Below are 144179 nucleotides of genomic sequence, written 5' to 3'. Positions count from 1 at the left end.
CAACTGTAAATGTCAGTCTTCTGCAAAGTAAAGACAATTACATCCAGCAAGATATGTACCCTTGCCCATTTGTTTTAATGGGACGTCTGAAAGAGCAGTACAAAGCATATGGTTTTCATCTGGGTTCTTTCATTCCCTGTATGCTTTCTTTCCTTCATTTTCCTTCTCTTGGTGGACCTTCTCAGCACAAGGCAGCTCACCCTCCGCCTCACTGGCTGCAGTGCTGGTGCTGCATGAGGGGAACTCCCCACTCCAGCATCTTCCCAGCCCGACTCCAGCTTTGCTTCAACTTTCTCCTCCTCTTTGTGTCTCCAAGCATTTGTAATACCTCTTACTCCTGGGGCTATCTACATGTTCTGGTTGCTTGGAAACCATTTTTGAATGGCTACCTAGGATTTAGAAAAACTTGTCTTCAATAATTCTGCCACCTCCTTTCTCATAGTGGAGTACTGGTTTAAGTACCTCAAATAATTCTTTTTAACTTTCATTCTCGTTATCTTTAATGTAGTTCTTAGGTTGTTCTCTGCTCTTACAAACACCACGCTTTCTTTTTTTTGCTTTCCTTTTCTTTCATCTTTATCTTCCAACGTATCTTATAGTGCCACAATTCTGTAATGTCCTTCTAATACAATGCAACTGAAAAAGTCATCACACCCAGCACCCTGGAAGCAGGCTTTGTCCGGAGGCACAATGCAAAATCACAAAGAGGTTTTACTCCTGAAAATGTCACAAGAGCACAAATAAGACCTGCTCCCTTCATCCATACTAACTTGATGCTGCTGTTGAATGAGGAGGAACCGCAGGGCCCTCCCCAGCTCTCCTGCAGCTGGGAAACAAGAAGCATGATGAGGTATTACCTGATTAACACCTGTCCATACAAAGAGTAAAGGCTAAAATAGGTAGCAGACCCATTGTGAGAGCCAAAATGAGGGCAGAAAAAAGGCCCATTGTCCTCCAAATGACTTAACTGGCCAAAGTATAATTCACCAATAACTTCCTAGCTACACTTTGCTTTCTAGGAACAGCAGATATTTTCTGTGTATTGATCATCAATATTCTGATATGGAATACCCATATATCCAGCATGGGATCTTGTAATACACCTTATTAAATCCATGGACGAAGTTAATATTTTCCAAAGGACAACATGCTTGTTTCAGTCATTGGGACTCTTTGGGACTCTTGAATCTGTACCCACATTTCCTGTAATTCTCTGGGTCAAATATAAAATTCTTAATATACTTTTACTCTACTAGTAGGTTTCTGAGTCTTACGGATATTCTAGTTGACTGTCTAAAAAAATTTTGAAAAAGATTCAAACAATTCACTGTGGGTGACCGGCTATTTCCATTGAACTAAAATGTCTTAGGTAGCTTGGATCACAAATGAACTGATTTATAGCTGAGCAAATAACTGCCCATTTAAAAAGGCTGTAGAAATGCTTCTGTTTAAGATTAGTAATGATCACTGCCTCTGTTGAAGGAGTCTCATATTCGTTTGTTATTTGTCACTTGAGCTCCTTCCTTATCATCCTAGCCTGGAGTCTGACCTCTGCCTGCATCCTGGCACAGTGTCCTTGACACTTCATAGTTACAAGTACTGAAGGGTCTGCAGACCACTGGACCTGCATGAAGGTGCATGAAAACATCTGGTTGTACAGTGTGTTAGTGCAAGTCAGGGTTAGAACTCTCTCTCTTTAATGAACACCAAATTAGAGCAATACAGGAAATTATTTTTCTTACTGGTATTTTATAATACTCCAGAAACAAAACTGCTGTGTCAGCTGAATCTTCAAGATGTTCAGAAGTCAGCTTTAGATCACTTGAAAAATTTAGTTTGAAAAACAAAGCTGTTTGTAACTGCTAGAACCATAAGTGTGTCTGAAGATGCTCCGTATGACTACAGAGACCATATCCCTGCCTGGAGGCATCTATAGCTTCAAGTGAAGACACAGCACAATGAATAGCCACAAAAGGTCTCCCAGACATCACTTATGCCACCACATTTTCCATCCTGCGAGCTCTAATTCCACAACCTGCAAGAAAATCAGGGAGAATGTGACTCTTCTGTCCTTCCCCTGGGAAGTCACATAGTCTTGCACTGCAGCAGAAGAGCAAAGAACAGACTAGCCCTTGATACAGAAGGAAAGTCCTTCACCCTGCCATCTGAACATTTAAATCTCATAAATTTTGAAGAGTCCTTTTCGTACCACTCTTCGAGTGATTTTACTGTTGCATCATACCCCTATCTTGAAAGTGATGCTTTTAACATTAGATATGCAATACAGTCAAAGTTCAGCCTTTTAAATTTGTACATAGGTACCAGTTTAGAATCTGAAATAGATCTGAGAAGATCCAATGCTCAATGTTATTTTGGTCTAGTCCTGTGATCCTCTTACTTCTACTTTGTCCGCTAACACTTTAAAATCAGTCGAATGTTTACATCTCTGTGTCCTATATGCTGGAAAAGGAGAGAGAACCATTTACTTTGCTGCCTTTATTCCCATGAGAACGACTAATCACGTGGGAGTAGAACAACAAGTTCTGCTAGACACACAGAATCTGCTTATGAGACGTCTCTGCATACTCTCGAGGTTTCATTAGCTGTAAGTGGCTTTTTTCCACTCCTCCAGATCATTGTTATTTCAAAACCAAATTTATTCAAACTAGGGAAAGACACATCTCCTCAAGTATGCCAACTTCAAACTCAAGCACAAAATGTACTGTATGTATTTTTTTAAACAGTTCAATGATTAAAATATGCATCAGTTATAAGAACGGGTTTATGGTAAACTCTTTTCATGCTGTAGGCAATGCTAATAATTAGTGTGATTTCTGTCATCCTTCTAAGACACTGCTGAACCTGAAATTATTACAGAGAAATTTCTTTTCTATACTGCTGTCTTGCAAAAATAACCAGTTCTGTTTGTTGTACGATCATCTAGGGAGAGAGTAACACAATAGCTACACCCAATGGCAAATTCATTAACTGCTATTTTTGTAAAGAAAACTGCTAGGATTTTCTTACCAGGGACTTCAAAATCAAGGTCAAACATAAGTACTCAGGCCAGTTTTAACAGTTGTTTTTTCATTAATTTAAATTTATTTTTAAATGGTTTCACATTAAGTAATCTTTCAGTTTCATAATTCAAGATTTCCTTGCAATTTATCTTTTAATACACAGGAGTGTGGTTCTTTTGACTGGTTTATTGTCTTCTTCAAGTAGTGCACTTGGACTAGAGTAAAGGATTGAGCCACGTATTCTTCTCCTTACTAACTTCTCAGGTTTGATATTTCTACTTCACTGTGGTGACAAAAGTAGCTTTCAGATTATGAACCACAGAGAGTGCTGCCGTGATACTTTCTGGCTTTGCAAGGAAAACTGAAAGTGATGCTTTAATATGGATAAGAGCCGCCTCCAGTTCTGTAGAACATCATGTTAGCCTCTGAGGCTATAGCTGCTGACGATAAACAAACCAAGTAGGAGGGCAAAATCTTTTTTACCCAGTTTTTGGCTTCTGAATTTTAGTAGGACAGCAATTTTTCTCATTAAGAAGTCAGAAAACTGATGAAATTTAAAATATGCATTTTGCTCTAAGAAGAATGAAAAACTGTCTCACTTGCTCTATATATACAGGATTATACCTTGAATAGAAGAACATTTGGGAACTTTCTTACTAAATGAACAAGGCTAAGAAAAAACAAATACAGGGAAGAAAAAGAAAATCATATTCTCAAGTTTTAGAGTGCATGGGAGATAATTTTGACATCATGAACTCAATGTCAAAGCAAGAAATGAGAAACAGGAAGAAATAAAGCAACGGACTTGCAACCAATGCTTCTGATGAAGTGGAGGCTTTTGTTTACGGATATTTTTTGTTTTAAGTTAGCATCATGGCTGATCGAAGCTTGCTGGAATAATTTTTGCCTCATGAACAATGGCAAAATCTCAACTTTCAACTAAGTTTCATTACTTGGAATTTAGCGGACGTTTCTATAAATATTAATAAATGAAGATTAAAAAGTTACAGGTTTTCTTTTCTTTATGGTACCTGAACTTGGATTTTTATAGTGTATAGATATATTTTCCAGTCACATTCCCCACTGGTGTAAACAAAAAGTAATTCATGAGCTGCAACATACTTTCAGAGTTACAACATACCATGAACCTCAATGGGTGACTGCTTCCAGTCCCCTGTTGCCCTGAGCAGTTCTGTTGCATGACATCTTGCTTATACATTCACAAAACCCAATCGTGATGTTCCTTCTAGACACATAAGAAGAGCTGATCCTCCTCTGCAGGAGAAAAGACCTCAAGGATTTACAAAATACGAAGGCTGGGAAGGTGCAAGGGGGTCTTTGGTATGGGATCAGTGATGAGAGAGAAAGGAAGAGCTCTGTCCATATGAGCCATCTGCATCCATTGGAGCCAACTTCTTCCCCCAGCACAAGGTCCAAATTTGGGTACTCTCTTCGCTGTATAGCCATCACCGCAAACTCACAAATAGCTGTCCTACCACTTTTCGACATTAGCAGGAGGGGAAAAAACCTGCCAAAGCCAATTCGCTGTTCCCATTCCACTGCTCTAGGAAGAACCCAGTCAAATGCCAAGAAAACCAAAATGACACAGACTGAATGGGCACAAGTCGTCGCTCAGATACACCAACACATTCCATCAGCCTCACCTGCATAGGCTCAGAGGGACAGCAAAGTCTCTGCTAAAATCTGGTGGGCTTTTCTCCTCTGAGTGTCTAGCCTTCACCATTACCTATGGAAACAGGACACCCTCACTGACAGGAGGCATTCACGCAAGTCCGTCTCGCAGAGGATCCTTCCACACCCAGCCTAAAATTTTTGTTCAAAGGCTGGCACTGCTCTTCAGTGTCACAACTGGAAGTTCAACACACTTGAAAACTCACCAGGTGGAAAACTAAAGTCCTAAGTTAATTGCTTATTAGCAAAAATGCTTTTAGTGAGAACCTTGTAGATTGTGTTAACCAACCACATATAAGAGCCTCTTAGATCATTTTTCTCAATCAATGTTCTGATAAAACTAATTATGCTGACTGCATTTTCTTTAAAGGACAGTTACAGGTTGGTGGGAGGATGCCAGTGTATCTATTGCTAGAATATATGCACTAAAACATCCAGTGGCAGGCAAAAATACAGCTGAAAGACCCCAAATATAAAAAAGCATCATCAGAAATCCCTGTTGCAGCATGGAAACCATAGAGCAAACAGAATTTTGATTTGCCTGTGTACGGCAAAGCACTTGTTACACAGAAAGATCCCTGCAAAGGCAGGTTTTTCCTTGAGATTTGTCACCAGGGTTAGCAGAAACCTTGTCTAGGGTGGCTGCTCCTCACACAGAAATGTCCTCATAAGAAAAAGAAGCAACTTGGTTCTGCTAAGCACATATGTGTTCCTCATGAGGGGAACAGATCTTCTTCACAGTGTTTGTCATTTACCATGAAAAATAGGAAGAGACTCTGATGAGACAGGTGACACCTCTATGCCCCTGTCTTTAATTCAGAGCGGTCAGGGATTACCGTGTCACTGACCTGGCAGACATCACTTGGTTTCAGGCCCTTTCAGATCCTCATTACTGGAACTCCTGGGGAAAAAAATAAGAAAAAAAAAAAATAAAAGCATCTTTTTGAAGGGGAGGTGGCAGTGCATTCATTTAAGCTCTTCCATGCAAGCTGATACTTAGCTTCCCTATAGAGATGCTGATGCCTGAACAGCAAAATGACATCAACACCCAAAAAAACAAAAAGGACTCTGAGCTCACCCTGCAAAGGTTTTCCAGTAAAGACACAGTACTCCATGTCATTGGACTTCTCTTACTGTTAGGAATTAATTCACAGAAGTACTGCATTTAGGGAATTAGATCTGACAAATCAAAAAGTCCCATTCTTGCACTTATTAAAGACAAGGTCAGAGTTACCACTGACTCTGAGACAGGAATTCTCTGACTTATGAAGCTTAAATATTAGTTTATATACACAGCTGTAGCATATTGACTGTGACAATCCTATCTACTGACTCAGGGTACAGAGCAGCAACACGAGCAAATGGTAGCCCATAGGCATGCCCCGGTTTTATCTCTTTTTCTGCCTTTGCTTCCTTGCCCACCTCCAGGTTCATCCTAGAAACCAAAGGCACCTTGTTTCATTTTTTTGCCAGTTTTCCAATTTAGAGTGTAAAGGTCTTCAGAACTGAGACTGTGCCCTTCTCAGTGACACCTGCCCTACATATTTGAGGAGTTACTGCTGCAATACTGAGCCAGGCCACGGTGCCTAGGTAGAGAATCACAGGATTTGGGGCGCAGCACATGTGCCCTACCCATACCGGCGAGCCACATCCTGACACCAAACACATTCCCTTGAGTTGCAGCCATCCATGGGCATGCAGGATGCTTTACAAGCACACGAAGTGACAGCTCCACACCCTGAATATCTGACAATTTACAGTGGGCTTCACACAGCAAGGTTCACTGCAGTGGCACGACTGGAAAGGGTGTAAGAGGACAAAAGTTACAAGTGTGGATGATACAGAGATGGGCTTGACGTTGTGTGTCAGCTGCGGGAAGGAAGTGTTTGGGAGAGCTTGCAGGCACACACATACAAGATTTCTTTTTTTTCTAGCATATAGCATAGGCTGACGTTGCACTGCTCCTCATTCTAGGGTAAATTAAAATTTCCCTGGTAAAAACTGTAGAGGGTTCACATTTAACCACTTAGTTCATTCACTTAAAAGGGTAATTAATTCAGAGATACCACCACTTTTTCAGGCTATTGTTTAGCATGAAATTAATATTGCTGGTGCAGTCAAATAAGCAAAATAATTTCTGTGAACTGTTTTATTTTTAAGGTGGTGGTGGGGAAATCACCAAAGACCTGAGTCAGCCCCACAGATCCCTGCTGGCTGTCTGGTCAGCCTCATTTCGTTGTTTGCATTCGTGCCCGGCTGCTGCAGGACGTAACACCTCGCTCTGTCTGGAAGGCGAGCAGGCATTCAGAACACATTACTCACAGCCTGCAGCTCCCAGCAAAGGCACCTTCACACCACGTAACTCGCAGGTAGGGAACACTGCACAGCGGCTGCAGCTTGCGAGGGAACTCTCCACAACCGCTTGCCTTGACTGCTCCTGTCAATACCTACAGGCTGGGATACCATTCGGCCTACTCGGGCATAAGCGGCTCATGAGCTGTGCCCTGTTGCTTGTAAGGATGAGAAGAACCGTTACAGCCTTGTGATCTGATTTTGCGCCTACCACAAAATGTGACGAAAGACCGACTTCTCCCTACTGAGGCTGCTTTCTCCCTATGCTCCTGCTACAGTCACAGGAGAGGGAGCTCCTGCAGGTGCCTGTAAGTGCAGACTCCTTCTGTACCTGATTCATTCAGTCTCCTCTGATTATAATGAAAGCCCAGTGAGATTAGCCCCACAAAGCTAACAGCCTTTGCAAACACTTCTTATGCATGCTTTGATGCCTGTTACTGAGCTCAACAACTCACCAAACTGGACATTCATTTCAGAAAGGCATCTGTTCTCGAATTAAAGGCACTACAGATAAGATCATCTGATGTCTCTGTCTCAGCCAGTCACCCTCGCTTTGCTTTGTAGTCCCTGTAGGAAAATAGGACATGCAAAATATTTTGGAAAAATGGTAGCCTGAAGTGCCTGGAACCTCAGGGACCACTTTCAGAGGTTCAGATGAGATAAATTCACTTCAGACGATGCTGAACATACCACTGCTTCTCTGCTTTCGTTATTCTTTAAATTTTCGTTTCATTTTTACCTGTTAGGAGGTTTCTGTTGATAGCCAGAGAATCACAAGCAAGTAAAAACTTCTCTTTCATTGAGAGAGACAGAGAGGCTCTTGCCTGTGTACCTGTGCAGAGATGCTCATAAACATGTAAAACATGTCTTAAAGTCTCATAAAAGTGAAAACAAGTTAAAAATGTCAATACATGTTAAAAATAAATATCATGATTTACAGGCCTTCCTAATCTTTGCGCACTTACAGTTGATGACACTGTAAATAAAAGCTTCTGGTCCAAAATGAAAGGCAAATTTTATAATTTTAATGCAGAATGACATAAAAGATAAATTAAAATGATCTGTAATCTCTGTCAAAAAGTTCATAAACAAGATAATGCATTCAGGAGAAAAGTCCACATTTGAAATGTCTGCTCACACCATAAAACAATCTTCCAGATCAAGACTGCAAGGCAGATTAGGAAAGACTAGTAGGACACTTCCATCATCTGCCCTGGTAGAAGGAAAGAAGAACTACAAGACTTCATCAACACATCCAGCAGCAACTCCAGCCTTGCAGTCTGCACATCATCTGGAAGACAAGAATTTAAGTTTGGGCTGAGCCTTCAGCAAAGTCACAAAGTCATTATCTAGACTTCTTGCAGGCAAGTTGTCTTTGCAGCTGACCATTCCCATTGACAGCCCATTTCCAGCTCCACTCCACCTGGAGCTCTAGGCTTTCTTTCTCTCAACCCAAACACTAAGCCTATCCCAAACCCTAAACAAACCATGTAGAGTGGCCTCTTTCAAACCCACACTCCCTGTTTCAGTTTCACTCACTATCTCTGTGCAGGCAGGATGTATTCCATGAAGGAACTGGGAAAGCAAACTGCAGCATGTCCAGGCTCAGCTCCATATTTCAATTGTCCCACAATATTCACTTGTCCTACTTCTGACACTGGACTCCTTCCCAGTACTTCTACTGCCATCTTCAGCAGATCTTACATGTCTCCTTCAGTAGTCTTCTTGTGTGAGCTCATCCTCCAAGGTTCAAGCTCCTGGTGTGTAGGACCAGTTCCAGAAGGTCCCTGTCATGCATCCAGGTGCTCAGAGAATCAGGTGCCTCAATCAAGGCATTAAGACAATGGGACTAGCTTAAAAGTGCATTTACATAAATATAAATATCATCCTCAGAAGGTAGGAACAGAGGAACTGTTTCAAAACTCATACTTTGAAAGTCATTAATTAGATTCACCAAATGTCTTGCTTTAGAAGAATAAAAGAATTTTTTCTGTTTTATTTAGCATTGGTTTATTAATCATTAGCATGCACCCAGACCATGTTTGCAGGACTTTTCCCTTGAATATGGGAATTAAAAGGTATTTTGAAATTAAAAAAGGTATTCTTAGACGTTTGCATCACTCCAGGAGCCTGAAGTTGAAAACGGACATCATATACTCAGAATAAAACCGTGACTTCCCATAAGGGTGGTCATCTACCACCCACAAAGATGGATCAGCAATGAAAGAAAGCAGAGAAGGTATTTCCTTCTTAGACGCAAAGCACTGCTCTTTCAGAAGTTTACTTTAGTTGGCAATACCAAATCATGACCTTAAATTCCAGCAGATTTATTTCTTAAATTGGTGTTCTGGTCTCTCTGGATGGGGTTAATTCTCTTCATAGCAGCCCGTTAGGTGCTGTATTTTGGTTTTGTGATTAAAACAGTGTTGATAACATATCAGTGTTTTAGCTGTTTCTGAGCAGTGTTTCCACAGCCTCAAGGCCTTCTCTATTTCCCACTTTTCTCCACCAGCAAGTAGACTGGACAGCTGATGACCCAGATTGACCAAAGGGATGTTGCATGACACACGATGTCATGCTCCACCTTAAAAACTGGGGGGTGGGTGGTTTGGGGAAGTTACTCATTGTCTGGAGACTGGCTGGGAATCAATCTACTTGTGGGAGGCAGTGAGTGACTGCCTTTGCATCACTTTTTAAGAATCATAGAATGGTAGAATCATAGAATCGTAAGGGTTGGAAGGGACCTTAAAGATCACCTGGTTCCAACCCCCCTGCCATGAGCAGGGACATCTTCCACTAGACAAGGTTGCTCAGAGCTCAATCTAACCTGGCCTTGAACATTTCCAGGGAGGGAGCAGCCACAGCTTCTCTGGGCAACCTGTTCCAGTGTTTCACCACTCTCATCGTGAAGAATTTCTTCCTAATATCTAATCTAAATCTGCCCTCTTTTATTTTAAAGCCATTTGGTTTTTTCTTCCTGTTTTCTTAGCTTACTAAACTGTTTTTATCTCAGCTCCTGAGTTTTCTCACTTTTGCTCTTCATATTCCTTTCCCTGTCCTGCTGTGGGCACAAGTGAGCAAGCAGCTGGGTGGTGTTTTGCTGCTGACCAAGGTCAAACCACCACAACTGAGATCAATTTGAGTCAGGGAAAAACATAGTTCCTTCACAGTCTACAACTCCACTGATGTTTTTTGCTTTTAATAGACCTCAGAAATTGTCTACAAGTCAAAGTTTGCATCCGTTCACATGCTGCCACTGAATGCAAGCACGTGACCTTAACTATTGTAGAAGACAAAGTCTAACACACAAAGTGTGGATGTGTGCAGAACAAAGATCCAAAGACATGAGCAAATGGTGTGCACTGTCTGCTCATCATAGGTAAATGTGGGTACAGAAAGTTGAAGAAATACTTATAAAACATTCACGCTGTATCACATGGGCCACTGTCTACCCTAAATGGGTTGATGTCACAGTAGGAGAACTATGGTATGACCAGATCCACAGAAAAAGCGTTTGACAATCACGGCTAGACAATGACAACGACATGTACTAGTGGAATGCGTATACTGACTAGTGCATTGGCATGGTCTTGGTGGGGGACGGTCCTACTCTTGGCTTCACACTGGGCTTTGTGATGAATCCAAGCAGATCGCATTACCTGCTTTTGCTGCTTACAGCCACAAACCGTGGGCAGGAGTCATAGCCTCCATTGCACACTGTTTCGACGCCTTTGCCGAAGTGCCCTGAGCATCAGTAACCCGTGTAGGAACAGCTGCCATGCATGCATGGCAGATGACAGGGCCCTGGCTGGAGGGGTTTCTGGCCAAACAGACCCTAAGAAACTGCCAGAGTAGAGGCTGCGGTCACAGGGCGGCTGGTGAGGGATGCTAGATCCTGTGGAGGGGACGGGGAGGCAGGGTCTGGTGAGGTACCCAGGGCCTGGCAGTGACCCACACCAGGACAGGTGGTGAGCCACGCTGGGGCCAGCACCCATGGCCAGGGAGAGCCATTAGTTGCCAGGGTCTCTCCATGGCTGGTGTGGGGCACTGGGGAAGCCAGCTGAGCACCCTAGTGTCCCCATACCAGGGCCTTTTCTCCGCCTGGAAGCACCAGCAGAGAGGCACCAACCCCATGGTGTAACCTGGCTCCGCATTTGCCAGGATGTCTTTATTCTCTGAGCAACAAGAAGAAATGGAAAGTAAGGCCCACTTACCGCAATGTCAGTTTTCCTGTAGTGCCCTAAAAGGGCTTTTGCAGTGGACCTCAGCTGGACTGACACAGCCTTTTGTGAAGAAGGGCCCTGCGCTCTGCTTCGTGTTGGAGATGGTGAGGAAGGACGGGTTCCTGTCACAGCCCTCACTACACAGGAAGGTGAAGGGTTTGTTCCTTCTTCCGCACGTGGCTCTGAGCTGAGAGTTGCGTGACAAAAACAGGTTTGCTTTTACTGAAAGCTGAACGCAGAGACTCTTTAACCACTTTTGTTTCCACCCCCAACATCTGAACTGTGTCATTTACATGGCACTTCAGCTGTGACCACAAATGGCCGAGCAGGGCTTTCTGTTTTTCTCTTGACCAGGACAGATCCCGCTCAGCAGACAAGCGCAGTAACAGCAACATCTAGTGGCAAGTGGGATGGTGGCCACACCAGAGCAGACACCGACTCCGGTTAACAAGGACATAAACCAGACACACATGTACAAGAATAAAAAACAGCAAGAGAAAACTTTTTCTGTAATGGTTTGTATTAAAAAAATTCCAATGTTTGCACGTATATATAATATACAGAATACATATATACATCTCAAACATAAACTAGTCTTAACTCTTCCTTAGTTTCAGATGACTAACACTGTGTCGTTACTTCAAACACCAATTAATTTGATGACAATACGTTTGTATCCTGTTTAGCACTTTTAGATTTTAAACACGCAGAAGCATAACACCAGAATTTCAAAGGAAATTATATATGTAGTTATGGGTTTGTTAGGTACTCAGGCGATGAACAGTATGATATTCTAAGCATGACAGAAACAGTAGATGTGTAATAAGACATTCGGGATTCCTGCAAGGACAGTAGTGTACCTTGTCTTCTCTACATAAGGGTCAAAACTATTCAATTTTTTTTCTCTCTTTTTCCTTTCCAGCACTAGTCATGTGTTTAGTATGTCAGACACCCATTATCCAAGACAGAAAATACTGTGGTTAAAACATGCATCTAACTTACATCTCCTCTTAACCATTCTGCTGGGTCTGGCTGTGATGGAGTTGACGTTCTTCACAGCAGCCCATTAAGTGCTCTGTTGTAGATTTTTGACCAAAACAGCGTTGATAACACAGGGATGTTTTAGCTATTGCTGAGCAGTGCTTGCACAGCATCATGGCCTCTTCTGTTTCTCACTCTTCCCGCACACCGAATAGGCTAGGGGTGAGCAAGAGGCCGGCAGAGGACACAGCAGGTACAGATGACCCAAACTGACCCTACAGATAACCCATACCATGAAACTTAATGCTCAGTAGTGAAAACTGGGGGTAGTCTTTCCAAGGCAGCTGCTGCTCACGGAATTGCTGGGCATCAGTCCGCTGGTGGGAGGTGGTGATTGATTGCCTTCGCACCACTTGCTTTGGGTTGTTTTTCTTGCCTCTTTCTTTCACTTGTTAAACTGTCTTTATCATGTTCCACAAGGTCTTTCTTGCCTTTGTGCATTCTGTTCTCTCTCCCAGACTGCTGGGAGCATGGAGCGAGTGTGCAGCGGGTGATTGCCTGATTGCTGGTCAGGGTCAGCCCACCGCAACCAAACATACTTTACTTTGTATCCTGTTTTAAACACGCATATTGCATCGTATCCAGAACTACCAAGTGTGATATTTCATAGATAGATCCTGGAAAAAAATAAAGGAAGGACTTTCCTTCACAAACAGGAAAATGTATCAATATAAAACTCATGAGGCAATATCTGGTATAGATAGATATAGATGAATATACGCAGTTAGACAGAGATAGCCGTTCTAATATTTGTCTCTGTATAGTCACACCAAAATAACAGACTGCTGTTATCATATCACCTTCCGGAGGACTCGGATCTCTGCTGGACTATCCTGAAATGTGCACTGTAGAATTGTTGCAAGACCCAGCTTATTGTCTCTATACCTTATTTGCAGTTGCATTTAGGCATAACATTCTAAACACAGTATCAGATAATGTCCTATTCAACCAGACTTAAGTGATGGCTGAAATAAGAGCATCTGCACGCTGTGCATTGAATCTTCTTCCATCCAAAGACCTTGAACAGAAAGGCAGCCAACACTTCTGAGAGACGGCTTGGGAAATAGTCTATATAGCCTGTATCTGGATAGTTCCATTCAACTATCTTTGCACTTTGCAGCTGTTTAGAGGAGATGGGTCTATTTGTGTCCCAGAGCCCTAATCCTTCCAGCTTTCCCCACACAGTCACAAGGGTTCACAGCCATACTAAAAGTTCGAGCTAGGCACTGACCTTATTTGAATGAAACTCCAGCTTGAACTGAGACAATGTGTCAAAACACCCAACCCTCTAGATAAAGAAAAGACTGATGAATGTTAACTTTGCAGTGCCACGCACTCAGAAGTGTGGCTTGTCAAAATTAAGGTAGTTTCTTCTTCTGGGACTTGGGAGACCAGGCCTTGACAAGGAAAAAATCCCTACTTCTTATGATGGTTGTACACTTTCTATACTCTGCTAAGAAACTACACCAGTTGATGCAACCTCAACTAGCATTCAAGCCACATGCACAGATACTCACCTCCCACCACCTCCTCCAAATGCTTCCTGCACCAGGCATCTGGGCGACTGCGAGCTGCACTTCACCAGCTGATTTAAAGAAATAACAGATGGCAAGTGGCAGAGCGATCCCTGATGGATAATTAGATCCTCTGCTACTTCCCTCTGCCTCACAGCTGCTATTCCCTGGGCTCTCAAAAGTGTTACCAGTGCAGAAGCATCACTCCCTCCCAACAGTCATCAGGCTAGTCTGTGAAGTTCTCTTTTTCACAAGTTATTCTGTATTCTAAAGGAAATACAGCATCGTTTTTCATACCAGCTACCCTGGACTTTCCCGCTGTCTTGGCTTTTCCATGGACCTATCCCTGCACACTGCCTTGCCCTTGAATTGAGCACTTACCACCGAAGATGCCATACCTCAAAATTGCCACAACAAAAGCCAATCTGGATTTGTGTTCCTCCAAGTCCATCTCCTCATCCATGAGACTCTTTTAATGCAGCACATTTTCCACTGATGAGATGATCCACAGCAAAAAGCAGCCTTGCCCCTCTGTCCAGTTCCTGGTTAGAGAAAAACTGCCTTCAGGAGTAAGTTTCCCCCTGAACTCTGGTATTTGTAGGCTATTCACATCCAGAAATCCAGTGCTTAAACCCTAAGGAGGATATGAAAGAAATATATTGATTCCTCTAACAATAAATCATACTGCTGACCTTGCAAGTGTCCAGGCCTTTTGTGAATGCTGCTCTATACCCTGCACCAATGTGTGTCACAGACTGTAGCAAAGGAAGGAGAAATATTTCATTTGCTAGGTTGTTGTTTTTTTCTTTTTAATTTTCCACATCAACTGTCTTTGGCTGCCCCTTCATTCCTACCCTTTAGGACAGAATTACAGGTTCAAAACTGATCAACCATGAGGAGTTTAAATTTGCTTTACATCTGTCCCCATAGAATCTAAGAAAAATGGACCTCACTACAGGGAAGTTATATTTTGCAGCAAGAAAACAGAGTACAAATTAAAATTTGTCTTTGCCACATACCATATTAAACTTGGAAAGAATGGGAAAAAAAAACTGAAGCAGAAACTGTGAACAGATCAGTAAGTGTAAGCTCTCCTTGGCACATTTCTTTCATGCGTAATTTCTCATGGAGCCGGTGTTAATATCTTTATCCCATACTCAGACCAGCTTACAAAAGAGTTGACTGCCTTAACTAAAAGCCAAGTTGATGGCTTATCTCATTTCCTTACTTATGTCTGCAAAAGGGCAAAAGAAAGGAGAATTATTTCCTTCCTAAAACAGCATCATAGAGTTTTCCAGTCCTCTTGACCTGAATCTCTCCAAAGCCAGCTGCCTCAAGGAGCTTGCTGTATTCTGCTGCCGTTCACTCTTTTCCTTCTGTCTGGACCAACATATTCATAGAGTACAGTTGGGTTTCTAAAGGCCCACTTTTGTCCTCATTCAGAAGGGATTCAACCAGCAGCACTCCACCACCTGGTTGAATAAACAGAAATAAAACACATGCTGAGCTCTGAGAAGATGAGATATTTTTCAGCTGAATTATTAGTTCCTATCCTTTAGTTTCAGGAAGAACCAGCCGCTATGTTAAGTCATATTTCAGCATCACAGAAGACAATGAAAGAGCAAAAGCATTGGAGCTTGAGGCATGCTTGGCTACTGAGGTACTGACGTACCAGGGCTGAAGAGGATGCTATGATTGGATGAAAACTCCCATCTTCCTCAGCTGAAATCCACAGAAGCTTAGTAATTTTGTTGAGAACTCAGTTCTGTAGGCAGTGTTTTCAAAGCTCGAGGGTTCAATGTGATGCTTAATGGGATTTCTACTATGACATATACACTTGTCTATGGCACATATCTGATATTTCGTTCTGAGAGTCATTATTTTAAAACGAAATACCACAAAACATTTAAGTGTTAACCCTTCCAAGAAAAATACCTTTTAAAGAGCTCATGCAATTGTGTCATACAGAAGGTACAAACGATGGTAGAGACATTAGATAATCAGTCTGTTAGATTTTATTATCCTGAAAAACATAAGCTCAAAAAGATGGCAGCTGAACTTGGTAGCACAGAGCCACTGCACAGTCTCTTCCCTTGGAGCAAGCTGAATCTCAGTAGATGTGCACAGGGAGCCCTCGCAGCCAGACACGCAGACACAGAGCTCACAAAAGCAAAGAGACAAAGACTAATGAGAGGTAAGCAAACCATGTCCCCTCCAGCCTAATGGTGAGACTATTAGTTGTCCATGGGAACAAAACATGGGGAATCATGCCTTTGGCATTTATATATAGTGTGCAAGGGGCCACTGCAGACTAGCCTTCATTGGCTTCCTCCTTCCACAGTTCTAAAGATGGGAAATGAAAAACAGAGTACTAAACCAGGCGCTGGGGAAGCAGTCATGGAGCCCATGAGGGAGCCTGACACGTTCCATGAATCCTGGCAGTGCTCAGCAGTGCAGGGACAGATGTGTAAGAGGCTGGAGACAATCTCTCAAACTAATGGCAGTGATTGAAGGGGAGGAGGGAAAGAGACTGGCACCAGGAGAATGCATCAGGGAAGGCACAAAAAAAATGCCAAACCTGCCACGTACACAAGAGGATAAGTCACTACTCACAAAAATCAGCCTCTGTAAAGAAAAACGCTGAGATTCCTAATGTTCTCACCACTCTCACATTTCTCTTTTTAACCCAACCAAGACAGTAAACACTCCCTTTATTGCTGACAGGATTCGGAGATATGTCCTGCTTTTCATTGCTGTACCAGTCTTCTAACATAGGAGTTATTTTTCTTTTCAGAGCTTGTAAAAGAAGACAGTTCAGAGGCTTGTTAAAGAAGACCTGCTGACGCTCTCCTCCCAGGTCACAGACCTGCCTGAAAGGGGAAAGGTCAAATGCAGCAAGAACATCTCTATCACACTTACCCCACATTAAGTTCTGGTCAGCCAGGAATTTTAGCACTTCCTTTCAGCATTTCAGCATTAATTTAGTTTGGACACATTAACTATTACATCCTTCTTACATTGTGGAGCCAAAAACTGAACACAGAACTTGAGATGAGGCCACACCAATGCCGAGTACAGCAGCACAATCAAATCTTTCAAGAGGTTAGCTATACTGTTCTTAACTCACCCCATGACGCAGTTGGCCATTTTTGGCCACCAGAGCAAACTGTCCACTCATATTGAGCTTACCACCAACCAAAACTCCCAGATCCCTTTCTGCAGGGCTTCACTCAAGCCTCTCGTACAGTCTATAAGTACCTCCAGGATTACTCTGTCCCAGGTGCAGAATCTGGTGTATGTCCTTGTTAAAATTCATACTGCTGGTGATTGACAAGTGCTCTAATCTATTAGGATCTCGCTGTAAGGCCTCTCCACCCTCGAGGGAATCAATGATTCCTCCTAATTTAGTATTGTCAGCAACCTAATTTAGTATTGTCGGCAAACAATTTGGCAACGTCAATGAGAGGGAGGACTCTTTTAACTTTAGAAAGAACACAGTTGAGATCACTTCTTATAAACATGTCATGAATGTGAATTTTGAAAGCACTGTAGATTGTAAATGAGGAAAATTAAAAATGAAATTGAATAGAGGAATTTTATGCAAATGCACAGACGCACAGGAAAACAGCATCAGCAGACATTAAGGCAATTGAAACTACTGCCTGTCTGCTGTAATGATGTGCTGTCTGGAGAAGAGTCATTATAACACACTTTGTATTCACAGTCCCTTCTGTCTGAAGTGATGTAATATACCAATGTTATCAAACTCAGCCTGCCGCATGGCTAATTTGGGGAGCGAAGAAGATGTCTGAAAAATCTTGTTCTTTGCATGGCTTACAGAGAGGGAAAAAGGCAATTCAAGGCAGCCCTCTGTTTCTAAAACTCCAAAAATTAAAAGTAGGAAGAAATACCAGCACCGAAGCAACCTTCTACATTTAAGGCAGTCTGTCAGCAAGCCCTCAGCTATAAACTCCTGTATTTTTAAACCTTTATGCAGAGACAAGGTCTACTCATCCAAGCCTCCAAAGGTCAGAGGGGTCTCAATAAATGTTAGGTCCATCCCAAGGGCCAGGTCTGCCTTAGTTATTTTTTCCTTTTAGATTTCTATTGTACCTATTCCAAGTTAGAGTCAGAGTAGTGTTAGGATGCTTTATTTTAACTGTTGCTTTTATAACTGTTTTATTCTCAGAGACATTAAGAGAGGCCCTTGAGCATTCCAGTCTTAGACATCTGTCCAAGTCTGAATTGTATTTCTTACCTTTGAGACTAAAAATCCACTGTTGTATTGCAAGATGAGTTGAGGGTAGTCAAGGTCTTCTGTAGAACCCATCTTCTTTCTGCACTGAGGCACAGATTCTCTGCCTCTCTTCATTTAAATAAGCTTCTTTCCACCAGGCACACAGCACACCACCTGACCCACTTAATCTTATTGCTTCTGAGAAACATGCTGGTTACAAAACCGTGTTAGCTAAGTTATTTGGCTTCAGTGGGTCTTTCCACCAGGTTTAGCTGTTTCTTTGGCTCTTCCATCATCAAGTACAAGGCTGAAGAAGCACCGCAGATTAAAGCTTGTATTGTCAGTTCAGCGGTCGATTAACACACAGGTGCTTCAGAAGCACTTGAAAGCTTGTAACAAGCAAATCAGAAATCATTACGGAGCAGCATCAGGAACCTGAACTCAGTGCAATGCACCAGGAGTTCATAAACCAAAGCAGAGTGTTACTCGGGGCTTGTTCAAAAGCAGCCCTACTCCATCAGCCTGGCATTTTGACGCTGGAAGACTTCCCAGAAAGAAACGGAGATAGCAGGGAAAGAGTTTAATAAGAGGAAAAGACAGTCTGTATTGATCAGACACACGGATTGGCCAGACAGGCATGCTGACTAGCAGATTGCAAAACACGACCAACACATTATATCTCACCTCCTCTCTATTACCCCAGGCTTGTTCTTCCCCACCTGCCTTGATTCCTCCCTTTTCCTGCCTTTGGCCGTTTCTCTAAACACTAAGTTTCCCACAAGCCCCACAGTAAGATTCCTACAGTAATTCCCACAAGCCCACTTTATTTTCCTGTGATGTTTGTTCTCTCTCGTAAGCCGCATGATAATATTGTTTCTGCCTGCTCAGTTACAAAGATCTGGTTAAACTTCTTCATGGCTTCGAGGGTGTCCTCCAGTGGTCTCTCACTGAGTGGCCAGGGAATTCTGATGTTCGGCACTGCTTGCTAGCATTTGTGTACCTAGGTGGGGTTTCTCACTGTTTCTGTCTCTTGCCTTTATTCGTTAGGCTGAATATCCCTTAACCAGTTATCTCAACACTCGGGTATACTTACATTACAGGTATCTACATATCCTTAACATTAAAAATGTCCTAAATATATACAACCCAGAAACAGTACCAGAGTCTCCTGTGTTATCAGAGGTCTAACCACACAAAAGTTGGAGCAAACCCGAAACTGTAGAAACATTTAGAGGTACTCATCCCTCCTTCTCTGGAGATATTCAAAACCCGCCTGGACGAGGTCCTGTGCAGCCTGCTGTAGGTGACCCTGCTTCGGCAGGGGGTTGGACTAGATGACCCACAGAGGTCCCTTCCAACCCCTAACATTCTGTGATTCTGTGATTCTGTGATTCATCCTGGACAACACAGACCAGAATCTGTGCAGCTTGCATCTAACAAAACATGATTTCTCTGAAGGAAAACCCTGGACAACAGGTTCCAAGAACTCAGCTACATTCATAATGGACATCTTCCCTTGCTATCCCCGCCTCAAGGAGAGCGCGCAATCTCAGTTTCTGTTTAGGAACCTCCGTCTGCAGACGTGTTAAGTGTGAGCCTGCAGAGCTCATTCATTTGCACAAATCTAGACCCACTCTCACTGATCATGCTACAGCTTTTCAGTTCCTCACATCCATTCCAAAGACAGTTCTATGGGAAAAGGAAGCTCAAAAGCTTCTCACTAAGTCTCTGTCTTTCAGCAGTTAAAGTAGAAAACAATAGACATCACCAGCACTTTCTTTTACCAGGCAATTCCTTGGGCCACTATTTTTATATGACAACGGTCATCCACAGAATTGCGGGGAAGACCTGGTCTGAGGGTGAAAAATCCTTGCTTAGGCACTTGGCTGGCAGTTGGAGATTGCTGGTGAGGGTAACTGTGGTGCTACCACACCATTATCCCTTCATGTTGTGCTTCAAATTGCCTAGTTTCAAGGACAGAACTCCTGAACATCCGATCTAGAGCAGGTAGAGATCACTTTGCAGCTGCCACAAGGCATATGTGACTAGCTTAGCTAACAATAAACATGGAGTTCCAACCAAGCAACCCTAATCCTGCAAAAGTTTTAACCTACACCTATGGCAAAGAATTTGGTTAAGCTAATCTACAAATTCACCGTGAGGCAGCAGGAGAAGTATAGAGATGATAAGGCATGTGAGGTGATACCAGGTCAAACGGATTTTCTGTGCTGTGATTAAAGACAGAATGATGCATACAATTTCAAAGAAGCCCCAAGAGCACAGTACCAAACGAAGTACAAAAAAATAGAGCTACACTTCCTTTTGATAACAATAAAAAATACTTACACTTGTAAGAATACAAGCACCAGAGGGATCTATTCTGCACACTCAGCTCTGCGCAAGGCAAGTAGTAACTAGTTTGGGTTCATTGCTGCTTTGTATCCTCCCTACAGACATCTCTGCAATGTGATCAACCATGGCCAGGGGCACTAGTCTGTCACACAAGCCTACACATTTTCAAATTCTGCTGTAAAATTGTTTCTACCCACCTGCTGCAGTTGCATTTGTCTCTAACTGATCATCTGTGATTTCAGTTTATACCCCTGGGCCTTCTGGCATTCTCCTGTGCTTGTACTTCAGGGGCCTTTGACAAAATTGGAGGGCCGGGGTTCAGCACCACTCAGGATGGGACTTCTTGATAACTAATGTTTCATTAGCAAAACTAGTTAAGCATTCACCTCTGTAATACAGCTGCTGAATAGTTTACACTCCAAAAATAATGGTCCTTTAGCACGTAGATGGATGGGCAGATGCAGAGTTAAAGTTTTGGTAACCACTTTCTACCAATATTGAATAATTGGAGCATTATGACTTACACATCATCAAAATTGCTTTACCGCAACGGTATGCAGATGGAAGACATCCACAGACCTCACATTTGAGGGGCTGGCATTGCCATCTCTTACAATTCCTTAGAGTAATTCCTTAGAGCTATGGATAGGTGCACACATTTTTCTAGAACAGAAACACTCTGATCACATTTCTGAAAATAACTATTTTGCTCCATAATAACAAGTGAACTTCTCTATCACACTGGTTTATGTTTACAAGTGACACAGTCATACAGTGTTTTGATTATTAATACATGCCCGTAGATGAGGAACCTCTGGTTTCCACCAGCTGACAATTCCTCCTTTTATTGGGACCACTACTTTATAAAAAGTTATTTTAAAATAGTCACTACGGAACACTGTGCAAAAGGTACAGTCTTCCCAATCACAATGCTGTAAAGCTAAACTTACTGGTATGCAATCATCCAATGTACAGGGTATCATAAAGGATGTTTCCATACTTCATTGATCTGCATTTGTTTCTTGGAAATAATAAAGTCTGCATATTAGCACACTATGTGACAAAGGTAATTTTCCAGACAAAATCTGCTCCTGGTTGTGTAATGTTTGACTTTCATGAGGACAATGTCTTTGACAAGCAGCAATAATCCACCTCAGCCTGTCCTAAAACTTGTACCATTTCATATTGCAGTGTGGAAACTTTAACCAGGCCATTGATCTTCAGTGAGAATTTATTCCAAACAGATTGTAGGTCTGTGCTGTTCATGATACACCTCACTATCCTTACATTTCCATAAAGAACTTTGGCCACTGTCTCTCCCTTTCTTTCCTCCAGAAGTGGATGACTTGCCAACTCTCTGTGGTGATTTCAAATAGCTGGGTTTCTCCTACAGAATTAGACTTCCATCCAAAATTTTAATTGATCATTTTATTCCCTGAACTTCACTGAATCTCCACTGAATCAATAAAAGGTTGTGAATACCACGTGGTTCACATAAAAATTGCTATCCTTCCTGTAATACAGCAAGAAAGGAAAAGTTTCTCAGGGAATGGCTAGCTCTCAGGACTCTACTTTCATGAAGTTTAGATAGGCAACATCAAAGTAGTTGCAAAATTTTTATTTTACAGTACCCAGAGTAAAGATTGACCAGCCTGTAGGTCATTTTACATTCCAGTGGAGTTGCTTTATTTTACGGTATGTTTGCTAATTTTTACACTCTATTTAGCACACAAGTCATTAATGTGAAACAATACAGGATATTTCCACCCATACAAAGATTGGGACTCACTTCTACAAAAAGATGCTGGTGTATTTACAATTCCAACATCTTAGATAAAACACCTGATCCTCTGTTTTGTCAGTCTTCAAATACAACTGCTCGAGCTGCAAATACCCACCTTAGATGAAAAGGCTTTTTGAGGGTTCTGAGAATCAGCAGGGGTCTGTGCTAAAACAAATTATTTCATTTAGCTTCTGTAGTGCTCTTCTGTAGTGCTCTTCTGTGCATGAGCAACACAAATGGGGGCTTTATAGGGCAAGACTACTTGGCCTGTTGTCCCTGCCAGCTTTTACATGCCTGCTTTCCTGTCTTGGATCATAAAATCATTACAAAATCTGACTGTATCCCAATTACTTGCCATCCTCCATAGAAGTCATTCCAGCAGAGCCCACTGCAACCCCATTTGATGCATTGTTGGCAGTGCATTTTAGACAGCTTGTAAGTCTGCTGTTTGTGCCTCTGCAAAAGGCTGAACCCTACAAGCAATATAGGTACAGCAATCTTTAAATGCACTGCTGTTCATCCCTCAGGTACCCTTCCCATTAGAGTGGGAACTTGATCAGCCCATAGACTTGCATAATCTACTATCATAAACTACTTCATCCTCTCTACAATTGCAGCCAGTATCTCAAGCATCTTGGCTGCTATCAGAGCCATCTGTGGGGTCACAGCACTTAGGGTTGTCACTGTCGCACACCATCTGTGGGCTGTGTTTTGTCGCCTGATCTGAGTATAGGCCACAGTGGAGACTGCCATATACACCAGGTCACTGCACTTACCTGTAGCTGAATACAGCTTTCAAGGGGAGGCCACAATCCTTCCCCAGCCTCCTTTAGCCAACTGCTCCAGTGTGGTGGGGCCGAAACAGGACCAGTAACCAATAATGATTTATCCCTTTGACTTATCTTCAGTCCATACTTGGAGAAATGTCTTCCTCTAGGAATCATCTCCGTCTGCTTCTGGGTTGGGAGCTTGGTTTGCTGAACACCAATAGACAGCTGAAATCTGATTTTTCCTACCACCATTCAAGACACTGCATGGAACTGATTAGATAAAGGTGAACACTGAATTATTGTTCCTCAAAAATGAGCTGCCAAACACACCATGCCTTAAATCCATCCGTATTTGGACACACAGAATCACAGGATATTTGAGGTTGGAAGGGACCTCTGGAGGTCATCTGGTTCAGTCGGCATGGTCAAGCAGGTCTACCTAGAGCTTTTTGCCCAGGACCATGTCTAGACAGCCTTTGAATATCTCCAAGGTGCGAAACTCTACCACCTCTCTGAGTAGCCAGTGCTCAGTCACCCTCACAGTGAAAAACTGTTTCCTGATACTCAGAGGGAAGCCCCTGTGTTTCAGTTCGTGCCTGTTGCCTCTGGTCCTGTCACTGGGCACCACTGTGAAGAGCCCGGCTCCATCCTCTTTAGCACCCTCCTTGCACACAAAATACTCCTTCTTGCCAGTTAGGTATCCTTGCCCTCAGCAGCTGTAACACCGGGGCCTTAACATTTACTCCTACACATACGAATGCTGTCGCTTTTATTGCCTTTTTAGCCTCCTTTGGTGTCCAAGGCTGTTGAATGCCACTTCTGACAGCTAAAGGCCTGAAACAAATGTTTGTATAGTAGTATTAGATTATCCAGTCTCCAGCTAAAAATTAAATCCTACCAACATTTCAGAGTTTCAATATTAGACTTTTATTTTTTTTAAACGTGTTTAATAAACATTGAGGTGAACAGTTTTGTCCCACTTTGGCGTCTTTGGCATTCATATCACAGCCTGGAATTGTGTCTTCCTTTTCCACTCTAAATGCTGAAAGAAGAAATCAGCAATGTGCCCTACTGCCACTGCTTCATTTATCACAGCAAATGTTTATTGATCGAAGATTGTGTTCCACTTCAGAAAGCATTAGCAGTTGTAAAGCTACAAGGTATGGCATAGGATAAAGATTAAATGTGTACCTTTCTAAAGATATGAACCTTAAGTCATTCTCAAAACCCACCCTGAGATGCTGGGAAGAAATACTGAGTTTTATGTGCTTTTAGTCAGCTCCCAGCAGTCTGATTGCACTAGTGTGTAACACACAGACATATTTCCTATTTTAAGAAATCTGCTTCACCATGTTACAATCAAATTTGTTTCAGCAAGACCGGACACAGATATTGCACCCTTTCAGAGGCTGAAAGGTGTGAGAACATCCAGTTCTTCAGAAACACGCTGACCTTCTGAAAGCCACACTAGTGGCAGCCTTGCAGAAGACATTGTGCTCAAGGAGTCAGTGGTCTTGGACAGGCCACGTCTGTTCTGCTGGGTCTCGCGCTTAGGGCTTGAGAAGCCCGTATGCTATTAATGTAATCTGTTACTTCTCGTAATATCTGTGGGAAAGGTAAGCTGCATGTGGATCAAGGGGTGGAATGTACTGATCCTGACCGGGAGCCCACTGCACATTTAGGAGGTGGTGACCGACATCATGGCTAAGTTGAGCAGACAAAAGCCTGTGCTGCACCGTGCTGCAGGCCCAGGGCGGTCATCAGGCCCACACTGTGCCGGTCCAACCATGGCTGCGGGACGGGCGCAGCCAGCTCGTTGTGGCAGGGGAGCTGCAGGCAGCACCCGCTCGGGGCCAGCGATGGTGTCAATGCGCGGCCTCGCCTTTGTCTAACGGTTCATCAGAGCATCCTTTCTCTTGTAAGAAAATTACACAGTAACTCAAATGACCCAAAATGAGGCGCTTCCCTCCACGGGCAGGATCTGTACAATGCACTGTGGGAACACCCAGCTGGGCTCCGTCCATTGCTGCACGAACATAGGTGCCTGGCATCGGAAGCTACCTGAGATTTACTTGCTGTCTATGTTCCTCTTCTGATTCTGTCTTATTAAACCAGTTATGTTATTAAGTCATTTGTTTCAGGCCTTCCTTACTCAGATGCAGAAAGCCCCCACCACCATCTCTCTCTCACCTCACTCCCCTGCCCCCAGCGTAGAACATTCTCCATAGCCCTGCTGGAGCTTCATTCAAAATGTTGCTCTTGACCAAAACTAAGCTGGTTTGCAATAAGGCTTTTTTGAGGGGCTAGAGCATTAGAGGGGAGAAATGTGCAGAATGTATGCTGAAAAACACACACACATTGACGGCAGCACACGCAGTCCAGGAGAACCAGTGGGCAGGTCCCAGCTCGTTGGAGGGGGCTCTAGGGGCAAGCAGGTGGAGGGAGCCCTGGAGCACTGCTTCTTTTGTTTGTTATATTTGAAGCTGTTTTTTCTCAGTGCTCAACGTTGTGCTTCTTCAGTGACCAAAGCCTGTCAGCAAGTTGACGATGCTGGGGCACCTGTCTTCAGCCTGCACTAATGCTTTCAAAGCCTTTGTTATGATGGGCAAATCTAAATGTGGGGTGACAAACAGTAAGAGACACTTGCCATAAAGCTCTGCTTCACACAGTTGTTTCTCAAACCAGCCAGATAACAAGCCCCACAGGCCAGAGCTGGGGCCTTGTGAAGTCGGCATGAGGCAAAGTTAGTATAAGGCCAGTGGCCCCTCACCAGCAAAGGAGTCTTCTTCTCACCGAGACACCAGGAAACACTCTTATGGGTGAGAGTAACACATCTCCGATGCAGAGCCAGGAACCCACCTCACCCAGTCTAATGAAGACTTGAGAATTGAATTAGTATTAGCCCAGACCTAATTACCACTGATAAAGAAAAGACTGCTGTCACAGACAAAAAGAAATTAAACCAACAAAACCAATGATACATTCAACATTGCTATACACAGACTCCCCAGGGCTATGGCTGTCCCAAGTACCTGGATGCTTTAGCAGATGATGGGGCCTTGGCCAGAGGTGTCGTTCACTGAGTGGGAGAAGACCCACCTGGTCTGGAAAGGCCAGAGGTGAAAGTCAGTGACCTGGCAAGGCACAGTGATCAGATGGAACTAGAGGCCATGGTCATGTTCAAGGGACCCATGAATGCACACATGTTTGTGGGTACCAAGAGCAAGGCTGCACGCACCTCTCACTGATGCACCTTGGGAGACATTACAGAGCATCCTGGACTTGGGTCCTCTGCACGTACATGGAAGGAAACTTCCCAAGGGACCTGGAGGGTGGAGAGGCCTCCCTTTTAAAGGCCATAGCCCTCAGCTTCCAGTCTGCATGTTAGCATGGCAAATTCCCCGGCTCCTCCTGCCCTCTGCTCTTCCATATAGCTCCCAGGCCACCAGGCCAAGGCCCCATGGGGAGCTTCTATCCTATGGGGTGGTGCAGCCATGGGGGCAGCTGCGCTCACCCAGCCCATCTGGGCACGGCCGCTCGCAGCTCACAGAATGCCTGTCCTGCCTCCCGCACTCAAACCTCTCCTCTTCTGCTCTTGGCTCACTCACACTGGCTGTGGCCAGGTTTCATTTGTTACTTCAAAGCCATATTGGGAGCTAGAAAATTTAGCTCAGCCTTATGGGTAAAAACTCCACGAGAGGGGGAAAGAACTCTGTTGACAAGAGCCATCTGCGTCAACTGGAAAACCTCCCACCCCAGCACCACAACAGGGCCTGAACTTGGGAACTTTCTTTACCCAAAATGCAAGTAACTTGGAAATCTCCACCTCATTGCTTTGTTCCTATACAATCTTTTCTAACATTAAAATACCAAATGACAAGCAAAAAACACAGCTGAAAGACCCCAGATATAACGAGGTGTCATCAGAAATGCCTGCTGGAGCACAGAAACCACAGAGCAAGCAGGGTTTTAATTTGCCTTCGTACAGCAAAGTACTTGTTTCAAGTCTTCTTCACAGTGTTTGTCATTTATAAAAAGTAAAAAGAGAAAACAAAACACAAAAAAAAATAAAAAAGGGGGAAAAAAAGAAAGAAAAAAAAGGAAGGGGCTCTGATGAGACCTGTCTCTGCTTTGTCAAGGCAGGTGTTAAGCGCAGAGCCCTCTGGGCTTACTCTCTGGCACTGACTTGCTCTGTACTCGTAGAGCAACCTTCTCTCTCTGCGTCAGGAAGGAAGGGCTGAAGGATGGAAAAAAGTCAAAGGCACACGGGAGAAAAGAGGGGCTCTGAAAGAACAGGAAGTTAAACACACTGCTGAGGAACAGGCAGTGGTTGAAGAAGAAAAATAGGAAAATCAGAACTGAGCAGATAAATAAATATAGTCTAATGGAAACAGCGCAAGTCCTCTTCTTACTTATTTTGTGGTTTCAAAGGTCTGGTCTCTGAAGGTGAATATAGAATTTTAGTATCTTCCTTATGCATACTCCAGTATTTCCTTGGCCTTCAAGTGTGAGAGTAGTCAAGACTGCTTTAGCATCCCCCCCACGAAGATGGATGCTCAAATGCCAACTAGCAGATACGGAATGAGCAGCCCAGGCTACAGCCAGCTGAAGGCTCTGCTTTGCACAGTGAAAGCACGCTGTGAGGGATTGTGTGTTGGTGTTTAGCTGCTCTGATACAGCATCACATCTGATCCTGAAAAGTCATTTAAATACTAAGGACCTTCAAATTCTACATTCACCAGTCAGCACTTTAATTCCATCTGTATTCCAGGTAATGATGGGCCAATCCTGCTCTTTAAAGACGTAGCCTCTTTGATACAGCTCAAAGGCATGTCAGAATCAGGTGTGCATCTTGCCTCTTCAGGTTGTGCCCAAGCCACTCACTGGTAAGCTAATGACAGGCAGAGCATGTCGTGAATACTTATTGCAGAATTACCATGTTTAGGGAATTTGCTTTGACTAACCAAAACCGCCTGCTTTTTTTCAAGCCAAGGGCAGAACTACCACTGACACCAGCTGAGACAGGAGTCCTCTAACTCATCAAAGATATATGTCAGTTTATATACGCAGCTGCAGCATGCTGACCATGACTGGCCGGTCTGCTGGTTCAGGACACAGTGCAGCCATGTGAGCAACCACTAGTCCACAGGCACACAACATTTTTTGGGGAAAAATTGTACCACAAAATCCAGACAGGAATTTTGTTTTTTCCCCCATCATACTTCCTTGGCTGCTTGGTACAGACAAAGCAGCAAAATAATTTCTTTGATTGCTTTTTGTGTGTGGGGGGGGAATCAACAGAGACCTGGTCAGCCTCCATTTCGTGGTTTGCGTTCGTGCCCGGCTGCTGCAGGACGTAACACCTCGCTCTGTCTGGAAGGCGAGCAGGCATTCAGAACACATTACTCACAGCCTGCAGCTCCCAGCAAAGGCACCTTCACACCACGTAACTCGCAGGTAGGGAACACTGCACAGCGGCTGCAGCTTGCAAGGGAACTCTCCACAACCGCTTGCCCTGACTCTTGCCATCTCCTGTTGATACTTACAGGGTGGGAATTCCACTTGGCCATGAACCCATTACCTGCACAGTGGCCTATGAACCATGCCCTGCTGCTTTTAAGGATGAGGAGGACAGTTACAGCCTTGTAACTTGATTTTGGTATCTCAAAACATGACAGAAGGCCAACTTTTCCCTATTGAGGCTACGTTCTCCCTACACTGCACCTACAATCAAAGGAGAGGGAGGGTCCTGTAGATGGCTACCGATAAGACTATCTCAGGCTCCTCTAGTATCCAGCTTAATGTGCAAATACTCTTAGTAGTCAAGCCATGACTCCAGAGAGTGACTTTCTGATGCCTTCTCCAAATGCTCCTCACTTCAGTAATTTGTAATTCTGCTTCCAAAAGCTGGGTGGGTCATGGCAGGTTTTTCTTGGGCAAATGATTTAAAGAAGTAGCAGGAGACATGCAGTAAGGACTTCCCCAGTGTGCAGCTGAATGACTTGGCTGCATCATTCTCCCTCTCAGCTATCATCTCGGGGCCTGCCCTGTAAAGATCATCACTGGGCTTCAGCCAGTCATCAAGATACTAACTTATTTTTTGTAACTTAAATCAAAATCTAGAGAAAGTAAAAAAATATCATTTTTCATGCCATACTCCATGTTCAGACAGTATTTCTCCTGGGACTCTGAAAAAGGAGACATAATTTGGTCTGCCTATACTATATCAATTCCCCAGCAATAGAAATGCAGTTAACAGAGCCCAGTACAGCAATCAGTTTTATTTTGCAGGAATCCAAGTACAAATTCAGCTATGTTTTTTGTCAGATACAGTATTAAAATAGCAAAGAATCTGAATCAGACACACTGCACATTTCTTTCATGGGTTATTTCTTGCGGAACAGGTGTTGATTTCTTTCTCTCCATTCCAGAGCCAAAGGCTGCCAGCTTCACAGTCCATGCACGCTCAAGGTCTACCGTCAGTGATTCTCCTGACAATGAATCAGCTTACAAAAAACTGGCTCTCTTAACTAAAAGCTAAGTTAATTGTCTTCTAAGAAGAGAATATTACATTTCTCCACTTACTCTGTCTTATAAGGTATATACAGGAGATACTATCCTTTCCTTCCTAAAACAGCATCATAGAGTTTTCCAGTCCTCTTGACCTGAATCTCTCCAAAGCCAGCTGCCTCAAGGAGCTTGCTGTACTCTGCTGCCGTTCGCTCTTTTCCTTCTGTCTGGACCAACATATTCATCGAGTACAGTTGGGTTTCTAAAGGCCCACTTTTGTCCTCATTCAGAAGGGATTCAACCAGCAGCACTCCACCACCTGGTCAAATAAAGAGAAATAAAACACATGCTGAGCTCTGAAAAGATGAGATATTTTTCAGCTGAGTTAGTAGACTGGATCCTAGCCTTTAGTTTCAGGAAGAAGCAGCCGCTATGTTAAGTCATATTTCAGCATCACAGAAGACAATGAAAGAGCAAAAGCATTGGAGCATGAGGCATGCTTGGCTACTGAGGTGCTGACGTACCAGGCCTGAAGGGGATGGAAATCCTCTCTTCTCTCAGCTGAAATCCGCAGCAGCTGGGCTTACTGATTTTGCTGAGAACTCAGTTCTGTAGGCGGTGTTTTCAAAGCTTGAGGGTTCAATGTGATGCTTAATGGGATTTCTACTATGACATACACACCTGTCTCTCTAAGCAATTCCCCAAATCCTCAGTCTTTATATCTAAATATATTGAAAGAGGAGTCCCCGTGGAGGAGACTAAAACTGGAAGTCAGATAATGAAAACTTAGACCAGGCTGCAGATGGCTGGCATAAAAAAGGAAAATACTAAACCAAGAAACCCCTGCACTGAAACACTGGCACCAAAATTGCACATCGAGACTGGTGTGCTTCATATAACTGCTAGGCGAGAGCCTCCCTGTCCTTCAAGAGCTCATACCTACCAGGTCTGCAAGCCTTGTGGACTTTCACCAGCAGTTGCCTGCATTTGTCATCATCCCAGTCGTGCAGTATCTTGGATAAAATATAGAGTTCAGCTTCTGGAATTGAATCGTTAAAGAAGTCTCCTGTAAAGCAAGAATACATGTATCACACAAAACCCCTAAAACACAGAGGGCCAAGTTAAGCAAATATTTTCAGTTCTGTTCAGTTCTAAAGACTCTGGGCTGACCATGCCCATTACCCCCATCAAACAACAACATAGTTACCAGCTAAAAGTCCTCTGTGGCACTGCACAGGGGATTTTGTTCTTGTTCAGTCTCCAGAAGGTCTGAAATGTTTAAAAGCAGTAGCTCATCTAGAACAGCCATTGATGCAATGGAAAACATTTGAGTCTCAGTTTTCTTCAATGATGGGAATTCAGATTCAAAAAGCATTAAAAAGAAAAGACAGTTTCTCATGTTTTCTGTGATAGACTGCCATGGAATAAAAGGGAAAAAAAATCTCTTATCTAAGCAAATTTTCAAAAACCTTCAGTAACCACAGAGCTACATCATAAATCCATAAGGAAAAAATACAGCTCTCTCACCTCCTACCACTAGCTTCATCATCATGCCTTTTGTTCAGCACCTGGTGTACTGAATTCATAGTTTTCCCTCCGCATCTTACTTTGTTGTTTCTGCTCCCATTTATTTGCATCACTGGCACACATAACATTTCCTGTGTTTCTCCAGCTTTGTTTTTATACACTCCCTTCCTCCCTCAAAGGCTTCTCTCCTCTCTCAGAGCTTCAAGAAATATTAAGTCATTCCAACACTTTGAAGATTTCTGAAAACATTGAAAAGTAGATGCCCTTACATTAATTTTCATCATACATGGTGCAAAGACCATGACGACTGGGCAACAGGAATACGGGCTATCTCGCCCACATTCCAAGCCTGAAATATCTTAGGATTTGAAAGTCAATCAATCATGACCAGAGAAGGAAAACCCCCTGGCTGAGAGCAGGCCTGGCATCCCGCACATCTGCCAGGAGGTCTGCACAGGAGAAAAGGGAGTGCTAGGAAGATTCATAACACAGCATGGAAGTTTTTCAAAATTTCAGGACTTTTTTTTTTTTTTTTGTTAAAGTACCCTTGTTCTGAAGAAATCAAATAGTTTTGTTCAGGAGTAAAGAGCTTCTGGGTTGCTGAATAACTGAGTCCTGTCTCTGAGAGAAGGCAGCTGCAGGTGCACAACTGGAACAGCCCTGCGGTAGCAATGGATTGCAGACCTCGGCTGGGGAAGATGCAGTCTGCAGCTCTGCCCACGTAAGGGGCATCTGGAGACCTAAGCCTCCAGTATGGGACCTCTAAGTGTAGACAAGGAGCTCAGGAGCAACAGCTGGGATGACATTACACTCTGTCTGCACCTACCTTCGTGGAAAGCGATCTGACGCTCCTCAGGGGGGATAAAATGTTCTTTGGCCATTTGCACAACTTTCGGCAGGTCATAAATTGTGACGGTGGAATTTGGGTACAAAGCAGCACACTCCCTGGCCAAAGCTCCTCCACCTCCTTTGGGGAGAGCAAAAGAAGGTCAGCTCTGACACAAAGCAAACCTGTTCAGCAACATCCCCATGAAGCGATGCAGGCAACAGGGCGTTCAGCCTCATGGCAGCTGGCAAGGTACATTTGCTTCCCAGGTGTTACTAAAAGGTAAGAGGAGGGTCAGGAGAGGCCACCGTCTCCATTTGCTCTTCAGGAAGGAAGCTTCAGGGCCCCCAGCACACAGGTTTATGGGGTCAGCCCCAGCTCTCACAGCTCCTACGCACCCCCTCAGCCAGACCGAGCTGTGGATGCTGGAAGGTGGGAAACGAAAAACAGAGCCACTTAAACAGGTGCTGGGGAAGCAGTGATGGATCATGACACATTCCATGAATCCTGGCAGCACTGGGACAGTGGAGTGCTGCAAGGTAAAAGGCTGCAGACAATATCTCAATGACACCAACTGAAGTAGAGGAGGGAAAGAGACTGGCACTGGAAGAATGTATCAAGCAAGGGACAAGACTATGCCAAACCTGACACATACACAAGGGGATAAGCCACTACTCACGCAAGTGAGACTCTAGTGAAAAGCATTCAGCTTCCTAATGCTCTCACCACTCTCACATTTCTCTTTTTAATCCAACCAAGACAGTAAAAAGCTCTTTTTATTGCTGAGATATGTCCTGCTTTCCATTACTCTGTCCATCATACAACATCGGAATTACTTTTCTTTTCAGAGCTTGTAAAAGACAACAGTTCAGAGGCTTATCAATCTACTGACTCTCACCTCCCAGGTCAAAAATGTGCGTGAAAGGGGAAAGGTCAAATGCAGCAAGAACATCTCTGCCACATATACTCCATACTGAGTTCTGTCCAGCCATGAATTTCAACATTTCTTCTTCTGATCTAATAATGCAAACAGACACAGCACATAGAAAGGGTAACTTACAATATCCTTGGTGATTCTGATCATATAACTGTTATTACAAGTTTTAACTCAAACACTAATCTCTGGTTTTATTGACACTGAATACATTCTCTTTGCATATAAACCTACCTCAAGTCTTAACCATAGCAGAAGGGTACAGATACGCATTCATGCATTTAAATAGGGAATTAAGACTAGCGAACTCCAAGAGTGTATTATGCTGCTAATTCTCAGGCTTCCAAGGGATTTTTTTTTCCTTCAACTACCATTGCCTCTGTGCCAGAGACCTGTGATATGTTATTCAGAATGGGAAATGATGCATTTCTATTCAAAATATCAGACACTGTCCCAGTAATGGATATGTTGAGAAAGAAAAATGCTGCATGATGGTTCTGATGATGGTGATTCTCACATCATCATGTTTAAATATCCTGAGCCATAATTAAAAACATTAATTTGCTCTACAATAAGAATAAAATTTCTATAAATACACTAATGATTACCTGTACATTGCTCCAAAAGGGTCTTTAGATGAAACACCAAAAACTCTTTCATACTGGTTTCTTCCTTCTCTAAAATAGCAACCAACAAAAGCATATGAGTGTGGATTTCTTTCACCCAAACACACCTCAGCGCTGTAGTTTCAGCTAGGTCATCACTGTGGAAGGTGCTCAACTTTTTACAGAATATTATGCCACCCTGTTTATAATGGCTGTAAAGTCACCCTCTTTTGCCACCCCAAAATATGCCGATATATTTTGCAACCTTTCAGAAGAATGACTGGTTCTTTTCAAGGCCAGGTTGGATGGGGCTTTGAGCAACGTGGTCTAGTGGAAGGTTGCTTGTGTCAAGTGGGATGAGACCATGTCTGGCAGATGCAAGGGTGGGAAGGGGCTCGGCAAGGGGGGCACCAAGCGCCACCACAAGCTGCTGTGTGACAACATCCAGGGCATCACCAAGCCAGCCACCCGCCGCGTGGCTCGGCAGCGTGAAGCACACCTTGGAGCTCATCTACGAGGAGATGCATGGGATGTTGCAGGTCTTCCTGGAGAATGTGTTCCATGACACCATCACATACTCTGAGCATGCCAAGGGGAAGACAGTCACGGCCATGGACGTGGTCTATGCCCTCAAGCACCAGAGACACACCCTGTACAGTTCTGGTGGCTAAACTTCAATTTCTGGGATAGGTTAATGTATTTAGAACCCAAAGGCTCTTTTCAGAGCCACTAGAAGTGGTTAAGTCACCGTCCCTGGAGGTGTTAAAAAAACATGTAGATGTGGCACTTCAGGACATGGTTTAGTAGGCATGGTGGTGTTGGGCTGACAGTTGGACTTGATGATCTTAAAAGTCTTATCCACTCTATGATTCTCTCATTCTATGAGGTGTCCCTGCCCATGGCATGGGGGGCTGGAACTATATGATCTATAAGGTCTCTTCCAACCCAAACTATTCTATGATTCTATGATTTATGGGAACACATCTCAGGTAAAGGTGCAAGACTGGTGCAATCATCACAACCATATGTGATCATCAATTGATCTGACTGGGACAACTGAGACTCCAGCCCCATATTAAACTACTGCTATACACCTTTGGAACAGAAGTATCCTTAGCCATCATTACTCATCATTCACTTTGTTGATGCCTCCTCAGGTAACAGCCACTGTAATGATCAAGTGCTTTCCTGAAGGTCAAACACACAGATTACGATTCCTAGATCATCTCCACCATCAGAAGGAATGGAAAACAAGAATACACACAAACGGTAAAAAAAGAAAAAACCAAGAACAAATACTGGCTATGTGTTAATAGCCAAAATGATCTCTTGGATTTTCTTTCTGAGAACCAGCCACCATCTTCATTATGCCCTTCCCCAGCAACACACCACTCTAAGAGCAGCCACACAGATGCCACAAAGCCATCTGCAACAGACAGCGCACAACACTCCTCCTTACCTCACAGCATCAGCCAGATAGTGCCAGCACAAGTAGACTGTATTGGAGTAATACATCATAATATGATACTGAGACTTTGGACTTGATTTTGTAAGGTAGATGTTGGAGATTTCTGTGTTTCTGTAAAGGGCTAAAGGGTGAAATATATTTACTTACTAATATCTACAATATACCACCTCACCTAGCCTATCACACAGTATGGTACTTATCACCAGAAGATGTCTATATGACCAAAGAGAGAAACACATTGCTTCTACAATCAATCCTTCCACTGCAATGAGCAGTGGGTGAGGGTTGCTGAAATGTGCATTGCCCCATTCAATGTGAGTAAACACTATCTGCCTGCCCTTACTCCAGCACCAAGAATTTCCTTCAAGAACAGCAAGAGGAATGCATTACAAGTGTCATAATTTACCTATAGGTTTCTACCACCAGAGGAAGCTTTTTGTATGCTCTATTTAAATGAGAAGCCCTTGCAGACGTTTCCGGTCAACAAGGTCAGCAACTGGGAGACAAGTTCCCAAAACAGCATGCCAACCACACCTACCCTCTCTCTGTTCACTAGGGCAGGACCTTCTGCAGACAGATGAACACCCAAAGGACTCACAGAAATCTCCCCCACTGCCTCCAATGCATCTGCAGGGGTATCACTCGCCCATGGGACTGGCATACAAAAGGAAAATTAAAGATAGAGCCTGTTCTCCCTGAACTCACTGGGCAAATACTGTAAGCCCTAAAACACGGCAAGGCAACACAAGCCAGAGCAGGTGACACAACTTTTAAGACTCTGGCTAGTCCTGACCACAGAACCCTTCTGACCACATGGACTCAACATCTGTGAAGCAAGGGCAAACTTACATTACCTCTCAGCTCAGATCAGCATCCTAACAAAATACTTCACGCAGTGGTAAAACCCCAAAGAAAACCAAAACGTGTTTTTAAATCATGCTATTGCCCATCCACCCTGGCATTTTGTTTTAAGGTTTAAAATCATGACCAACCTCAGAGTTTTCTTGAGACCAGCTCTGCAGAGACTCTGAATATCTTCTCCAAGGTCACCTGAGGCTCTTTCACAAAGAAGTTTAGGGATATAGAGCCCTTCACCTTCACTTTACATCTTGTTGACATTTGCTGCTTCTCATCCAGTTGAAGAGCGGATGGTGTTCTCAAGCAATTCCCTCCTCCTTCCAGCTACAGTAACTGGCCTGACACTAGGTATCACCTCCCCCCACACACCTCACCTCACTTTCAAAAACCTCACAGGTTTAAGTCTTTTATTTTCTTCCCCTTCTTCTGCCCTTTATTACCTCCTACTTGTGTCAGCTTTACTGCCAAGAGCTTCAACCCCACACAAGCATCCAGCAGTCTTTCCATGCCCGTGGTGCTGGTACCCAAGCGCGCAGCAATGGCATCTGAAGACAGAGGCTCTCCCGATTCCAGCAGAAGATCAAACACCCCCAACTCACAGGCAGTGAACACAACCTGGGGGTAAGGAAAGGTGGGAGCAAGAGATCAGGTGATAGCACCAATGCCTATTGCATTTCTAAAGCTGCTTTGTTGGAGAAAATACACACATAATAATATTTTTTTCAGGTAAATCCATATTTCATATAAATGAGACCAATGATTAAACTCAAGCTTCTGTGGACATCGATAATACCATACAGTGCTTCTAGCATAGATTTTTTTCACTTTTTTTTTCTGGTGAAGCCAACCAATGTTTTTGGCTCACAAAGATTCACATTTAGAGACCAGGTTTCGGGTGTGAATGTTCCTGCCTCTTCCTTAGCTTCAGAGAACGTTCTCACAGTCTCTCTTGATTTCTGCCTGGAGAGCACAAAGTCAAGACTGGGTGGTGGTGGGTTTTTCTGCTGTTGTTTTTGTTCTTTGACAAAGCATCTAATGTACGCTCCAATGAACCCTGGAGACTCTCCTGTGGCTTGCAGCAGAGGGGAATATCTCACGCTATGGACCCTGTTTTCAGACACTGACATGCATGACTACAGTGGTCTCCCTGAGGCAGGGAGGTTCACCACAGCCAAAAGGAGTGCTTCATTCAAGCCAGAAGAATTGCCTTGTCTTTTCACAGAGAAGGAAGGTGTGAAATATCTCCAGGAACAACCCTCAACCTTCAGACAGACATATGTACCATACATGAGAAAAACATCCTTCTTTAGCTGGACACCGTCAAATTTACAAGTATTAGTTATTTCTCTGGCCACACAAACATGTCTAAAACAGTAACAAAGGCATCAACTCTACAATGATTTGATAAAGTCCATGGGAAGCTCCTTTTACCCTCATTAAGAACATGGTTTAACCAAAGTTGAGATTGTTTCTCACAAAAACAGTACCAGTGTTAACTGGAAAGCACTGGGCACCCTTTACTGTCAGCTCAGCCTTTCAGAAGCCTTAGGATGCAGCAGTATTTGCACAACCCAAAGAGCATTCCTTTGTTGTTGGCCAAAGGTGCAGCAAGGGACAACAGGAAAGGTAACTAAATAGTAAATGAGGAAAAATTCTCCACTGCATTGGATATTATAATTTTATGCCTATGTGCTTACAAACACACAAAACCAAACAACATCAGTAAATATTAAGGAAAGTGGAACTACTAGTTCTACCTTTGTGCCTTAATCAAATGCTGTTTGCAATAACTGTCATTTTACCAGACTCTTTCTTTCACCTGAAAAGGCAATGACAGAAGTTTTTAAGGTAAGGCTTCTGCATAATACTTACAGACAAACCATGGGAGAGGGAAGGAAATTCTTTGAGAAGATATTTGAAAAATCTTGTTCTTTGTATGGCTTAACAGGGAGGGCAAAAGGCAATTCCAGGCAGCCTTCTATTTCTAAAACTCCAGAAATGAAAAGTGAGAAGAAATCCCACCATCAAAGGAACCTTCCACATTTAAGGCACTCGGACAGCAAGCTCTCAGCTATAAATCCCTGTGTTTTTTATAAAGTCTCATGCAGAGACAAGGTCTACTCATCCAAGCCTCCAAAGGTCAGAGAAGTCTCAACAAATGCTAAATCTATCCTGAGGGGTCAGGCCATTTTCAAATCCTTTTACTTTTCAAATTTCCTTCCTGTCTAGATGAGCAGACAGGATGCTTTTGTATGAGATGTTTTTCATTCCAAAGACTTACATTCAGGACTCAAAGTGAGATCCTTGAATATTTCTGTCTACATACTCTTAGACATCTGTCCAAGACTGAGTTGTATTTCTTACCTTTGAGACTAAAAATCCACTGTTGTATTGCAAGATGAGTTGAGGGTAGTCAAGGTCTTCTGTGGAACCCATCTTCTTTCTGCACTGAGGCACAGATTCTCTGCCTCTCTTCATTTAAATAAGCTTCTTTCCACCAGGCACACAGCACACCACCTGACCCACTTAATCTTATTGCTTCTGAGAAACATGCTGGTTACAAAACCGTGTTAGCTAAGTTATTTGGCTTCAGTGGGTCTTTCCACCAGGTTTAGCTGTTTCTTTGGCTCTTCCATCATCAAGTACAAGGCTGAAGAAGCACCGCAGATTAAAGCTTGTATTGTCAGTTCAGCGGTCGATTAACACACAGGTGCTGCAGAAGCGCTCGAAAGCTTGTAACAGGCAAAACAGAAATCATTACAGAGCAGCATCAAGAACCTGAACTCAGTGCAATGCACCAGGAGTTCATAAACCAAAGCAGAGTGTTACTCGGCGCTTGTTCAAAAGCAGCCCTACTCCATCAGCCTGGCACTTTGACGCTGGAAGACTTCCCAAGAATAGAAATTCTTACATATGTCAGTCAGCCCAATGACGTGACCCCAGAGAAAGACAACACTTCGGCAATTCACTTCAAGTGAGATGTGGACATTCACAGGGATTTAAGAGTGAACGAGTATCAGCTCAGCTCAAAGCAGCCACGGCATACTCCTGGCCAAGCCTGGCATCTCCCACGGCCCTAATTCCACTCACCCCTCACTCAAGCGTATCCACTGCACTTATCTTCACTACGCTGAAACAAAGATTTGCTCAACCTTGGGTCCAGGTCATGGGCCCAGGGCCTCAGATCTCACTCGTGCAAGGAAAATGACTGGCACAACTACTATACAGCAGGCAAGAGCTGCAGAGGAAATAATCTGAGAGCAGAGTCCACCCAACGAGCTGAAGAAAGCATTCCACCACAGTCTGTGCCTGGAATGCTTTCCACCCGGGTGTGGAAAACTTGGGTGTGCTTCCCTGGCCTGGTTTTCAAGCTGTACCCACAGAAAGGATAAAAGAAACACAGGGGCATTGCCAGAGGGGAGCTGAAACTACTGTGATGGACACAGCTCCAGATGACCCTGGGGCTGGCAGTAGGATACACCCCATCCCTAAGGGCAGAAGCAGCCAGTCTGAAGAGAAGCTGTAAGAGTCTATTTGCTGTGCTGCTTTGTCGCAGTGACTAGTTTGCTCTGACAATGATTACTCAGGTGAAGTCTACAAGGAATTAAATCTACTTTTGTCCCTTCTCCATATTTTGCAGGTCTCTGCACATTCTGGCTTAGACAGCAATGCCTGTTTGATAGCTGCCAGTGATGATGGGCAGGGATGTCCTACTTGTGCTTTGCCATGTTTTGGCAGAGCAGGGTCCTGAGGGATGAAAAAATGTTCTACATTTTCCAGCTGGCTGCCACAGTCTTCCTCCCCTTCTCTGCAAAACTAACCAGGATCATGCAGAAAGTCCTTGGGAAGAAACAATGAAATGACCGCCAAGTGCCAGTTTTCATCGGAAGATCAAAACCCTGGATTAGTTTCCTGAAAACTCTCTGCCCCGCTGTCCGTTGCTCCAGCTTGTAGATGCCTGCCATCTTGCCTTTCTGGGCAGATGCTGCAACTCTCAGGTGAGAAAAGACCCTTTCCACCAAGGGAAGACTCACAGTTTTTACACTACACATTCAGTGACCCTTCAGGCAACTTTAAATGTGACCTGATTTAGGAAATACAGTGATGGCAAAATGTTACAAAATACCATTTTTTTCAGTTGCAGCTTTCTCCATGCTTCATCAATGAAGTTAATGGGCAAAACTTGAGCAATACAGTTATCAACACACAGCTCAACATTTTGTGTACATTAGCTTGGTGTATGTTTAGAGACTGCATTTTACAAATCTGTCTCAACACAACATTTTAATGTTCTCTTCCTTCCTAGGAAGTAGGGTTATACTTGTACGCTGCTGCTGAAGGTTAGTTCTGTGCTTCTCTTTTAAACTTGCCTCATTTTAGAAGAAACAGGCCAGTATAAAGTTTTCCACATGTTCCTTCTGACCATTTTGTGGATGCAGTGTAACCATCTCAATTGAAAAGCTCCACTGTACAATCCTTCTGTGAATCTGTGTTTTCCATTCAGATCCTTACACTTCAGCCAAAAGATGTCATATTTCTTTTAGCCACTAGTGAAACAGCAACTTACTTTAAGAGTTAGTTGTTCAAGTTAGTAGGCAGATGTTGCAGTTATCAGCCTTTTTCCCCTCAGTACACAACTCAGAAACAGGATCTATTCCCCAGGTTCTCACACCACGGGGTGTCCTGTGTTACCAAAACACTATGCCTGAACATACAAAAGTTACAGCAAACACCAAACCGTAGAAACACTTAGACCTCCTCATCCTGGCCAACGCTGCCCGTAGATACAGTGTTATCGACTTGCTACCTCACCAGACTTCACTGTTCAGTACAGGTTAGACACTAATATTCTGTTTGGCAGAACATGGAGGCTGAAATCACAACACACCTCTCTGCCAAAGTGACTGTGGATCTGCACAGCTTGCATCTAACAAGACATGGTTTCTCTGAAGGAAAAGCCTGGACAACAGGTTCCAAGGACTCAGCTACATTCATAATGGACATCTTCCCCTGCTATCCCCACCTCCAGGAGAGCGCACAATCTCGTTTTCTATTTAGGAACTTCCATCTGCCTATGTACTAAGTGCAAGTCTACAGAGTTCATTCACTTGCCCAAATCTAGACCCACTCTTAGTGAACATGCTACAGAGCTTTTCAGTTCTTCACATCCATTCCAAAGACAGTTTAACTGGAAAGAAAGCTCAAAAACTTCTCATTCAGTCTCCATCCATATGTTAATGTTAGTTAAAGTTAGAAGTTAGACCAGGCTAACTTCTTTCCCTCAACAGCTTTCCCTCTCCTCTGGTTAAAATATAAAAACAAATTATACATAGATAAATATCACTAGTCAAAGACAAATATTGTTAGCTGAAAGATTAGAAAGCTGTAGGAAAATAAGAATATTTCTCTGCTAAAGGCCAATTCTGCCTGCCTGCTACTGACAAGAAAATTGGTGCAATTTTGCCCAAGCATAAAGATTTCCCGCTCCCAGGATCATGACAGCTATTCAGATCCAGTCCATCAGCCACAGTGGAAGCAAATGCTCGCCACCCTGATGTATACATTTCTCTTCTGTTGAGCTAAACAAAACAACTCTAGGAAGAGCTAGCTGCTGCTCACCAGCTCATGAACCACTTCCCTCAAATGACTCAGCCACAGATTGGTATCAGATATTACAGTGACATTTAGCACAGCTGCATTAAAGACTCATTAGTATGAAAATGCTTAACCCTTGGTTCTTGTAGTTTTGACTAAATAACAGATGGTTATCTGCAAAACTGTAGAATAGCATGTCCTAATGGGACATAAATTGACTTCACTTAAGGCAAAGTTATAGGGTATGAGATGCTCTGGTAATAAAATGACCACACAGTTAATTAAACCCACTCGAAGTACTTTTTAAATTATGACTAAATCTGTCTGTTGAGGACACTAGATGTAATCATCTAATGGGATTACTACCAGTAGCAAGATGTAGGGGAGGAGAGTTGCAGATAACCCACAGCAGATTCATGCAAAGCCACACAGTGTGTTGCTGTTTCCAAGTAAATTGTTAGTGAGGCTTAAAGTCTAAGCTCCTTTTAAGCTACAAATGCATTCATGAAGATGAAATTGCAATGGCTTGCTTTCTCTAAAAACCTCATCAAGGTTTTTGTTATAGAGCTTAGACCACGCATAGACTAAGGCTGTTACTTTACCTCCACAGTTCTATTTTGGTGATGAATTTTTCTTTGCCTAAATGACTCATTACAGACAAATACTACACAAAAAAATATCTACATCATTTTTGCATAACATCTGAAAGTAAGAAATGATCTATAAGAAAAGCAGATTTAGTAAAATTAATGTCTGCCAGTAAGAAATGGCAGATGACACTATTTTCACACATGCAACCTTCCTTATAAGCAACAAGTACAGATCTCAGGGATGTGACTACAATAATGAGTTTCAGTAATGCCAATATGGAAACAACTGTCCCTTGCTACCATTATTAAGCCTCTAAGTATGCCCAGTTTACATCAGTGGCCTGGAAGTGCATGAAGATAATACGGTTTGTGCCCCCCCTCGCCTTTTTTTGTAAAGAATCCTACAAAGCCAAGACATCCAGTATCACACTTATTCTTTGAAACAGAACATCCAGTTTCATTGAAAAGATCATTTTCTTTTTTATGACTTCTAAGCCTCATGTTTCAGAATAGACGCGTTTCCTTAGTAACACAACTATCGCTTCTGTCAGTTTTTGACTGCACCTGATTTTATTTGTAGAGCCTGATTTTATTTTTTATAGAGAGATGCAGAAAGAAAACCAAGATGAACAGCAGCTGAGGCACGCCCTCATGCCAGAAATGACTACTGCTCTATTAAGCATCACAACAGCAATCAGTGGTCACGTAACTGCCTTGCACAGGCCATTTTACACTTGCTAATCTGACAATCCTCTCCTCCACTTCTTCAAAAAGAGAGCTTTAGAAAGAAGTGTCCCTATGGCTTGGCGTGGGCAAGCAGTCCTCAAGTCCTTTTACCTGGTGACTCTCCTCAAATGTTTTTTACAGTCGTATGCTGTTTGCAAGCCACGTCAGGTGGAGTGCGCAGAAGAGAAAGACTTTGCCAGTCCTTCCCTTTTCCAGTTAAAGTAGAAACTAACAGACACCACTAGGCAATTCCGCAGTGCCCTTACAGGCAGATATTTGGGATCATACGCAGAATTCTGGGGAAGACCTGGCGTGAGGGTCATCAATCCAAACAAACTGGATAACCAGTCCAGTTTCAAGGACACTTCACAGGTGCCACAGTGCAAGTGTAAAAGCATTTGTTTGAGCTAACCTATGAATTTTTTTTGTGAGGCAGCAGGAGATGTATTCAGGAGATGTAGCATGTGAGGGGGAACTAGATCAAATTAATCTTCTGTGCTGTGGTTAAAGAAGAAAGGATGGTGGTGCATGCCATTTCAGATAAGCCTCAAGAGGCCGGTGTCAGATTAAATACAAAAAAAGTAAGAGGTACACTTCCTTTTAACAATAATAATATCTACATGTGTAGGAATGTCAGACACTAGATAGATCTGTTCAGCACAGTCAGTTCTGAAGGATCAACTGCAACTAACTTGCTGCTTTATACAAACACTAGAGAGAACTGTGCAAATTTGTTGTGAGGCAGCAAAAGATACATTCTGCAAATAACACGTTCCCTGGCCTGAGGAAGGACCAGATGAACAGAATGCAACATAAGGGTAATGAACTGGGTGTTGTATCCAGATTATAACCAAACCTCAAAGGCAGGATACCAGATCAAAACACAGGCAATAAATATATTTCCTCTTAATTACAATAAAACTATCTCCTTAACTTCTATAGCAATACAAGACATCAGTGGTCAATTCTGCTCACTCTTTTATGAATTAAGGCATCTGCCAAACCCGTTGGTTAAATTGCTGTCTTATACAGAATCTAACACCTCCACCTCTACTATCAAACATGAGCAGTTGCAATAGTCTGTTACATGATCCTATTCATGTTCAAGAACTGCCCTAAAGCTGACACTGGTGTGATGTCCAGGTAGCACTGATCAGTGATTAGCTCTCATTGGTTTGCCTTTAAAGCCTTGTGGTCCCTGGTACCGTCCTGTGCTCATAATTTTGGAAGTCACTGAAAAAATTCCCATTTTCTCTAACACCTTTCAAGATGATGCTTCCAAATAACATTTCAAATGTTTTTTATATGCATACCTAATCATGTATATGCTCTTATTCTAGGTCATTGAACAAATTCCTCCATAAAGGTAGAGTCAATTAGAAGAAAACATGGATATGGTCACAGCTTTGGTAACCACTTCTTGCTAATATCAATTACTTCTGGCAATATGACTCTTACATTATCAAAATTACTTTACCACAGCAGGCAGTAAGCAGATGGAAAGCACCACAGCAATCATATTGAAGGGCTTGGCTTTGCCCTTGTAGAGAAGATGTTGTTTCGGATGAATAAGCTGCTTCCTGAGTCACCTAGTGCAGGCTGAGTCCAAGAGATAAAAAGAAAATTGCAGGTTAAAATACTGTAAGCGCAGAGGCTCCTCAGTCCCCAGACAGCAACAGGAGGAGGCATTCTTCTTTAAGGATCAGAACCAGGATTATGCAGTAACACTGTCAACAGCAACAGGAACTTGGATTTCTTACCCTTTCGAGGCTCATGTTCTTCTTGGCTTAAGTGGAGCTGCAGGAAAACCACTCCTGGCTGCCAGTGCCACAGCCGTGGTGAGGCAGCAGCACACACAGGGACAGCATGCCTCAGCTCCCGCACAGCACAGGGAGCGTCAGGAACGTCAGCCCACAACCTTCCCACCCCCTTCAGCTCGGACCTTGCTGCAAGCCGTCTGTGGCGAGCAGGGTCCTCATCCTCAAACAGGAAGAGGCCACACGCTGCCTTGTATCATTGGAACACTAATACCCTTCTCAACCCTACACAACCAGAAGAGCAAGGTGGGTTCCCACTGGCTCCATCCTATCCTCCTGGCACCTCTATGAGGACAAAAGGCAGACATTATGTTTTGTGGTGACAGATGTGACATCTCTCCTGGAGCTGAGTGCAAGAAGAGATGTGCATCCTCACAACGGAGGAAAGTCTCTTCCCATCTCATCGTGTGACTTAATACTCAAGAACAGAGACAGAACATCAGAAGAAACCCTGGGCACTTCTTTGGACTCAGTAAATGGAATAGAACTCAGGGGTCTCTCTCATTGCTGCCAAGGCTTTCCAGCAGGCATGAACACAGTGATGTACTGTGGAGTTGCCCGATCCATGGCTTAATGGGATTTACACCCCATATTTACACAACACCAGTCCTGCTCACTAAGAACATTTTTCCACTGCTGAAGCAAGAAACCACACCAATAAAAAGTGAACCTAAGCTTTCCCCAGCAACAAAGGCTGAGTAGGTTTAAAATTAACTGATGGGTATGGCTGCCTGACACAGAGCAAGAAGCTGGGAACTATTTGAGTTCTTGGCTTTGCAATGGCATGGGAAGAGCTCCAGAGTTTGAAAGCAGAATGAAAAATGAAGTCAAATGCATGGGATAAGCTCAACACTTCTAATTCTTCCATCATCTTCATGGATTTCTTTCCACCACAGCCCCTATATGCCTGGGGCTGCCATGTGTTCAGTCAACATCAAAGCTGACATCCAGGCTCCAACATTTCATATAGTCTAATGCAGAAGAAACACAGACTCACAGTCTTGTTCACTCAGATCCTCTATGTTCTGATAAAAAGAGTAAATAAATCTCTCTTCCTGCTTACAATCCAGGGCAACAAAGCCCTCAAAACCAAACCAAACCCTGAATGTTGACAGACAAATGTAATAAGGTATGCAACTTCAACGCAATGGGACATAAGTCTAGGCAAACAGAGTCAGGTTACTACTGGTACATAATCCTCACTGACCAGTTTCAGAAATAAAAAGGAATATACCTTTGCAGACATTCTCAGTGCACTGGATTTCTAGCAGCTAAGGGTCTGAAAGTAGAGGCAGCCTAGTAGCCAAGTCAGACTCTACCCAATACTCAACCATACCAACATAAATTCAATGTTTCAGAAGCATTTATTAGTTTGGTATGTCTTTGATAAGTATTAGTTGCTAAATCCTATACTCTTCAGTTTCCTTAACATTTATACCAGAACTTGTGACAGCAGTGTGATTTAAGCACTGTAAGTTTAGTAATTAAACATGAACAGTAGGGTGGATTATCGGAACTCCTTCATAGAATCATAGGGTTGGAAGCTTTGGGTTGGAAGCGACCTTTAGAGGTCATCTAGCCCAACCCCCATGCAGTGAGAAGGGATATTTTCAACTAGACCAGCTTGCTCAGAGCGCCATCCAACCCAGCCTTGGATGTTTCCAGGGATGGGGCCCCCCTCTTTGGGCAACGTGTTTCAGTGTTTCATTACCCTTACGGTAAAAAATTTCTTCCCTATATCTAGGCTAAATCTACCCTCCATTAGTTTAAAGCCATTATTCCTTCTCCTATTGCAACAAGCCCTGCTGAAAATATCTTCCCCATCTTTCCTACAGGCCTCCTTCAGGTACTGAAAGGCTGCTATAACGTGTCCTCAGAGCCTTCTCTTCTCCAGGCTGAACAGCCCCAACTCTCTCAGCCTTTCCTCATAGAAGTGTTCCAGGCCTCCGATCATCTTTGTGGCCTCCTCTGGACCCGCTCCAACAGCTCCATGTCTGTCCTGCACTGAGGGCTCTAGAGCTGGACGCAGGGCTCCAGGTGAGGTCTCATCAGAGTGGAGTAGAGGGGCAGAATCCCCTCCCTCGCCCTGCTGGCCACGCTTCTTTTGATGCAGCCCAGGATACAATTGGCTGCCTGGGCTGTGAGCACACGTTGCCAGCTCATGTCCAGCTTTTCATTCACCAGCAGCCCCAAGTCCTTCTCGGCCCAGCTGCTCTTAATCTCTTCATCCCCCAGCCTGTATTGACACCAAGGATTGCCTCAACACAGGTGCAGGACCCTGCACTTTGCCTTGTTGAACCTCATGAGGTTCACATGGGCCCACTTCTCAAGCTTGTCCAGGTCCCTCTGGATGGCACCCTGTCCCTCGGGTGTGTCAACTTCATCACTCAGCTTGGTGTTGACTGCAGACTTGCTGAGGCTGCACTCAATCCCACTGTCTATGTCATTGATGAAAATATTAAACCGCACTGGCCCCCGTACAGGCCCCTGACGGACACCACTCATCACTGATCTCCATCTGGACACTGAGCCATTGACTACTACTCTCTGGATGGAACCATTCAACCAATTCCTCATCCACACATCAAATTAATATCTCTCCAATTTACAGAGAAGGATGTTGTGGGGGACTGTGTCAAAGGCCTTACAGAAGTACAGACAGATGACATCCGTAGCTCTTCCCTTGCCCACTCATACAAGACCAACAGGTTGGTCAGGCAGGAGTCACCCTTGGTGAAGCCATGTTGGCTGTCTTGAATTACCTCCCTGTCCTCCATGTGCCTTAGCATAGCTCTGCGAGGATCTGTTCCATGATCTTACCAGGCACAGAGGTGAGGCTGACAAGTTAGTAGTTCCCAGTGTCCTCCTTTCTACCCTTTTTAAAAAGATGTGAAATGTTTCCCTTTTTCCAGTCATGAGGAACTTCACCTGACTGTGATGACTTTTCAAGTATCATGGAGAGTCGCTTGGCAACTACACCAGCCAATTCCCTCAGGACTCTGGGATGCATCTCATCAGGTCCCATAGACTTTTATATGTTCAGGGTCCTCAGGTAGTCACAAAATTGATCTTCTCTTACAATGGGAGGCACTTTGCTTCCCTAGACCTTATCTTGAGGTCTATCCACTTGAGAGGTGTGGAAAGAGAGGTTGCCAGTGAAGACCGAGGCAAAAAAGTCATTGAGTACCTCAGCCTTCTCCTCATACCAGTTTGCCTGTCTTGATCATCATGAGGGGTATGCTCTCTGACCTTCCTTTTCTGGTTGACATACCTGTAGGAGCCTTTCTTACTATTCTTTGAATCCCTTGCCAAGTTCAGATCCGTATGTGCCTTGGCCTTCCTGACCCCCTCCCTACACAACCGGGCAGCGGCCCTACATCCTTCCCAGGATACCTGCCCTTGCTTCCACTGTCTGTGCATTTCCTTCTTGCCCTTTAGTTTGACCAGCAGGTCTTGACTCAGCCATGCCAGTCTCTTGCCTTCCCTGCCTGATTTCTTACACCTGGGGATCAAGAGCTCTTGTGCTCCATGGAAAGCATCCTTAAAGATCTGCCAGCTCTGATCTGGTCCCTTGTCCCTGAAGGCAGCTTCCCACAGGTCCTGTTGACTAACTACTTGAACAGCTGGAATTCTGCTTTCCTAAAATTCAGGGTCCTGACTTTACGCTTTGCCTGGCCCTTATCCCTCAGGACTGAGAACTCCACCAACGCGTGACCACTGCAGCCCAGGCCTGCCTCCAATCTTGATGCCACCGATGAGCTCACTTGTGTTAGTGACCAGCAGTCCAGTATCACATGCCCTCTGGTAGGGCTGTCTATTACCTGGCTTAAGAAGTTGTCCTCATTACACTCCAGGAGTTTACTGTATTGCCTACAGCTCGCCATGCTACTTTTCCAGCAGGTGTTGGGGTGGCTGAAGTCCCCCAGCAGGACAAGAGCCTGTGAGCACAGTCTCCTGTCCATGGAGTAAAAAGGCTTCAGTAAGCTACCTTTGATCGTGCAGCCTGTAGTAGACACCGTCCACAAAATTCCCTTTGTTGCCTCACTCTGCTTCTCACCCATAAGCTTTCTATCTGCTCATGGCTATTCTTCAAAAACAGCTCTTCACACTGTATTGACTTCATGATGTAGAGGGCAACGCCTCTGCCTCTCCTTCCTTGCATGTCCCTTTTGAACAGCCTGTAGCCATCGATAGCCATCCTCCAGTCATGGGATTCGTGCCACCAGTTTTCAGTAATGGCAACTAAGTCATAACTTTCTAGCAGCACAGTGGCTTCCAGCTCCTCTTGTTTGTCGCCCATACTGCACGCACTGGTGCAGAGGTACTTCAGTACCTGTAAGCTGTGCCACCTTCTTAGAGGAACACCCCTTAATTCTTTTGCGGTATTTCACCAGTGTTTCCCTGTCGGCCCCTATTACCTGAGGAGCCCCTGGCTCATCCCCGTAAGAGACTAGTGGTGTTGAGATTACTACATAAATCAGCCTAGGTCTCAGTCCCCAAGACAATGGTGAAACTCGCAACAGAACTCACAAAAACTTCAGAAGTAACATAATTAATTTGAGATCTTTAAAAAAGTGAATTGACAGGAAGAGAAAAGAACATCTACCTTTTCTTTCCATAGATGGTAATCACAAAGATTTCAGCAGCATGGTCTAGTAAGAAACAAACCCCGCATGGATTCACTGAAAGCAACGCAGACAAACTCAGCCAGCCAGGAAGCCAGCTGAGCTGCAGCACCAATGAGCTCCTCAGGCACTTCACAACAGGGATGCATCAGTGTGAGGAAAATGGCATCTGAAGGCTGTAAAGAGCACACGCCCTGCTAAATTAACAGTTGACACAGATGTACATAACAGGACAATCAAGAAGGGTGGCTGAGCTTCATTCTTCACATGTGTTGAGTGATCTTTTCAACAAACGGGTTCTCATATAACAACTGTGCAGTTTTTAATACACTGACATATGAAAACAGCAACGTCAGTTCACTGGAAACAGTTTTCTTTTAATTTTACCATAAAAAGGCAAAATAAACTCTTCACTGTAATGCCATAGCTTTTAATATTCCTGAGCTGCATTTTAGAAGCAAGAGTATTCTTAAATGGATTTAACAAGAGACACTGCAGCCTTACTTTTCAACACAAGTAAAAATAATTTAGCGAGAAGGCCTCTTTTGAAAAAATCAATGGCTAGCTCTGTATGTACCTGAAAAAATACTTCAGGTTGCTCTATGCCACCTGAAGTAATTACAAAGCTAAAAATGTCAACAAAATAACAGAATGACTTTTCAACCATTTCCCCACTGCTTCTTACTTCCGACATCAGTGTGCCTCTCTTACACGGGAAGTATTATTTTACAAATGGCATTACATGCCAGAATAATTTGGGCCACAAAGCTTGGCAACATACAGACATATGAAAGAATCACAGCAGTTTAAAAGATATCCTGCATACCTTTATAGTCAGTTTTAAGAACTATATGAAAGTTCTGCTACCCATCTCAATCAGCAAAAACTCTACTTCGTTAAATGCGATTTCATTGAATGCATCAGAAAGCATTTTAAATAAAATCTGTATGCAACAGCTTGTCACGTCTGCAGTGTCTATAACTGGCACCCACGTGCTTCTCAAGCCAAATTAGGTGATAAAGAGATAAAAACTAAATCAACTAAAATTACGGTTTAGAAAACTGAAAATCAAGAAAACAGGTTGGCTTTTAGCACTGCAGGAACTCGAGCACAAGCACAGGTGGTTATACCAACATTGTGGCAGAAACCTAGAAAGAGACAACAAAGCACGAAGCAACGTCAGAAAAATCAGGCATCTATTTCCTTGATTTCAGAGTTAAGCATTGATTGAAACAAACGTGTTTTCTATTGCAGTCACACCAATGAGGTCTCGTTTACAAATTTCTGGCCCTTTTGTCCAACCATAGCCTTTCCAAGGAGCCAAGGCCTCCACTACCCACTCCAAGTACTCCTTTGCTTACTCAGGGATCTCCGGTGCCTTCGTCTCCTGCTCACGCTTCTGCGACTATGACTTCTTTCTCTTCTGTCTCGTTTACGTTCGCTACTGCGAGTTCTTCTGTAACGTGAACGTCTGGGGCTTACACTTCTCCGTCGAGGACTGTAACTTCTGCTAGAGTGTCTATAATACCTCCTTTCTTTCCTGCGCTTTTCATCCTGGTAACTCACATCTCTTCTGTGTCTGCTCCTCTCTCGTCTACCCTTACTCTCATCAGTGTTTACACTGCTACATGAACGGCTCTTTCTTCTTCTTGACTCTGTGCTACGTTTGCCCTGCTCGCAGCGTGACTCCTTCCTGGAGGTATTCTGGTCATAGCTAGAGAGGCTCTTCTGCTGCTGGTTATTGGCAGGAACACACGGAAGTACCCCGGAACTTCCTTTCTCAGAACACCTCTCAGAGTTTGTGGCATGAAGTTTCTGACCTTCTTTGACATGAACTTTGTCATGAATGTTGCCATTCAAGTACTTGCATTGAGTGTTTACACTCTCCGAGGATTCTACTTCTCTTTGAGAACCGGGAGCCGGTTTGCTTGTAACAGCCTGTGCTGAGGTAGAAGTGATGCAGCTGGATGACACGGTGTGTGGAACACCACTTGGGGTTTTCAGTGTGTCAGACTGAGATGCTCCAGTTTCTTCTTTGTTTTGATTAACTGTATCCATTTTCTTGCTCAGAAGATTGTTCAGTAGTTTCTCTCTCAGTTCCTTTTCTTTTCTCTGCAACCCCAGTGCTCTCTCTTTCTCCTCTTCCACACGTTTGAGCTCAGCCTCCTGGAGCCTTCGTCTCTCCTCTAGCTGCTGAAGACGAATCTTTTCTTCATTATGCTCTTGCTCCAAAAGCTTTACTGTCTGAAAGGCAGTCAAAGGGAAGGTAAGGGTAAACAAGAAAATATTTATAGACCCACTCATGCTTCCAAGTTATATCATAACACAGAAGCAGTAATTGGCAAGGAAATAAAATCTAACAAACAGAACTTAACTATCCCAAAATAAAACAGTTGTTTCCCTCTTAAAGGTAAAAAAACCAAAACAACCAAACAAAAAACCCCGCTAATACACAACTGTTGTAAGGTGAAACATTAGTATTAGTCCACAAATTCTTTTGATTGCTAATTTCTCCTAGCTGTTTCACAAGGCAAAAACAAAGCTTGGTCTTTGCGGCTCCTTAATATGATGAGAGTAACACACAAGCTAGAACAACATGTGAAATCTGAAGTATTTAAAGACATTATGAGGGTGCATACTTGAATGTTTCAGTCAAATTTAAAACATAAACTTCTCAGATTATTGCAATCTGTGGTTCATAGATGACTTTGCAATGAGACCACAAAAACCAGCAAAGAATTAAATACACACATATCATGTATGAACTGATTCTCTTTGTCAATCACTTTAGAAACTCATGATACTGAAAAAGATGGTTAAAACTTTTTTTTTCTGACCCAGAAAAACGACTTAGTGTAGACCTCAGAATTCTGGGATTCAAAGAAACACACTACTCTGTTCTACCAGACAACCATTCTATTTCATAGCTGCAAAGTTAAAAAGCCTGCAAGAAGTACTGCTCCCTTCTCCTAGCATATAACTGACCGCATAGCACTATATGAGTTCAAAAATGCTCCTGAGGTACACTGGCATCAAGGAAAAAAAAAAACTGTGCTTTGCCACACAGTTTTTCATCTCTACAGAAAATACTTCGCATACATTACATTACACCCTAACATGACTTTATCCAAGTCTTAAGCAAGTGATATCCTGTTTCAGTGAAAAATAACAATACTACTAAAGAGACAGGATCTAACATCCAAAACCCTAGCTGACAGCACTTTTCCTACAGAGAAATCATTCTGCAAATTTTCAAACATCAAATAATGAAAGCTCATTCTCTAAAACTGCAAAGAATAGTTGACAGAATTGCTGAAAGCCAGAAGGGAAACAGCATCAAAACTGGAATTAGATTTAAGGACTCTTGCATCTTATCCTCTGTGTTTAGTTCACTTTATCACACTTACACATTCTTTTCCAGGACTTAAGAGCAAGCCTGCCAACTAGTTTACAGGTAAAAAATGCTATTCAGGACCACAGGTTCAAGTTCACTCTTCCATTTACCTATATGTGTGTATTTTGCCAAGGGAGAAATACTATTTTATTGCACTTTTTTGAATTTTTGGTCTAAGAAATAGCATCTGGAGAGGCACCACACCTCTTGTTTAATGAGCAGTGCTCCCCACCCCCTCTCAAGTCAGTAAAAGGCTTTGTTCTGCTGGGTTCTTGTTTAGCTTCTGAAATTAATATTGACGTTACCTTTGCCCTGCTTAGCAGTTCTGCAATTAGTCTAATGGACTGAAGATTTCTCTGAGCTAACAGGAGCTTCCTTTCTTCTAACTTTATCTTCTCTTGTAGTTTTTTCTGCTCTTCGGCTTGAAGCTTTTCAAGTTGCTTTTTGTTTCGCCGAAGTTCACGATCTTTCTGCTTCTGTTCTCTCTTGCGCAACTTTTCTTCTCTTTTTCTCTCTCTCTCATATTCTTCAAGCTCTCTCTGTTTCCTAAAAAAAGATTAACATTTTTTACCTTATCTAGGGCAGGTACAATATCAAACTCCTACTCTATGCAAAAATATACTTTGTTCTTTGAGTAAATTTGTTTCTAAGTAAGTCTTGTTGATTACTGAAACACAGAGGCAGAAAACAGTGAACATTTTAACCATTAATTGTGATAGCAAACAATCACCGGCCTGTCAATATTTAAAAACAAGTTGGAATCTAAACACAAAATATGTCTACAACAATTTTTTTTTTAAATCAATTCAATCAGAGAGAATAGCAATGCATCAGGCAGCTGGGCAGCCAGTCATCACGGTGAGAAAATTACCAAGCCAGTTATTGTGTGCATGGGCTGGTGATTATTGTTTCAGTTATTAGGACAAAACGGTAGCTTATGTAAAAGACCAATGGTTTCTGAGATCAGGTGTCTAAAGGCATGATTTTTCAGAAATTGAGTATCTTGCAGATTTAATATGTTGAACCCAATGTAAGCATTGGTGATAATCTAAATAACGTTACAGTTTCAGGAACTGTAAGCAATGAGAATTTACACACATCAAGCCAACTAGACACCATACAACCTCTGAAACAATTTGCTCCATTTGTGTTTATATTAGAATCACAGAACCATAGAACAGTTTGAGTTGGAAGGGACCTTCAAAAGTCATCTAGGCCAAACCCCCTGCAATGAGCAGGACATCTTCAAATGGATTAGGTTGCTCAGAGCCCCATTCAACCTAACCTTGAAAGTGTCCAGGGATGGGCCATCTAGCACACTTCTCTGGACAACCTGTTCCAGTGCTTCATCGTCTTCATTGTAAAAAATTTCTTCTTTATGTCTACTCTAAATCTACCTGCTTTCAGTTTAAAACCATTAACCGAGGCCTGACTAAAAAGTTTGTCCCCATCTTTCTTGTAAGCCCCCTTTAAGTACTGAAAGGCTCCAATAAGGTCTCCCCGCAGCCTTGTCTTCTCCAAGCTGAACAGCCCCAACTGTCTCAGCCTTTCCTCATAGGAGAGGTGCTCCAGCCCTTTGATCATCCTTGTTGCCCTCCTCTGGACCCGCTCCAACAGCTCCATGTCCTTCTCATGTTGAGGGCTCTAGAGCTGGACGCACGACTCCAGGTGGGGTCTCATCAGAGCCGAGCAGAGGGGCAGAATCCCCTCCCTTGAACTGCTGGCCACATTGCTAGGGATGCAGCCCAGGATATGGTTGGCCTCCTGGGCTGTGAGCGTACATTGCTGGCTCATGTCCAGCTTTTCACCCACCAGAACCCCCAAGTCCTTCTCGACAGGGCTGCTCTCAATCCCTTCATCCCCCAGCCTGTACTGATACCAGGGGTTTCCCTGACCCAGGTGCAGGACCTCGCAGTTCACCTGAAAATATTCTGAGTAGCTGTCTTATGACATTTGCACCTATATACATTTTCTTAAAATGTCAGTGTTCAGATATGCTTGCATCCCATCCCTTTCCAGAAAAATACTGATGTTAAGAGGAAATGAGCTTTATAATACCAAAATTACTTACTCGTAGAACTAGTGCATAATTTTCTATTCCCCATTTACAATGTACATTTTTCCATCAGAATGACTACACATCATGCAAGTTCCTAGTTCTTGGAATTACAGTTCAAGGAAAAAAAAAAAAAAAAAGCTGTAAAACAGTCGTCTTATCAAAATCTCATAATCCCTAAAGGCTATTTCCTCAAAAGAACCCCCATATTCTCACTTAGTTTTAAGCGCTCCACTTTAGCTATAGAAGTCAAACTTTGAAATAGAACCTGTGTTCAGTTATTTTTTATCTATTGATGCTGATATGAAGGGGCAACTACAGTTTTGTTATGCCTGATTGCTAAAAATATAACTGAGCAAGGAGCGATAAATACCTTTCTTCCTCTTTTTGTTTTTCCTCAGCTTCTTTCTCTTTACGTTTTTGTTCTTCTCTCTGTTTTTCCAGCTCTTGAAGCTTTTGCCTTTCAAGCTGACGCTTCTTAATTGATGCATCGCTGAGGTGTTTTGTTGAGTCAAAAGAAACCTTTACAGGATACAATTGAAAACAGTTTTAAGTAGCCAAAAAAAACAAAAATCCCCAATAACCTACACAATCCGTAACAATTTAAACCTAACACAAAGGTATCCAAATCACAATGTAAGTACAAGCGGAAATATAAAATTTTTTTTTAAAACAAAGGGAAATTCTCTATGTGCCCAGAGTACTACAACCAGGTAACTGGGAACTAAATGCCTGCACACTAGCACAAGCAGGTACCAGTTTACACTTTTGTGTGTGTCTGACATCCAAAAGTAAACCCTAGTGTGGTTTCAGCCCTGGGTGTCCAATGTTTTCAACCTGTCAGAACAAGAACATACAGAACTCTTTCAACTCATGATTACTATTACTAGTGTACAGCACTAGGCAGAAATGGGTCTGAGCAAAGGCCTCCCTTTCTGTCTAACACTGTGATCCTGAAGTTCATCAAAAGAAACAGTTCTAACACATTCAGCACCTGGTTTAAGCAAGTGCCTCCCCACCAATGCTAACACCAAGATTCCCAAATTGAGGTACACTGGGCTGAAGCTCCAAGTTTGAGACTGGGAACACAAGAGAAAGGGAAGTTACACGCATCTGAGCAATGAGACCTGGGAAAACGCTCTGATTCCAGGACACATGGGCACACCTTGGGCACATCCAGCTGCGCACTGGAGCAGGACACCAGCAGACATCACAGCCCTGGTGTCCTAATCTCCCATTCTAGATACCAATGCCTGTGCAGGCATGATGTGTCCTCTCTTGTCACAGTCGTATTTTCTAAGACTATGAGGTGACAGAAAAAAAGATCTGGAAAACTCAGGATGTAAATATTATGAATTAAGCACACTGCATTCACAGGAAAGTGTGCTACAGTTTATCATTTAAATTTTTGTGGGGCCTTTCTGTATGTGAAGTACACTAATGATTAACTGCGTATTCTGCAGGCCTTACAGGCCACATGCTATTAAACTCCACAGTACCGACACTTGTCTGGTAGACCTCATTATCACCGCAGGGACCGAAAACACAGGCTGTGAAACTCCCCCAAAATTTCTATTTGTAGTGAACACAAAAGAGAACAATGCACTTTAAAGTCAGCCTTCTGGTAAAATATGTCAGAACTTGTTCAGAATTAGAATTTTTAAGTGAAATGAAAAGATTTGTAAGTAAGATTACTTTCTAGAAACCATTTAGCAGGTCATATTCACATGCTTGGTCTTTCCATTAAGCTATTACCATGTCTAGAACCATCTTGATAAGAAAATCAAACCACTACCCACTCTGTTCACATAGCCCAACAACACATTTTTCTTCTATCATCTTCCTTTTACAATTCCATTATGGCTGTTCCACAAAACTACGTTAGTGCTGTTAATGTCACTTGTCATCGCCACAGTATGCAGACGTCGGTTTTAAGCGCGAGGGAAATAACATTTAGTCACACTTGGTCTTTCACACAGGTTCCCACAAAAAAGCCTGCAGTTTCTCACCTTTATATTGCAAGCCACGGCTTTGCCATCATCGCCTTTATACATCAGCTTCATCCCTCGCAGGGCGTTCATGGCCTTAATAAAACCTGCGTACTCCCGATACTGAACATAAGCTTCAAAATTCAAATGGCCCCCAAAACTGAACGTGTGAAAATTTCTGCCAGTCATCTCTTCTCTGTAAGGGTCCAGCATGGGTATGTCCACATTACGTATTTCTCCAAATTTCTTGAAAACTTTTATAAGGATTTCTTCACTTGGCTTTTCCGAGCCAGAGTCCTTTGCTGCGAACCACTTACAAGGTAAGCCTTCTAAGTGAATTGTGTCTGGCCTTTCCCCTGGCAAAGTTTCATTCATATCTTTCGCATCACGGAAAAAGGAGTCCCAGTCATGTCTGGTAGGAAAGTCAATCTTATATTCTGCAGCACGGACTTTTAAAATATCAGAGAAGCCACTCAGCTTTATTGTTTTGCCATCAAGGCATGCCAGAAAAGATTTAACCAAACTTTTGTTCTCAACCTCTCCTTCAAACCGGATGAAATCCATTGTGCTTTTAGAAATCCGCAGAGTGGAAAACTGATGAGCTTGCACCATCCCTTTCAATCTTTCCATCACTTCCCAGTTCGAAATGGATTTTCCCGGTTGTTTCAGCTGAGGAAGTGCCACACTGATGGTCATTTTTGTAATGGGCTTAAGGTATAAACCACAGGGAGCACAGAGCTCTACAGCTTCTGATGTATCATGAACTATTGTTGCAGCAGCCATAACACAGAAAAAGCATAGGATAAAAAAAAAAATAGAAGATGCAAGTTTAAATTGCAGGCCAACAGTAGTCAAATAAAATAGCCCTTATCCGTAAACAAGTGAATTCTTTGGCCATTTAACCATTCCCAAGTTAAAACAACATCTCTTAATACAAGAGTCAATTAGAGAGTTAAAACCGAGTAGTACAAACATATTAAATTACTTTATAACCACTAGAGCCTATAAGCAATCAAACCTCGGTAAGGCCTCAGAAAAAAAAAAACCCCAGGAAGCCGATGACAATCTTAGGAACACACGAAGCTGGCACGCTATGGCTCAGAAAGCAGCTACCCTTTCTCAGGAAGGAAGGGACTGGCGGAGCAACGTCACACCGCTTCGCAGCCCACTCTAACAACCAGTAAACCCCAGCACGCTAGCGCCGAGGCGGATCCCACGTTCTCCAGCGGAAAGGCTTGCGAGGCGTCTGCAACGAGAGAAAAACCGCCCCGTGTTGTTGAACAGCGCGCAGCCCGCCCCGCCGCCCTCCCTCCGAGCAGCGCCCAGCGGCCTCAGCTGCACCAAGGCCGGTGAGCGCCGTCAGCCACACCGGAGCCAGCCGCCGCCACCGACCCGCCCGAGGCAAGGCCGGCAGCTGCCCCCGACGGGAGGAGCCCGGCCGGCGGGGCGAGACCCCGGACAGACGCCGGCGGGGAAGGCCGCCGGGCCGGGCCGAGCCGAGCGGGGTTGCCCGCGCCCTCCGCCGCCGGCTCCCCTACGGGTTCCCCGGCCGCCGGAGCCCAGCGGCGCCCCGCCAGCCTCCCCTCCTCCTCCTCCTCCTCCTCCGCCGCCGGGAACCTCCCGGCGCCCGCCTCACCCGCAGCCGGCGGGCTGAGCTCGGCCCCACAAGCAACTGCCGCCGACCTCTCCGCGCGCCGCCTGGGCCGCTTCCGCTTCTGCGTGGCGGAACCGCTCGCCGGCCGGCGCGGGGGCGGGCGCGCTCTCTACGGCAGCCCTCTCTATGGTAGCGCCGCGAGGGCGGCGCCTGGCGGTGGGGCGGGAGAGAGAGGAGAGCGGGGCTACGGCAGGGCGTGAGCGGCGGCGCGCGGGGCGGTCGGTGTGCACGCGGCCGGTATCGTTTCTTTCCGGCGGCCGCGGGCCGGGAGCGGACGGGAGCGCTGGAGGAGGCCGCGCTGCCACCGGGCTGGAGCGGGGCTGTGGGAGGGCGCCGGCTGCGAGGGAGCAGCCCCGGAGCCCTGTCCGCCCGGGCGGTGCCGGGCGCGCTGCCGCCCCCGAAGGGCTGCAGGCACGCGAGCCGGGCGGCGGCACCGAGCCTGCGCCGTCAGCCCGGGGGCTGTGGGGTCCGCGCCCCGCCTGGCTTTGGGCTGCTGCTCCGGGAGGGCGTGGGTCTTCTCGGGTCCCGGGCTGAACCTCCTGCACCTTAGCTGACCTCTCCAGTGCCCCAGGGCATCACAATTTACTCTTCCAGTTTAAAAGTACAGAATATTTCAAGTTCGGGAAAGATGAGGAGCTACTGGAGAGAGTCCAGCGGAGGGCTATGAGGATGATGAGGGGACTGGAACATCTCTCCTACGAGGAAAGGCTGAGGGAGCTGTGCTTGTTTAGGCTGAAGAAGAGAAGGCTGAGAGGGGACCTAATAAATGCTTATAAATATCTGAAGGGTGGGTGTCAGGAGGATGGGGCCAAGCTCTTTTCAGTGGTGCCCAGCGACAGGACAAGGGGCAATGGGCACAAACTGCAGCATAGGAATTTCCACCTGAACATGAGGAAGAACTTCTTCCCTCTGAGGGTGACGGAGCACTGGAACAGGCTGCCCAGGGAGGTTGTGGAGTCTCCTTCTCTGGAGATATTCAAGACCCACCTGGACGCGGACCTGTGCAGCCTGCTGTAGGTGACCCTGCTTTGGCAGGGGGGTTGGACTAGATGACCCACAGAGGTCCCTTCCAACCCCTAACGTTCTGTGATTCTGTGATCCTGATAGATTCTGAGCCCCTATGCCAGGAAGCTGAATCCTGTTTCTAGTTTACAAGTAGCTATCGGCATGCAGACACATGAATTCAGAGGTCCGAGTCTTTAGCGGGATGATATTCTTGGTGTTCTCAATATGCAGGAATTGGTTAACCAGCTGGCATTGGGAAATGGTTTCCCTTTATTCTTTCCATCTGCTTAGGGACAAGAATGAGAAATATGGAAAGTACTGGTGTGTGTTTACATAATTGTTCACGAATAAATATTTAAGGCACAACAAAGCACGTCTTTTGAATGTGATCTCATCCTGCACTGGTCCTCCGTTTCTATCAGTGAAAAAAGGGGGGTTAAGCTGAAGTAGTGGGGACAGGAGGCAGTTGTCCATTTTGTGCTTGTTTCCTCTTTATGTCTCTTTTGCCCGCTGTACAAATGTGACAAAGTAGTTGATAGGCCAGCAGATCCTCCAGTACAGTTCTCAAATGATCTTGTACTATTTTGCGGATAACACATTGGAGCTCCTCACTGCAGCTTTATCGTTGGCGGATTCCTTATGCTTGGGTTTCCCGCAAGTGCAGGAAGCAGAAGTTGCCACGTACACGCAGGAGAAGACCTGCCTACGTTCCCTGCACCACCACCCTCCAGATACGTGCTCCCACATTCTCAGAGAACCCCAGTGTCTACACTGTGACAGTAGTTGCGTGCCTCCACCTACCTCTTTCAATTTTCTGCTGCTCATTCCTTGCCCACGAGCTGTTCCTGCTGCTGCTGCCAACCTCCTGCCCTCACACAGTGACTTACCCGCTGCAGCACCTTCCTGCCCCTGTTCCAGCGTTTTAAAAGAGGCACCAGGTCCCACCTTGGATAAACTCCCACCGCTTGAGAAACCATGACTGCGGTAACCTTCAGCGGCAGGCTAACCACTGTGTGGAAACAATGACTTTGAAGCATCGATCCAGTGCAGGAGATCACCGTCAGTCCAGCAGCTGCAGCGAGACCACACTGTTGTGCAGAGGTGCTATTTCACGTCACAGATGCTGGTAACTGCTGGACCTACTCTGTTTCCCTTATGTTTTAGTTAAGTAGTAGTGTAAAGGCAGAATTGGGAACTACTGCTGCCATACAACAGTTTGAAATTGCTCGTGCTTTGTAGTCTGAGAGCCCCTGCATAGTGTGCCGCACCTTCTCCTGCAGACTTGCACTTGGGAGCGCACAAAGCAGATTTAGTTACGTTCCAGAGAGTTTCAGTAGCAGCGCAGTGAGACACTGCATATGGTGAAGATTTTTGAATGCTGCACAGAAATGGTAGCCCCGCTCCCCGAGACTGTGCCAGCAACAAATATTCTGCACTTTCAAACTAAAAGAGTAAATTAATACTCTGAAAAGCTACAAAATGCCACAACTGAGGGTACCCATGCCATGACATCAGCCACAATGTGGCATCTTTCATAGGCTATTGTTCTGATATACTCGAAGTTGAAAGAAATGTTACAAGCATTACGTTAAATAATATTGTAAAACGTATGGGCAAGAAGACGTAATGATAATGTACAGAACTTTTAAAAGATGCAATCAAGCATCAGTACCGCAGTGTGGCAAGGGTAAACGGTGTCTCTGCTCAAATGCAGTCCTCTGCACTGGGCAGATGTGTCATTTCTATTATTATTGTTTCACTACGGTGAGATACCTAAATGACTAAATGAAATGTCTCAGGTTTTGCAGTCTGAAGCGAAGGTCAGCAAAGCGAGGGTATCAACCTACCAGGAAGAGGAAGGATGAACAGGCAAAGTAAACATCAGTAAGGGACAGGTATTGGAAGTGCAAAAGTGTATGTAAATCTTTTTTTTTACTGTAAGATATTGTCTCTCCCCAACTCTGACCAATACATTGTGCTACCGACATTAAAAAACATGTAGCACCTCTAAAAGCTTATACTTTTTTTCTGATTTCAACAGTCTAACAGAAGATACCAGTTCTGCCTTTACACTTTCTCATCTGTACCTTCAGTAGTTACAACACTGAATCCCACAGAAGTTCACTAGAGGGAGCACTTGTTATTTACATAGGTACAATAGATCTATTTATAAACACAGTTAAGATAGGCTATAAACAGCAGATACTAGGTTTTGTATTCGTGCCATAATACAGACCACTCTTCCTTTCTTGGAAGAGGATATAATTCTCCCAAGTGTGCATGGTCTTATCTGTGTACTTCTTCTGCTCTTCCTGAAATGCACTGCTCTCTTGACCTTAAAGGTCACTTGTGGTAATGCATGCAAGATGTTTTGTGGTTGTTTACGTAAAATAAAACAACAACCCCATATAATTCCATTTCCTTTCCGTCCATCTTCCTTCCTCTCCAGAACGCACCAAAGAAGAAGAAAAACTCTTTTTAGTTTAAAAATTTACTGTATCTAATGGAGAATGATTTATTTCCCATGCTCATCTAAATCTTTCATACTGTATAATATCCAGAAATACTCCTAGTACATATCTTTTCAGAAACAGTTAGAGCACATGGCACCCTGTGGTTACTTTCAATGTGATTTCTATTTTCTGTTGCCACTGAACAGGGGACATCTTTTTATTCTCTCTCACACTGAGGGAACACAAAATGATTCACTGTGCAATTGAATAGTTTATGAATGGTATTCGAAGGTGGAGGCAGCAGCACAGAAGAGTCTTTCGAATGAAGAGACTGTGTAACTGTTGAAGAGCCATTACAATGTTGTTTTCAGACTCTAAATAGCCTCTCCCCACAAAACAAAATTAATCCCTGAAGTGGGCAGGAACAGAGGAATGAACTTGGAATATATTGTTTTATTTCCCATGGTTAGAAACGGCTCCACAAATCATTCCATTTCGTTTCATTAGCTCTACTTTTTTTTTTTTTTTTCCTGTCTGAATGCCATGTGTCAATGAAGTGTGTGGCTGTGATGGATTGTCTGCCTTAGAAGGAACAGTTAACATTAGAAGCAATGCACATGCTGATGCAGGGCAATTTCAATTAACTGGAATTAAGCACCACTTCCTGTGGCTGGTTCTCCACAGGCTTAATTGTTGTCTGCTGTTTAAAGGGGTGGAATATGATGGTATACAGATACATTTTCACTCTCCCTAACTCATTCTTATAGCAAAGAATAAGTCTTATTAGCAAAGATTAGGAGCACGCAACGCAGAGCAGGCCCTTTCTACTAATACATCTCACTGTACTGTCCCCACTGCCATCTGTCTTACACTAAACATAAATGGCAAAATTTCTCCTTTTTGCTTTCACTGAGGAGGAATTAGCATCTGCAGTCACAGAATCACAGAATAGTAGGTGTTGGAAGGGACCTCTGTGGGTCATCTAGTCCAACCCTCCCACCAAAGCAGGGTCACCTACAGCAGGCTGTAGAGGACCTTGTCCAGGCGGGTCTTGAATATCTCCAGAGAAGGAGACTCCACAAACTCCCTGGGCAGCCTGTTCCAGTGCTCCGTCACCCTCAGAGGGAAGAAGTTCTTCCTCATGTTCAGACAGAACTTCCTGTGCTGCAGTTTGTGCCCATTGCCCCTTGTCCTGTCACTGGGCACCACTGAAAAGAGTTTGGCCCCATCCTCCTGACACCCACCCTTCAGATATTTGTAAGTATTTATAAGGTCCCCTCGCAGCCTTCTCTTCTTCAGGCTGAACAAGCCCAGCTCCCTCAGCCTCTCCTCATAGGAGAGATGTTCCAGTCCCCTCACCATCCTCGTAGCCCTCAGTCGTACTGATTTGTGAACTGTCTGGTCAAACCATAGTGTACTGTAGCCTATAAAAATTAAAAATTAGATTTAAGTTGCAAAGACACATTGTACTACCTAGCAAGTTGTATGTTTTAAATAGTTGTAGTACCATGCTGTCAGATGCATTACTGATGATTTCAGGTTTTGTACAGACACCCGTGAGATGCTTTCACATACTGCCAGATTTCAGTAGCTATCACTTAAAATAAGTCCAAATCCAAAAAATCAGGAGCTTTTTCTACTTTTATTTCAAGGGAAAATATTTTTTCCAGGGGGAAATATTTGAAAGTTATTCAAATTAACATCTTAAAATGAAGTATTTCCTCCACAATGTTACATGTTACAGATTGATACCAATCATAAAAGCATCTTATGTTTTTATGTACACATTTTAAATCCAAAATTTTTCTTAGCAATTTATGAAGTGAAATGCAAGAGCTGTTGGCCTATTTGTCTTTGTCTGTTTCTGAAGCAGAGAAGAGCAACGCGTTAATACCGATAACCTTCCTCAGTAGTATATTTCTTTTCTAACAAAGGGAAGAATTCCACAAGATCCAGTACTAGTGCAACTGTTGACACCCCAAAGACTTTTTTTAAAAGACGTGAAACTGCATTATTACAATTGTAGAACTATGAACTTCTGAAGAGCTGCTAAGCAGACCAGATCCGCTCTGTAGGTTCATCCTGATCTCCCCGCTTACAAAGAAAGACCAGAGGTATTTTGGTAGATCTGGCATAAGTATAAGTGACTGTGGCGTCAATTCCGTGTTTCAGCAGCAATGCCTGTAGCCCAGCCTTGCTTCCCAGCACACACATCGGGGAGGTGGGGGGAGTCAGTGGCACAATGCTGTGCTGAGTTCTCATTATTATTGCTATTTGCTCCTGGCAATCCATCTTGTTCATTTTCCAGGGTCTGATAGTGAAATCTGAAAAGCTAAACAAAGGGCGGATGACCAAGCCAGATCACATTTGATTTGCTCATAACACTGCTCTTTTCATACTGACAGATACTGTCAGTGTGTCTCAGAATGTGCTGCCAGGGCTCATTCATTTTAAGCTTTACATCTTAAAAAATGTCTTACAGTCATTTCAGTTGACTGACCTGTGGGTTTATACTAAGAGGCAGATGAAGAGAGCTGAAATAATCATCAGGTGGCCCAGACCGCTGACAAATTTTCATCAAAGTTTGTTTCTGGCCCATAATATGTATATACTTCTATATCTATCTCTATACATCTATCTGTATATACGCACACATACGTGTATGTATACAAACTATACTATGGGAGCTGATTGCCCCCTAAGCTCCTGCTGCAGCCAGCAGAGACACACAAGTCTGTGTAGGAAAGCACTCAGGTGTGCTGGTGATTCCATGCTAGGGGATGACAAGCCACCCTAGAATGAATTTGTAAATACATATCTCTCCCCAGATATGTCAGCAGGTAGAGAGACCACTTCTGAAGTGTTTAGATATGAAAAAAGCCTTGACAGAACAAAACTCTTAAGCTATGTAGGTACCACATATGGCTAATATTGGACAGCAATCAGCTTCCAACCAGCAACCGAACTTGCCGCAAACGAGCAGATACTCAGGTACTGTTGCTTGAACACATCTTTCTCAGTGGATATCAGGCAGCCTAAATTTCCTACACCTGAAAAGCCTCCATCATGCTCCTGGATGGAGTTCAGACCACATGTTTTCAGCAGCAGTCTTCTAATTTTGGGTTATTTCAGGACATTCATCCCGTAATAACTACTTGATGCAGTTTCCTATCTCCACTTGCTTTGATTTTAGTAAATGCCAGATCAGGCTGGTAAATGTGGTGCTGGTAGTGTGGATCTACACTGAACCACACTCAAAGTGTCATGGAAGTTTAATCTGCCACCAGGATGTGAGAACTTACAAAGATCCTCACGTGCCTTCCTGTTCTAGGTCTTCCCATTAAATCATAGGAAGAAATAAGTGATAACTGAGGCTGCATACACCGAGAGCAGACAGAGTTTTGGGGAAGGCAGCTACAAAGTTCTCACCAGTTTTGCAGGAGGAGAATCGTGATTCAGGAGTGAAAATACATACAAGTGACAATCTCTGTGTGAGTTGCCTCTTCATAAGCGGTTAGGATAAACTCAGTCAAGGACTGTAGGAGAACTGGAAGATTCAATTTAGGGCAAAGCTTCTTGCACATTTTTTGGTCTGTGTAATAGTTGTATTTTCTCATGAGAAGCCATCAGCAATGCTGTCTATATAAAAGACTGCTGTGAAGACTCTAAAGAAATGTGATGCAGCTTTGGCCATCAAGCAAAAAAACCTTACAGAGGAATTTATGAAATTCAGATAGTCTTTTTCAAGGTGCTGGATTGTGCCAGCAAGCCTTAGCTGGCCTGACCAGCATCACCTGGGTCCCCCACCAGCACATCTTCTGCCCAAGGACCCCATCTGAGCCGTTGTGTAGGTAGTCCTGACTTGCTGACTGGATTGACCTTGGACTGGGCTTGGCACCTCACTTGGTGCGATGATCACCAAGCAGCAGAGGAGCCCGTCCCTGTCACCAACCTGGTCCTGCTTGGGCACGGTGGGACAGTGCCCGGACCAGTGAGGGTGATGCCCCGCCAGCACTGCAGGCACCCGCGGCTCCTCTTGCCTCAGGGAGAAACCCCCAGTCTTGCTGTTCCTGACAGCTGTAGCAAGCCTTGTGTTTGAGGTAAATAAAGATTCTGGTAAGTGCTCTCAAAATAAGCTGTGACAGAAAAAGTGTGTATTTAGTGAATTTCACAACTGCTGATAGTCTTCTGAATAAGCTCTACAGAGTACTGGATGAAAATGGTGAGCTGAAGATGTCTTCTGAGCCTTCAGTTTATTGAGAACAGCATGAAGCGATGACTCTGCTAAATGCTTATTTGTGATAACAATTTCATAGACTACTTTCTTTTCAGCTCTCGTTATGATCTTTGATATATTTCCCACATATAGGTGATTCCAAATAGGAGGTGAGATAAAACAGGATTCAGCAGTTTTCTGAACTGGCAGTGTAACTATCTGGTGATCAAAGCTGCTGATGAGGAGTGGTGGCATCTTCTCAAAGAATGAGAAGGATCCACAGTGGTGCTGACCATCTACCAGAACCTGGAATGCTAGGAGTCATAGAATCATAGAACCATAGGTTGGAAAAGAGCTCTAAGATCATCAAGTCCAGCCATCCACCCAACAACACCCTGCCTACTAAACCATATCCCAAAGTGCCACATCTACACGTTTTGTAAACACCTCCAGGGATGGTGACTCCACCATCCCCTTGGGCTGCCTATTCTAATGTCTGACCACTCTTTCAGTAAAGAAATTTTTCCTAATACGTAATCTAAACCTCCCCTGATGCAACTTGAGGCCATTGCCTCTCGTCATATCGAGGAAGGGGTGAAGTGCCTCCTCCTGCCTCCACCTTGCTTGGTGGGCCTCCTCTATTTCACACTTCACATTCACATGTAGAGAGTCAAGGTAAATGCCTTGTCATGGAGGAGGACTTGGATTCAGTGGCACACTACCTGTGTGCAACCCTTCTCTCTTTTCTGGGGTGCTTGACTGCATTAACAGCAGAGGATGAGCTCACTGTAGAAGTTCACCAGGCTGTTGAGTAACCTCCACCTGGCACAACATCATGCTGGCACAGCCTCCACCAGTCTGGAAGAACATCCCCATGGGACCATTGCAAACATCGATGCTGTGATCAACCTGCAGCTAGCCATGGGCGCTGCTGGAAGACACAACGCCTAATTAGCCAGACCTGCTGGTGGCCTGTAGTATGGACAGATGTGGCAAAGTTCATTTGGGCCTGTGACTCCAGTGCTGGCACCATAGCCTCCTCAAGCACCACGAAGTTTCTTGAAGCACCTCCCCAGTCCCAGCTGTCCTTAGTAGCTCATGTGTTGGTGGATTCCATAGTAGGTCTGTATCTCTTGCAGGGAGTCATCCTATTTCACGAAGGTGGGTCACTTCACCCTCGCACCTCCCCCAAGAAGTTGCAATGAACTGTCTGATTCTTTCTACAACGCTTTGATGTTGTGGCCTCTCGGACAGCATCCTGCAGAGGAGTTCACAGCCACATTTCAGAAGGAGGTCATGGGCCTCTTCCCAGTGCAAAACCACTTTGCAACACCCACTTTGTCTTGTCTGATGGTCACTCAACAGTTGAAGGAACCTTTCCCCAACCTGACCATGCTCAAGTGCTACAGGACAATGAGGACTCTACCTGCCTTTGAGGTCTGAGTTAACATTGGCTACCTCAACTTCAAAAGGAAATAACTGCAGGCTCTTCATTCTGTGTCAGTTTGTGGCGTTTTTTAAAGATTTCAAAGACACTGGCACCATGCATCACAGAAAGACATTTACTGAGAATGGCAGAAGATTCTGCAAAGTGGGAGTACTATTCTACCAAACCCCTGTACATAAAATAGTTCTTATACATGCTACTAAACCCCAATGACTAAAGTACAGTTAGTTATAATCTGGTGTTTGGTTTTGGTTTTTTGTATTTGATTTGATTTTTAACAGTAGTAGTGCTCCTTCTACGTCAGGCAATGTCATTTTCTGTGAGAAGAAAAGCTTATCTTCCATTTCCTTTCTATGTTTTCGAATTTCTTTCCTTCTTTCTGTGGCCATCGTTCAATGAAGACTATGGAAGAAAATAGCTTGTATTTGATATCTAGTGTAAATGCCATCACTTATGTGTTTAAAAAGCATATTGTAGGATATATTGCATATAAGTGCAGTGGTCCTTGGTACCCATAGTATGAGCTGTTTCTTTGCTGAGATGTTTTAAAGGCTCTTCCTTTCAATTTCTTTTTGCACTACTGTTGCTGATTCAAGTCTCTTCAGTTTCGCTTACGGCTTTCTGTTACAAGTCCAAAGAACAAAGAAACTGTAGTCTGGATTTTCCAAAATTGCTCATTTCTATGGTTAAAGCAGCAGCTTTGATTCTGTTCCTTGTTTTGCAACTGATTCTCATGTGGCTTTGGGTAAAATAGTTGCCTGTGTGAGGACTGTTTCTTACTGACTTTATCAATGAGAGTAGACCTGAAAGATGCTAGGCAGAGGCATGTATTTTCATTTTGCAGCTTACTTTGAAATGCATAATCAGAATGAAAAGTAAAATGGGTATCTAACAAATAAATGAAGGCATTTCTGCAAGATTTGTATAATAGAACATGAGAAATCAGCCGTTGCATGTCCAAGCAACAATTCCTGCAGCAGTCAGTAATATACTGAAGCCTATAAATCATTAATTGCTAGCCATCTTTACCATGGGACAGAACTATAAAGAAAGATAGGAGTTCTGTAAAAACTAATCTGACTTAGAAATTATGTGTTATCAGGAAGTGGCAGAAAATGTAAAAGCAAGGAGAAATAACGCGAATAACTCTGTTCTAGTGACATCAACTTCAGGTGTAGTGTAGTTTGTCTTGACCTGCACCACAGGAAAATCTGTGGTGTGGGATTTCTCTGTGTAGGATTTACTTATTCTGCCAATGTCTAGATACATAAATCCTGTGAGTTTCCCGTATTCTGGCTGCAAGACTCACAACATCACTGCAGGTGAGCTATTTTTCCTGATTGGTGATTCTGCAATGACTGAATGGAATAAAACTTTTTTCAGTGGTTTTCTATTTAACTTGTACTTTCTTATTCTTTTTGCAATAAAATTATAGGCATGATGGAAAGAGGAGCCAGAAGGAGAAGGAAGTTATAGGTTGCCTTATGTTTCATATCTTTGGGCAGTAATAACCTCTGATATGACGACAGTCCTATTTGAAGGATAAAGTGACAGTTTTCTGCAAGTGGGGAGAGAATAAAAGGATTCTTATAAAGTAATTTTATTAATAAAAGAAAAAATTTAATGTAACTTAACAGTGTATTTTCATCTACATACGCTACAGTCTAGTTGTTTTCTCTCTTCTAATTTGGTATAAAATAACCACATCAAGCAAGCTTGCCACCAAAGGACGAGAAAAGTTATTTAAGTTAGTGCAACGGGACCTAATTATGAGTCATAGGACATGATTTAGAAAGGGAAAATGTCATGATTGCAAGATCCTTTGACCTATAAAAAGGGGAAGTCACGATAACAGCCAGATTGTTTTGTTTAGAAGACTTTGTAGGACATAAGTTTGTCTGGGCAAAGCTGCAAAGCCTGAAAACTTCTTGGCTGTAACTTCAATTGCCCATTCTACCCTTTGCTGGTAAACATAGGTGTTATAATAAACTGGTATCTCCGCTAGATTTCAGTGATATTTCTCTGGCTTCACAAGCTTGCTAGGATTCTGGAGCACTTGTTACCTCTTTCAGAAAGCCTTCGCTTATTGAGGTAAGGGCTGGATTTTTTTCGTGTTTCTTTCCTTCGGATTATGTGTTTAAATATTTTATGTATATATGGCTCATTGTTTGTAGTGGATTGCGGTATTGTAAGAACACTTGAAGAATTTATATTCTGCATAAGTGATTATCTATACTTTTATCATCCTTCCCTACAGAGCTGGGTCACAGGACCTTCACAAAGGTTTCTTCTTCAGAAGAAATTGTTCACTGTTATGAACATGAGGTGTTTAGTTTCTAGCAAGCTCTACCTTTCTGTCCAGGCTTTGGGCACCAGAAATGTTATAGTGTTTACTGGTGTTCAAACTGATGAGTTTAAAAGATAAAGGAAATTGGATTTAGCATCTAAATTGGCCACTAGGAAAAATTTGTTGTGAATGCCTGTTGCTAAGCCAGCAGTTACTGACCTCAAGGCGTGAATCAGTGGGTGATACTCTACAGCCTGTGTGATGCTGAGGTTGAAATCCATGTGACGCTGCTTGTAAGAAATAGTTAGGGAAATTTTCATTTGCATACACGGTGTTTTCCAATTATTTTCACATCGGCATCGTCTCTTATTCAGGTATTTAATTTTAGACCAAATTCAGGCATCCTCTGCTGGATTCAGTGACGCTGGTCAAAGACAACCATGTCCACTGATCTGTCAGTGAAGCAGCTCCTGTGAGCGCCCTCCCACGCAGAAGGCAAATGCCAGCTCCAGCCTAGCTGACCCAATTGATTTTATCTTTGGTAACAGGAATTCTTGTCCCATGCCTTCTCCTTCCCCCGCTGGCAGTGTGCAGATGGCAACTAATTCCCCTGACAGAGTCGTTCAGAAGTTGCTGCCTCAGTTTCAGATGTTATCAGCTGCACCCATCTGTTTGTCTCCTCTGCTGGAGATGAGTTACCACATCGGAGAGGTAGGAAAAATCAATGTTCGTTCACACCTCTGGTGCCCTGATGCCCAGCCCAACTTATTTGACTATGCAGGAGCTGGGGGGCAAATGCCACATTTAATGCCAATGCTGCAAGAGGTCATTGGTAAGTCTTGACACAAGAAGTGCACTAAACTAGACATGGAGTAATTGAGGTCAATGCTTCTGTACGTGACCTTCGGTTCTACACTGCTGCCAGATTCAGAATCACTTTAATTAAATTTGCACACTGGTTTGAAGCGGATCTGAGAAACAGCAGAAAGACAAAACTTACCTGGTTCTTTCTCCATCTCCCTCTCACCACTTCCCTGTGCAGGAAACTGGCTACAAATTTTAACGTTGTGCCAAAGCAAAGAAAATTGCTTGTATAGATCAGTGTCTTTTAGGAAGACTTCTGTATATGGGATGTGTTTCGCTCTTTGTTGACCTCCATTTATAATCTAAAAGACACAAGAGTTCAAGCAGTGTGACCCAGAGTAACCAGGCTTTCACAGCAAGAAGTGAAAAGAGCTGTGTCTGACATGATAAAACAAGACAGAGAAGAGTAATTAAATACAGGCAATGCACAGAGAATTCACAGTATAAAATTTATCTTCTATAGATAATGACCAAGCAAGAAAACAAATATTAATATTCAAAACTGAAGTTTCATCTTGAAGATCACAAACAGGAGAACAGATTAATAAGAAGAAAAATGAAATGTAACTTCAACTAAGAGACTGAACTTCAAGGAGGTTCTTGAGGAGTGCTAGACATGGGCACTGTAGCATAGACACTGGCCCAATGCAAGAGAGAGGGACATATCTCCAAGCCTCTCCTCACCTTTTTTACTAAATCAGAATTGTATTAATTAGAGCAAGTTATTATTATTATTACAGCTATTTTTACCACGTATTCCTAATTGTTATCAGGAGTAATATACCTACAACTAACATGGAGTTTTCTATTCTATATAAAGAACTCTGAATAACTGCTGGTTTTAATCATCACACTTTCTGACTTGTACTTCTTGGAAAACCCCACCTAACTTCTCACTTCTGAATCTTCTCACCTCTGATGCTTTCAGGTTGTTGTATTTCCTATTAGCATGAACAGAGCCAAGCTGGATATATGTAATCTTTTTCATTTTTACTGATGCTGTGAAAGCTGCTATGTGTATTACTACCCCAATTTGTTTTGCTGCTATCTTCTGCTGCTTAATATATGAAGTTCTTTTAGAGAAGCTTGTGTTAAACAATTGATCTGCTGAGGAGCAAATGAACAGCAGAAATAATAATTTCTTACAGCATCCTGGCTAGAACTTGAAGAGGACATCCTGTTCCCAGTCAGGATGTCCAATGTCTGCACCAGTCAGGAGTGATTCTTACCCGATGTGATTAGCATAGGGCACTACTGCTAATGCAGACAAGTTCTCTGGTTTAACAAAAGAGGAAAAGAAATGCAAAAGCTGTCTTTTAGGAAGAAGGCTTAGCATAGAAATGGATTTTACAGCGACAACAAAGGTCTGCTAAGGAACTTGTAGCCACTGTTGACATTACTTAATGTGATACCTATGTCAGTTGTCTCCAGAGAAGGGTACACACACCCCAAGGAGTGTGCAAGACAATCCACTGAGGTGCAGGAAGAAAATATTTTTGTACCAGTAATAAATAAAATAAAAATGGAAGTTTTAAAAGTAATTTTTATTTCATCTTTTTCTCATTCTTTTTCACTTCCATTTTTTGTAGGTTTTATAATGTAGTTAATATTAATACTGTAGTACATGTATATAACTTATAAATAAACATACATATGCTGGGGGGGTGCTCAAATATGTTTTAGAATTAAGGGTGCATGATCAAAGAGGTTTGGAGACGACTGCTCTGTGACCTATTGGAGCCAGCTTGCACTGGACGTCTGTCTGACGAGCTACAAAACATAGTCTTGGTACAGTTTAGGACATCCTCATGTGGCTAATCTCACAGAAGTAGCACCATTGAAATAGGTTACTTTTTTTTCCTTTGTGGAAAACTAATCTTATGGGTGAATGACAGAGACAGATCAGGCTGGTAACACGGAGACAAACATATTGGTTCCCTCATGCTTCTGTTCATCTTCTACTTGGAATGAACTCATACTTTAATAAATTCTTTGCAGCTTTCCTTGCTTTAAAAAGAAGTTAGGTATACATTGGAATGTCAGCATTGCAAAACTGTATGTTCATTCTGGAAAAATACCTCTGGTGGTGACTACAGCATTTGTGATGCAAGGTGAGAGAAACAGACGTAGAGTGCTCCATGAGTAACGGGTGCAACTTCCAAGAATAGATTTTTGAACTGAGGAAAAAATACGTATCCTTTTAGCAAACATTCTAAAATAGCTTTGTCAGTGATTGAAAGAAATGAAAAGAGGAAGTAGGTGTTACAGTATAACACATGTTTTTATTGGCATCCTACAGCAGAAATGCATTCAGTGAGATAAGACTGAAGAAATTCAATGTGTGTTAAAAAATCAGGTAAGAAAATTATTTATTTTTTAATAATTTATAAAGTCATTAAGAGCAGAAGTAACTATTTTCGCAGTTTGTTTCACTGGTGGGAGTTTTTGATGTGTGGTAGTATTTGTTCAGTCCTTGTAGTCTGAAGAGATTGAGTTTGTCTAGCCTGGAGAAGAAGAGTGTTCGGAGGGCTTAGGTAGGAAGGAGCTCATTCTCTGGTTCAGGGTGGGTTAGACAGGAGTCCCAGGCTCCAGACTGAGTAAAGAAGAGTCACAGCTGGAAGATTATTTCTTTTTTCTACTTTAAAGGTGGCACTTGAACAAATTGCCTGAGGAAATCATACTCCATTCATTCTTTCTAAGAAGACGTTAGATGAACATTTTATGTCAGAAATTTAACTGATTCTGCCATAGGGAAATAAGTAAGACCCCATCCAGCCCTACTTGTTTTGTGAAACTGTGATTGCTATTTCTTACGTTGTATTTTGAGTTACACAAGGCTAAATCCAGGTTTTGATCTACCTTTACTTTGTCTGTCAGTGAGACAAATCCCAGAAGAGTAAAAGCCCCCAGACAAGTATTTAATTTATAAATTCACCAAAGTCTTATGGGTTATAACTGATGTGCTTTTATTTTGCTATATTAATTTTATATTTATGTCAAACTGTGTTGAACTGGGTACTATAGCAAGCCACATTTTATTGAAAATGTCTGTATGGGATTCAGGCCTGATTATGGTTAAGTAAGGTGTGAAAACCTTGCATATTTAAGCCAACAGCTTTTTTTCTGAAAACATGGTTTCAATGTTATATCTGCTGATCTAGATAATTGATTTAGCTACATATATATTTAGCTCTTGCTCAGTTGTGTAATTTCGCTTGTGTTTTATGATGCCAAGTTAATACGTAATTTAAGAGCCAAGTCAGGCTTTGCCTTCCGAAGTAATTCAGACTTCATAAAGAAACATTTGACTCCGCATCCCTATCCAAAGGCCTGCTGGTGTGACACGTGAGCGAGGTGCCCACAGCAGCACAAGTGCGTAGGATGGGGACAGCATAACAACAAACACCAAAAGTCAGATGGCTGCTCAGGTAATTTCCCTTGTGTTTCAGGGGTTTGCTGCAGGGAGAGGGACTGTTCTTGTCCATCTGCGTGCACATGCGTTCAGCGAGCTGCTGAGAGGGGAAGTGAAACCATGGTGGTGAGAGTGAGGGAAGGTGGGTGAGATGTGGACGCTGGAGGGACATCGGAGCAGAGGAAGGTGACCTGGGCTGGTGTTGATGCACTGTGGCCAGCTAGTAGACATTGGGAGAAAATGGAGTTTTCTGCAGAAAGCTTTCACTGTCCTGGACAGACATCTGTGGCTTTAGATGCTGTGAAGAGGTGTCTGCACATTTGTGCAGAGCTGGTGAAGATGTTACTGAATTAATACTCACTGCATTTGGAGCTTATGAATACTCAGGTTGACAATATACAGAGCTTTTCAAGTATTTCACGTAAAGCCAACGAAATATAATTAGGCAAAAGGTTCTTTCCACAGAGAAAGGCTATTACAGAAGTGGTTTTTTTGCGTGTTTTCTTCCTGTGCAACAGTGAGTGTGAAAAAGTCTAGTTTCTGTCTTCCCTCCACTGTTTTCCTCACAGGGCATTTACTTGACATCTTAGGATAAACCCCAGGAAGCCACTGGAAAAGTGGAGTGGTTTTCACCAGTTTCTATATGACTTTTTTTGAGAAGGATGACATGTTGTTTAAGGGAATTGACATCCTCTGTAGAAAGTCCCATTAAAGGATTCAAGCAGAGCCTGAAGTCTTATAGCTTTTCCTCTCCGCTTCTGTTTGATATGATGCTGTAGCTGGGGATTTCAACATCATAGCCTGATACCTGTACCTCCCTACTGAAAGGATAACTCCTAATGAGAAGTGTCCAAAATACTTCCTTTTCTGTGCAGTTGTGCTTTTTTTATCAAGTGCTTCCATCTTCACATGCACACACATAGTAGCTACATATATATATATATATATATATATATATCTCAACATAGTAGCTATATGTACATATATATATATATATGTATATATACACGACCTCCCTGGCCAGGGTCCATCCAGCAGCACCCAGCGAGGCAGCAGGGATGGGACAGGGGCGGTGACCAAGGCCAGTCCAGGGCCCTGCAACTGCCCGGCAAGGCCACAGCGATGGAGCAGTAAGTGGTGGTCGGCAGGTACGAGGGTGGGTGCAGGCTGTGCTGTAGCTCAGCCAAGGACCAAGGCTGAGGATCTGTTCACAAATGCAGTTCCTGAGAAGATGGGAGACGTAAAGCTGCCCCAGCGATACTCGCAGCTCTTTCTGCCCCGGCTCTTTCCTGGTGCTGTGATCCCAGGCTGCCCAGCCGGGCTGCGGCAGGGCTGGGCTGAGCGGGGCAGCCTGGACCTGAGGAGCGGGGAAAGACAGCAGAGCCAGGGGCTGCACTCGGGGCCTGGCAGCATAGGGGCTCAGCAGCAGAGCTGGTCTGAATTTTTCCTGCAAGTACCACTGGGAAATGCTGTTGTTTTACATAAAGTGTTTTCTTGGAAGCACATTGCATGATCAACAAAATTTCTGGGTCCCAACCGGAGCTCTCGGGGTCCTGGAGCATGGGACCAGCAGTGTGAAAAAGCTGTTAGGGTCTGGCAGTGTATTTGTCTGTGCAGTAGGCAATGGGCACACTCAGTAACTCAGTAAAATCCTTGAGGGTTTGCTGCACCAAATAAACATGAAAATTTCAGAAACATCAATCTCCTGGAACAGGGGCAGCACACACGGTGTGTTTTATCTGAGGAAACATCATCATTTCTTGGAATTTTTGGTTTGTGAGAAACTGAAAAACAAAAAAAGTCTGTGCATATAGTTTTGTTCTGACTCAGACCAAATCCGAATCTTGAAAGCGCCCGAAATTCCCAGAAACCTCAGAACTCTTTCTGATCATCTCTGGAAGGAGGCTCGCTCTGCCGCTTGCCATTTTGTTCCTTATTGAAAGAAAGGTGGTTTCTGCACAAGTCTTTTTCAGGAAGCACTTTGTTCTCTTGTGGCGGTGGCTGAAATTTTCAGAACAGAACATTAAAAAAAGACTTTCACAGTACATAAGAGAGAGGAGTCTACAGCTGTAATGAGGTAGGATAGATTGGAGCACGTAAAAGCCTTGAACATTGAGAATATCACCCTTATTTGCATTTACTTCGTACAGCCACAAAGATAATGACTTTTTGTAGTGTGCTGTGGTCTTACTGCTCTCAGGAGGGGATACAGGCAGACAATTTTGAAATCCTTCTCTCTACAGGCAGTTGTTAGACCATAACAGAAATGTTAGTTGATAACAGCGGGGCTTATTTGTATTTCAGTATGAAGTTTCAATGCACTGCTTGATACTTCAATGCACTAAAAATATTGCTAAGGATATTACTGACATAAGCATGCAAATGAGATTCATAGCACTTGTTTTAGATATTAAAGTGTCTTTCCAGGCAGTGATGTAGCTCAGGTTACACACAGGTAAAAGGTCTAAGCTGAATAATGTAGAGCTTTTCCACTTGTCATCAGAGGAGCTTTTTTCTTTTTTTAATTTATTTATCACTGCCTCACCATTCACAGGCAAGTGTAGGAACTAAATCTTCTGGGCAATACCAGTTGCCTTGCCAAAACCATCTCAATATAAAAGTCTTAATGGAGTCAAGGAACTGGTCTTTATAGTCTTGCTGACTCCCTTTAAATTGCTTTTACTTTTGGCAGTTCCACACAAGAAGATGGGTTTAGCTTCAGCTGGGCACAACAAAGTAACAATTAACAGTGTCTGGTTTCTGGTGAGATCCTACAGGGAGAAAATAGAGCTTTGTTGACAGTGTAAGTGCAGTTTCATTTATGGATTGAGAACATGATCCAGCCATGCCATATAATGAAAGCCAATAGACTTGGCTTTCTATTGCCACATCTGTGTACGTGCGGTGGAAAGCACCTTTTCTGTGTACACAGTAGGAAATAAGTCCTGCCTTAAATAAATTGATTGAACGATGAGCTTGTCAAATTGTTACATGTCCTTTCTTGGAACAGCTTGAAACTGGTTCTGTGCCAGTGACGCTGCTCAGAGATGAGGATGGCTTGAAGTTTTTAACTGTTGGATGTTGAACTGACTTGATAGTAAATAAAGGTCCTGGCTGCAATTTACAGACAAGCCGTGAGCTAGCTGTAGAGCTCAAAGACCTCATTGCTGAAACACAAGGAAGGGAAAAGGAAAGCGATGAATAATTTGCAATTTAGTGTTCCCTTTTTTTCTGCCTTCCCTTGTGGAAGATGCAAAGTCCATTTTTCAAAATCTGCTGAAAAAATGCTCATGATCCTTACTAGTGAGGAATGCCTAGCAAAAGGAAAGACAAATGCTACTTTTTGCCTTGTGTTGTATTTATGAGGTTAAAGTTCAGCATAAAATCAGCATGAAGCCATGGCGCTAAGATGAAAAGACTTATGACACGTAGTAAGAGCAAAAAAGTCCCTTTCTTCAGAGGTGCTTCAGGTGCTTCATTACTGTCACAGAACAGTAATGTGGGAATGAGCTTTCAGTTACAATCCCCCGTTTGGGGGTCGGAAGCTTGCCATTTCAGTCATAGATCAAAGCCATAGCATTCAACATTTTCTTCCTGCCCTGTCTCGGCAGCAGTTCCCTGGAAATGAACAACAGGGGTTTTCAGCGAGTGCCACTGCCTCAGCCTCGGGAATCCAAAGCTGACTCAGCAGCCTCTGTATTGCTATGACCCCGCTCAACCCAAGGCAGATCTCCTAGCTGAGATGAGTGCTCTGGCCCCTCTGACCTGAAGTCTCAGGCACCTTCATCCAAGGATCTCCTCTGACGTGAAGCCAAGTCATCTGTGCTGAGCCCCAGTCCTGGAATCGGGTCCCAGGAGCCCTGAGGGTGTTTTGCTTCCAGTATCTGCTAACTGTGTCACCCCTCAGCTGGACATTTTAGGATCCTACTTCGAAATGGCTATGTTCACGTTATCCCAATGCCTTGCATGAGGACCAACTCCTTGTAGCATTTGCAAACAGGACTGGCTCGTTTTGAAGTTGTTCCTTGGACAGTACTGAGCTTTGATAACTGTATTGTGGGCCATTGCATCTTGGGCGTTAAGATTTTTCATAGAATTTTTTAAAGCTTTTTGAATTACACTTCAGGGCTATCTGGGCAAAGCTATCAGGACTCAACAATTTTTTCCCAGCTCTCTTGCTCTCACTTGCATAAAAGCACCGAACAGCCCTAAGAGCCCTCCAAAAGTCGGGTGTGTGGAGAATCCCTTCTCACCTTCTGCCTATGGTGCATTATTTGTATCCTGCCTCCAAAAGTGCTAGATTTTCCTGCTGCTTGCGGCTCCTCAGCCCTGCAGATGAACTCTGTCCAGAAGGGGAAGTCAGACACAGTAGATATCTCGGCAGGAATGAGTCAAAAGGAAAAGGGACAAAAGGAAGTCAAACACTTGGTATAGATGAGTAAACTGTCCCTCATAGGGAGTTGAGGAAGGAGGTGGAAGACCGAGGGATGAAGATAACCTTCTTTTCAGTTTCTTACTATCGAAAAAAGATTGTTAAGATATGTGTGGGGGAAAGGGCACGCTAGTAAAAGTAATTGTGAGGGCAAGTGGAAGAAAGAGACACTATTACTGGATGACAGAGCTCACCTCCCACTCTAGTAGAGGAGATCTGCAGATTTCCATCCCAAGCTGTGTGCTGTCAGTCTTGATATCTGCTGAACAAAACCCAAAACTTTTTCATTATTGTGACACCAGTTTTCCTGTTCATTGCTGATAAGCACAATCTTTTCAGCACTGAGACATCAACTGAAACTTTTATCTCAGGACTCTTCAACACTGAGGGCAAGAAAAGTCAGTGGAGACAGTGTCAAAAAATGTATGAGTTATATCATTAATTTCTTTCTTGTTCTTTTCTTCATGTTTACTTTACATTTTTTCTTGAAAAACAGAATACAACTCGAAAGAGCAGGGTAGAAACACAATCGCAAGAATCGTCTCCTAGGGTGGATTTCTACTACAACAAAAAAAGAGTTTCTACAGAGTTTGGAGGAGCGCAAGATCCTTGCTGGAGGTACAGCTGTAAACCAGTGATGGTAACTCTTGTGTTTGCACGGCACCACCTGGTGGGTAGCTCCACATCACTGCAGCTCCCAAATCCTATGCACGCGATGGCAATTGCTGGACAAGCTTTTTGCATTTTGTCTACAGTTGGACTTGCGCTCGAGGCCAGATGCACCCATACCCCAGCCCATGGTCACGCACAGGCGTAACGGAGTCTCCAAGACTTTGCCCCAGTGTCCCTCCCTTCGCTGGGTTTCAGAAGGAAGGGGCACAGGTGAGGTCAGGTGTCCTTCAAGCTCATCCCCTTGCAAATGTTTGAGTCTGGTTATCCATAAACACTGAGCCAGAGCTGCGGCTAGGCTAAAGTGCAGATACAAAAGAAATGGGGCTGGGAGTGCATAAACCGAGCTCCTGCTTCGAAGAACAGTATCAACAAAACCTGGTTTTCTAGCGTACGTAATTGGCATTAGTAGTCCTCTACATCCATACAGGCAAGGAAAGCTGGGGTAGCCTAGCAATAGCTGTCCTCTGGCTGAGGCAGATGCACAAGGGAAAAGGGGGAATATGCTTATGCAGTTAAAGAGCAAACTGTCTCACAATGTTTGTGCGATAGAGAGTGATTTTCGTGCTATTATCTCCTAGTTTCCACAAGTTTGACATTCCAAACTACTTCTGAAAATGTCATTTTACATTTAATAAATGCTTGCCTTCCTTTTGGCTTTTGCTGTTGATGCAGATACATTTAACTAGCAGCCTGTATCTCCATGCTGCAGCTGCAACAATACCCTTCAGAGAAGGATTCACTTAAATCCTGCACCAGCAGCATGACTCCCTCCTGGTCAGTGTAGCTGCCTGGGGTTCTTCCACCTGTTTATATTCAAAATGGCTGATGATGCTGGACTTGTCTCTTTTCCCTGGAGGGAATTTTTTTGAGGATAAATGGAAGTAGTTTAGGTTCAACTCCAGATCACCTCAGATCCTTTTCTAATTGTGTTAATTGATTCCTTTTAATTATGATTTGAATATTTTTCTTCCCCATTTTTTGCTCTTAAGAGAAAGTTTTTCACCCCATTGTTGCAAAAAAAAGTTTGAAAATATAAATCTCAGTGAATGACAACCCATAAAGTGAATAATTAAGAAATAATCTGATTTTTAAACAATCTCTTGGTATTTCTCACATTTATGATTCCTAGATGCATGAGATTGGCGGTAGGACCTCCAGGTATAAGTGTTAAAGAATAAAAATAGAGTGTTACTTTCTAGTCCCGTGCTCTAATGAAATTAAGCATTCATTCTAATTTAATTTGAAAGATCTGTATGCATAGCTTACAACACCTAAGACTGCTAGAGCATCAGTTGCACCAGCTGGTGCTAACTTGGACTCACGTTTTCACTTGTTCTAGCCTGTACACCCACAGAAATGGTTATATGTCTTTATGAGAAATGGGGGGTGGAGGTGAAAATCACTTTTATACTCATCCGTTATCATGTTTCATCTAAGCTTCACTCTAAAATAATTTAGTTTCATATACTGAGTATACCAAGGGCGGTTTTGGGAAGCTGCATGCTGAATATATCCTCAGCAATGGCAGCAATGAGCTTAACTCCTTAAATTGCCCCCGAGTTAAGACTTGCCTTTCCGGCGTAAGTCACAAAGGATGGGATTCAGCTCGTGTAAATTAGTCTAAAATGTAGGTGACTGGCTTAATCTCGTCAGCTGGAGGGAGAGATGGGCACTTCTAGAAAGAGATTTAATTTTATTCCAGGACAGCCATTTTAGAGAGATGGGACAGACCCCCCTCCAGGCAATGCCTCCCTCTTCAAGGACAGAAATCTAGCCAGCGAGGGCTGGCAGCTTTTACACAGCTAATGTGATTCTTATCCACAAAACTGTTGCAGCGCCAGTTGGTTAGCACTTGAGCGTTAAACTCACACTTATCTGGGCTGATGGTGTGGAGGAAGATGAAAAGGAAATGGTATTTTTGCTAACAAGACAAGGGTGAAAGTAGGTACAAGCGGTAGCTGAACGTGGGAGACATTGTTCATGGCTAATCCGACCGTTTTATGCCAGTGGCCAAGTCGGAGCCAAGTAAAGTAGCGGCGACAGTGAAGAGGAGGCTGAGGAACGTGTTTGCGTTGCAATTGCTCCTGCACATCTGCCGTCCAGTGCTAGCTTGTGTCTGGGCTTTGGCCAAGATGTGGCAAGTCCCTGATGCTGGCCACAGCTCTCCAGTTTCTGTTGCATCTGACAGCCAAAACAGAGGCCGGACAGGTCCTCAAAGACCTCCCAGGCTCCCCGAGTCGCAGTCTCAGCTGCCCTGGGAGCAGCACGCTTCAGTTTTGCATTGGGTCGGTGGGGCTGTGCATACTCTGCAGCAGTTTGAAAATGTGTTTACTGGGACAGAGCCCCGCGCTGCATCAAGCCAGAGCCTGCTGAAGGGAAAGAAGCTGGGGAGAGGGGGGATAAGGAGCAGAGACCTGGAAATCAGCAAATCTGAATTTCCTGGCATAAGTTACAATCACAGAGGAGCGTTGCAGGCACTCAGATTAGGGGCCAGGCTGGCTGTCCCTCCTGCTGCTTCTTTCCCCCTCCTCGGGACACCAGTTATTTGCTCTGGCCTTGTCCTGCTGGTAGGAGCGAGCGGGAGGACGTTTGTGGTGCCGGCTGTTGCTCTTGGGGAAGAGGCAGCACAGCTCACCTCGAGAGAGGGGGGCCAGGGACTTTTGATTTGGAGGAGGATCTCGCTGCATGTGGGAGCACGGTTTCAGGGTTCCACGGTTGTGAAGGTGTGTGCCTTCATATGGGGAGGGAAGGTGATGCCAACCAAGGCTTCTACATGTGTGATGAAGAAAATCAGCCTACTGAACAACTACATTTAAATGCATTCAATCTAGCTCAGTGAGCAGCAATTATTGACGTACTAGCCTTAATTTTTATCCTGTTTGCTCAAATTCTTTCTCCTTTATAAGTTATAAGAATGCAAACAAACTGTGTCATAAAATTGCTGATTTAGAAAACACATTTCATTTTTCCCCATTGTTACGAAAAACAATAGATGGAGCTGAAACCTGCAGGAAGTAGCTCTTATCATCTCCAGCCACCGGCTCGTTAAAGACTCAGCCTCTCACATTTGCAGCTATGTTTCTAGAATCAGAAACTACAAACAGGTCGCTACATATTCATAAGAGCTGAGGCTGCCCCTCGTCTATGTTTGTGGGAGGCAACACGGAAGGTGAATGATATCCCCCATATCTGAGGTGGGGCAGGAGGAGTCTGCAGGGTAAGAAATCCAGTACAAATTAGTCCATGCTGTGGGAACTGGGGAAACACAAAATATTTTGGTCTTCTGGAGGCTTACATGTGGTCAGAGACTTGAAAAGCTGCCTGCCGTCTAGCTGCCACTGTAAGTTCAAAATCCTTGCATTTCCCTCCAAGGCCTTAAAGTTGAGGTTAAAGATACTTCGACATTAGATGGGGAAAAAGAATTCAAACCCAGAGGAAAGTTTGCTTCAGGCCCTAGCAGTGGCCTTTTCACACAGCCATAGTGCCAAACAACATAGGAAATGAAGAATTCCTCGGAATTAATTATATACTTTTATAAATTTTGCATTTTTCTCATGTGGCTCCTAGCTGCTTCTTAGGAGTTTGTTCAGTGCTGAATTGGACAGTGAGGACCAAGGAAAATGCTGCTGCAGATGCTTTTGGACTGAATTTTCACTCTCAGTCAGCCTAACAGGCTTGTTTCTCTGCCACTGGATCCAGCTTCCCCAGAGGGCTCCAGGTCACATAGGAGAAGAAGCGGCTGGCAGGAGACCAGCAGGTTGGCCCCCTCTGCTGGGATAGCTGTAGCTGCTTTCGGTGTCTCCATCAGAGCTACAAAAATATGCTGGGGCCTTCCCCCAAATGTCTTCAGGTTCCTTTGCTCACTCATGGGTGTATTTCAGTGCCGATACAGCGGATGCTCCCACACTTGCTGCCGGCCAGGGAGGTGTGAGCCCCCCTCGGCGCCCTGTTCCCTTGCCTTCAGCGGAGGGAGAAGGGGGTTCAGTGGCGCGTGGCTGCTGCCGTCAGGGCTGTAGTATCAGTGTGTGACAGCAAACAGCCTGCCGGAGGACTGCAGTGCCCCTCAAATAACTGAGGACGCAGGTGTTGGTTGCTCCGGGAGCCTGGCACCATGGCAGAGGACAGCAGGAGGCACTGTTCCCCGTCTCCCCTCGTGCTTCGCACCTCCGTAACTTGGCAACAGCAGTAGCCGTGGCAGGTGCAAAATTCGTTTTTCTGAGGTGGCGAGTGGCTCCTCTTGGGTGAGGGACGAAGAAGTGAAACCCCACGTAGCATGCAGGGAGGAAACCCAGGGAGGGAAGGCGGGAGCTGCGCGGTGTTCACGCTGGGAAGGACAAGGAGCACGGGACAAGGAGCAGCAAGCAGTGACCTCCCCGCCTTCACGGGGGTGACGGGACTCAGCAAGGCTGAGCCGCCCGCTGAAAACGAGGAGCGGGGTGGCCGAAAAGCAGAGGTTGTCTTTAGGCTGATGGCCCCCACCTCTGGTCTCGAGAATGACCCCTGTGGCATAAGTGCTGTAAAGGTGTTCCTCACGGCTGCCTTAGCCAGTGCTTCCCCACCACGACATTAACTGGCAAGACCCCAGAACAGGCCCATGCCGGGGCTGAGTGTTTCCCCCCGCCGCCTCTCCATTTTGCAAGCTGTAAATGCCCTGGTCATGGGTGGGAGAGGCAGGGAGAGGCACCTCACCTCCTGGTGATGCAAACCAGGACCCATGAAAAGCACACAAGAGCCCCTTCCTCTGTCAACAACCAGGGGTTTGCCCCCACTTGAGACAATATGCCTTATCAAAAAAAAGGACCAACAGGTTTAAATCCCACTAAATTTAAGCAATCTAAACATGTAAATCACCTTCTAACCAGAATCCTGTGAGCAAGAACTGGACTGAATGCGGAGTAACAAGAGAAGGTGGGACTCGGAGACGAGAGAGGAATAATAATCGAGTGGGGGTAAAAACGTACATTAATGGAAACATTTATTTGGTGGAACAGCTATTCAGAGTACCTAAAAGAACATCCTTTCCTGATGCATTACATGCAAATGCCGAAATTGCTATTACGAGTGGAAGACATACTTAACATTGCAGACGATAACTTAAAAATTTTGATTTATGGATGAAAGTACATAGTATATACTGAAATGAAAATAAATAAGTGAAAGGGCTTCTGACACGTAAGGGAACTTGTTGCTGTAATATATATATATATATAAATTAAAAGAAAAAGAAAAGGGTTTATTCTTTACCCATTCAGCCTTCTTTCTTGAAAAAGGTCTTCTATTCTTATCTAGCAGGGTAATTTCAGAAGAGATCACCAAGCGCAGCCTGCCACTGTGGCAGCATTAGCTACCAAACCAGGGGAGATGCCCAGGAGTGACCGCTGTGTGCTGTCTCACCAGCTCTCCGGCTGCTCACTTCCCCACCAGCCCCGGCTCCGGGCAGGTCCCCTGTCGCTGCTGGGTGCCTTGGTCTCCCTCTGTGAAATTCCCCTTTCGCCTGACACTGCCCTGTGTAGCACAAGGCTCCCCTTTCGCGTTGCCTGCCCGTCGCCAGGACGCAGCCGGCTCCTTGGCCTCAGTCGCTGTCACCCTGCGGCTGTTGCCTTCTGCGGGAGCAGGCGATGCTCCAACTCAGGCCACACGCAGTAGCCTCGGCCGCTGCCTGGGAACTGGCCACTCGCTGCTGCCAATGTCTGAGATGTTCAGGACTGCTCCTCTGGTGTGCGTCTTCTTCAACTCTTTGCTTCCGCTTAGGAAGATACGCCGCACTTTTCAGCGCAGGGATGGCAGACAGCAGCTCACTTTGGTGCGTTTGTTGCCCTGAACGATGTTTTCCTTGAGAAACGCTGCTTACCTTGGAGGCGCCGCTTTGGCTCACAGGTCTTTTTGTGCTTTGTCCCCCCTCACTAGCAATGGCATTGCAATTATTCAAAAACTCCTTACTGAAAACTTCCTACTTCCCCTCGTATTCAATTTGGGGAAACCAAAAAGCAAACTAGTGCTTTCAAGTTTGTTTTGTGGAAGATTTTTATGATGTGCTATATGCTTGGTACAGTGATAACAGTAATCCAGTTAGCCTATATTGCCAAACTGAAGAGTTTGTTTGGGGTTATACAAGCTTTCGCTGGCATTAAACAGTCTCCGCTTTGATCCCATTGTTTGTTATTGTGCTGCAAAGAGTTTCAACAAAAGGCACAAATGAAGAGATGCAGATGCATTCCTGAGACATGCAATGGAAATGAAGATATGCCAAGAACTTCCTGAGAGAAGAATTGCAGAACTGAAAATACATTTAATCTGGAATAGATACACATTACAGTTTTATTTGAGACCTGAACAGACGGCTACTTTGGAGCTCAGATTGCAAAAACCACAGAAGAGTGTGCACTGCTCTCTGCCAGAACATGACTGGAACTTCTTTTGGGGGACAGTTATTGGCACTAAATACAGCTCAGTGTGAACAGCAAGAAAGGAACTGACCTTCCTTGGCATCAGAATACTCCTGCGTATGAGTGTCTTTGAATTAGAAATGCAACATATGCATTAGTGCAGGGGCCCTGCACCCTGCTGGACCACATTTCTTGGGCTTAAGAAAAATTCTTCTGAAGCTTCTTTCTCATTTGCATTGTTAAAGGAAATGACTGAACACAATACAATAAACATTCAGTCATGCAGCAAAGAAATATCTGGACTGAGAGCAGAATTCATTGTCGCCTGGGTCAAGGATAAGTGCAGATGAGTTGACAGCGCCTGCAGTTAAAAACTGAATGGCAGAGAGGCCCACAGATTTGCTTTAATCTGTCTGCGTGGATTCGGTTTCCTCTTTGCCATCAGTATTTGCATTGTTGCTGGGTTCAGTGTTAACACATTGTATGCATGTTTTCTGATGGTGTCGGTGCCCTTATCAGCCGTTTCTGGGCAAGGCTGATCTTCTTGCGCAGCCCCTAGTATCTGCAGTATATGGCAAAGCATAGCCCAGCAGAAAATCAGCCTGGTGCTCTGCACCTCTTCTCCCTCCGGGCACCGGCCTTTCCGCCTCACCTGCTGCCCAAAGTTTGGCACTTGGCCCGTGCCCGCTGCCGAGCAGCACCAGCTCCAGAGGGGCTCCGGGGCCTTGGCTGTGCCCTGAGGGACCCCGAGCCGTGCGGCAGCCGGAGCAGTGCCGGGCAGCCAAGCCAGTGGGTTTGCGTGCAAGGCTGCTGCTCCTCTGCCAAGCTGCAGCTGAGCGGAGCCCTGCCACGGCAAGTGCCCTGGGACGGCTCTCCTCGCCCAGCTGCCCTGGGCACTCCCATGAAGGCTTCCCCAGCGCCCACCTTCTTTCCTCGCTTCTTGGGTTGCTGTACCCCTCGCTTTCCCTCTTCACCTGCTCCAGTGCGCCCCGAGCACCCCGAGAGCCGTGCATGGACCGGGTTCTTCCCCAAGTCACCCCAAAGTACCTTTGCTGCCCTGAGTGGGAGCTTTTTGCACACACAGCTTTGCAAGAAAAAGCAACGTGGATGTAAGGAGCAAAGCTGTAACCCCATGAGGACGGCAGTAAGCGTGGAACCACTCCAGGAGCTGCAATGGCTTTAGTGCCACCTCAGCAGGCATGGGAACACAGTTTGACCCTATTTTTTTTATCTGATGGTCTGCAGGAATAATAACACGATTAAAAGTACTGACTGATGCTTGTAGGATCCAGATTTCTGCTTTGAGCTGCCGCAGGGAGCCCCTTGGAACTGTGCACTACCTGACTTCTCCCTCTTGCACTCCATTTCCTTTCTGCAAGAAATAACACTAAATCTTTTTGTACCTTGCCGAAAGGATTTCTTAGCAAATGTGCGGCTGGAAAAATCAGAAGCTTTTCTGGGTGTAACTGCCATGCAATTAATAATTAATGAGCAGTAAGAGCATCTGGTTTATTCCCCCCACCCCTTTTCTTTTTCTTAAAAAGAAGGGGAAAAAACAGTTTTCTGTTGAGACACAGATGACACCTTTAAGCAACGGTGCATGATAAGTTAAGAAACTGGGTGGAGTGCTTCCTTCCTGTAATCCGTTTGTAATCAGTGAGAAGTTTGAGACAAATAGGACGTCTTACATAACGTCTGAAAAACAACTTGTGACAGTAAAAAAGAAAAAAAAAAGAAAGGCTCTCCCACCTTCCAGGTAGGCCTAGTCTGGGGTGTCCTTAAAGGCCTGGATGACAGCAGGTGGAATTGCTGGTGCTTGGCCAGCTGAGAACCCTTTCACCTGTTGCTTTCCCTGCTTGTTCAGTTGGAAGTCATGTTTCTTGCACACCTAGTGCTGGGGGTAGAAGCAAACATGTCTTCAAGCGATTTTTGGTGGAAGTCAAGACCTGACAGCATCTGCTTACCGAAACATGGGGGAATATATTTTCCCAGTAGCTATGTGGTGCAAGAAGGGGACAGAAGGAAAAAAGAACAACAAGAGCCCACAAGGAACCCATCGTCCTGTACGAGACAGCCAGAGACTTGTTCTTCAGCACCTGCTGCTCCTGCGCTAGAGCTGATGGCTGCTCCGAAACATCTACTTGGCATATTCCAATTTGTCACATCCTACATCTGCGCAACAAAACCAAAAAAGCCCACTTTCCAAATAGGTGCAAAAGAAAACTGAAACACTTTAGTTGTCAAAAAAAAAAAAAAAAAAAGCAAAACCAAACCCAAAGCATTAAAAGTCATTAATCTTAATGACAGAAAAATACTTTGCTTCCATGAGATGAGCGTATTGACTTTTACAGGAGCCGGACATTTTTCTGCCTGCTTTGTCCGAGAGGTAGAGAGCACAGTTACAAGGAACTAGGAAGCTGGACAGCCTGAAGAAAGGCTTTCCTGCTTGCTCATCCTTCATCTGGGGTTGGACTAGATGATCTTTAAAGGTCCCTTCCAACCCAAACCATTCAGTGATATATCCACGAACTTGGTTAATCAGGGAACAGGCAGACAGGAAGCACTGGTTTCCTGCCCGTCTGCCCACCGCTCACTCAAGTGTCTGGGCTGGCTGCGGTCTGGCAGGAAACAAGCCTTGCTTGTGGCTAAGGTAACCAAACAACCTTGATGACCACGAGTAGAAGTGTTGCTGGAACCTATACGGCCCTAGTAACACAGTTTTTGACCAAAACCTTGCCGCTACTGTCTTCGTGGGGTCCGCAGGGGTTTCAAGGCATGCTCCTAGAAATTGACACCCAAGAATATGTCCACTTTGGGACAACTTCATTTGAAATCTTACTAGCATCTCCTGGGAACTATGGGGCAGAGGACCAAGACAGAGCTCACTTCTGGACCAGCACTCAATTGCCTCAACTGTAAGGGTGTCAAGCGACCACCAGACTGCTGCCTTCTGCGGAACCACAGCAATTTGTCGCTTGAGCTGACCCACTCTTTCAGAGGGCTTCAGAGAAATGGATGTGTGGCCATGTCCACAGAGAGCATGTGTCTGTCTAATCTTGGGGGCCCAGGTCGAGCAGGTGCCTGGAGAACGGCAACAAGTGGGTGCATTTCCTCCAGCTCAACACAGTGGGAGCTTCTGATCACTCTGCTTGTCTCTGACTAGGAGAAAGCTCCCTCTGCAAAATGAAGTTACTCGACGGACCGAGGTCTGGATCCTGCCTCCTCCCAACCCTTCTCCCACAGATATAACACTGGAGGTGCTCAAGTGTTCAGTCCTTAGGCTGGGATTTAAATGTATCTTTAACAAAGACAAATGACAAACAGAATAGGATTTTATATGGCTGGTGGGAAAATTCCTCCAGTAATTAAATGCAAAGGAAGAAATTCTGATCCCTGTTTTAATTCTTTTTTGTCTATCTAATGGCCCCTTTACACTGCCCAGGAAAATTAAGCGAGACCCACTTATGTGGGGTTCATACCCTAAAATAGAGATAATAGCACAGGGAAGTCACTTTTAAAGTCTGACTGAGTATTGGGATTATCAAACTGAAATCTGCCTAGTAGGGGTTAGTCAGACCAGCAATCAGTCAGCAAACACGCAGTTTTTGAAGCGATTTCAAAAGCAGTTATTAGTTTTCTCAAAGCTGAGTCAATTCGAGCTAAGGCTTTAGCCACTTGTGCTGTGCAGGTGGTTTATTCAGAGTGAGCTTGTGTACTGCTGCACTGCACGGCAGTCTGCAGTGGAGGCAGTGATCAAAACTGCAATGACAGGGTGGCCAAAACCTTAAAACTTCTGGCGTGCTGAGGATTGGGGATGAAAATTTCAAGAATTTTTCAGTGAATCAAGAAATGCGTATTTTATTTTGAGCTGATGAAAATTTTATTTTCAGCCCAAATACATCTTTTCACTTGGGCTTTTTTTTTCTAAAAATGTCGGTGTCAGCTTCAGAGAAGTGCTGTGAGGTGGCAGCCACAGACCTGGAAGCAGAGCTCTGGTGCTTCACAAAGTGGGCTTGAGTTTCAGCTGCAGGAAACTGAGGCATCTCTTGGTTCTCGATCCAAGCATCACCTTTGTTCCACGCAGCACAGGTCTCACTCACCTGTTCCCACTCTCCCTCCACACAGCACAGGAACCCTTGCTCAGACTGCAAGAAAAACACATGCCAGGAGTCTCGCTTGGAGAATGCCTCCAGTTTTGCGTAGTAACCAAGGGGCCCGTGTGAGTGCGTTTGGAGGGGGAGGAGATGTTGAGAGTCTCAAACTCTCGAGACAGTTCGGTTCCGGAGTGTAACCAGGACACTCACCTCAGTGTAAAAGTAAGAAGTTTCCCTGAATGTGATAGAATAGATATAGTTGGAGAGATCCTCACCCCAAACTATGCTGCAGTCCAATGACTGAAATGGTCCCCCAGGAAATGGAAGGCCAGTCTCAAGCAAAGCAAAGACCCATATCATGTACTACTGCTGTTGCCGCTGAGTTAGACAGCACTCATCTCTTATGACGTTTCCTATGACAGAAATTTCCTATGCTGAAATTAAAATACGCCATTTGAAAACACTGAAATGAATCTTTCTGGCTTTGAGTTTTTTCCCTTCATTTTCTCTTGGGCGAAACTACATGAACCTGAATATTTGGGGATGAATAACTATCAGTTGAAATGCTTTGACCCTATGAAGTGCATGCCATTGGACAAGGAAGCAGGTCACACCTGGTGCAAGGAAGAACTTTTAGGCAGGTTTTCTTTCTCACCATACTGCCTCTTCGTGGGCCTAGCACATCTGGATACCGAATCTACCTTTAGAAGTAGTTGACGAAGGTTGTCCGCTTGTTCCCTGGAGAGTTAAGAGGAACGCCTTCTTTCTGGAGAGCTCTACAGGTGGTTGCGTGTTAGCAGTGAAATGGACAATCAGTCATAGCTGAGGTCTGGAGTTTCATCAGATGTGTAATGGCATCATAGCACAGCCAGCTCAACGGCATGGGCAAAAATGAGTTTTGCCATCTGGACACGGAGCGCTGAAGTAATGTGTTCTGTCTGTCCTTGTCACTGTTGGCATCACAACTCAGTTCTGAGCTCTGAAAGTGGGTGGTTGTTAGGGAGCTTGGAGATATCAGGTTGGCTGTGAGGCAGGAGTCGTCTTTCTTTTCACTGGTTTCCTGCCTTCCCTCCATCCCTCTGCAAAGCTCACCTTGCTGGGGGACACTTCATGCCATGGTGATCTTGCCTACCAGCCTGAGCCCTGGAGACCTGTCCAAGACCTCCTGGTGCTGGATGACAGAGAAGCAGAACTATTCTCCTTTCCTTGCACTCTGCTGTGATACAGGATGGACAACACCAGACCATCTTCCCTCCCCTCCATTCTGCTTGCCCTCCTCCCACAGTTCTGGGACTCTTTCTCTCAGCCTCCATCGCTCCTACCACCTTCCCTCACTTCTCCAGTCCTCCCAGCTCCTCCTTCTTTCCATACAGATTTGCCTTTACATTTTCTCACTCTCAAAGCACAGGACTTCTTTCTTAAGGTTGCCCACTCTCCACCACCCTATTCACACTCCCATGTCACTGTGCTTACAGAGCCCTCCACCACCAACAACACCTATGCAAGCTCTTTTTGTGTCCCAATGCACCTCAAGCTGAGGTGAAGTACCTTGGGAAGAGTGCAATGGCAGCTTGCTTCTCACTTGTTTTCATGTCACAGCTAATATTGTGCAATGCCCTCCGGTGGTTAGACCTTCCTCTGTTCATTGACTGCCAGGCTGGTCCATCAGAGGGACCCAAAGCAGGTCCTGTAGTTAGCCTGCAATTGTGCATTAACCGACTCTCCTGAGCTGCAGAAGAGAAGTTACTGTTTGCTTCTCTGGGAAGAACATTGCTGTTAATAAATAACCACATTTAGCCTTAGTGCAGCTCCCCAAGACCATTTATTTTGTCTCTATTTTTATGCAAGGGGTTGGTATGTCCTGAAGTCATGTCCCTGTCTCCCAGGAGAATATAGTCAAAGTGCAGATTCTTACCAACAGAGGCAGGAACCAAAATACTCACAGGCTGCTTGAGACGGCTCCAGGGAAGACTCGCAAGATGAACTCCTGACCTTATTGAGATCAGTATGAAGCTGACTGTGGACTTGCAGAGGCCAAGAACTTCACCCAAAGGAAAATAATCTATAAAAATTCACAGCATTGCTCATAATAATTCTAAAAGACATGATTGGTCTTCAGAGTGATGTTTTCTTAGAGCATAATTGCTGAGAAATAGTTAACATGGCCAAATGAGTCCCATCAAATTGATTACTTAGTAGAAGTAGAAGTAATAATAATAATCACCACTTTCTTTTCATTATATTATGTTGCGATATAATATATTGTACAGCAGCATTAATTGCTGCTTATACTCATTATATTACATAATACTCCACGGCTGTCAATTTTTGTATTTTTTTACAAAAAGTAAATGCTGACTTTTTTTGTTTTTAAAGTTCCTTTCCCCAGTTTTAGAAGGGAAAGGTTCTTAAAAGATGGCGGTGAGCAAAAGTTGTAAAATTTTAAATATTTGTAGCCTTAAGGATCAATAAGTGGAAAACAGCTCTATTTCTAACCTGCTGTATTTGAACTGAAAGAAGTTTGTTGTTAAAAAAATAGCAATCTAGGAAGCAAACCAAATCTGATTAGTTTTTAGGAGGTCTGATTCAATATTTTTTGCGTGCTTTGAGGTTGTGAGACTGAAACTCCTTCCTGTTTACCTGTAGGCTCATGGTGAGAAGCGAGTCTGGCAGCTGACAAAGACTGACAGTTGATTCAGTTTTTGTATGTGAAAGTGAGAGGAGTCAAGGCAAGAAGAAGTTGAGTCTCCATCCTGCAACTATGTTTAATATAAAACTCCCTGATGCTTCTACATATGAAATGATCTAATAAGTAGCCCTAGCTTAAGGAATCATCTGAATGTTTTTGCCACCATTCAAATAAAGCAACTAAGCACCTGCTTACACTGAGTATCCAGAGTATCCGGATTATTTTTGTGGTAGACTGTGAAAGGACGAACACCAAGTGCAGATCACGCTTTCCTCAGTGCCTCTCAGGAGCACGCCTTGGGAGTCATTATCACTGGAAATAATCCCTGGGAAGCCAGTGGAGGAACTTAACTTCAAGACAATAAGGATTTTATTTCTTTATTTTTTTTTAAACCTTGATTGCATAAAAAACTATGCAAGCATGTATATCTATTACAGATGTACAGCAAAAGGAACTCTTACTTGGCTGCTAAAACTCCTAGATAAAGAAAGGTAGGTAAAGGTAAAGGTCTGTTTTTCTCCATTGCCTATATTCAAGAGTGCCCTGAATGACTAGCTCTGGTGCAGACATCTGCAGTGCAAATGCACAGAGCTGGGTGAGACAACCCCGCCCTTGTCTTGGATAACCTAAACACATGGTCCCTCTGCCAGCCCCGAAGCTCTGCAGGCTGCGGGCTGGGGTACCACACCTGCTGTCATGGGGGAATGAGGCAGCACCCTGCCAGGTCTGCCTGCCCGGAGGAACCGGCGCCCCGTCCCACACGGGCACAGCAGTGGTCTCCGCACGAGGCAGAGTGGCCGTGAGCAGTGCTGGGCAAGGCGGTCCTGGGGCAGTAATCCAGAATGCTGGCCCAGGCAGTGGAAGACCCCTCAGTCTGGACAGGTTTAGGCTCCCTACTCCCACTTTTTGGGATAATACCCTAAGCACATGGCTGGGATGTATACTCTTTCCAGTCCTTTTGGTGAAGCTGGACCACTCTGCTGAAAGGAATCCAAGATCTGAGTGACCAGGCCTTCTAAGTAATAATCTAAGTAATAATCTAAGAAGAAATCTATTTCTGAAACCCACCATCCACTGAGAGCTGGTCAACTTTGAGGTCTGGTCCTTGTTACTAAAGTCATTTATGTAGTTCATGCATCTCCCACGGAAAAGTCTGTGGAGCACAGGCTCGCTAACATGTCAAGTCCTGCTTTATTGGATCAGCTTTGCTGAGAAGAATGGACTAGATCAATACAATTTCTAGCTTGTGTGGACTTTTGACACATTTTATGCTCAAAACCTGGATGTATCTCTTCTTAAAGAGGAGATTAAACAAATACCACCACATCTGGGTGCTTGAGCTATGAAACAGTTGTATCAAAGTGTACGTTAGTGACATTTCTATTTTCTCTTCCTCTATCAACATCCCAAATGCAGGGAGTAACACTTCCCTCCCCTGTAAGGTTTTCTAAAATAAAACACATACATGCCTAGGTGAAGAGAGTTCAAGGCTGTGGAAAGGACATGTATGCATATATGTCCAAGACTTTTTTTCTAATTCATAAAAAAAGGAGAAGGGTGCAAAATGTGGGTCTGTATTTGGTGTTGCAAATTGTTGGAAATGTTTTGTTTCTCAGCCTGCTGTTTTGGTGGGTGGAATCCACTTTGGACTGGTGATGCCCCCGCGCCTGCATGCAGAGAGCCTGGGTGCCACCTCGGGTTCAGCATGGAGATGCCAGCTCCCCAAAGGCAGCCTGTGCTCCCGCCTGTGCTCTTGTGTGGAACTGGCCTCTACTAGCTTTCAGGCTAATGGTTTTAAGTAGTGCTCAGGCTCAGAAATACCTTTCAGTCGAATGAGTATGTCCAGCCAAAGGAAACAGGCTTTTAGGGGCAGAAGAGTTTTTACGCGCACAGGACATAACTCCTGATGTTCCAGCATGCCTGACTTTCACCTAGAGACCCCCTGTGCATAAAAGCATCATACACTGTATATACAACAAATGCCTGTCCAGACTTCAATGGATGCTGTTCCTTTAAATAACTTTTTTTTTCTTGCTCTGTTGTACACGGCAGCACTGAAGTCATGTTGAGAATATTGCTCTAAGCCTCTTCTAAAAATGAGAATTAGGCATGCAAGCCATTACTTAGTCATTTCTACACTCTATCACATAAGCCTCACTCAACAGTAAAATGTACTTGGTCACAGTTATGCAGAAGACACTGCAAATTTTCTCTTCCCTGGAGGTGATCAGACTCATCTCCTCTGGCCACCTGCATATTCTCAGTGCGAAACAGAAATCGTGTGCAGGGCATGGCATTAGTTACCAAACTGCAGTGGAAGGTTCAGATGGATTTTTTTTACTGTACTTGAAAAGGCGAAGACATTAGGAGTGAGGAAGGAGTTAATCATTGCAAAATACACGGTCATTTCCTGAGCCTGTGGTTGGATGAGTACAAACTTTCAACTATTTCTAATTCTCCGCTGTCATTTAAGAGGCTTTCAAGGTGCACTGTACATCCCAGACCAGGTAAGGAGTACAGCTTTTCGCTTCTTGATTGTTAGTTCAGAATTGCTTTTTAGTGGAGTCAGGCTCAGTCAAGACTGATTTGTTCTCCCTTCTATTATTCACATCTGAAGGGAGAACAAAGTTAATTGCAATCCAAGGAGTACATGTGTGTCTTTGTGCCAGATGACTGTGAGCTGTAGAAATAAAGAAACTGTATGGGTTACTAATAAAGCAATGATAATGAAGAAGTTACGTAACACATAGTCAGAAGTCAGTATTATTACAGCAAATACTGCAGTAAAAGAGAAAGAAAACTCTTACTGCCTGTTTTAAGAAATTCACTCTGCACAAACCACTATCAAAATAAGGTGTTCCAGTTTGCTTTAGTAAGGAGAGTAGTAAAAATCATAGTGTGTCTTCAATGGTATTTTTAAAAGGAGGACGAATGAGCTTCTACATAGTGGGACAAAAAAAACCTCCAGATAATTTTGGACCTGTTTTATTTGTAAATCTGGACCTGATATCTATCTTTAGCTATTGCAGACTCACGTATTGTAGTCATCCTGAGACTGGTCCTGACGCTTGCAGCAACCAAACATACACACAGAAGTGACTGTGGAACCATATCATAAAACAATATAATTTCATCAGGGTGTTTTGATGCATAAAAGCTGAACTCAGACAGACGGGCACCAGAAGGAAGTCTCATAACGCAGTGCACTCTTGCATACTGCATTTGTTGTCTCTTAATAGACAGGGAGAGAGACTATTTGCTTGAAGGTTTTTTTAATAGTTCAGAAACAAGCATAAAATAGCCATCTGTAGGACAGTTATTGTAATAATGTGCTGTCACCACATCACCCTACAGAAAGTGAAATTGTGTGTGTCGTGAGAATCCCTGGGTGAAGTCATACACTGGAGATTCAGGGTTTTGGCATTTGTTTTTTTTTAAGTCTTTGCCTGTAACCAGTTTTAATGTTTGGACATTGGCTCCTTGACTGTGCTCGGTGTTTGGTGTAAACACTTTCCGGATTTTATACATAGTGGTCAGAAGAATCTAGCTAGAGCTTTCAAAAGTGTTCGTTCAATTGAGACACGTAAGTCACATCAACATTTGGACTTGATTCCTAAATCACCTCCACCCTACTTCTGAGATTGCTACTATCGTAGCATTTGGACCTCTGTAATGAATTTCACTCTTAAAAGACTCTATAAACCATAAAAGTTTTGTCACTGTCATCTCCAGATAGTGAACTTGAATGAACCCCAGTTGATGTCAGACTTGTGCCCTGGTTTTCACAGCTCCCCATTGCAAGTGATCTGATCAAGGATCCCAGGTCTTCCCTTGCAAACAGCTGCAGGTGAGTTTAGATACAGCCAGAGAGTGTGTCACCGTTCTGCTAGGATGCAGGCTACGGCATGGGTAGAAGCATTTGCATCAGCCTTAGTCTTCTCAGTTTGAGTGTCGATGCTAAGCAATTTTCTGTTCCTCACAGCTCTGTATGGCCTTCTCTGCTAAATACTTGCAGCCTATGCAACAGCTTGCAAGACGAAAGCTGGCTGAGGTGCACCTACCCATCCTGCAGTCACATATCCCGATTACTGCATAGGCACAGCTCAAGCTCTTCCCCTTTGTGCGGGAAGGTAAAACTGAATCCAGGACTCCCCTGTCACCAACCAGCAGCTTAACTACTGCTTCTGCCTTCAGTTTTTAGTGTCCCTTCAGGTACGTTTATTGGAAATGTGTATTCACCTTCTGTCTTTCAAAGTGGGTTTGGATTCAACTCAGATGCATCTGCCTGTGCAGACAATTTTCTTCCCACTGATGACTATAGGTGCAGAAAAGGCCAGCTTAGGTGATTTAAAATGTTTGCTCTCAGTGCTCTCTTTTGGCGTGAGTACCTCTGTTTGGTGTGGGAAAAGGCTGTATTCCTCGGCTCTCTGTCAGAGGGAGGTGTATGTTATATGTAGCGGCATATTAGGATGGGAAAGAAACAAACCCTAGAAAAGCCATTCCTTGTATGGTAAATGTGGTCTTGACCAGTAACTGCTGTGTTCTGGTCGAGTGGCTAGAGAGGAGAAACCCAGCAGCCCACAACCCAACCTCAAGAAGTTAGCCTGTGGTGGGCTCCCTCTGCGCTGCTCAAAAATGAAGCAACGCCAAGACTGTTTCTCAATGTGCCTAAAAGACATGGTAACGTTTTGCACATGTATTGTCACCTAACAACTTTACTTCATATTTGCATAGTTTCCAGATAAAAAGTTGTTTTGAAGAAGAAATCCAGGGGACTTCACGGCTGAAAACTAATGTTTGCAAAGCCTCCAAATGGTCAAAAGGATGTATTTCATATCAGGCATATTTATTGACACTGTTCTCATGCTTTTCACAGTGTGCAAAATGAGCTTGAAAATGGAGCTCTCCTCTGAAAAATGACTTTATAGAATGGGAGCATTTGACCCTTGACTACTGCCTCAACAAATCCTGGATGAAATGAGATCATTTTATAAGTAAATGTCTTTGGGACTGTTGTTTGGGATAGTTTACCCTTACTGCCAGCTCTCAAATTGGAGGGTCAGGTTGGTGTTCCTCCTGGGGTTACTATTTATACACAGGAAACCTGAGAGGGACTATTCGCCCAAGAGTTAGCATTGTTATTTTAAAATAGGTTTAAAATGGGTAATATAATCCAATTTTTGTCTAAATTTAGGTGCTAATCAATGAGAAATATCCCACAGGGTTCATTTTCTACATCCTTTGAATCTGGTAATGTCAGTTTGACCTGGTCTCTTTTATTTTTTTGATCAGAAGCCTTCCCTCCTTACTGAAATTTTCTATTGGTAGTCTTAGTTTTCAGTGCTGTTGAGTATTTAACTAAAGCTAAATAATTAGAGAAAGAGAGAGATAGATCTGTACATGCTTCATGCAACAGCTCAATTTTTTTAAGTACTGGATTTTAGCTCTCATTGATATTGTAACAGAGAGATTCTGCCTTTTTACGTACAGACTGATGAGGGCCCAAGAGCTGTTCAGGCTCGGGCAAGGCATCTACAAACTTGTTCATCAAGAGCTGCAAATTTTCGTCACATTTTCATAGCACTGCATGAAGAATTTTGGCTCAGCAGCTGCTGAATTGAAAATAATTTTACCCTCACATCCTCATTCTCCCAACTGCTGATTAGTCTTGAAATAACAACAGAAATTACGCACCAGTATGGTCATGATGAAGCATCTAGGGTTCCTTACTACCAGATACACTGCACCTGATTCAGCTCTGCAAAAATAAGAAGGGAAAATATCAAGTCACCATACAGTATGTACTCTTCTGTCTTCTCTTCACCTTCAGATGTGGATATTGCACATCTTAGTAATCCTGCACAGGTACATTTTAGAGCTAGTGAACTGCGTTTTAAAGCTATGCGAGGCAGTGTTATCAGTTCTTGTCACTGTTCGGCATTATCTTTAGATGTGCTCCTTTTGAAATTATTTTTTTTCTAACAACTGATTCTTAAAAGATTTTTTCTCTGGTCCTTTCTACAGCTCTTACTCATAGAGGAAATCTGATCTGCCACAGCACGGAAACATCAGCAGTGACCACAGCGAGACGAATTCCTTAGGGAGCTGCCTGTAAGTCTGATCAACATTTAAGATGAAAAGTTTTGCCTTTTCTTTGGCAGGATGTTACACACAGTGTTTAGCCGTATGAGACAACTGCTGAGGCAATAAGGGAATACTCAGGAACACAAGCCTCTGCTTTGAGTAGGTGAACAAGCACAAAGAAAGGAATAATCTTGTAAAGACTTTTTCTTTCTTTTTTTCCCCCTTCCACAACTTCTCAAAACTGTGATTGGTCTTTGAGACTCTCTAAATCATGCTCAAGTGAAATTCTATTCTCCCAAGATCCTGGGTACACTGAGTAGATCCCACTTCTGGGCTACAATAGTTCTGCAGCTGAAAGCTGAGAGAATAAGCCTTTCGTACTCTTGTTACTTCATCTTGTGACAGTCAAGCAGTGCAGGGATCAAAGGGAAATCTTCCTGGAGCACAGGGGGTGGTGAGAAGTAAGATAGGAAACAGTGGATGAGCAGGAACAGAAATGGTGAGGAAAAGAAAAAAAAAGGGAAGAAGAAAACTGGTAGTAGGAAATCAAGGTAGATGAGTACAGAGGGCAGTGTCTGAGCAGCGGTTAATGGGAGAAAGACAGACTTTGGGTTACATGCTACAGATGATGTAAGTGGGTTTGCAGAGGACAGAAAGGCGTGATCCTTTCAGCTATTTTCCTCAAACACTCTCGAGAAAAATCTGAAATATCCAGGTCTTAGTAATCTAAAAATAAATCTTCAAGGCAAAGTAGGTTTGTCTGCACCCTCTAGTGGTCTAGACAGAAAATACGTGTTTACCCAACAGTAATTTTGCACTACATCAATTTTCCAGGACCAGTCATACCCTGGTCTTTAACTATTTGACACACCTGAAATAACTGTTCTCAGCCTCTGAAACATGATGGCTACATCCACGCTTCTTTTTGGGAATGATCTTTGGTCTATGATAATTCCTAAACTACACAAGATGGTTGTGTGGGACCCAGACTTGTTTGAGGGATCTTTAGCTGGTATGAAACAAAACTTTGCTGGAACAGTAGCAGCCCAAGGAACTGAATATCATGGTCTGAGCCCAGGTTCGAACAGTATTTTAATTTATTAGTATTGACATACCTTTCATCTAGTAACATGTCCCTTGTGCGTGCGGTATAGTCCTCAGTCTCCTAAGCGTAAATATTACAGAAGAATACTTCAGCCCAAAAAAATCAATCAACATCCCATTCACAGGGAGACAGTATCAGCTTTCATCTACTTGCTGCTGGAGCATGCATGTTGACTGAGAGGTAGGACTACAGGAAAAGGCAATACAGCCTTGTGATTTTAGTGACTGAGTGATGTCTTGGGAAATAAGATTCTGCTACTGATTCTGCCTGAAATTCTTGTGTGATGCTGAGAAAAGGAATCTTCCACAAGAAAAGGATACATGAGAATGCTTGAAATGGAGCTGGGGTGGAACTTCAGAGCTTCAGCTCCAAGTGCGGACAATTCTCATACAGCCTCCTGCTGCTGAGGAATTATATCCTAGTTGTTGCTTCTAACAACATAAGATAGCAGTACTTAAGATAGAAGTACTTAAGATACTTAGGGACAGGCATAGAGTAGATATCCATTTGCAGTTATAGAGCAATTGGATTTTGACAAGACTTAGAGAGCTGGCCTAGTGCCAGTAAGGAGCATGCTTAAAGCACATCAGAAGACTGCTTCTTCTTTAGAAATACAAGTACTTTCTTTACAAATACAATCAAGGGGTAGGAAATAGTGTAACTCCTCCTCTAGAGCACTGTCCTAGGAGAAAGAACATGCACATTCAACACTGTCTTTGGAAAGCATTTAAAGACTTATCCACCTCCTTCCTTGCTAGATGGACAGTATGCTAGCTACCACAGTCTGGGCTGATTTGCATCCAGCCAGTTGAAGCTGGAAGAGCAAGCAGTGGTCATTGGGCAAAAGAGGAGCAGGTGCCTGAAATATCATTCAGCCAGAAGGCAAAAGACCTCATCTCTAGTCTCGTCTTCAAAAGCACTATTTCACATTAAATAGTCACTGGACAACCCCAAAGACCAATCTAAAGACTAGATGATACCAGGCCATGTCCTCTGCCTTACAGTTGATGACTGCCCCTGTCACTAGGCTAGAGAATTGCTTGCCCTCCTGCATGTCATTATTGTCTTTCACTGAGTTGCTATATCTATAATTTTTTATTGCGCATCTTTGATGTGAAATATGAGCAGTACCTAGCAGTTCTGTGGTTAAAACAATCTCCTGCTCAGATAGTAAGTCCCATGGTCAGACTTGGAAGGCAACTTGAGGCGTCTAGTTCCTGACCTTAACCACTAATCTATCATTTAGACAGAGAAAGGAAGTGTTTCTTGTTTATCAACCATCTTGAAAGACTGTGGCAAATTATATTCAGCCCCCAGAAAGAAAAGGCAACAGGTAATTTTCACAAAAGGAACCTTCACAAAGAGGTTCAAGGCTCAGGTCTCCCAGTAGCTTTCCAATGAGAGAGAGGATATTCTGTGAGACTCAGTAAGGTTCTTTTATCCATGTTTTCATGTTTCCAAGGCTCATCCATAGTCTTCTCCAGATGACCTATGTGTGGGGCATGTGAAGAGTGCTGACTCCATACTGCTCCTCATCATTTTGCTGCCTATTTCAGATCCCATTCCGAGACACCTAAGTCTGCCTGGGTGCCTTAATCCTTCCACCCACGTGATGCTCATCTTGCAGAGCCTGAAATCCTGTTTCAGATCTGGCCTCAAGGGGTTAAGCTTTCAGAAACAGGCATCAATTCTGAGTTCCTCATTTTCAAATGCTTATTAAAAGACACCTGGTTCTGACTTGTGGAAGTATTGAGTACTCACAGATCTAGATATAGTTGATTGATAGAAATGTGGCTTTGAAACGGTAACATTTTATGTAATGCCAAATGCTCTTAGAAATCAGGTCCTAGGCAACTCAGGGCCTCCACTCCTCACTTACCTCTTTGTAATATGGGGTTAAAATCGTAACCCCATATTTTTCGTAATTAATTTTCGTATTAGAGGAAGGCTGCAAAGAAGAAATTTGCGGGTCTTTTTGAAGCACTTTGATGCCGCAACACTGGATGCCACAAAAATTTCCACAAATGAATTATTTATTTGGTATTGAGGACAAGAATATGAACAGTGCACTGTACATCATGCATGTTGTCACTCATTGAACAATGAGGACAAAAAAGTCTAAATATTTCTGATGGGATATTTTGCATTTGGAAAATTACTGGGAGGGCACTGGTTCCAACAAACACCAAATGGTAATAAGCAGGCTTAAATGTGTCCATTTTCCAGCCAGCTGACTTGTAAATTTTCTTGGCAGCTGGGTTGATTTGCTCTCTTCAGCTTTGTCACTTACAGCTTTTCACTAATAGGATCACTAAACTGCAAAGCAACCAAGGGAACCTGCTGATGAAATTCTGTCTCGCAGGCTCTTCAGCCGTTTATTTGCCCAGGCTGCTAGAGAAGTAACCTTCCTGAGGTATATGAGCATTTTGAGTATTTTGACAAGGAAGGAAAAGACAAAACATTTTCATAAGGGACACCTTCCCCTCCCCTCAGTCCCAGGTCTCTGTGAAGCTGATGATCTCAGTTGAATAGTGCTTAAATAATCAGTACACTGATCAGAGCTGTTGTGGTCAATAGCAATACATAGTTAGTCAAAAAGTTTGCAGCTTATCCATGATTGCAGCTAACAGAAGTTGGCTGCTAGTACAACAATGTGAGACTGAGTTAAACAGAAGCAAGACCAAGCCCTCAAGCTGAACTAAACACTGCTTTGCACATTGCATAGAACATCTCTTTATCAGCCCAGTTTGGGACCTAAATCTGTACATTCTTGTCAAATAAAATATCTGGGGACCACTCTTTCACATGAAGATGTGCCTTCTCAGTCATACATTTGTCCTGAGGGACATAAGGGTATCGTTAACACCTCTAAGAGGATGAAGAATGAAGTTTCCTGCTAGGTGTCTGGTTTTCGTGATCTCAGCAGTTCCCTGCTGTTTAGATACATAACCTTAAAATCTGGTCTTGGTGGATAAAAAAGCTTGACAAACTCATCACTGAGATGTTTCAAGTTCAACATATGTTAAATGTTTGAGATTTTAAATCATATATACTTCTGAAAGATTTTCTTCAGCGTTTTAAATTAAAAGTTTTCCACCAACACTTCTCAGAGAAATTAATAGGACACGGCGCAGTTTTACCTGTTGTAGCAAGCTGGTAGGTTTGCTCACCTCACATGTCTATTCCTGTCAATGATTGTGGGCTTTCTTACACGAGTACATGATTACCCCCACACAGGAGAGGCAGAGATCATAACTGATCTGGACATCAGTAACACAGATGGATGGTCTACCCTCAGCTTGAAAATGGTTACACTGAGTGGGGTGGATTCTTGGCACCTCCCAGTTTTTGCTGCTGCAGTACTGCAAAAATGAACTTTGAAGTCTCTCACAGCAGTGCCTGGGGATCTCTTTGTTGTACAGGGAACACCAGCATGTGGAAAGATTACTTCTCTACCAGTTAGCAGTAGGAGAGCAGAGACAAACTATACTACAAAAATATCGGCTCCTTTGGTTGTGCCTACACTTCTGGCTGCTCTAACTTGTCCCTGGGACTAGTGTAGTCATGAGCATAGAAGGAAAAATAGGTGCTCAGAAACATCTTTGCCTATATCTAAAGAGCATGGGGGCACCTGGAATTTGACTTCCTCATGTTTGAAGTAAATAACATGGAGTTGTAGCTTGCCATTCCCAAAAATTTCATGATTCAGACTGAGCTGTAACCTAAGCTTAACTGTAAAAGCTCTTCTACCCCCACGTCCCTCAGCAAAAAAAAAGAGTTCTCACCTTCCGTATATCAGCAGCTTAAACTTTTCTAGTAAATCTGAAAAAAACAAATGAATAAGCAGAGGTATGTTCACAAAGCACTGGCCAGAATCAAAGGGTGACAGGCATTAGAAATTAAGTCACACTTCTATACCAAAGACATTTTTGTGTCCAGCTGTGGGCCCAAGAGAGCTGAATGCTAAATGTTCTCGCTTCCTATTCCCTTCAATGGAAATGTATTGACTGGGTCTTGGCCCATTCATAAATTGGATCTGTCATGTGTTGAGTCAAGCAGGATTTGGGGTAGGATTTGGAGATTGGTTTTGGTAACCACATTAAATACTCTGTCATTTATTCTGAACTGCAATTTTATTGCTTTTGTCCCAGGCTGAAAAAAGGATGGGTGACAGGCATTTTGAGCAATTAGCATGAGACTCACAGTGACACTCTCCCAAAAGGGGAGATGACACCCACAAGCTCTCCAGTGGTTCTGTGGGCAGTAGAAAACACTAGCCTATTTTCTTCCTACAATTCTGTGACTTACAATGGATTACTACATAGTGAAGATTGTCATTATTGCCATTGCACATGTCTACAACCTTCTCCTGAGTTTTTATGGCCATGACACACAGAAAACCATATGCAGCTGCAGAAATCAGGGAAAGGAACTAAAAACATTGGGTGGAATTATAAATGTCTGAATCTCAGGCTTTCATCCCATTGGCCAAATATTTTTATGCAATGCACAGAAACTTAGTTAATCTTGGGACATGCACCCTTTATCAAATTTGGCTAGAATTAACCAACACGTTCACTTTTATTGAGGGAGAGAGGGGAAATACAGACCTATGAACAGAGACCAAAGATCTTTTTCAAAAAGAAAGCTGAACAGCAGCTGGGCTTGGTAGTTGCGAGGGTTTTGTTCATATTCTTGCTTCTAGATTAATGTTAAAGTGAACAAGTGGAAGTGTTTGGTGCCTGTCCTGGCTGACACTCACCCTGGACCCCCACATTCCCTTCTGAATTCTCCCATATCACATCCTTCCCCTGCAGAAGAGGCCACACACCCACTCACAAACCTAATTTGTCAGGTAAGGTCTACTGAAAACCCAGCATCTTTCACTTTTAAGTCCAAGCAGCCTATGCTATTTCTGTTAACAGCTTTGACTGGCTCATAGAAAGCATTGCCTGGCTCAGCATCTTGCTGCATATTATCCCCACAGTGGTACACAGTCCTGACGCTCGCCTTCCATTTCTGCAGACCAGTGCTGTTGTGCCCTTTTACTTCCTTCTGGGAAAAAGACAAACACCAAAGCCTCCCCTGAAATAGATTCCATCTGTGCTTTCTGTGTCAACATTAATGCCTCGGTGCTCTCCTCTGGAGGAGGAGAAATATGCTGTAGAGACTGTCTTGTGGGTGCTTATTTCCTTTTTCGAGATCTGAGCCGAAGCTTAATTCTCTTGATGTGTAGCCACCATAGGCAGTGAAGATAGACAACTCACAGTGATATTTGTAAATAAAAATCTTACAGACTGTTATGTGCTGTCTTACTGCTTCATGCACAAGTGTTATATGGGATTACATAGAAGCAGAAAGTCAAGCTTGCAGCAGTTAAACTATCAAACAGCTCTGAAGATCAGGATGAAATATCTTCAATTTTATCTATTTATTTATTTTATGTTAATTTTATTTACATTTATTTCACTTATGAAATAAATTAATCCCAAACCTTCTCTAATCTAAGTTCTTTTCCATGACCACTCACACTGGTGAAACACGGTGCCACAGATTTTGGCAATGCCCTACAGACAGTGGCAAATGACAGCACTTTTTTGAACACACATCTGCAAGACACAGTGACTTTAGCATTAGAACTCTTTTTCCTATGTTAGGGCTGCAAAGATTGTACTGCTGCTGAATCACTACTATCAATGATGACGAATGACTGGAGTATTTCCCCAGTGGAGAGACAGCCAAACATAGTGCAATTTTTAAAAAGCCAGCATAGCGTTCTCAGATCAGAATTATAGAGTACGTAAATGTTCTTTGTACATCAGTTTTCATTTGTCTCTTTGACACTGACCATCCAGTTGTCCTTAGTGGAAACCCCCAAGGTGAAGTACTTTACTGCATTTTCTCTGTTTTATATATTTTTGATCTAATAGATCTCAAATGAAATAACTGGGTAGAAAAAATGGTGCTATCCTACACTGAAAGGGTTTGGAAACCAACCTGTCTTCTCATTATTAGAAATAGTCCCTTCACTTCATAATTCAGTCTGGGTAGGTGAGAAACCTGAATTTGTTCTTTGGCTAAAAGTGCATTTCTGAAGTTCCCATTATAGTTTCCACTAGTTCTCAACACCCCTGCCCCCCAGAAAAAAAACCACCCAGTCTGGAGCTCTTCTGTGTTGTTTATACGCTCTGTTTAAAATGTTATCAAGTCTTTTTTAACTTTTTGTATGCTTAAAAGCAGATTGTTTCAACCACTACTTCCTTATTTCTCCTCCCTTCCTCTTAACTCTTTAACATACAATGTCTTAGACACTCTTGCTTTTCTCCTTTGCTTACAATCTATGCATAAGTTGATTTATGCATCTTCCCAACCAACTAGGAGTATGAAAGCCATGCAAATTTTCACATAGCTTCTCATCAGAAAAGCAAGAGAGGGTTGAAAAGGTGACAACAGTTTGGTAGGAGCTGGGTTTTGTCAGGCTTTTACCACCAAGAATCTTATGGTCTTCTCTTTCATCCTTCTAGTAGTGTTTTATTTTGACCAGCCTACACCACACATTGCATTGGAAGTACCAGGATTGCTTGCTAACTGCCACCACACGGCACTAAAAATGACCTGATCATCTGCTACTTTCCTCAAACCCTGTCCTTCACGGTGATGCATCCACATACCCACTGATAAGAGTTAGTCATACCAGCAACGACAGGATGTCACAAGAGATAGCTGAGGCCTCATGCTGGGGCGAGAAGGTGTGTGTAAACTACTCCATGTATGTCCCGTGAGCCTAGTTCTGTGAAAAAAGCAATAGTTTAGCCTCAGCTCTGAGGCCAGCCTGCCCCACATTGTCACTCCACAAGCCCAGCTTTCATTTTTACTGAGGTCCTTTTCTCTGGCCTTAAAGTGGGGAAAACAACTTCCTAGGTATCTCCCTGGGTAATTGCCCCTCTTAGTAGGTAGTCAGTGTAAGTAAAGGATCTTTATATTGTTCTTTTTCACCCCATCCTGGGGTGGAAGGGATATGTAAAGGACCTCAGCAAGAGGTAGAGCAAGTAGATACCTATACCCCTATGAGCCGAGGCTCATCATCCTTCTTTAAACAACCTAGGAAATCAGGCATGTTCGTGCAACAAGAAACAGCCCTGCTTCACTCCTGCCTGTCAGGAGGGAAAAAACACACACGCGCTCAGCCCGGTGATGTGCAGTGAAGGCACCATACTCACCTGCCAGACACCCACGTCCACCCCCACAAGTCCCTTTTATCCAGACTACTCTGTCTGGGAGAATGCTACAGAAAAACAGAGTTCAGCCAAGTAGCTCTTCTCTGCTGAATGCCTTTCCTAGTCTGCTGGGACAGGATGTATGGACAGGATATCTGTTCTCAAGGAGTCTGGCAAGGGAAAAGTTAAAATGTCTGCGGACATACGGCAGACCTGGGAGGGCTGGTTAGCTGGTTGAGTGGCAGTACACCATGGAATAACTGCCAGGATTTTTGACCTAGAGAAAAGCCATTGGGACTGCCACAAAAGCAGGAGAGGCAAGTACTTTTACTTTACTGCCACTGGGGCTTACAATAGGCAGTGCAGGCAATCCATCCGGGGTGGGACTGTGTTCGCCAAGGGATGCTTTAGCTGCACAAGCCAAGGAGATTCTTCTGCAAAAGGGACACAATCCCAGAAGGCAGAGCAAGGCAAATGTGCATTTGTGGCTCGCATGATATGGCCAGCACCAGGCCTCTGCATGTTCATGCGCCTGACCTACTTGGCGTTCACCCCAACCTCACACTGAAGGAGAAAAGGTTACTCCATAGGGCAAATTTCCAACATCCAACCTTAATGACAGCATTGAAAAAAGGCTTTAGGAGCCTAAATACTTGTTGTCACTGTAAGTGCTAAAACTCATGACTGAGGTCTTCAACTGCTCAGCTTTTGCTAAGGGTGCCCAATATAAAAACTACAAATCCCAGTCACTAAGCACTCTGAAGCTTGTATGTCCTAATACCCAGCTTAGACTGAAGGCCTGAAATGATCCACAGCTGTGCACTGGGGAAAGACTGTTCCTTGAGCTGTATCATTTTGAGGACCCAGCATACCATAAATTTACTGGAGAGCAAATACTTACTGGAAACTTACTGGAGTAGATCTTGCATGGAGTACAGCCAGAAGAAAGGAGGCAATGCCATGTGCCCTTGAATCCTGTGGATGCTTAGAGCACTCTCTACAGACCAGGGATGTTTATCTAATCTGATTGGAACCAACCATTCTTGCAGAAATGCATTAACCACCATCTCACTGTTACTTGTCTATGACTTATCTTTACTCTCACTCCAGAATTTATTGCATGGTGCAACTGGGATATAAAGTGCATGGGTGAGAAAGAAAGACTATAATGTTTTATTCAGTATCTGAGAGGAGAAGACATCCAAACTGCAGATCCTACTTCAATGCAATTTTTGTGTTTTATATGAAGTGACTAATAGAAAATCTTTCTGCTTGACGGGAGGTGTAGCTTCGGATCTCACCACTCTTCAGAGAGAAATGAATTAATATCTCCCACATCCCCACTGAGTGATATTTGGAAATGTGAACAGTACTGTTGTTGCTGGTTTGGATCCGTCCTTTTTTTGTGAGATGAGACTGATGCAAGTATTTCGTTCCTGGAGGAATTTTGGTCATAATACACAGTTGTAGCTGGAGGTCTCCTTGAAACCCACAGCGAAGTGTCAAAAGCTGCAGCTTTCTCAGGGACCAAGACGTTTCCTGTTGTCAAGCTTGCTGGTGGCTCCATGTCCTGGTTTTCTGGATCTCATTCTAAAAAGCCTAATTGTGAGACGACGAGGTATGGGACATCTCAGCTGGGGCCATGGAGGGTCCTAGGCAGGCAGGTGCCTCTGTCTGCTTGTGTTTCTACAGCCTGGGGTAGAGGAGTTATGGGTAGTGTGTGCTCTAGGCTCTCTCTGTGGATTTGCATTCTGCATTAACTGCCTCTAGATACTTGTTTCTTTCCTGTGATTGAGCAAAACCAACCACAATCTCTTTTTTACACCCAGTTTCTGAAGAAACTCTTTTAACTGGTTTTCAGCTGAACTGTGGCTTTCTTGAGCTTGGCTAGTAACAAGAACAAGACATCAGAAATCCAGTGTAAAAAGTCATACCCTGTCTTTTGTAATATGAGGTATTCAGTCATTGGAGAACCAGAAAATTCTACTGTACCTTACAGTTTATGGAGATTTTTCCCCTTAGGATATTACTGTGTTGCTATAATTTGGGCAGAAGAAAAACCTTACCTGTAAAGAAAGATTTTTTTTATTTTGATAACTGATTTGGGAAGTCTCATTTTTAGGGTATTACAATTTAAGGAACAAGGAAGTGCTCAAAAAAAAACATCTGAACACAGTTTTGACAAATGTGCTTGCTTGAATATGGCTTGAACTGGGCATTCAAAAAGATGGCACAAAGCCTCACTCATTCAAGAGCTTTCTGTCATAACTTTTGAATGATTTCATCAAGCTTACTGCATGGTTTTAAGAAGTCACTGAAAGGCTTGAGGAGATTATAGCATAAGAGATCTTCATGCCTTGCCTGGGAAAAATGTAGTTATAAACCATGAGAACAAGTCCAGTGATTCCAGTAAATTGAGGTTAAGTAATTAGACTAATACTTTCTGTAAAACTGGACACATATCTAACTTCTTGAGGCATCCTAGAAAAGAATGGAAAATCTTCTAAGTAAATGGGCAGTGTATTACAGCAACAGTTTCCATCTTAGAGTAAGCATGCAAGTATGATTTTTACAGATTGCTTCTTCAGTCAAATAGAAGCAAGTGTTGTGCTGGCAATTTCAAAAGCTGCTTGCTCTCCTTATAACACTTGGACCATTTACAAAGCAAGACGCTAATATTTCTTAAACCACCATCAGCGAGGTAACTAAGCAATGCAAATATATTACTCTTATAAAAAAAATTAAATCAGAGTTGGAAAGTGACTTTTTAAAAGGCATCGAGCAAGTGAAAGAGAGCACACTGGAATGGAAGATGAGCTGATTATCACCCTCAGGGACACACCTACAGTCTTGTCAATTCTCAGAAGAGTCCCTGCTTCTTAATCATGTCTCTCTCGTTATTGCAAGGAGGCTTTCTCACAAACAGATACAGAGAAGTCAGTAATCTTTTTATCTCCTTTATTGACACAGCTTTCTGCAGGAGTGCTAATGAGGAAGCTTGTTGTGGGTGTTGTCCTCAGCCCACTTCATCCCAGCACTTTGGAAGTGCTCTTCCAGTGCCAGAGCCATGCTTTTACACAGGCATGTTCCATAAGGTGGATCCTTACTCTAATCTGGAAAACTATAGTGTCTTGGTTATTGTGCCCTTGCAGAGAGGTCACTGATCTCCTGGTCAGAGTATTGTTGCTGCTTTTCCATTGACAGTTTTTGCAGCAGGAGACAAGCTTGTTTTTGCTTTTGCAGAAGGGTGCATGGCAACCAGTCAGGAATGTGACTGCTAAGGACTGATTCCTCAAAAATACTTGGATGTCTATTTCCTTCTGAGGACTTAGGCCAAAATTAGCATCTTTCCCAAGTATTGTTTTGCTGCATGTGCTTAAAGGAACAAGAAAAAAAGGTCAATAACTAGAAAGCAAACAAAAGCCAGAAATGTAATTAAATGTAAACTAGCTAGTTCTCACTCTTTGCTTCTGTCAGATTATGAATTTGAGTATAGCAAGTAAGAACAAAGCAAGAATGAAGTATGATCCTACTATTCCTGAAGACTGCGAAAGTTTTTATTTCATCTACAATTAAAATACAAATGGCAATGGCAAGGAGTTGGCATGTGATGCGACCTAAAAATAGGAGACTAGTATAAACACATGTTCAGCCTAAAAAGTAGTCTGTCTTGTGATTAGTGTGATCATTTCAAAATATTTCCTGTTGTGATTGTATAACCTTTAAAAAGAAAGGATAGGTTTTAGCTGATGAATTACTAGGTCTCTTCTCTTTGTACTAGTCTTGGCAAAAAAAGTATAAATTTCTTTTACATTAAAGAAACAAGTAAAGAAAACTAAATAACAAGCCTCAGTTTTTTGTGTAAGGTAGTTTATAACATGATGTAACAGAATGCTCTAAAAACCGTCAGTCTATTCAGTGCAAACACAAGTAACTTTTATGTGTAGTTATAGTACGTCTTAGAGGTAACATCTACAGAGATGGTGTGGGAGTGGTGTGAGGTTTGAACTGAGGAAACCGCTTTTGAAATTTGTTTTTTTTTGTGTGTGTGTAATTTTTTTAAAGAGTTTCAGAGAATTGAAAGAGGAACCTGCACTGAGCAGCCAGTCCTAACTTATACAAAACTTTCCCCACATCATGTGATGAAATATCTTTTATCACTGCGCTAGAGCACTATGGCTTTGCTCACCTGCATGGCTGGATGGATGGTGCTAGAAGGGGGTGTGAGAATTTATTTTGCCTTTCCAGGCTCTTTTATGAAAATATAATGCACAATTTTTAATAAACCCCATTCCTCGAGACAATGGGTTTATTTTAAAGCTTAGAACTCTGCTTTCCTTTTTTTCGTCTCTCCCTCTCTGTATACGTGTATGGCAGTGTGACAGAGCAAGAGACCGAGAAATACACACAGAAAAAGAAAGGATACTAAAGCTGCTCTGCTGGAATTTACATTGCCTTTATATTTTTCTAAAAGACTTGCTGAGATGTTGAAATAAAAAGGACTTGGTCCTGTTTCCTTCATTTCCCTGAACGAGTTTCAAAATGCTGGCTTTTTCCATCATTTGCTTGCAAAACCACATTAAACCCTAACACTAAGTGACTATTGCCAGCATCGGTGGGTCCGTCTCATGCGCCCCGCCGGTCCTCCCCACTGCCTGCCTGGAGCCAGCCACCAAGCCCACGTGCAGAAACCGGGGCCTTCAGCGGGGCTGGGGAGAGCACAGGCTTGGAGGGTCTGCGGGGAAGCCCCAAGATGGCCCTGAGCCCCTCAGCTTTCCAGGAGCAAGCACGGGCCATGGGTCCCAAAGCAGGGCTGGGAACTAAGTAGCAGCGAAAATTAAACGACCTCCACTATTCTCAGAAAGAGAAGCAAGAAAGTAGTTGGTGCTGATCTCCCTTGACAGCGGGCAGGGGGGCAGGTTGCGTTTTTGCAAGCACTGTCCCATCTCTGGTCCCAGGCAGCCGAGGGCATCCTCGGGGTTTCGGGAGAGAAGATGGCTGCTGCGGGGGCAGCGAGCACGTTTCAGCCACAGCCAAAGCATCAGGTGCCGGCCAGCAAAGGAGCTCCCAGCGGCAATTCTCCTTCGAGATCTATGGCACTACAAGAGAGTGAGAAAGGGAACCAAAACCTTTCGATAGGGAAGCCCTCACGAGAGCCCAGGTTTCAGGCTTGCCCTTTTCTACCAAGTCTCATTTCTTACCGGACAGTTCCATGTATGATGCATTTCTCTGGGGCCAACAAGTAAGCTGTGTTTTCATGTTATAGCGATGCTAATAGATTAATCGGCTCCAGGGGAAGTTTTCAGTCACTGGAACGTGCTTCTCTGCACCGTCAGCTCCCAAGAAGGCTCCGTGGTGCGGATCTGGCTCGTGCTAGCTGACTTCTCCCCATGGGCTCCCACGCACGGCTCGCAGCCATGGCCACGGCGAGGGGCAGGCCGCGCGCCGTCACCCTGCTGAAGGAGCCCGGCAGCGGGGGCAGAGGCTGTCCCCAGCCAGCCGGCCTCCGCAGCAGGGAACGGCCCCGAGTGCCTGTGGTTTATTAGTACCAAGCGACACTTGGCGCGTACCAAGCGACACTCGGCGCACCAGCTAAGGGCCCTCTACCCTCAGTCGGAGCAGCCGCTCCTCTGGGGACAGGAGGAGGTGTTTTTAAGAAGAAAAGGTGTTCTGCAACGGTAGAAAAATATCCTTTGGTATTTCCACAAGGCCTGATTCCGTGCCCGTGTAGTGAAGGGCCAGGCTCAGCAGCAGGTTCCCCTTGCTAACTCCACCTCCTTAGACATATTCACTACACACAGGTAGGGTCAAACCTCACATACAGCCATAGAACGTCATTGTTTTTTTCAATTAAGCAGCTGAAGTTGTAGAAATTTTTCTGCGACTGGCTACAGGCTCTTGAGTGTCACGACGGGGGAGCAGAGGACCCCGGGTCAGCACTCCTGCTGCTGCAGAGGCCTGGGGTGGCAGAGGCCAGAGTCAAGAGTTGCTCCTCCTCGGCTGGCAAGGATCTGCCCTCGGATCTGGGACGGGTGGTTTCCACCCACGAGGAGTCACGCTCACGGTGCCTGAACGCACTCGGGCCTCTGCCTGGCTTGTTTAGGGGTGCTTGAGGGTTTCATTATTTCCGCACTGTTTGCTCCCACAGCTGTTTCTCCATCCTGAGAGCATCGCTGCCACATTTACCATCCTCGTTATGTGACTGATGATACAGTCCTGCAGATACAGCCTTCAGCCCGTGGAAATTCTGTCTCATTTTTTGATGCAGCTGAATTGCTTACTGGATGTGACACCAAGCTTCCTGTAACACAGCAGTACCGATCCTTCAGCGATGCGGCCTGCTTTGGCAGGGCTGTATCAGTGTGTGCCCTGGCCATACCATTTCCAGCTGTTACCTTCTTCGTCAGGCTCCTCAGATGCCTAAATCAGGTCAGATTCCCAGCTGAAAACCAGGGCAATCAGCCCCAGCATTGTTATGCTTCTTGCATATCTGTAGAGACACAAATATCTGGGTTTTTTCTGGCTGACTGTTTTACGTGATCTGCTTCATACACTTCACACGTAGAAACTGTTTGTCCAATTCCTTCCTGGACTTTATTAATACCTTTTCCTGTCATTTTTTCTAAGAATACAGAGGACTGAATAACATTCCCACCCCGAAGTGTGTGTCATCCTGAACTATATGCTTTTCTGTGTCAGTTGGCTTTCTCTAGTCTTTGGTTTAAAAACTATGATCTTAACTTTTAGTAACAGAAGTCTTGCCCCGCTTTGGTTTAGATCAAACCATATTTTCCTGAATAAGCACCATCTGCACCAAAAATTTCCTTTATTCTTAGTACGTTTCTATCATTTTCCTAGTTACATCATTTCCAGATTACACACTAAAGCTGCAGGAATGTAGTAATATTTCAGAGCACGTCACTTAAAGGTCTCTAGGGCTCCTAACGACCTAAATTGTGCCACCAAAGAACTGTCTCCTACTGCTCTACTGTTCTTAGTATCTTATCGGAGCATAATCATATCGGTCTTCAAAATTACCTTAGAGTTTGTCTTTCTGTATCCCATGAGTTTCACAGTCTTCATCTCCAATGGGCAGTTTTTTTCAGTTTTCACACAAACTGAAATATCTGTAATCAGCTCCCCCAGGGCTAGAATTTCTCTCTTTTTTGTCAGGTGATATTTTAATCTGTGCCACTGAAGGACCTCCCATCTTTAGGAACTTTTTCTCCAGCTTGCCATTCCGCTGTCAGTAAATGTCCATTCCCCTCAGAAAGGCAGGGACTGCTTATCTGTGGTGGGACTGCTCCTTTATGATGTGCTTGCAAATTTCTTCAGCATATTTCTTTCCTGCTGGATTATTGCGTTCATTTTATTGTGTTAGTACATTTTAGTGGAACAGGAGGAGTTTAATTTCCTTTTCCTTTTAAACTATTCGGGTGAAGGGAAGAGTGTTTGTTTTGTCATTTTCAAGCACCAGAGGGTAAAAATATTGTGTTTTCTTTTCCCACACCTGAATTCTCACCACAGCCAAGTTCCTCTTTGTCCTGTAGACTCATTTTGAGAGCTCATGCCACCCTGGGCCCTCCTTCTTGCTCAGAGAAAGCCATATGTTTAGCTTGAGGTTAGATCCCAGCCTCAGCTAGACCTCAGCTAAACCTCAATAGTTTGATCCACAGCCAGGAGATTATTAATTAAGGGCACTTAATTAGCTGCCACACACTGTGGCAGCTCACTGAAGACTGAGTCACACCAGACCTTACGTCTATAGCTGCGTTTGGAATCACTTAAATCTTGCCTTTAAAATACGTGGATTCCTTCTATGATAAAACTTTAAAAGCTATCAGTTCTCCAGTCTAGGGGTTAAACTAAGCAAATGTTAAAAAACTAATGCAGTGTAGTGTATATGTCCTTGTCACTGCATTTCACAGACTTAGTATACTTTTCCAGGTGGTTGAATTTTAAAATGAAATTCTCTTTAACACTGTCTGAGCTCTGGAGCCCACATTTTTCTCTACAGTGTTTTAGACCAAGTGAAAAACAAAATCCAAATTTAGTCTGAGAACTTTTTACATTAGGACTTGGAGCTCCTCTACTGTAGAATTGCTTTCCTTTCATTTAAAGGTTTATCCTACTAACACTTAATATCCAAATAGGTGAAATTTCACTTGTAGTCATGAAAAAGACTTTAAAAACAGAAGAATGTTATCAATTGTAGCTATACTATGAAACAAGAAAACATCATATATTATTATATATGATCATCCAGTATAGTATCATAAGATAGATAATATCATGCACATAGATGTGTACATACACACATATATATGTGATGAATCAGTAACACAGGCTAAAACACCATCTGATAAAAAAAGAGAGAAATTCTAGCACTTGGGGTGTTGATTATTGGGTTTATAGGTATTTCAGTTTGTGGCAACAGTGAGAAAAATACTTATAGTATACATACACCATATAAATGCTGTTTAATGTATAATATTTAATATGCAATATTATACCAGTATATTATCATGATAATAACTTATACATGATATTCAATTTATGTTGGATAAATAAGAATTTTTATAAGTCGGATACATAAGATTTCTTACTTGTCCTCATGACAGCTTCCCACCTCTCCTTTACTTTACTTCCCTGTCCTGAGGTGCTGCCTGCATCAGAATAATGCTAAAGCTGCTCTCACCTCGTACCGGCCTGTGCTGCTGGCATGTGGTCACCATTTCAAACATCTCAGCTGTGTGTATTTACCTTAAGCATGTGGGCAAGTAGACAAGTCATGGCAGAGGCAAAGCAGGACATAAGGTGGTAGTATAAGTGCTGTAGTATAGCATGTCCTGTGGGATAGTAATGAATACACTTTTTCACATGGTAACCCGGAGCTGTTTTGCAAAATTTTATCCCAGAGGGGTAAGCAACCTCCATTGTCTCTGCGAGTGAGATCAAATACGTAGAATGGCTGACGAGATGTGGATTCACACCTCTGCTTACATTGCAAGAATATGTTTTCTTTCCCATACACTTAAAAATAACAGAGCACACATGTATGTGGTAGAAGAGATTGTGAGATACAGACTGTTTACAAATGGAATACTCAGAATTAGCTCTATTAAGTCAGAGCTAAATGCCAAGGTCATAAAAATTATAGTTAAGACACTAATTTTTAGTGCTCAGGTTGATAAAAACCACCCTTCAAAGCACAACATCTTTGCTTTCATTATTTTTTCTCAAGATAGTAGGATTCCAGTAATGATTTGCAAAGCAGCGATGATCCAGATATCTCAGGGCATTTTGCTATCACTAAAGAGGAACTCAGGTAAAGTCAATAACAATCTGTTGCCATGTATTACAGTTTGTCGATAAGAGCGGAGACTAGGTCCCTCAACAAAACCAGCTGCAGAACACATTTGACTTCTGACTGATTATTTCATAGGTAACATTCATATAATAATACATCAGCATATATCTTGGCTATAATTAGGGCACTTACATACTTCTCAGTGCAGAAAGATTATGTTCGACGTGGATAGAGTCCAGTTTTTGTTTTATTTATGCATTTAAGTTACCTAAGTGCAGTGAGGACGTGAGAGGAAGACCAAAGCCTGAATACAAGGGCACTTGCAGTTTGGTTCAGCTGAAGAGCTGAACTTTGTCCTGCAGTCTCACCTGCACTTGAGGACTTTCAGAAGAAAGAAGCAATTGCAGATGTGGTTTCAGGGTGCTATTCCTGTTGTATCTCTTTGTATTAGCGTGATAGCTCAAGTAGTCACAAAGAAACTGAAGAAGATACAAACGTTTTGTTAGAAATCTTTTTCTTTTTTTCCCATTTTACCATCTTCACTTCTTGTATGTCACCAGTCATACCTCTAACTGGTACCAGATTGCCAAACTGAAGAGAAGTCAGAAAAAAAGTGTGAAGTGGTATATCAGGGAAAAAATAATAAGGTTGGCTCTTTCTTTTTCCTTTGCGTGCATATATAACACTGCTTTTAAAACTAGGTCATACTATGTCTGCTCCTGTAGTAATCTATTTCTAAGGTTCCTGTTACCTGTTCACCATGCCCTTGGGTACATCTGCTCAGGACTGTTCAGGCACATGTGAATTCGTACTATGCCCTGTGCCACCCACAAGCAGCACAGCTGCAGTTATCGATGCTCAACATAAGCCGTGAGCTTTTGCAGAGAGGCCAACTTTCAGTTCTTTCAGCGTGTGAATGAAGTGAGTTTGCATGAGCTCGGATGGGGTGAGCTGGCTTCTACCTACTGAGCAAAGAGCTCTGAGGTTCCGTGCACTCAGCACAGAGCTGCCTCAGACTTCACCAGGAGCTGCAGGAACACCAGGCCTGCAGGACTGGTCCCAAGATAAATGAATCCTGGTCATGCCATCTGAGCTCCATAGCGGTACTGCACGTGCCCTGTTTTGCTACTCTCAAGACAGCTGCAGGTGATACATGGCTGTGGTAGTGACACATGCCCTGGTCATGATATGACCATCATTAAAAGGCAGAATCAGCCAGGGTAACCCATGAGTGCAGCTTGAATACTGTTGACTGCTGATGGCAACAATGAAAAAATGAAACTCTCTCTAGCAGAGAATCACAACCACTTGTAAGAGCATATACACGGGCAACTGAACATCACTCAGGAAAAACACAGTGATATAGAGCTCAGTAGTACAGATACGATCCAGGGTTTGCACTCTGAGCTGTGACAATAAACAGTAAGAGAAACTCTGCAAAGGAAAGAGTGGTGACAGTGCAACATTTCTCAGGGAGATGACCCAAGGTGAGCCCCAACCACTCCTTCCTTCAGGCAAGGCTGGGAAGTGTTGTCTAAAGTGCTAGGGAACAAGGAGACAACCACAGAACTCACCTGTTTCCCGCTGCCTTGGGCTGCAAGCATTGCTGCCTACTGGCCCTTTGTCAGCCCGGGCACAGCTCTCCTGCTGAAATACATGTGGTGACCTGTTATCAGCAGGTGTTGGCAGGGGGTCCAGGGGAATGAGTGCACACAGTATCAGTTCTATCCATACAAAAGAGCTTCCAGCAGTGCGTGTTTTGTATCAAAGCCTTCCAGGAAGAGGCACAGTTTGACAGGAAGCAAGGCTCGTTCTTGCTGTACATCTAGCTCTTCTTGCCCTTCCAGCAGCAGAGAGAATCAGATACGCGAGAAATCTGCCAAGAGCACGTCAATTTAGCTCCTACAGAGCCCCCGGTTTCATTTATTTTTCAGCCAAGACTGTTTTCACTAGTGCTGATGTAAGAATCATTTCTAACTGATGTGAGCCAGGAGAATGCTCAGTCTGCCAGGAGTTCGCTGTCAGTACGTTGCAGAAGGCACCTGGGGAGAGAGCAAAGCAGTCGGTCCTGTAGGTGGGCTGTCAGTATAGGCTAAACAATACGTGCTGAGCAGCAGGACCAACAGAAGACAAAAAAGTTTTTATTCTGAGTCCCAGCTGTGGCATCTTTGCTGCACAGTTTTGCCATTACGTAAAACTGACCATAGGTTTTGACACGCAGGTGGAAGAAGACAGGTACAGCTAAAATGATGCACTTGGTCCTATTCTGTGCCAAGTAATTTTCACACGGAAGCTGACCTGGTCATTTTAAAGGGGCAGCTGAGCGGTCCAAGTGTGAAAGGGAACAACTATGTTTTAGTGGACTAGTTCAGATTTTGACATAATCCAGGCAACTACAGGCCTCCAGGAAACCAGGATCTGAACCAATGGGATGTTTTAAATGGGCTGGATTCAGCTTCAAACACCTGCACTTACAATGGAAGTGACTACATATGAGCCTGTTACAGTTACTGGAGATCTGCCCAGTAGTCAGTGGCATCCACACCTTCCAACTCACCCTAAAATAGACAGATTTCTACGGCTGCTAAATCCATGGCTGTAGCAAAGATTAGGGAAGAAAGGTGCCAGCTGTACCCAAATCCTGCTACTTAATGCTATTGTCTGGAAAGAGAGTTGCATATTCCTATAGATCTTACTTGACAATAGGAACAATAATTCAGCCTGTATTTACAAGTCATTAGCTGTTACGGATCCAGTGTGGGCTCTTTGGGACATTTCTGTTTATCTAGGAGGTAGTAAGAGGTTTTGTATGTACTGAGACCAACTAGTGGAAGAAAGCCTGTCTGAAGACAGCCTACATGCTCAGACAAGTTCTTTGATTCAACTCTAACCCTGTTTCTAATTTCTGGCCCCAGTACGTTACATGAATGTTTGAATTACCCCACATCTTTTTCTGAAAACTTTTCCCAAATACCATGCCAAATTATCCTTTCAGCCACACCTGCAAAACTTGGTTGACTGGCCTGTTTATGGACTCTGTCATATGTTAAATCGACCAACAGCTACAGACTGTCATATCCTTAGTGCAAGTGCAAGAAAAAGCCACGTGCGAGCTTTTTTTCTTTTTTCTTTTTTTACTTTTTTAATCTCTAAAGATAATCTTCAAAAACATGCATGCAGCTTTACCTCAATTCCTTTGTGGACTGAACAGGAGAGGAAACATTCAAAAAGAGTTTCACAGAAAACAGAGATGAGAAGATAGAAAGTACAGATTTTAAATAGACTAGATATATACATATATGTTTAGATGTGTGTATATATATATATAAAATATATGTTTGCTGTAAAATGCCAATCAGATCATACAGATTCAGTGTAAGACCATACAGTTTTCTGAATATTGAGGGATTCTTTGTTGCGAATCTGTGATATTGTCTATCACAAACACCTTGTGCCAACAAACTGTTACTTCTTTTCCTGGCATTTGAGGTCAGAAGGGAAATGATCGACTACGCTTTTTCCTTTGACTTTCACAACAGCTATGTGAGGCAATTTCTTGTAGTAGGAAGTAACTGCAGACTGGAAGCCATCGTCTGTCAATCCTGGACATAGACAATATTTGAAGAATTTAAAGTTACAAAGGAAATCAGTTCATGTCTTATTTAAATTTAGACTTGATTGGACACTTTCCGTGGTCAAAGTTCTATAAAAACATAAATCTTCATCATCTTGATATAACTCAATATTGTGTAATAATAGTTTAGGGGCAAGCTACCTGCGGGAGGGCCCTCTAGCACAGGGTCACTTCACTCTACCCAGGATGTCCACCAGAGCGGGTAAAAGGAGCTTTGTGAGCTGGTTGTCCATGGCCGCGCACCATCTGACAAAGACTCAGTCGAGTGCAAGACAGCATTAATTCACCAAGAGGCAAGTTACCTTGTGCTGTTGGGAAATAAGAGCATGCACATGGGCAGTGACCACAGAGGAGCCTAAGTCCTGTGGGATGAATTCCTGTGCTGATATGTTGAATCCTTAAAAGGGGTTGCTTCAGCTTTGCTAATCCTTTTAAAAATATCAGACGTGAAAAAACAAAGCTTACAAATTCCGTGTATGTAGGAAAGACCAACATATATATAATATTCTAGCTATTAGCCCATAAACTGGAACCTCTTCAAATCCCGTTTAGGATGCTTACTCCGACTGAAATTTAAACCAGCCTAGAAAATGTATCAGTGGAGTTATACAAGTTGGATTTCAATTGACCTAAGGTTTTGCTCACAGAATTTTTAAAAGCTATATCTCATACACTAATAAAGAAAACTGCAGACTGCTTCACTTTGTGGTGTAACTAGCACTTAAACTCATAGAATCATACTTCAGATGCTGAGAGTTTTTTGTCAATACTGGCCCACAGCTTTACTATTTTTGCAAACCTGACTACTGCAGAAATAAACTTTTTAAAGACCACATTGACTAGTTTCACTCTGAACAGGGTTATTGACACAGATGATAGTGGCTGTGTTTATGCAAACCTTATCTAAATTAGGGTGAATGTTGCTAACAACAGCACAGAATCCTGACTTTGATAATTTATGGTCAGCAAAGCTGAAGGTTCAAGCAAACTAAAATTCAACTGTCAGCAAAAATGCATAGTCCAGGACAGACACAGGAAATGTAAAGGCAGCTATATACAGTTAATTTTACTACTTAGCTAGTTCTGAAGAATTGGTACAGTATTTCCTTGTGATGTTTCTTTGCCTCTTCCCTGTATATCTAGATTTCAAACTTGGCAAGACTTCTTTGGTTGAATCTTGGAAACTGCCCAATTGCATGCCTCAGGCTGGATGAGAGAAGCTCTCTAATAGGCAGAAATGATAGGATTGTTTTCTTTATTTTTGAATAAAGCTGCTTTCGTCTAAATTGCTATAGCTAGCAAGATCAACAGGCATGTACCCCTCCACCACACTAATCTAATGCTTCTAAATTTTCTTACTGAAAAAACAGAGGGTTTTTTAACTTCTCAATGTGAAATCCTTGTGGAGGGAAGACACTCCTGTTTTACCTTGCCTGAACTATTTGAGGTCAGAGCTATAACCACCATAGGGTTTACTTTGACTAGGTGTACTAAGATAAAGACTGATGTTTGTCTCCGCAAGTGTTTTTGATTAATATAGTGATAATAATGTAACTCTTTCATTGTAAAAAATATGCCATCTTTTGCAGTGAAGGCATGCATGGTTTTCACATGTTCTTTATCTGAATAATCTTTGGTAAAAAATAAGAAACAAAGAACAGTTTTATTTTTCTAAAACTAAATGACATAGAAGGTCAGCAATATTGCAGCTAGTTACATGCTTTCAGATGTTTTATTTCCTCAGAAATACTTGTACGCATAAGTGCACAGAGGGTAGATTTCTCATTTCCCAAATGTACTCATTCTTAAAAGAAGATAAGCTAAAGCCTAGTGTGAAAAAATGCCTTTGTGATAACCTAACTACAGGCTCAGCAACAGTTTCTGATCTTTGCAATAGTGACACTCAAAATAAGACAACAGAAACAAAAAAGAAATCAGCAAAAAGAACAGGGAAGGCCAGATACAAAGAAGTTTCTTAGAAGACTTCGGTTCAGATCTTGACTAAGTGAACCAAAGTCTTGGGTTTTAGAGATGTAGAGATGTAGCCCTACAGGATAAAATTTGCATGAAAGTTTATTATGAGAGTGAGAAAGAACCATCCGGACAAAACCTGCAGCCTCTTTCGGTAAAGCCCACGTTCAGTTTAAGGAACACGTAATCAGAGATGCACTCATTTACATTCCTCAGTTTGGTGAACTTGAACATTTGCAGAAGTGTTTCTCTGAATCGCATCAATGATGCTTTAGGAACAATAACTGAGATGTGTTACAAAAGGGCACTTTTTCTTCTTGTTCCTCATATTAAACCCCCTTGCTCTATCTAAATATCAAAGTGTTTGTCACTTTTCCCACAAGTCAAGATGACTGGCGACTGGCCCCTTGCCTTCCTGGCTCCTTCTTCTCCTCCTACTCATTCTACAATAGAAATGAAGTGTCTGTTTTCTGTGCTTGTCTAATATTCTTTCATCTCTCTAGCAATTCAAACAGTCCAGGCGGGGCTGAATCCCCAGCAGGAACACTGCACACTCAGGATCCCTAAGTTTCCACCAGTTTTAGCTACATTTAGGTAGACATAAACTATCCTAACCCTTTAGATCTTGTTACTGCTTTGTCATAGTATCAAACCACACAAGTAAAGAATAATAAAAAAATGTTTTCAAAAAATGCAGTCTTTTGAGAAAAAACAAAATACATTCTTCAGACACATTTGCGTTGATTAAAAACTGTTAATAGGTTTTCTCTAAGTGCTTACAATAAAATCCGTGCTTTCAATTTTCTTCATTCTGAATCTGTTCGAAATTGAGTTGAAATTGCATTTCAGTTTGTTTTTCCTATCATCTGAAACATGCCATCCTACATTCTTCAGCTGGAAGGGTGCCTTTCCAAAAGTGTAACAATATCAAAGAATTTATTAAATAAGACCTTTTTATTCTACACAGTAGTGCTTTGACAGGTAATGAACCAAAAATCACGAAACAGAATAGGTTGTGCAAGGCTTTCTGTTGCATGATATGTTTTGAGATTTATTTTTCCATCTCATATCACAAAACAGATCACAAAATTTTTTATAAAATGGTGATTCTGGTTTTCATTCGGCTCACAGGCTTTTCAGTCTTTTTCATAGGTGCACTTGACATGGACTACAGGAAAAGAATAGATGTAAGAGAGGAAACACATCAATTTTATTTAGTAGACCCCAAAAAAGAAAGTAGACACATTTCTGCTGTTACTCTTCCATGGCAAAGCAATAAGACAGTCCTCTTCTGATTTTTTACTGTTTGATTTTCAGTATACCCTTTAATGTTTTATTTGTCATCTTTTATCAATTCAAGGGAAAGAAGTTACCATTCCTGTCTAAAAGGTGCTGAGCAGCTGTGACCTTTGCTTACAGTTACAGCTCAGATGAAAATGTGGCATTACTGTATTTCCAAGTGAGCTTTCTGTGCAGAGTGCCATGTGCCATGAAAAGAAGCAAAAAAATCCTACTTGGATTTAGTTAGGGTTACTCCAGAGGCTGTAGGTGCTCTTAGTACCTAGTGTAAAACTAAAATACATCCACCCACCAAAGGTTTCAGAAATGAGGCAAGCAGAAAAGCTTAACATTTCTCTTTGTATGTCAGAAGCCTGAGGATTGATGTAAATGGCAACAGGACTGGATCTTCTCACCTGAAGAATCCTTACTGAGGTTTTTTTTCAGTCTACCTGTATGTCCATTTGTCTATCATAGTTTAAATACAGCTCTCCCCAAAATAGAATCAAATCCATGTCTTTCTAACAGGGATATTTATGTAATTTATGTATTATATGTAATTTATGTATGATTTTTATGTAAAAGAACTATATTTTTACAGATTATGCATATGAAACCTTAGCTGAGATTTGATATTTTAAAGTTGTCCTGCAGCAAAGCAAAGTTTCTCTTGCAGAGAATCCATGCAAGCTCCACTTATTTGAATTGTGTCAGAAACCTGAGATTGAAAGGAAGCAACTCATAAAATGTAAGGGGAATCTAATTCTAATCCTCATAAAAATTACTTTCTCACTTGATTTATGACATTTTCAAGGTAAACCACAGGAGACAGAGACTGTGGTTGCAGTGGGGGAAGGACATAAAGTTTCCCTGAACAGGATGAAAATATAAATACAGTGTTAACTAAACCCAAATAGATGCAATAATGGGAGAGGTAAAGTATGCTAAAATGCTACATTGTGGTTCCAGCAGCTTAATCTGGGTGTTTAAAAAGCAAAGCATCACAAGTAAGGATGACTCAGAGCAGGAATTCCTGCTAGCCCAGGCTTTCCTGAACAGGAAATTCGGTATTAAAGCCTCAGAAGGATTTGACAAAAGGAAAGGCAAAGTCAGAAGGAATATTTTCTGTACTCCACATGTCCCCAAGAGGCTATTTGCCCTCAAGAATGACTTGCAACAACAGTCTTGTGTGCTTTGCATGCCCCTTCATCCCCTGCAGAAGACACTGGGGAACCATCGCATTGTTCTTTTTCTCCTTGCAATGGACACCTTCCTTACTGAAAAACATGCCAAGGAGACCTACCCTTTTTGGAGAGTTCTTGTAGGCACCTAACCACAAAGTCTGGTGCCTTTCAACCCCTATTCAAGAGATGCCCAAGTTTGGGAGGCACTTGTGTTTTACTGCTGGTAGTGTTCCACAAGTGCGTAACATCTGCCTTTAGCCAGGCCACAAATCCTGACACTATTTTGCATACTGCAGCATCTGTGTGCCCATTTTTTAATCTCCTTCTCATCACGATGTGCTCCTGGAAAAAGCAAGCTTAGAATAAAATGTGTTTGTGATATTAGCTCTAACTCAAAACCGAATGTAGGAGGTATTCAATAATTTTATGACAAGCATGACAGATTTAATGGAAATTTTCACCTGTAGTCCTACCTCTCAAGTCTATACAATTTCTATAGGAATAGTATCTAAGTGTGAGATCACTTAGCCTGTGAGGGCAAATATCTTTCACTTGCAAAGGCTTATTACTAGAGCTCCATAATTACTTTGATATAGATAAAACTTTTCTGTTTGTTTCGGGAGGTTTAGGGTTGTTAGGCACAAAGGGGTGTCACTTGAGAAGGACTTTTGAGCCAATAAATAGTTCATGAATAGGTATTTACTGTGGTGAGACATAGACAGAAGAGCTGAAATAGATAGCATTCAGGGTTTTTTTTCCAAGAGCTTTACATCAGTAAGTGCTTTTTCAAGTTCCCCTGAAAACTGAAGAGTTGATTTAATTCTTGATGTTGCTCCACTGACAAGAACAGAATTTCATCTGCAATAGATTTGGCTCAAAGGTTCTTTGCAGTTGTGATCATTTGTTGTGCTCATTACTTGGAACGTGTTTTCTCTGTGTCATAAGCATGATACATCAGGAGCACGTCTCTGACTTCTCTGCAATTCCTATTTTCTTGTGCCTTTTTCTGGGCTTCCAACAGCTCAGACAGAAACTCCTGAAAGACTGGCAACATTCACTTGTTTGATACTGACTGTCACTACTTATGAATATTTTTAGCTGACGTTTGAAGCACTATGTCAAACTGATCAGATCAAGAAACAATAGAAATAAGCCCCCACTGAGCTTCTTGATGCTGTAGCTGTGCTTCTTCTGGATCTGCACTCAGCTGAGTATCTCTTTCTACTGCACTACAGTGTTCAGTAGAGACTTCACCTTTGCTAGGCCTCAGGAACCATCAACAGTTATTTTCTCTAAGGTCTAGCAAGTTATTCAGTAAGATCCTCTGTCAGAAACTATAGTTGTCAGAATGGTGATTTCCAGCTGGAGTTAGCCAGCACTGAGGGCTGACCACCTCTCTGACGGACTGACCTGTTACACTGTTCATGGGCTATAGCCACACAATTAAATGAAAGGTCTGATTTAACTAGATGTCAGGTTAAATGACACCAACTGACCAGCACCTACGTTTTTTTTATCTAACTCTCTAGAGCAGATATGTTTTGCAAAGAAATGCTTGGATTAAACAGTGCAGGTGATCGGAGTCCACAAGTAGGGCTGTATGTCTGTACTCACTCTCTGCCCCTCTTTTATTAAACACCACAGCTGTGCCCAGAGGTATCACCTGGCTTGGCCTGGGACCCTTTCCAGGCCGATATTGCCACTCTTCACAGAGCTCACTGTTGCTGTATGCTCTGCCTTTCTGGTCATTCATTGCCACTTCTTCACTTTTTCAACCCTATACTTTTGTGAAACTACATCCCTGTACTTGCAGCTTAATGAAAGCAAGCATGCCTGCATGTGGCACACTGAGGCATGCGTTCTTGTTTGCAGCTGCTAAATGCTGCTACACTGTAGAAAATAAATAAGCTAAACCATAAGCTATTGTGTCGGTCAAGAAAGATCTACATAGGTCAGACGGTGCAAGCGTGGTTTTGCTTTGCAGACTGCAAAACTGAAACTAATTTTGCAGAATTACAGGTAATGCCAGTAAGGCAGATGCAAACAGAATATTTTTTTAATAACTTGCATCTTGCAGAAATTGAAACTCAATAGCTTTTTGTTTTGTTAGAAGAGGGTTTGTTACTTCTTTAGCCTAGTCCCTTCAGCCTGTAAACCGGTCCAAGCAACTGTAATTTGTTCCTGGTTCTCGATTATACATGGGGTTTTCCTTATATGCTGTTTATATCATAAGTATACCAAGAATAATTGATTGCATGTTCTCCTTTCCCCAACTGAAAAAAAAAAAAATAAAAAAATCTAGCATTTACTTGGAATGGATCGCTGTTTATTTGGACCAAAAATAAACAAACCACAAGTCAGAAAATATTGTGTATTACAAGAAGAAAGATCTTGACATCCAAAGTAGACAGGACAGATTTAGCTGATGGAGATCCTATGGCGTAGTGTTCTCATGCAGACATCAGTTTAATTTCAATTTGTGACACATGATTTTCTTTATGGCACAATAACATAAGAGGTGTGATAATGTATAAACTGTAAAAAGTATCAGAAAGCTATTCAGCAGGGAAAAAGTAGCTGTTGAAAGCGAGGAAGAAGTAAGACTAGTAAAGCATTACCATGATTCTGAGGGAGGAGAGAGTTATCAGGAGATAAATTTAATGGATTAAGTTCAGTCAGAGATAATCTGCCAAGATCCATACGGCTTTTTCTTAGTTTGATTAATAGAACAATTATGTTATTAATTTCTGTTTTGACATATTGCTTTTCTCTCTTGACATTTGTCCTCCAGGTTCTGAAGCCAAGTGTTCATGATACGATCCAGCTCGCTTACAGAGATCAAGAACCTTCTCGTGAATAATGGTTAAAAACGGATCCCACCTGGACGTTGAAACGCTGGCAATGCTCCAGAATAAAGCTATCTCCATCACCCTCCCTGTTGTGTATACACTGGTGGCTCTGATCAGTATCCCTGGCAACTTGTTCTCGCTTTGGGTGCTCTGCTTGCATATCAAACCCAAAACACCTTCTGTCATCTTCATGATCAACCTAAGCATCACAGATCTCATGCTGGCCAGCTGCTTTCCCTTCCAGATTTCTTATCACATCCAAAGCAATCACTGGATCTTTGGCAAGACTCTTTGCAGCCTCGTGACTGTGATGTTCTACGCCAACATGTATTCTTCCATACTGACCATGACCTGTATCAGCATCGAGCGGTACATGGGTGTGGTATATCCCATGAAGTTGATCAAGTGGAGAAGGAAAAGATATGCCCTGGCTGCCTGCCTGGGTATGTGGATTTTCTTGCTACTAGCCTTCTACCCGCTGGAAAGCACAGATCTGACCTATGAAGTGAAAGAATTGGGGATTATAACCTGTTTTGATGTCCTGAAATGGGATATGCTGCCCAACTTCGGAGCCTGGGTAGCCTTTCTCCTCACGCTATTTGTCGTGCTCTTTCTGATCCCTTTCGTTGTAACAGTCGGATGCTATATTGGCACCATTCGGAAGCTTATTCAGACATCAAACAGATATGGTAACAGGCAGAAGACTAGATCCATATACCTGGCGATGATAGTCCTTCTGGTATTCATCACTTGCTTTGCCCCCAATAACTTTATCCTACTTGCGCATATGATCAGCCGCCTATTTTACCACAGTAGTTTGTACCCTGCCTACAAGCTCACCTTGTGCCTCAGTTGCCTAAACAACTGCATAGATCCCTTCATTTATTATTTCGCATCCAAAGAATTTTACCAGAAATTCATGCAAGTCTTTCGCCCTAAGGTACTGCTCAGCGACAGTTTGGAAACTAGGAGGGAAAGCTTATTCTCTGGCAGGACCATGTCAGCCAGGTCGATGTCAAGCGGACCTGTGGATGGGTTAGAGGGAGTAAAGGTCTATTTGCAAAGGCAAGAAAGTGTTTTTTAGCCTTAGACATCCCCAGAAGAAAGGCACCTGTGACATCCAGGAGCAGACACAGAAAACATTTCTTTTTGAATGGCTGCCCTCAAAATACCTGCTCCAATGACAGAAGTCAAGCCATACTCATATTGCACATCCTACTTCAGTGTTTTCTGGTCAGAAATGGAAGCGTTAAAGAAACTGAGCTTATTCAAGAAGCCACTGAAGCAAACCCAACATTCATATTTAGGGTTTGGCCTGGAACTAGTCCTGCTGCATGAAACTAAAGGACAAGTTTAGAACAAAAATTACTTTCAGGTTGTATGATCTCAGTGTTTAACCAAAGGCTTGAGATTCTCAGCGAATGTGAAATATTACTGTATATCAATTAGAGCATACACTGAAGTTGGATTTGGGGTAAGGGAGTTATTTTTCTAAGCAATGTGCTGGGGTTTTTTTTGTTCAGGTTTTTTTTTTTATGTATTGCTTTCCGGCTTGTTGTATTTCTATAAAAGATTGAGTAAAAATAGCTTGTCATTTTACCATTAATGTACAATGCATAGCCACTGTGAATTCACCGCAACACTTGCCCAACTGTTTGTGAGAACTAAACCACACTAACCTATGAAAAGGTTAGGTTGAATCATTATTTATTTCAATTTTATATAGCAAAATATCTCATACAATGAAAAGAAAGCTAGAAATAACAATGACTGAGACTACTTCAGCTGCTGAGTGGATTATATTTTCATTTCTTGAAGTTATTAATTTCTCAGGACAGTGAAGAGCAGCTGATTTAAGAAAACTGATTCTCTCACATTGACCTACTACAATAATAATGCTGCTGCTCATATGTGGCTGGTATCAACAAGTCATATTCACCAACTCACTATAGGCTACACGCAGAACCATCATCCCCCTCAGCAGAGAATTTAGCTTTATGTAGTTCACGGACAGTGAGTTTATCTTCCTTATGGCGATGGTGTGGATTATTAACAAGATTTTCAGCTCGATATATGAGAATTCAGCCACAGACTGGAGTGATTCTGTGCCAGCAGAAACTAGCTGAAAACCTGTCCCTATGGTCAGATGTCAGAAACTTACTTCTTTCAAGCAGGCAAACAGAAAGAAAAAGAAAAAATGAAAGCAGGGCTTGAAAATGGGAGATGTACCAAGTACCCTGGAAACAGGTTACAGCAGGTTGATTGTACAGTCCTGTGCTTGGGACTCCTCTCTGAAATATCCTTCTCCAGCTTGTTTGCATATACTGTGTCATGTTTTAATTCTTCTAACATCTCAACAACTGCCTGTGTGCTTGGAAAGACAACTCTCACAGAATATGTACTGGTGACAGAAAAAGGCAAAGCTTTTCCTGTAGTATTTTCAGCTTTTTACCTACCTTTGGCTCTCACTGACAGGAGGAGTCAAAAACCACCTGACAGAGCCAGACAAGTTTCCCCTCACAAGTGAGACAAAGTCATCCAGTGCCCTTTTGCTGCGCTGCAACTCCATCCAACGCTGCGTAGGAGGTTGTCTTCAACATCGTGGATACCCGGTTCAGACGCCACAGGCTAGGTCTGCCCTGAGCAGACCTTTACTAATTTCTGACCTCCTGTGCCTAAGTAAAACACAACACCCAAGGTCATTACAATCCATTACAATCCGTGTTTTTTCTTTGTGCATGACATGATTAAAACACAATTTTCCACCATCAATCACCACGAATTTCTGCACAACAGAGGCAGGATAACCACAAAATCAGCTATGAGATATTTGTAAGTCCTACATTCTGCTAAGGTATCACCAGTTGTTGGAGTAGGATAAATGTGAGTGGACCTCGTACTACCTTTTAAAAACCATCTGAAGTGTTTTATGGCATTTAACGGTGCTAGTCTCAATAGATCTGCCCTCAAGGCCAACCTTAGTGATACGTAACCCATCCAAACCTTCCCATCAGGTTTCCCGGAAGCTGCCGTGAACTGCCAGCCTCTGTGCTGGGTGCATACATGCAGTGAGGTGGGCTTATTACTTTAGATGACCTCGCATGTGCTGAAGGAGAGGAGTACCCTGAGTATGTCCCTGGGTGAGTCCAGAGCTCTGAGCTCCTGCACCAGCTCAAGCACATGCTCCAAAATGCCTGCTTGCAACAGGACCTCCAAAGAAAGAGAGATGGCTCTTCCTAAGCTTTCCCACATCCACCAGGCAGAAATTCAGCTAGTTTACTTAGGTTTTGCAAACCTGCATAACAGTTTAGCAGTGCACGGTTTCACATTGCTGTTCAAGTCCCTTCACCATCCACTTTCACAGAATTGCTGCTTTCTCACTACCAAAACCTTTTTCAGCATTTTGCTGTGGCAGAAACTTTTTTGGAGGTTCTATTGAAATCTCTCTCCTTTTTCTTTTTAACATGCAAGTATTTTTACAATGAAAACCATTACTTGTCCTAGCTCTAAAGCAGATTTTCACTCTGTTTTACCTTGAACCTGACCCTCAAGTGCTTAATGCCTCCTAAAATGTGCTGCAACACACCTGAACTGTAACTGACACCAAATAGAGCCAAAAGGGCAGAAACTTCGCACTTTGAACATCAACTGCTATACTTTGAAAAATACTGAATTGTTCCTTTTGCAAGAGAGAAAAGATGCTCACAACTGATCAAAAATGTTCTTCTCTCCAGTCTCTCACAGCTCTTCATAGCCCTTCACCCCTCTTCTGACGTTGTCTAAAAAGGAGCAGGAAGGATGCCTCACTCAGGTACCATTTGTGCCATTTTACTAACTAGCCTCTAGTTAGCTCAGATTAGGCAAAATTCCCATTTGGGTCAGCAAGATTCTTACTCGAGAAAGGAATACAAAAATGAATGCAATGACTGCAATCTTTTGAGCCCAATGGTGCATACTGTGAAATTTTGGAGAGTTTTTTTTAGAGAAGAGGAGAAAAAAATCATTAAAGTGGCCCAACATACTGTTGTTTGACACTGGAAACATGTCCTTCTGGGGCACCATAAGGTAGCAGGACTTCTACCCACCGTGGTCAGTGGGTGTGAGTTGACAAACATATATATACATGTATATAAATATACACATAAATATAAATTGCCATTTGAGAGGTTATTGAGAAGTTCATGTCCATATTGCCTTTGGTTTGGGGAATATAGGCCATGGGCGACATGCTTACTTGATTGCCTCTGTGGTTAATGTAATATTACTGAGAAGACACAAATGTATAGGCCTCTGTTTGGTTTTTGGTTTTGTTTCTTTGTGGTTTTGTTTTTAATTATTGTTTAGCAATTTAATCTATGAATGTGCTTGGATTTTTTTGTAAGTATAATAATAATAAAAAGAAAAAAAATAAAAAGGACGACTTAAGATTCTTTGCTTTGTTTGCACCTGCCACGTATAAGAAAATTCCAAGCTTAGAAGAGGGCAGGGAAAACAAGCCATGAAATAAAATAAATCTATTTCCCATTGTTACTGTGCTTTTTTCAGATTTCTGTATCATTTTAAGTCTCTTATTTTTCCCAAGCATTTTGAAGATTGATTTTTTTTCTTTGCATATCTCTTCTTTTATATATATATATATCTATCTTGGAAGCTGGCATTGGCATACCCCCTTCACACAAATTTTTAAAGCAGCAGTACTTGAATGAGATGTTTGCTAACTTCAAATTCTTCTCCTTGCCCAACAGGTGCACCAAATACACATATTTTTGAATTTTGAGCATTTCTGAAGGGGGCTGGCAGCCAGGGCCTGTCGCACCTCAGCCAGGAGCCAGGCAGCCGGGAGGCACCGAGGGAGCGCCAGCCCCGGGCATCGGGCACCTCCCTGGGGATGGGGACAGCCCGAGGCCCAGCCGGGACGTGGGCCCATGGCTGGGCACGGCAGGGCTGTGGGGAGCTGGAGGCCGGCCCTGCTGCAGCATTGCTGGGGCAGGACCTGAGGCCCCCGGGGGGCTGACATGGGGTTGTGGGCCCTGGGCAGGGTGGGGGGAGCCCGGGGGGGGCTGGGCAGGGACAGTCAGGGCTGGTGGTGCTTTGATAAACATTCTCTAGATTGACGATGCTCCATTTTGGGCTCAGTGTCTGTTTGGCTACATCTACACTGACACATGAGAGAGCCAGAGACCATCCTGGAGTTGCTTGATAATTTTTTGTTGCGTTTTCCCACTCAAAAAGTTTAAAATAACTTGAGGTCTACACTGCTGCCCACCGGAGTGGTGTTTCTCTAAGGCGATGCTTAGGGTATATGCCACCTGCCTGAAGGTGTGCATGATAGCACGAATGTTTGAGGGTGAAATTCAGCATTGTAAGTGTGAAGTGTTGCACATGGGGAAATCCAGTCATCACTTTGTGTACAAAATGATGTTGCTCAGCAGTGGCCACTATGAATCATAGTACATAATTCCATGCATCAGCTCAGCATTGTAGAAATCCATGGTTCACCCACACATTGTTTACTTTATGTGCTTCTGGTCTCTTCATCACAGATAGGACCTACAAGAACTGGAAAAGGTCAAGAGAAAGGCATGCAGGATGATCTAAGGCATGAATTTAAAACCTTATGAGTTGATTAGTTAAGGACTTTTCAGCTTGGAAAAGAAACAATGTGAGGTAGGTAGGAAAGAGGTCTACAAAATCCTCAGTGGCACGCAGAAGCTGGTAGGGATGAGTTTCACTGCCTTCATCCAAGCAAGAACTGGGGAATAACATATTAAGCTAATGAGATCCAGGCTCCGAACGAGGACAAGTTAGTATCTCTTCTCATAACACATAGTTGTCCTGGTCTCGGCTGGGATCCAGTTAATTTTTTTTCTGGTAGCTGGTTTAGTGCTGTGTTTTGCATTTGGGACGAAAATAATGTTGATAACATCCTGGTGTTTCTAGCTGTTGCTAGGCAGTCAAGGACTTCGCAGCTTCTCACGCTGGCCTGGCTGCCAGGTGCACGGGGAGCTAGGAGGGGACACAGCCAGGACAGCTGACCCAAACTGGCCAAAAGGGTGTTCTATTCCGGATGACGTCATGCTCAGCATAAAAAGCTGGGAGAAGCTGGCTGAGGGGCAGCCATCACTGGGTATCATTCATCAGGTGGTGAGCAATTGCATTTGTGTATCACTGGTTTTGTATATTTGTTATTGTTATTGTTATATCTTCTTTTGCTTTCCTGTTACACTGTCTTTATCTCAACCCATGAGTTTTTACTCTTTCCCATTCTCCTCCCCATGCCAATGGAGGGAGGGGGGGAGCGAACAAGCGGCTGTCTGGTGCCGAGATGTTGGCTGAGGTTAAACCATGACAACAGTATAACTGGGAAACAGCTTGCCAAGGATGTTGTGGATGCACCTAGTATATGGGTCCACAGCGAGACTGGAAAAGCACCTGAAAAAAAATCCATTGTCGGTTACCTAATAGGTAAACCACAACAGGCTCAGGAAAACCCCAAAGCTTAAGATGGTCAGAGGCTGGAGGAGTATCAAGGGGAAGTGACATTATGTGATTGCCCTGTTCTTCCCTTTCTTGAAATGCCAGTGCTTGAGGCGGGACACTGTAAGCAAGGCAGCCCCTTGGCCCCACTCCAGTCAGCCTCAGCTCCCATGTAAGGCCTGCCAGAACTGCCCTGGAGCCTGACCTCTTCCACCCCTCCTGCTGGGGTGCTGCCGGTGGGATCCAGTGGGGAGGTTTGCCCGCTGCTCTCTGGGAGGAGGCTACTCCTGAGTCACGGAGTGAGCTGGGAGTGCCCTGGGGGGAGCCTGGGGCACAAGCTTGGCCCTCTGCCACTTAGCCCTGTTGGCAAGCCACAGAGTCACAGCATGGCTGATGTTGGAAGAGACCTCTGGAGGTCACCTTGTCCAACCCCCCTGATCAAGCAGTCCCTCACATTCAGGTAAAAGTGAACTCATGTATTGCCCTTCAACAAACCCCTCTGGCTGCTGGCAACAGTTAACCTATTTTGCTTCAAAGCATATCATTATTAATTCCATTTCTAACATCTTTTCTCACCTCTGTTCTCATTTTTTCCATCACCTGACTCTCTTGAAGGCTGCTGCTGCTGCTGGTGCTGACTAGCAGCAGAGCTCATTGTCCTCCGGGGCAGGGCCATTCGCAGCTGTTGGCTCTCTTTCAACTGCTCAGGCAGCAGCGCAGTCTACTCTTAACAGCTGTCATAGCTGCATCAGTGAAGACTGTGATTTCCTGGCCTGAATTGTCACAAATACACCGGCAAATACACTCAAGCGTCCCTTTGCTGAAAGAGCGTGTAACAAGGTCTTTTTCAATGGCCTGACAAGTTCCTCTAGAGAAGCTGATTTAAGATATTCTGACAGTGTCTTTTCCTGGAAAAGTCCATTAGGAGAATCAATTTATTGGCAAAATTGTTAGATGTATCTAAAAATGCACTAAAGTGCCCAAAATCAAAATTCTAATATAAAATTACTCTCACAGAAACAATTAGGATATAAGCCTTGGTTATTGTACTTAGTAATTAAATCCACCCCGAAAAAAAGATGAACTCATTATTGAAATGAATCTTGCACTATCTTTCCTCATTTATGTTGCAGTTCATAGTCTTAAAAGGAGTTACTGAAAGCAAAATTTCAATCATACTATTCATGTTGATATATTTGGATTATTTTCATTCTGGATTAAATTTTTGCAAGTAAGTCTTGTCAAACCTACAAAGTGTAATTATGGGGCACATAATAGAGCATAATGCTTTGCTGAAATATCTTTTTTAATGCTTTCTTTCTTATTTGACAAAAACACCCTGCCTGCCTGAAGTCTGGACTCCTACTGAACTCCTGGTCTTTCATGACTTGGTTGCAAGTCTTATGACTTCTAGCATTTTTTCTTAAAGTCTAAACAGCTGGAATATGTTCTCAAATGAGGAGACTCTCAGGCATCTTTAATTACAAAAAAAAGAAGCTCAGAGCTGTCAGACAGAATACCTTTCTAGCTTTTAGGGCAAATACACGCCTCAACCGCCTGCTTGACTGTCTTGGCTCATGATGATGTCCTGCAGTCAGTCTTTTTCTTTTCCTTTTGCAGAAATTTTCAGTGTTGGGACAGTGGCGGTTCTCCTTCCCCAGTCTCTGCACCACTGCCCAGATGGCCTGGCTCCAGCATGCTGCAGTTACTCAGGTGCAGGAAGTAAATTGCACACGTTGTCCTGCTGGGAGCTGCCGAGGCTAATTGTCCTTTGAAACTTTTCCCAGTATTTTCCACACCCTTACCTGCTGTTGTTGGACACAGTGAGGTACCAGAAAAACAGGGGAGTATTTTGTTGAGTGCCTTGAATCTGAAGAAACGTAAAGTTTTGACTCCTTTGCTGTATACCTGAGCAGCCTCATCAAAGGAGAAAGGACAACAGGCTTACGGGAGGCATAAACAGATTCAAGCTAGAGATGGGAGTGGGGCTGAAGAAGTAACCTCTGTGGCAGCTGCGGGGAAAGACACAGTAAGCAAGAGTTTGGAAAAAGGTGCAGAAAGTTAATGTCTGCAAGAGGCCATTTGCGACTCAAGAATGTCTGTAAATAGTTTTCTTCATAAACAGCCAGTTTCGTTTTAGAAACATGGAGACCTTTCAGCGTGAAAGCTGGAAGCAGCAGCAAATCTCCAGATCTCTGCTGTAAGGAGAGGAATGTGATTAACAGACAAATAAACCACTACCTAGATACAGAGCAAACACTGCACAGAGGGACTCGGATCTCTGGAAATGGGGGCTTGGCAGGCACAAAAGGTGCAACTTGTCTGAACAGAAATAGATATCAAGTGTTGCTCTAAGCATCTCATTGCTTCTCAGCATTCATGTTGACTGCCTCCTCCATTTCTGAAACCCACACGACAGCTGCTTTGACTGTTGGTTGCGTTCTGACATCCAGATGTTGGTGGACTTCCGTGTTACCACGGACCCACACCGCAGAAGCAATGCTGGTGTCCCAGGACTGTTGCCACCTTCTTCCTGACATCCATCTTCAGACTTTGGCATCTTTGTGCTTGTAACAGCAGTTTGTTCATCTGATGGAAAGCCGCGTAAGCTCATGACCTGGGAAATCATATTTTCGGGGGCTTCAGCAAACACTTATATAGGCTGCAGGTCTTTCTCGCCTCCCCAAACTCACATGGCTTCAGAAAATAAGGGAAAATATGTAAGTTAAATGACTGGAAGCCCGTTCCCATCACTTACCTCTACAAGGAGTTTGTCTACCTGCTCAATTAGAAACTCTCCATGGAGGCGTGATGACTTGTTCTCCTTCAAAAGGTTTCAGCACTGCAACACTGATGGTTGAGTTTCCCCAGTTCCTCATTATTGTTCACAGGCTGAGATTTTTCCTTTCCCTATTTCACCTTGCATTCCATAGTATATGCAGAATGCATCAGTAGCTCACCCCATTCTGATGAATAATGCAAACTACTCTGTACACTTTCACCTAAATCGTCCTTTTTCAGCAAGGCAAGTGTTTCCCCACATTGCTACTAAAACTAAACCTTTAAAGGGGTGCAAAAATGAGACTAAATACATCAGATAACTTTTATTCAATTGATAAATATCATCAGATTGAGAAGATAGAAGACAAAAATAAAGCCTTTAATGTGACAGTATTTAAGTTTTTATTTTCGTATTCAGTAAAGGTATTTGGGTCACAGAGTGGAATTATTCCTGTTCTGACAACAACGCAAATTTGCTGCTTGCTGTTACAAACATATCTTAGCACCTATTAATGTGTTTATGATATCTCTTTATAGCTCCAACCTCAATGCAGCTCTTTTGAGTTACTGCTCTTTCAAGACATTGCCAGAGCTGTTGACATTAACATTAGCTCTGATTGTCCCTGTATGTGCACACACACATGCACACTCAGTTATATTAAGTAATTCTTACACTTCAAACTAGGACTTCGAGGGTTTGTGGTGTGTGGTCTTTAGTCCTTAAACCGCTCTCTACAGCTACTTGAAACAGTACGCGGGCAAGTACGTAGCAAAAATATGGGATGCACTGCCCTCTTGTGGACATTTAAATAATGAACATAGTCTTAAGGGCTCCACAGATGTTCCGGACCTTGGAGTCTTGGAAGTCATTTTCTGGAAGGGCTGGGATTCCAGCTGAACCAATAAACCTTCTCTTCTCTGCATCTTAGCTTCATTGTCCCGAACTTTACACTGCTGTCTTTGAAATAATCATTACACTGTACCAGTAGAAGGAAGACTTCTTTTTCATACTTAGGCAAATATGTGTTTGTATCTTAAACTATATGTGTGTGCATGTGTTTTATATCAATACACATATATATCATATGCACGTTGTGTATTTAATTTATGCATTATGTACACACACACATATTTTCTGAAAATATGAGCTTGTTTATGTGTTTTTCAAACACGAAGAATTCAGAAATAGTGGTCTTTATAGTCTGATATACTATTTATTTTTCTCTAGAGATTATGTAAGTGTTAACAGGAATGAGACTGGGGCAACGCTGAGATGAGAGGTGGAACCACCCATGCAGCCCAAGCCAGCCATGTGACTTTAAGAGAGGCTCGGGAATTCGATCTAACCCACTGCCCCTCCAGCACACAAACACAGATAACTTGGGATGCTGTCAGCAAACACTCACCACCCTGCCCCAGTGGTTACAGGGTTATTAGGCACTGCCTGGTCTCCTCCTCTGAGGCTGATCGCTGGCCTCAAGCTAACAGCCTGAGCACGCCGTTTCATCCCGGGAGGGGCTGTAACACAAAAATTAAGTACATGTGAAAAAACTTACAGGGACATTACATACTATACAGCCCATGTATTTAAAATAAAATCTTATTTAATCTTCCTGGGGTTTCTCAAAAATACTTCTGTATGCTTCTAACACCACTCTACTTCAAACAGAAAGGAAATTATGGGAAGTGATCATGTAGGCACGCTGAGCTGTTGCAGGCCTTCCAAGTTGAAGAGGAGGAAGGAGCATTTAGACCTGAACTGAAGAAAACTGAATTGACAGGGTTTCTTAAAAATGGACTGTGAGAACACAGAGCTAAACAAATAAGACTGGTGAAAGAAACCTAGGGTACCCACTTCGAAAGCACTCCCTGTGTCTGGAAAATGGCTCCTCAAAGTCTTGCGATTTTCCTGTAAAACTTCAGCAGTACCCTGCAAGAAGCAATGACAAAATAATTTCAGAGCCAACATGTAGTTCTGATTTACACACCTTGCAAGCATCTGAATTTATTAAAAAAATCTAGAATACCCCCTTCACCACCCACAAATCTAGTTGAATGTGTAGAGCAATCTTAACAGATCAAGGAGATAGAGTGTTACATGAAGCCGGTAGCTGTTTTCTCAGAACACTGCTAGTTAAATATCAGTTGTACACAAGAAAACAAAAATAAAACATAGCACAGGTAATGTTAAATGATACAATAATGTTTTTAGACAGAGGAGAGTTCCTGATGATAAGCTGGTGAAATAGAATCCATCTTTAAACCACTAACGTTCTTTTCCCTATAGTAATAGAAACCAGAAATGTTAATTACTTCATGAACTGTGCAGACACATTGGACTACGGCAAGGATTTAAATGGCAGAAAGAGGCTCCTTGAAAAACGCGAGTCTGAGCTCTTGAAGTTAATGAGGTTATCCTAGGAAAGCCAAGCTGCCCTGTGGTAGGTGAAACATTCCTTCCCGTCATAGCAACGTCGCTAGGATTCACCAACTTCTCACGATGCAAACGCACTGTTCCCCAAACAAGCTGGTCTTGTGCTTGCACAGCTGACTTCTAGCTAAATAATTCATCCAGGATGAAATACCTACACTCATTGCAATATGCATAAAAATAGGCACAAGAATTTGATTATTGCAGTGTTCCTTACATGCTGGAAGGTATTACTGTGATGGCCAAGGTGTGTGTAGGCAGAAAAGCAGAGAAGTCCAGAACAAAAATATCAAAGGCAGGCCTCTGCAGTTCAGAGCTCTAACTGCTATTTTGCTTTGTTCAAAATACCCTGGGTATTTGAAAAAGTCAACAGTTTCATAACTAACCTTGGACAAGCTAATCTTTGACTAGCATAGTCAGCCAAGACAGAAAATTTTCCGATAACTGCTGGTGTCACTGATCTTCCCCTCGGTCAGCTCGCTGCGGCCTCACACTTGCTCTGCCCGACTCTTGCAAGGCTGCTACGGAGCAGTTAATAATGATCCCTCGTCAAACCTCTCCGAGCAGTGGTAGCTGATGTGATTTTGTTTAGCTTGCTCACATAGTGTTCTTTGAATCCACATTCAGACCAGCAAATAATAACATAAAGGTAAATGAAAATATGTATTTTAACAGCTTCACTTTTTTGCCTTTTAAATAAATGAAGTCACTCTGCCAAGTAAGTTTATCAGAATAACAAATCTAGTAATTACCTCTCCTTAAAAATAATAATTAAAAAGCCACTTCTCACGTTTTTTCATATAAAACATGAACATTGTCTGAACTTTCATGGAAAAGACTCTATAGAAATTATGCTCAGTTCCTTTATTTATGTATTTATCTATTTTACCTTCGAACGGTCTGTTGTGCAAATCAGAGGTGCAGTATACAAGCAGAATTCAGCCAAGGGAGGCAAGTCATGCTTGTCTCACTCTGGAGCTGATGGGACACCAAACATAAGAAAGACAATTTACGGTGCATGCATCTCTACCGGCTCTACAGATGACTGGAGACAGACCTGTGTTCCGTTACTGTCTGTCAAAACAAGCTGGCAGGAACAGAAGGCGTTCTTTCTTGTCAAGTCTGTTCTTTACACATGTACACACGCTGGGTTAGAGTCACAACTTCATTGCTGCATTTCTATGCCAGCAAAACTACACTGGAAGACTGAATAAAATGAGAGAAAGAAGAAAATGAGGCCCGTTGGTTTGAGATGGAAAACTTTGCACTGTCGTCTCACTCCTCTGGAGTGTCTGAATTTAGCTTATCAAGCTTCCTTATCTCCTACACAAAGCAAGGCACAGTACAGAAGGATGACTCTGGGTAAGAAGCGTGTCCCAAATTCTAGGAGCATCCATACAACTGCAGCTTCCTTTTCTTTGCTTAGTGTTGCAGTCACGCTGAAGACGTACGCATACTAGGATTTGCGATTACGTTAAACTTGCAGGCATTAGAGGTAGGGATGTAAAACTTTTCCAAGAGGAATAACTCCACATCTTTGTCCTGTGTGTGCCAGCAAATGTATGTTTCTGCTACCTGATGAAATCCTTATCCTTTTAGTCAGTCAAAAACTATATCAGTACCACACGAAAGCTACTCTGGTTTCCATTTCTGTAGTATCTTTCAAACCTCCTTGTTCGCAAGGAGCAGCGTCACAGTCCACAGCCCTGAAAAAAGAGTGATGAGTTTGTTCTGACAAGCTCTATGCCGAGCACAGACTATTCAGACTATTCCTCCCCCTGTTTCACACAGGCCCTTTTTTCCAGCCTGGCTCTCCAGTCAGCCCAGAACTATTTTCAGTACGACGGGTTCGCTGAGGGCAGCTGTCTGTAAATCTGTATTTAATGTCAGCATTTTATTTCTATTTTCAACTCAGTATAATTTCACAGAATCACAGAATGGTAGGGGTTGGAAGGGACCTCTGTGGGTCATCTAGTCCAACCCTCCTGCCAAAGCAGGGTCACCTACAGCAGGCTGCACAGGACCTTGTCCAGGCGGGTCTTGAATATCTCCAGAGAAGGAGACTCCACAACCTCCCTGGGCAGCCTGTTCCAGGGCTCCGTCACCCTCAGAGGGAAGAAGTTCTTCCTCATGTTCAGACGGAACTTCCTGTGCCTCAGTTTGTGCCCATTGCCCCTCGTCCTGTCACTGGGCACCACTGAAAAGAGCTTGGCCCCATCCTCCTGACACTCACCCTTCAGATATTTATAAGCATTTATTAGGTCCCCTCGCAGCCTTCTCTTCTTCAGGCTGAACAAGCCCAGCTCCCTCAGCCTCTCCTCGTAGGGGAGATGTTCCAGTCATCATCCTCATAGCCCTCCGCTGGACTCCCTCCAGTAGCTCTTCATCTCTCTTGAACTGGGGAGCCCAAAACTGGACAGAGTACTCCAGGTGAGGCCTCACTAGGGCAGTGTAGAGGGGAAGGAGAACCTCCCTCGTCCTGCTGGCCACACTCTTCTTGATGCACCCCAGGATCCCATTGGCTTTCTTGGCAGCCAGGGCACACTGCTGGCTCATGGTTAACCTGTCATCCACCAGGACACCCAGGTCCCTCTCCACAGAGCTGCTCTCCAGCAGGTCCACCCCAAGCCTGTAGTGATGCATGGGGTTGTTCCTCCCCAGGTGCAGGACCCTGTATTTGCCTTTGTTGAACCTCACCAGGTTCCTCTCTGCCCAACTTTCCAGCCTGTCCAGGTCATGCTGAATGGCAGCACAGCCTTCCGGTGTGTCTACCACACCTCCCAGTTTGGTGTCATCAGCAAACTTGCTGAGGGTACATTCTAACTCTTCATCCAGGTCGCTGATGAAGAAGTGAAACAAGACTGGGCCCAGTACTGACCCCTGAGGGACACCACTAGTTACCAGCCTCCAACTAGACTCAGCGCCGCTGATGACAACCCTCTGAGTTCTGCCATTCAGCCAGTTCTCAATCCACTTCACCGACCACTCATCCAGCCCACACTTCCTCAGCTTCTCTAGGAGGACATCATGGGAGACTGTGTCGAAAGCCTTGCTGAAGTCGAGGTAGACAACATCCACGGCTCTCCCTTCGTCTACCCAGCCAGTCATGTCATCGTAGAAAGCTATCAGATTGGTCAGGCACGATTTCCCCTTGGTGAATCCATGCTGACTACTCCTGATAACCTTCTTTTCTTCCACTTGCTTCATGATGGCCTCCAGGATAAGCTGCTCCATCACCTTTCCCGGGATGGAGGTGAGGCTGACCTGCCTGTAGTTCCCTGGGTCCTCCTTCTTGCCCTTTTTGAAGATTGGAGTGACATTGGCCTTTCTCCAGTCCTCGGGCACTTCTCCTGTCCTCCAGGACCTCTCAAAGATGATGGAGAGTGGCTCAGCAATGACATCCACCAGCTCCCTCAGCACTCGTGGGTGCATTCCATCAGGGCCCATGGATTTGTGGACGTCCAGATCGCTTAAGCGATCCCTCACACAGTCCTCCTCGACCAAGGGAAAGTCGTCCTCTCTGTAGGCTTCATCTCTTACCTCCGGGGCCTGGGATTCCTGAGGGCCAGTCTTAGCACTGAAGACTGAAGCAAAGAAGGCATTCAGTAGCTCTGCCTTCTCCGCATCCTCTGTCACCAGGACACCCGCCTCATTCAGCAGCGGCCCCACATTGTCCCTAGCCTTCCTTTTGCTGCTGATGTAGTTGAAGAAGCCCTTCTTGTTGTTTTTGACATCCCTTGCCAGCTTCAATTCCAGGTGGGCCTTGGCCTTCCTCATCGCATCCCTGCATGCTCTCACCACATTCCTGTACTCTTCCCAAGTGGCCTGCCCCTCTTTCCACATTCCATGGACCTTTCTCTTCTGCCTGATCTCTGCTAGAAGCTCCTTGTTTAACCATGCAGGTCTCCTGCCTCCTTTGCTCGATTTCTTTCTCAGGGGGATGCATTGCTCCTGAGCATGAAGGAAGTGACATTTAAACAGCGACCAGCACTCTTGGACCCCCCTGCCTTCGAGAGTCCTGGCCCACGGGATTCCTCCCAGTAGCTCCTTGAAGAGGGCAAAGTCAGCCCTCCTGAGGTCCAAGGTTTTGATCCTGCTTATCGCCGTGCTTCCTTCACGCAGGATCCTGAACTCGACCATTTCATGGTCACTGCAGCCGAGTCTACCTCCGACCTTCACATCCTCCACCAGTCCCTCCTTGTTTGTTAACACGAGGTCCAGCAGCGCGCCTTTCCTTGTTGCTTCCTCCACCACTTGCATCAGAAAGTTATCATCGATGCTCTGTAGGAACCTCCTGGATTGCGCCTGCCTAGCTGTATGGTCTTCCCAGCTGATGTCAGGGTGGTTGAAGTCCCCCATGAGAACCAGGGCCTGTGACTGTGAGGCTGCTTGCAGCTGCCTGTAGAAGGCCTCATCAACCTCCTCCTCCTGGTCAGGTGGCCTGTAGTACACACCCACAGTAATGTCACCCGTGTGAGCCTGTCCCTTAATTCTAACCCACAAGCTTTCAACTTGTTCCTCATTTGCCCCCAGGCCAAGCTCAATGCATTCTACTTGCTCCCTCACATATAGAGCAACTCCCCCACCTCTCCTTGTTGGTCTGTCTTTCCTAAAGAGTCTGTAGCCATCCATGACAGCATGCCAGTCATGCGAGTTGTCCCACCACGTTTCTGTGATGGCGACCAAGTCGTAGCCGTCCTGCTGTATAATGGCTTCCAGCTCCTCCTGTTTATTGCCCATGCTACGTGCATTGGTGTAAACACACTTGAGCTGGGCTGTCAATCTCACCCCTGGCCTTGGCACTCCAAGCCTAGGCTCATCCCTAGTGAGCTGGGCAATATCCCCTTCCCCCTTCGAACCTAGTTTAAAGCCCTCTCAATGAGCCCCGCCAGCTCGTGGCCAAGAATTCTTTTTCCCCTTTGAGATAGCTGAGTTCCACCTGTCGCCAGCAGGCCCGGTGCTGTGTACACCTCCCCATGATCAAAGAAGCCAAAATTTGACTGATGGCACCAGTCCCTGAGCCACCTGTTAACCAGGTGAGTTTTCCTGCCCCTTTCAGTGCTGTTCCCTGCCACTGATGGGATGGAGGAAAACACCACCTGCGCCCCTGATCCCTCAACCAGTCGCCCCAGTGCCCTGAAGTCCCTTTTGATGGCCTTGGGACTTCTTTCTGCAATCTCGTCCCCGCCAACCTGCATTACCAAGAGGGGGTAATAATCAGAAGGCCGCACCAGACCAGGGAGTTTCTTCGCAACATCCCTAACCCGGGCCCCAGGGAGGCAGCAGACTTCCCTGTGGGATGAGTCCGGTCGGCAGATCGGGCCCTCTGTTCCCCTCAGAAGGGAATCACCTATGACAATGACCCTCCTTTTTTTCTTAGTTGAGGCAGTTGTAATACGTGGGGCTGTCTGACTCATCCTAGGCAACCACCTGGATGGAGCTTCACCTTCACCCACTTCCTCTGTGGCCAGTCCCTCACATTCCAGAGCCCCATATCTGTTGCTTAAGGGCAACTGGGCAGGTGAGGGGATCCGGGGGGAGATTCGCTTGCCCCCCCGAGCAGGGACCCGTTTCCCTTCCCCCCCATCTCTTAGGTCCCCTCTTTCTGCTCAGTGGCAAGAGGGTAGGGGGTTCTCTGCTCTCTGTGGAGCCGCCTCCTGCTGCCTCTGCCTCAGGGATGGCAGGGTGCGGCTCCACCAGTCGATCTCCCTCTCACACTCCCGGATGCTCCTCAGCCTCTCCAC

The 144179-nt window shown here is 43.5% G+C and overlaps 4 protein-coding genes across 10 annotated transcripts; 2 read left to right on the top strand and 2 right to left on the bottom strand.

Moving 5' to 3' along the window:
• Window positions 1-29370: 29370 nt before the first annotated feature.
• On the bottom strand, window positions 29371-44183 carry ASMT (acetylserotonin O-methyltransferase). Its single transcript, XM_075427704.1, has 8 exons — window positions 44101-44183; window positions 36153-36327; window positions 34846-34975; window positions 33390-33458; window positions 32746-32864; window positions 31848-31988; window positions 30438-30560; window positions 29371-29813 (listed from the first exon to the last, which is right to left on the bottom strand). Exons 1-8 carry the CDS (start codon window positions 44140-44142, stop codon window positions 29599-29601), a joined length of 1014 nt encoding a protein of 337 aa, XP_075283819.1. The 5' UTR covers window positions 44143-44183; the 3' UTR covers window positions 29371-29598.
• Window positions 33751-34057, top strand: LOC142362141 (histone H4 type VIII-like). Its single transcript, XM_075427718.1, is given in 2 exon segments — window positions 33751-33866; window positions 33868-34057. Coding segments are annotated over 2 exon segments (306 nt in total).
• Window positions 44184-50244: 6061 nt separating the features above from the next.
• AKAP17A (A-kinase anchoring protein 17A) lies at window positions 50245-58228 on the bottom strand. 4 transcript variants are annotated; one of them, XM_075427683.1, is made up of 6 exons: window positions 58140-58228; window positions 57522-57749; window positions 56525-57267; window positions 54889-55037; window positions 52765-53005; window positions 50245-51309 (listed from the first exon to the last, which is right to left on the bottom strand). In XM_075427683.1, the coding sequence occupies exons 3-6, from the start codon at window positions 57197-57199 to the stop codon at window positions 50398-50400; spliced, it is 1977 nt and encodes a 658-aa protein (XP_075283798.1). In that variant the 5' UTR covers window positions 57200-57267; window positions 57522-57749; window positions 58140-58228; the 3' UTR covers window positions 50245-50397. The 4 variants fall into 4 exon arrangements, with proteins under 4 accessions (XP_075283798.1, XP_075283807.1, XP_075283778.1 ...); XM_075427692.1 differs by having other exon boundaries at window positions 57617-57749; XM_075427663.1 differs by having other exon boundaries at window positions 56525-57749.
• A 14507-nt stretch (window positions 58229-72735) lies between these two features.
• Window positions 72736-131079, top strand: P2RY8 (P2Y receptor family member 8). 4 transcript variants are annotated; one of them, XM_075427632.1, is made up of 4 exons: window positions 94599-94621; window positions 95903-95961; window positions 98139-98225; window positions 126689-131079. In XM_075427632.1, exon 4 carries the CDS (start codon window positions 126757-126759, stop codon window positions 127828-127830), a length of 1074 nt encoding a protein of 357 aa, XP_075283747.1. In that variant the 5' UTR covers window positions 94599-94621; window positions 95903-95961; window positions 98139-98225; window positions 126689-126756; the 3' UTR covers window positions 127831-131079. The 4 variants fall into 4 exon arrangements, with proteins under 4 accessions (XP_075283764.1, XP_009929464.1, XP_075283747.1 ...); XM_075427649.1 differs by lacking the exons at window positions 94599-94621; window positions 95903-95961 and adding an exon at window positions 72736-72785; XM_009931162.2 differs by lacking the exon at window positions 95903-95961 and having other exon boundaries at window positions 94588-94621.
• Window positions 131080-144179: the final 13100 nt, after the last annotated feature.

The sequence above is a fragment of the Opisthocomus hoazin genome, chromosome 1, assembly GCF_030867145.1.
Source record: "Opisthocomus hoazin isolate bOpiHoa1 chromosome 1, bOpiHoa1.hap1, whole genome shotgun sequence".
Classification (NCBI taxonomy): Eukaryota; Metazoa; Chordata; class Aves; order Opisthocomiformes; family Opisthocomidae; genus Opisthocomus; species Opisthocomus hoazin.
This window is presented reverse-complemented; position numbering and strand designations above follow the sequence as displayed.

Bases quoted from the DNA above. Each gene is read 5' to 3' on its own strand.
- ASMT (XM_075427704.1), bottom strand. From the start codon at position 44,142: ATGATTGCTGTGGTGCTTTCCATCTGCTTACTGCCTGCTGTG. The intron at 34,976-36,152 runs GTAATAAAGGGC...TTCACCCTTTAG, and splicing joins AAAGCTGACACAAGTAGGAG to CCCTTTACAGAAACACAGAA. The intron at 29,814-30,437 runs GTAGGTATGAGC...TTATTTGACCAG, and splicing joins CCACAAGGCTTGCAGACCTG to GTGGTGGAGTGCTGCTGGTT.
- AKAP17A (XM_075427663.1), bottom strand. From the start codon at position 57,286: ATGGCTGCTGCAACAATAGTTCATGATACATCAGAAGCTGTAGAGCTC. The intron at 55,038-56,524 runs GTGAGAAACTGC...TATCCTGTAAAG, and splicing joins CCGTGGCTTGCAATATAAAG to GTTTCTTTTGACTCAACAAA. The intron at 53,006-54,888 runs GTATTTATCGCT...ATCTTTTTTTAG, and splicing joins AAACAAAAAGAGGAAGAAAG to GAAACAGAGAGAGCTTGAAG.
- P2RY8 (XM_075427649.1), top strand. From the start codon at position 126,757: ATGGTTAAAAACGGATCCCACCTGGACGTTGAAACGCTGGCAATGCTC.